Source organism: Lucilia sericata, unplaced genomic scaffold (genome assembly GCF_015586225.1).
Source record: "Lucilia sericata isolate MDLA Ls3-8-SP2 unplaced genomic scaffold, ASM1558622v1 Contig000441F_arrow, whole genome shotgun sequence".
NCBI lineage: Eukaryota > Metazoa > Arthropoda > Insecta > Diptera > Calliphoridae > Lucilia > Lucilia sericata.
In genome coordinates, this window is record NW_023994456.1 from 211171 (window position 1) to 340279 (window position 129109).

Here is a 129109-nt window from a genome sequence, read left to right on the forward strand (position 1 = left end):
AAGTTCTGTACTGTTGAACCAGAGAACCATAACCTAGGGAACCGGGAACCGATAGCCCACAGGGCTGAGTTCCGGACTTCATCTTGTCTCGGTTATCGGAGAAGTCCCTTCGGGGTGCATATGATCGCTGTGATTTAAACCCAAATTCGAGGGAAGAGAATTTTGGTGCACAGTAAAGCCTTTTATTCGGGATAAGTTCTGTACTGTTGCCAAGACAGCAGATACCCCACAGAGTAGTGAGTGTGGGACTAAGCGTTAGAAACGAGTTGGTGTTCAGTGTATACGATACAGAATAAATGGTATATGGAACTTACCCACCCGTATACCTAAGTAAGTGTGTCGGATGTTGTTCTCTATGAGTATGTCGAATGAATAAACAGTGTGTAGGGTTGAATGGTGATGGAATAAAGGTATCTTATACAAGTGATACCATAAGATTTTCCTTCATTGTTCAGGTATATTCAGGGTTTACTCTGTTCATAAGTCTTCGACTTATTTGATGGATTCGTGTTTCGGTCTGCCGAATATGTCTGTAGGTACTGTTTACAATACCACCTACGTGGTTGTAAACGGAAGTAATGTTTTATTCATCTCGGAAGTTAAGCAACAGGGCAACAATGGATCAGATGTTAGATAGCTCTAGCACTTAAGCAAACTGCTTATACGTAGACTGGCAGAACCATGTCAGATATTAGATAGCTCTGGCACTTGAGCAAATTACTGGTACGTAGACTGGCAGAACCATGTATAATACATAGAGAAACCCTCGATGGCAAATTGTATATATTTGCAGCCTGTATTGACTTTCAAGTTGCTTTCAATAGCACACAAACTGACACTCTTATCCATTCCTTAGACTAGTTACAGACTGAACTGGCGCTTCCGGACTGGATCATCATTATGCTAAGAAGGTGTAAGTAACAATTACTAAGACTCTAGATAAGCTGTCTAGCCGTACTTACGATGATGTGTTCTAAGGGGAAAGGATCCAAATTCCGTCTATTCGCAAAAAAAATTAAATTCCTGACCATACAGAGCACCGTTTTGTTTAAATATAGGACGATAGACGGGTTTAAAAAGTTTCCTTGATCGAAAACTAAAATGAAAATACCACATAGAGAATAGAAACAACCAAGCATATCGATGTTGGTCGCTTTCTAGGAAAACCACAACACAAACACCAAACATGCCCGATTGCATACCGAAAACATAAATTGACAGGAACTGTAAGTCATTGAACTTGATGGGTGATCATGGTCAAGCGGAATGTTAGAGTAAATCCCCAAACTGGGAATATGAAATGTACATTAAATATCTAGAAGCCGAGATATACAATGAAAGAGTGAAAGTCGGAATACAAAAAGGGTAACGATGAGGGTTGCATTATAAACTTTGGGTAAGTCACATGGAATGATACAATTCAAAATCTGTAGGACGATCCCAATAATAGGAGGTTAGTATGATAGTATGTATTCTGAATGGACATTAAGATTTAAAGCACAACTGTGAAAATTTGAGCGAACGGAAACAAACAATACTATATACTTTTGTTTGATTTTACCAACAAACATTTTCTATAAGAGTTCCGGTATTCTTCGGATTTTTTATAGTTTATATCCTCTTATCAACATAACCTAACATTTTAGGCATTTGTCTGTTAATAAGGTCTGGAAGGCTTGACATAACATTTTCCATGAAAATGAGAGCACAACGAAATGGCCAATGTGTATTTCTTCGGATTTGATATAGTATACAGAACTCCATCAACCTAACATAACATTCTACAATGTAACGGTCATCTAAAACATACATATTTCTAATTCTCTATTCTAATAAATATAAATTTTTCAATATTACAATAATATTGACAAACCGTTGCAAATGTTTTACAATGGCATTGTCTTCAATTTTATACACTGTGTATGAACAATAAGTTATTATACCTTCGGCTATTAGAGGATGTATGAATATGGAAAGAAAAACTTAACACAACTCCCACATGTAGAGCTAAGTATTATACCTCCAGGCAGGCATATGAAGTTTATCGATAGTAGTATTTAAGGAAAAGTTAAATCTCTACTGCCAACAATATTTTGACATTATTTTAAACATTATTTTGCAATTAACCTTTAACTGTAACATGTTTAACAAGATCTTTAACTTTTTAATGCAAAAAAAAAAAAAAAAAAAAAAAAAAAATTTAAAAAAAAGAGAAAACAACTACAACAACTGCTACTGAAATCTTTCAGAATCTCCGCGGAAAAATTTTCTTCTTTTACTATTAAAAATTTACGAAAACAAAACGAATAAACAGACAAACAACAATAACAAGATGTTAAACATGAATATCTTGAATGCAAACATCATGTTGTACTGTAAGTGCAACAGCACAGTTGAGGGTATACGTTTATGGGCAAAAGAAAGGTAAATAAGCTTTTAGTAAATATTCTTTACACATTATGCTCACATAGACATCTTTACTATTTTGTTTTGTAATTTGAGGTTATATCATACATGTACCGAGTGTCTGTGATCTGTAAGATTTGCTAAAACTGAATATTGAGTAGAACCCCTTAACAAACGTTCTACACTGTTGTCTGTTTAAATACTTACTAAAATTGTAAGCATGTCGAATAAGTAACAACCATTTAATTTAAACATGCATCTTTCATGTGCATACAACCTACGATCGTCGTTTTGTATCCAACATTCATACCACAACATCAGTACAACACAAACCAGACACACTCACACTCAACTTGGCTAAAATAACAACAAAAAAAAACTTTGAATGAAAATAAAACAAAAAAAAACTACCTACAACTAAAGATCGTGTTAACTATGTTAAGATCTTGTGTTTTTGATAAAAATCTGTGTATTTTATTCATTCTATAAGCGCCAGTCTGTGATTTAGATTCTTATCATTTTATTGTGTAATACTCGTATAGTTTAGGTCATTATCATTCTGTTACAGCTAAGGGGATCCAAGCTTATTCCTTTGTGGTAGGTTTAATCTTTGATTAATTTTTTGGGTTTTTTTGTGAATTTGCTGGCAAAAAAATGTAGATCAGTAAGTTAAGGAAACTTTTCATTCATATTTATAATAATCCAAATCGAAAATTAGAAATCAAAAAAAAAAAGGATTGATATTGATCAAATTAGACATTTTCTTATAAAGCTTTCTTAATTATCAGTGTGTGTGTTTTTCGGCACAGGGATGGAGGCTATTAAAAATGGTTGAAATCGGTTATTATTTCACCTAGCCCCCATACAACCGGAACTCCCGATTTGAAAAGTTTTAAAATCTAATCATGTTGTAGTAACCTCTGTTATTGGGATCAACCTACAGATTTTGAATTGTATTATTCCATGTGACTTACCCAAAGTTTATAATTCACCCCTCGTCGTTATCCTTTTTGCATTCCGACTTTCACTCTTTCATTGTATATCTCGGTTTCCAGATACTCAATGTTCATTTCATATTCCCAGTTTGGGGTTTTTTCTAACATTTCCCTTGACCTTTCTTGTTCAATGACTTACAGTTCCAATCAATTTATGTTTTCGGTATGCAATCGGGCATATTCGGTGTTTGTGGTGTGGTTTTCCTAGAAAGCGACCAACATCGATATGCTTTCTTGGTTCTATTCTCTATGTGATATTTTCATTTTAGTTTCCGATCAAGGAAACTATTTAAACCCATCTATCCTATATTTAAACAAAACGGTGCTCTGTATGGTCAGGAATTTTAATTTTTTTTTTTTTTTTTACGAATTGACAGAATTTGGATCATGTAATGTCATGGTATTGACTCACTATTTTCTATATTTTCTGAAGCATCTTCTTCAACTTCGTTCTTTGTGATCCAGCAAGCCGTCTTTTAGTAACCTCTTTCACCATTTGCTTTATTTAATCCTTTTTGGAATTTGCCATGAAGGTGTTGTTACAATCATCTGAGAATTCAAAGTATGAACCCTCACCTACGTACACCTTCACACCTACAGACCGGTACTGGGATATTTAAGACCGAAACTTGTATATTATTATATGTCAGTTTTTTGGTGCGCAGGAATACAAGATTCCCATGTGGTAGGCAGTCTGCCCTGCTTTAGCTTAAGTGAAGCTATAGCTGGGAGAAGGCAGATTGTCGATCACTATCGAGGACATGCTTGGTAGAGAAAACTTCAAAACTCCCTCTAGATTAAAGTAGTATATCTGAGAAAATATAGTTAGGTTCAACTTTCTTAATCCCAATGAAGCTATGTGTGGACATTGTTTCAGCAAAATTAAAGAACATCGAATTAGTATTTTGTCTTATTGAATTCATTTACTTTTAATTCATTAATATTTTATCAGATCATTAAATTAAAATAAAATTTTCAAAGCAATTATGATTCTCAATAAAAATCACCACATTTGACTTGATAGATGGAAAATGAGTCTATAATAAAATCATAAATATCTGCTGCATGCTGAAAACCAAAGAAAAAATAAAAGAAAAGATCATCATTTTAATCATAAAACTCATTAAATGCAACACTGGTAGCAACTTTAAGTGAAACGATTAATAAAGTAATTTTAATTTTTATAGGGATTTCTTGCATTATTACAATAAAAATTTTTAATTACCAGTAACAAAAAGCACTAAGAAAAAAAGCTCAAGTAATTTCTTAATGAAAACTTTATTTTTTTTCTTGTTGTTTTTTCTGTTCCCGGCTTCTCTAGCTCTCTGCATTCATTCATAAAATACCAACGCCTTAATGGCGCCTCGCGTTTTTTAATTTTTCTTTGTCTTCTAAAAACTACTTAGTCAGTCGTCAGTCAGTCAAGCCAATCTAACCAACCTTCCTTCGTGTATTGGTTCTTCTTCATTGGCAATAAGTGTCGTCTATCTAGTAGTGAGTGCAATCAATATATAAAATAATAAAAGAAACAATTGTACTCGTATTTATGTATTTGTATCATCCTCATCCTCGCCATCATCAGTACAATTGTCATCATCATCATCACCATTGTCATTTAGCAAATGTATACCAAATAATGTGTATTCGTTTGTGTATTTTGTGTCTTTACGTTGCTCGGTATGGATTGGAATGAAATGGTGACATTACATAAATTTCTTATTGCCGCTTTTAGTTTTAGATTGATTTTTGATATACCCTACAGTCCATCATGTGGTTTCTGCAGCTGGACTTACAGTAGCTTGTTTGGAAGGTTCAATTTTCCAAGACTTTTTCCATGTTTTCCCATTATATTTCACAATGCGGAATATACTTATAAGCTTTCTGGATCTTTAGGTATTGTGGAGCAGCTAAGCTAAGGATTACTTCCGAAATATCAACGATCCAGGTGATATACGACTCACCCTCGTAAACCCTGAAATCAGCAGAATTGAAAATATGATTTGATCACTCAATAAACTGCAATTTCAATTCTGATGTAGGTAACTTATGGTCAGTTCGATCTCCCTTCAAACTGATGAAGAAGAATAACAAAGTTGCCATTTCCAGATCGATATCCCTTCTGTCACCTGTCATGAAGACTCGAAAGTCTTCTACTATGGTCATAGGCACTTGATCTTTCGAAATCCTACGACTAATATCTGGGACAGACTTGGAAAAAGGACAGTTATACTGATCCGTACCCCTGCTGTTACCTGTCGTGAAGATTCTCAAAAACCTTCTACTACCGTCATACGAGCTTGATATGTTGAATTCCTCCAACATGGTTAGCCACACTTTTCCAGACTACTCAATTCACAATGCCTTCAAAATTCAGGTCCTAAATAACCCAGTACCGGCAGCAAATGTTAACCTGCTCGTGAGTCATGTGTCGTCGTCATCATCATCATACCTTGGTCTCCGTGACGGACAATGCGTTAAGTGTACAGCATGCCATTGGCAAAAATGTAAGGGTAAAAAATAAGGATATATTCGGAGAGAGCTCTATCAGCCATTAAATATAGGCGAGGATTCCGACTCAGATGATAAAAACAACCCCATTATAGTAAATCCCAAAAAGGATGAAGTAGAGCAAATGGTGAAGAAGTTAGTGATAGTATAGCTTAACTATCTTTTACTAAAACGGCTTTCTGGAGCAACGAGGAGAAAATCGAAGAAGATATTCCACGACACATCAAAGGATAAATCGAATTCTCTCTTAATATCTGAGGCAAAGAGAAACAGATCTGAGAATACTCCTAAGAAGACACAGAGTTTCCTTCCCGTCTTCTAATATATAGTCGAAGGCAATCTCACTCATAGGAATCTGAAGTTAGAATCCCAGTAAGACATTCCGAACACGAACACGTCGGCGAAATCAACCTCGAATGTAAAGGTTTAGCAAATGCTGCGAGTTCAGCATGGGGGTGATCTTGAAGAACTTGGTGGAAAGTATCTCCCCTCCCTGAGGCTGGTAAAGACGAGAGATCTTCCGGTGCTCCTAAGCTTGTATTGGAAATAGAATCCCAGCAAGATATTCCGAACACGAGCACGTCTGCGAAATCAACCTCTCAAATGCTGCTAGCTCAACATGGGAGTGATGTTGATGAGGTTGGTATCTCACCAATTTTCTGGCATCTTGAAGAACTTGGTGGAAAGTATCTCCCCTCCCTAAGGCTGGTAAAGACGAGGGATCTTCCGGTGTTCCTAAGCTTATATTGGAAATTCTTGGAAGCCAAAATGCTGTGCTGGTCATAGAAATATGGAATGTCTTTTACAGGGAAGTAGAATATGAGGTAACGCTACTTGTAATACTCTAAAAAAAAAGGTAGGACTTATTTCGCCCCTAAGGCTGTCATCTTCAAATTGACAAGGACCCAATACGATGTTCACAGCTTCATTATCCACTACTGGTAACATCTAAAAGCGAGATGGTTACCAATAACACGCCAGAAGAAAATGCAGCTAGCTGCCCAGAATTGAGAAGATATCGATTGGAAGCGCTGCTACAACATGTCCCGACAAGGACACCGAAAAACCTAAGACGGTGTCCACACATAACGTTGAGTAGAGAATTCCTAAAAGCGAGGAGGAAATCTTTCTCTCGTCAGAAGACAGAGCACCAGTCCTTTCCGAAATTGGGAAGATGCCACTTAAAAAGGTTGTCGTTACAAGGCCAGATAGCCACTTCAAGCTACCCGGAAGAGTAAAATTCAAAGAGCGAGAAGGTGAACACCAACTAGAAGCTAGAAGACAGTTTAATATATGATCATCCTCTATCTGAGTGACTAAAGCATAGTTAAGATACATATAACTTTAAACCAGGAACCTTGAACGACTGGAGGGCAGTTGCCCTCTGCGAGAGCGCAAACGTGCCCAGGAGAAACCCTGGATAACAGGGAGTTCCGCAAAATCCGCACTATAATGGGATGAGTGTCGTAGGTAACTTGCTGAAGAAAATCTTTCGAAAAGCCAAACGAAACTCCGGGAAACTTTTCTGTGAACAGGTATATAGCGTAACTGAGGTATCGAAGGTATATCGGGTACCATATATGAACCGATATTAGGAAAGTTAGATCTCTTTTGTTTCATGTGCCAGTACCTGACACTCTCATTCTCGATCTTTTACAAATTTTATGAATTCTATTAAATAAAACTTCATAGGGCAGAATCGGATCAAGCTGCGAGTTTGACTTGTTTGTCGCTCATCTACTGCAATCATGTAATACCCACCTATAGTAAAGAAATACATATTTTTGCATTCAAAGTTTTTATTCCCTCTGATTTTTCTATTTTCAAAGTTAATGAACAGCAGATACTATCACATAAGAAAACTAGTATGCGAAACATTTTGTAAATGTTGCAAAGTATTTTTGTTGTTTTATTCATTTGCTTGATTGAGTGTATGAGTGTGTGTGTATCTAGTATGTTGGCCTGTAGTGCATGGATAAATGTATCTCTAAGTTTTGTATCCATACGTACGTGTTGTGATATTATGGTTTTTCATTTTGTTTATAGTTTATTAATCCATTTGTTGTACTCCATTTTTTTTTTTTGTTCTTATTGTTTTATTCTTCTTCAATATATGTACAAAAATGTAATTTTCTTTATTTAGTTTTAAAACATTTTCTTTTTTCCACAACAATTGAAAAATCTACGTATTTATACAACATTTGCAACTACAACAAATAGAGAAACACGAGCACTTACAATTTAATTACTTTATTTGGTTTTGTCGTTTTTTGTTTAAATTTATTTTCATTATTATTTTTGTGTATTTTTTTAATATTTTTTTCCCCCATATGGGGCGTCTACGGTAACAAATTGCAATTTGTTAAAATTATCAGAGTTTGAGTAACTAAAGAAAAACCATAAAAAACTTAGTTAATGAACGTTTTTTCCTGAGTGTTGTTATTAGTTTTGGGTTCTTTACAGTATCAAGGGGTTAAAGTTTTAATTGATTTTTTTAAATGTTGTTGTTTTTTTAGGATTTTATCAATTTGTTGTAGGAGACAATATAATTTTAAATTCGTGACTTTTAATTTGACAAATTTTAATTGTTATTACACTTTGATTATTACATAAGGGAGTCGAATAAATAGTTATATTGACTTTATTGAAGATATAATGCGGTCGAATATGTGTTCTCAAGCTGGGGGATTCAAATGTATATTGAGAAATATTTATATTATACTGACAAAACTTTATTTATCAGAAAGCTTATTTATTGCCTTTTAACGTATTCATTTCCCTATAAACTCTAAAGGTCATAGGCCAGTTATAACCATAGGTGTAAAGCGAGGTCCTTAATCTATGCCAGATCTTTCTAGTATTACAAAAACGTGGATTAATTTTTCCATCTGCAGTTAACGAGTTGAAAACTGTTTCCCTTTGCTACGGAATGCCGATGTCTCGGTTAAAACAATTCATTTACGTGAACAATCGCGCTGTTGTCCCTATTTCACAGTTGTTCTTTTACAACTACAGGGTGAGCTTATTAGACCGCACATTTGTGCTTCTAATACGACGGTGGAACCATTTGTACATAGTTCTGCCAGTTCATGTGCAAGCACTTTGCTCAACTACCGGACAATCTAATCTCTGACCATTACTGACCTGTTGCTTAACTTTCGAGATACAAAACATCACTTTCGTTTACAGCCAAGCAGATGGGATAACCTCTGTTGATTCGACAACAGCACATAGAGATGTAATAGGTAGACCGAAATACGAATCCATCAAATAAGCCGAGGACTTGTTCTTACTCACAGAGAACACAATGTAGTAAATCTGGTATGAACCCTGAACATAGTCGGACAAAGAAGGAAAATTCAATGGTATCACTTGTATGAGACGCCTTACATTCAACCCAACACACATCTCACTCATGCGACACTCTCTTTGAGAAAAAACATCCGACACTCTCATTCTAGGTATACGGATGGATGAGGCCGTCATACACCTAAATCCATCCCGTATCGTATTCATTTCACACTAACTCATTTCTAACGCTTAGTCTCACACTCACTCCTCTGCGTGGTATCTGTTTACTTGGCACCGTGCACAAGATAAAGTCTGCCTAAGGCTCCCAGTTTCTTATCATATCATTTCTAGAAAAGGCCCAAACCCAGAGTCTATGATCTGTAATCTCTACAAGTACCTCAAATGCCTCACGCCACAAAAGCCAAGAACTATTCTATTAACCCTTATACTATCTAAGAGTAATTTATTCCATAAAGAAATTGTTGAAAAGTACACAGAGGGAAAAAGAAATATACACGCTTGGTACCAAATTGGCACCAAAGAGTTTGTAATTTTTCAATAACAACCGTTGTCAAAGTATATACATACGTACGACAACACTATGTCGCAACGTTGTCAACATTGCAACAATTCGTTGTCGAAATCTAAATTTTTTACACATACGTTGTCTAAATGTTAACAAACGTGGTAAGTTCACTATTGCAAACAATCCGTTGCCAATAGTGAGCTTACCACGTTTGTTAACATTTAGACAACGTATGTGTCTTAAAACCATGGAAAAAGTGAAATAAAAATTGCCTCATGGGATAAGCAACTGCCAATCCAGTTGGTTCTTCTAATACAACTAACATTCCAAATATGAAATAAAGTCCATTTAACATAATTATTAAAACTTTACTTTCATTTGGAGCAAGTCTATTGATTTATGACCATCATCTCTTGAGAGGAACTTATCGTAACAAATCAGCATGAATATTAATTTCTAAATGCTCCATCAGCTTAGAGAACATTGAGAAATAACCTAATTATGGGCATCTCGGTCATATATAATATGGGTTAGTATTGGGAATATATCATTGACATCTGATAAAATCCTATAAAAGTTGACAGTTAATAACAGACAAACATGTACGATTAATGACGTCTAAGTTGGCACAGTGAGTTGTGAATGCAAGAGACTTAATATAATGGAGGCAATTATAATAGTTTAACCGTTAGTGTATTCTGAATTGTCGTCGTCCCGAAGAATAGTATAGACTGGGCCCAAGTCTTCCCTTGTTGGTATTCTGTTCCTCTAAGTTTGCTTTTAAGGCTGGTCTGAGAAGTTAAGCTCATGGCATTACTGTTTCACTGACCGTTCATTAAGGTATTAGAGATGTGCCTTGCAGAAGTCAGTAGTTGATACAAAGACATTTCTGATATGATGTATTAAAAAAAAATGACACACTTATTGGTCCATATTCCAAATTTTCCCCGAACTGTTCCCATGATTATTTATTGCCCTTCTATTTCCCACAAAGTGACGATAGTTATTATAGCTGTCCCAATTATCCAGTTTGTCTAAGAAGTCATTAAAAACTATTTGTTGGTCTTTTTGAACCTTGCAATTCGGGAAGGTCCGAATATGGTTTTACCGTGTAGTCAGTCTGGGGATCCCGATAATTGTGCCGACCGTCTGGTAAGTCAAAACTACAGTGACAATCCATCTGTATACTGACGTTATCCTTGAAGATTTTATCACACTGGACCAAGGACATGAGCTATACTTTTCATATAAGTCAAATGCATCATGAGTTTTTAAATAATCCACTTTCTGGTAGCTTTACTGTTCGCATCAAAATATATTTTTTAATAAAATTAATTTAATTTTATACAACAAACTTTAGTGAACTAATAATAAATTGAAATAAAACGATGAATACGTTAAAAATAAAATTGACAGACTTCTAAAAAAAATCAAACCCTAAAATATTTGCTCTCAATTACGAATAACGGCAAAAAGTCACCCCATTTGAGAGGGAATCGAATAACTGTAAAATAACAATAAAACCTATACCAACTTAAGAAATAATAGAAAAAAAGCACATGAGGGGTTTTTTCTTTTTAAAGATACTCCGAATAAGGCTTCCAGTACTTCTACTACATATGTATGTATATATATATGTATGTATTTATGTATATAGTAGTTAGAAGTATTAATATAAAAAAGCGTCAAATGCACTCCGCCTACTTTTGCAGACAACTTTTTATTGTTATTGGTTGGATGAATGGATTGTTGGACGGACGGATAAATAGACGAATGGATGGATGAATGCATGTATGAAATAAACTATACACAATCAACTGGTATTAAATCAAATATAGTAGATACCTACATAAATACATTCTTGTTCAGTATACAAACATACATACATTTTCATAGCTACGATATCGAAAAAACTTCTACTTGTAATTGTTTGAGCTTTTGAGTAAATCTCATGCATGCTCCAAACAAAAAAAAGAGGAGAAACAAAAACATTTATGGCTCCAACCAGGAATGGAAACATTCGATAACAGTCTTATTTTGTGCCGAATTTACAAAGGAAGAAGAAATTCAACTGTCTATTTGCAGTCCTTCTCATTATATTTTATCAATATATTTGAGCTTTTGTACAGTAGTCCAGCTTTCAGCTGCGATCAACCAAATGTTCATAGCACATAGCATGGAAAGTGTAAAACGGGCCAAAAAGCCAAATCTATATTTGAACATTGTTAGTCGCTAAGGTTAAGTATATAACTGTACTACACTAGAGCCATAATCAACTTTCCTTCCAGAGGTAAGCTGTACACTTGCAATTAAGGGCAGCGATCTTGAGGAAGTATAAGCTGACAAATGCAAAACCGTTTGAGTCAACGAAAGCGGGTTTAAAAGCATTGGAAAGAAAAACCCACTCGGCCAGATGGAATAATTTCATTTCACTTTAAGATTCATTCAACAAAAAGATGTCCATGTAAAGGAGAGTTTAACATGATCTTCGAGATATGATATATACATATGACTGCGACAGCATTAGGGGCGTTAATCGTTTCCAGATAATTCGATCGTAAACGTGACTCTAGAATGTCATGGTCAAGCGGAACATTGAATCCAATACCCGGATGGCTCTAATTTGGAGACAAAGCGGACCTGAGGTTTTACATTGAAAACTCAGAAATCTTAATATATTATCGTTTACCCAATTACAACACTGCCTTCCAGGTCAAGAAGTCCGAGCAATAACGAAATGCGTAAATTGGATTAGAATAAATATGGTTCAACATATTTACCGATATCAAGGGATAAAGTTAAATCTTTCTCAGAAGTTAGGTTTACATCGTATGGCTATCAGGATACTCATGAGTAGTCGGTTACGAAGAACGCAAAATCATTTAACGCAACAAGGGCTGACTTAAGAATTTTGGAATAATGAAACGGTAGGCAGAACCACTAAGATCCTATAGGATGACCCTAACGAAAACAGGGCGAGAAACCTCCTCAAGTTTGAGGTTAGTATGATGATACGTATTCTGAATGGACACATAGGACTACGAGCAACGCAACGAGGGCTGACTTAAGAATCTTGGAATAATGAAACAGTAGGCAGAACCACAAAGATCCTATAGGATGACACCAACGAGAACAGAACGAGAAACCTCCTCAAGTCTGAGATTAGTATGATGATGCATATTCTGACTGGACACATAGGATAACGGGCAGAGCTATACAAAATTTGGACAATGAAGACAAAAGAGGACAGTGAAGCTCTGGAACACTTTTTATTGACATTTTTAGACTTTTATGGAATTAGATCCAAATATCTTGGAAGTGATATTATTCCGGATATAACATCCCTAATGAACACTTATTGTAAAATTCCTAAGAATTACGTCCAGGAAACTGTTTTTCTGGACATCGGACAATAATACTTTCAGTGAATACTATATAAGGTTTTTACCAGCAAATATTTTCCATGAAAAGCAGCGTACAACAGAACCGAATGTGACCTAGGCGTATTTCTTCGGATTTGATGTATACATCCTCCTATCAATCTAATCTAGCCTAAACGTTACTCTATAAAAAAAATCCAAAGCGTCAAATTGCAGTTCCTAGATCTAATAATGAATATAATCCATCGATTTCAAGAACCATTTTTAGATAATCTAATAACCATTAATTTTAAACAGCGGCTTTTTGCTAAAAAGCTTTGTAATATTTCTTAATTTTCCACCTCTGATAGGAGAATAGAGTAAAATATTTTACTCATTCCATTTCTAATAAAAAACTCAAAGAAAATTTCATTTTAAGCCAAAATATCTCTTTAAAAATAATACTCTTAAAACTCGGAAATGCACTCACTCTGTTACTCTGTTTTATGAAAATATTTTTAAATTTTATGAATTATTTTTTTTATACATAAAACTCATTCATATTGACATGCACTTTTTGTAGTAGTTGTAATTTTTACTTTTGTTGTAGTTTTTTATTATTTTTTTCAAAGTGTCATTTTGTCTTTACTGCTGCTAAACTTCTACTACTCCATACTACCAATGCTTAATTGAACTGGGTTTTAATTGAAATGTTATCCATGCAACGATCCCATCCATTCATTTGTTCATATTTTTGCTGCGCTCATTCTTTAAATGTATTTTTTGTTTGTTAATATTTTTCTGATTGTCTATATGTCTGTCCGTCTATATGTCTGTCCATCTATATGTCTGCATTTCATTACATGGCATAATTTTCAATTTTTCACTTTTTGCTGATAAGTTGTTCAAATGTCTGTTAGTTCGTCCGTCCGTACGTTCGCCGTCTATCTGTTTAATAAATGTTTTGTAAAGTTTTTATTGAGGGTAAAAACTTTGAATAAAAAAAAAAATTAAGAAAAAAACCCAAACAATGAATGATTGTTGTTGTAGTAGCAAGTTTTATACAAACATACACATACATACTAAATACTTACATTTATTCATAGATACTCGTGCATTACATTCATTATTGTTTATGAATTTTTTTCTAAAAGCTTTTGTATTTTTTTTTTTTACTTTGATTTAAGTGTCATTGATGATGATTTTTAACAATATAATTATTGGTTTTTTGTTTAATTTAAGTGTTTTTTTTTTCTTCTCTTCAATAATAATTTCAAATTAACTTTAAACTTTAAAGTTTATGTTAATTTAAGTGTTTTATAACTTTTTGTTTTAATATTTATAACAGAAAATGTCAAATGATTAATTTGCGTCGGCGAATATTGGCAAACACAAAATATGGGTGTGAAATAAATTTCAGATGTGATGGACTGATTGTATTCTTTAAAAATCTGCTGTAAATGTTGAGATATCACGCATTAAAGTTAATGAACATACAGACATCTTTAATTCGTTATAATAGTGTAGGGTATAAATACCATGAATATACCGAAAACCATGAGTTTTCAAGCTGTAAGTTAAGATAGAAGATATGTCAGTTGTTAAGCCTTTATTTGAAAGTTGAATGAAAGAATGGACTTTCAGATAGCATAAAACATTTTACAAATAAAGTTGTCTTGGCGCTGTTCTAACGTCTCGAAAGGTCCAAAAATGTTTTTTTTTTCAGTTCAGGATATGATATCTCAAATTTAAGATGTGGCAAAAACTGATGTCAGGTTGGACATGATATCTCATAATATGACGAAATCTGAGGTCAGATTCGGATTCAGCGCATTAGATCCTTAGAATGTAGTGGCGAGAAAGTGGCGCCTCTAATTACCACAAATTTCCGAATGTCTTTATGCTTAACCGGCACCCCGGTACCAGAATCGGACTCGACTGACTAATCTCCAATACATCTTAAACTTAACCGATTAAACAACCAGAATGATCCCCAACTGTTGACGAGTCTTAGCTATAAAGCAAGGACACAAATATAAATAAGATTGCTTCTAGTGCCATCGAGATTGACTTAAACATGGCAGCAGTTCCGGAAATATGAACTCGAACACCGATGGTACTACTCTCATCTACTCTGGCAAACCCAAGATCGACGGACTACTTTGTCAGCAGTTCTGTGATACTTAACTGTATCGGAGAGAATCATCTGAAATGTTACCGAATGCGAACGTGGACAGTGTTATAGCGGTTTTAAGGAAGAGTGTCGGAGGGACTGTTCAATGATCCAACCAAGTATCCGAGTTGGAAAGGATCCTTCGAATGACGTGGCGTGTAAGTGGTGCCTCTGACAACTAACGGAGTTCCTAGATCTAGCGACGTTAGTATCCATGGAATTGACTGACCTCGGGGAAAAAGACTAAAAAGACTCTAACAAAATATGTAACGAGTAATGGAATCACAGGGCGAATAGATGTAAAAGTTGAGAAAGGAGAGTACACAAGGTAACCTGGATTTCCCCTGATCACCAAATGGAGAGCCAAATTGATCACATTTCTATAAATAGGAGATGAAGGCGCTCTTTGCTGAATGTTCGGAACAAACGAGGTGCTGACAGTTCCTCCGACCACCACCTTCTTGTAGGGCGACATTAATGCAGAACTGGGTCCCTCTAACAAAAATATGTAATGAATAATAGGATCAGAGGGCGAAATACGAGAGTGCAGAAAGTATATATTTTGCCTGATGACCAAACGTAGAGCCAAATTGATCACATTGCCATAAATAGAAAATGAAGACACTCTTTGCTGGATGTTCGAACAAAACAAGGGTCCCTCTAATAAAAACGTGTAAAGAGTTATGGGATCACAGGGAGAATGAACGTAAATTGGGAGATAGGAGAGGGCACAAGGATTTTCTCTGATCACCGAACAGAGAGCCAAATTGATGACGTTGCCATAATTAGGAAATCAAGACGCTCTTTGCTGGATATTCGGATCAAACGAGGTGCTGACGGTTCCTCAGACCACACCCTTCTTGTAGGAGTTGTAAGACTCAAAATATCACCAATTCGGAAAAAAAATACAACATCTTTATCGAGACAGTATGATGTTGCTAAACTTCAACATGCAAATGCAGGGAAAGAACTTATGGAATCTATAAGGAATCGATATGAAGAGGAATTCGAGTGGAGTGTGATAACGGAAATGCCAAACCAAAAATCGGATACAAACAACCTAGGGGCAAAATTAGGATTACACATGAGCCATGGCAACTAATCAATGCTAGAGGAAGATTGACGAATGAAATGAATGCTGCAAGGATAAGAGAATCGAGAACAGCTTGGGCTCTCCTTCAAAAAATATTGTCGCACTTGCAATAACAGGGAATAAGAGTAAAGTAGAGGTTTTAAGCTCATCTGCAAATGGCGTGCCTTAGCTGTCAAGTGAAATAGATTCCTTGATAAATACATCATATCCAACTATCTGGCTCCATACTAAATGACAATATTATGGAATATACGTATTAAATTTCGCATTTTCAGTGTCAAAGTTTTGTAATCATTAAATAATATGTGGGAAATCCTGGGCCCTTAGAATTTTACAAATTTCTTTAAACACTAAATCTTAACAAAAATATTAATGATATCTCAGCTTTAATTTGTACTTTACGAAAACATTAATTAGCAAATGAAAAAAATGTGTAAATTACACATGCATTCATTGACAAACTCACATACATACATACACATGTATTCAACATTTAAGGATCATTAACGATTTGTTTATCTCAGGACAAATGATACCAAATGATTGTCTAATTCCGCTCACATCATTTACCCTACAAGTGGCCAAAAATAAAATTCAATCTTCTCTTGATGCCAAAAGAATTCAGTCGAGCAAACAAATGACCTTAAATGAAAGGAAGAATATAAATAAAAAACAATTAAGGTTTTAGGTTAGTTTTAGTTAATTTAAGACACAAAAAATACATATACACACACATACTTAGATACATAAAATTCATTAACACAGCTAAATACACAGAGAAAACGGTTCGTTTATAGAAAATAAATTCAGAACCAGGCAAAGAGATAAAGAAAATATGATAAATTAGAGTTTTTATGGTTAATAAAGTAATATGCAAAATATATTAATTGCTATTCAAATATTTTCTTCAGTGTATGCTGATAAAATTACGGCCATATAACATAATTAGTAATGACAACAAAAACATCATCTCTATTAAGTATCTGGAAAGAAATAAGAGTCGTCCCCCTCAACTGAAAATCAAACTCATTGTAACTAATGATAGTCCAAGATCCTAACAAAAGCCAATTGTTTATGGCCAGACAGTACAACACTCACTGTTGCAACACAATTGTGGTGAAGGAAGTGCTGGATGTAAACTAATGATAGAAATATTTTCTTATGATCTAAGATACAGATATTTTTAAAAAGGAAAACACTTTAAGATTTGGTACAAGAAAATTTGCTTGAATTTTTAAAAGAGTTCATGGATCATAAGCATAATTCTTTTAGGTTTGTTGGTTGAAAATTTTAATGAACAAATAAAAAATATAAAGGTAAAATATAAACATTTTGTTGAAAATAGAAATGTTTTCAATAAGGAAACCCTAATTTTACTATGGTGAACTTTATATCGGGGTAGAGTCATTTATGGACCCATCCTGACCAAATTTTAAAGAATGATTTTACTTCTTTTAAAACTTTTAACTTTAAATGCTAAACTAGCATTTGAAAGCAAGTTATCAACGATGAACTTTTTATGAGGAATGGGGCCAATTATGGACCAATTTTTATAAAATTGTCCAGAAACTAGTTTGGCTCCTATAAAACTTGCTAATGTCAAATTTAATCGGTATTGATGCTTTTTTTAAGCGTTAAAGTTATTTTATAAAGGGGACCATATATCGGGGCTTGGTGAAATTGTGAACCGATTTTCAATACTAAATAAACTGCTTCAATCAAAAATATTTAGGCAAAATTTCAGCTCTCTTCCATTTAGACAGACAGAGGTACGGATGGATGGACGGATATGACTAATAAGGACTCAGAATAATTACACATATATACTATTATGAGCCTTAGATCAATATTTTGAAGTGTTTTAAATGGAATGACAAAATCTTTTTAGATTTGAACAAATAAACTCGAAATAGACAGAACTACATTGAAATTATCTAATACATTAGACTCGATACAGAACTAACATTTTTCAGTTTTGAGCAGTTTTATATAAAGAAAGTGATCCAGGGTTTCACAGTCCTCTCCATATGCTCTACCTTCGTCTGAATCTGCAAGTCCAATTTTGTATAATTATGCCCGTAAACCTGTGTATCCACTCAAAATACGTACGAGGAGGCTTATCGTCCTGTTCTCATTAGGATCACCCCATAGGGTTTCTTGGTTCTACCCACCGTTTCATTATTCCAAGGGGCCTTATGGAATCATGTCGGTATTACCACAAAATATTGTTGATATAACTATAATACCCATTACCAGCAATCATATTAAAGTTCTAGATAATTGAGGAAAGTTGCCATATGAGGTCCACTTCCGAAAATCACTTACATATGTATGTATATAAATGTTAACAACTAATAGACAAATAAAGACATCAGAATACAATTTTATACAAATACAGTACAATTAAGAATTGCATATATTCCAACCTAATTTACCGAGCAGGGTTATGATGCCCCTACACCCGTTGTAGTGGTGGAATCGAACCCGAAAATCACAATCTTCTAAGTCCTCCTAATAGTATAATGCACCTTCTTCTTATTGAAAATGTACATAAGATAAAGTAAGATTAACTCTCATAGTAACTACATCTGTTACTTACGGAAGTAAGAAGAGGCTGTTCTGGCCCACTCTGACCACGGATAGGTCTATGACTCTCTTGTCTTTTAGTAAAAACTCGATTAAGTTACTCACGGGTATAATTACTGGGGTCTGTATGATTGGACATATACATATATGCCGGAACGTATGGGTTGACCACGTTATAGTTACTGTAGAAGCTTTTTGGATAAAGAAGAAGAGGAATCGGCATAACACCTTATATGTGACTGCCCAGCCTTACCAGAGGACAGACTATTCCATCTTGGTAGAGGTCTTTTCCATGATCTGGACTGTCTCAGTGATGCGTCACTAGTAAACATGATCGGTTTTATTAGGAATGGTTTTCAAGGGGACCGCATGAACAAAGTAGTCAACCATTATCCTTTATGTACAAACTCTCAGCATTAGGGAATGGCAATTCTAAGGGTATCACAATGGAGCAAAAGGCCTCCAAGTGAACTCGCTAACTAGCGAAAAACCCACGCAACCTAACAGCATCTCGCACAAAATTCGAACATGCATCAATGCTGTTCGCCTATGAGTCTATGATTTGTGAGAAATGTTTTGATATAGGTGTTAAGGAAAGTTACATATAAAATCGTCCCATCCTGGAGTGTTAAGTCCATAGATTTAGACTTTATATTCTATCAAAAATAAACAGTAAGAAAATAAAATAAATAAAAAATATCCCTAAAAATATCCCTCATTTTCATGGGAATAAAAATGTCCATGATTTCCATTGGAGGAATTCAAGAATTAAGATGAGATTTTCAAGTTTCACAAAAGTGAAACAAGTCGTTAACTTAGAATTTCTTCAGAAATGTATAGACAAATTTAAAATTGTATCTATATTTCAAATTATATTGAAAGATTTCCTTCATCAGGTAACTTGTGACCATATTAATATATCCCAAAGGCTTAAATGAAGTTTTTGGGGTTTCCTTTCTTCCAATAAACATTACAAGTAACCCCAAAAGTCAAATAAACTTATTCTCATACATACTAACTATGTATGATTTCTTGTCAAATACATTATTAAATAAACTTCTTAGTTTTTGTTGTTTGTCTAATAGTGATTTATGGTTTTTCTATAAAATATTCACCAACCAAAACCCGTAAAAAAACCTCAATGGTTTTATACTTTTTTGTTTGAGTTGTTCTTTTTTTGGCTTAAAGATCTGTTAAAAAAGTTTTCTCATAATAATTTTAAATCTTTTTAATATTCTTCATGTCTGTGAGGGCAAAAATGATGACCAAGTTAGTATTTTCAAATAAACAAGTATGCACGATATAACTTATACCCAAAAGTCTGTCTGTTCTCCATCCCTTATAATAAGTCGGTATGATGAGAAGATAAAGTAGTTTGTCCGTTACGGTAACAGTTGCTTAACTTGACCACAACATTGAGAGTTTTTTTTTACATTTTGAGATTTTTTCCTCTTGTAATAATTTTCATCACACATTTCCAGTTGTACGAGGTTGAAGTGTGAAATTTTTCTATACAATTTTTTTTTCGCTATTACATTTATGGATGAGTCTGGATGGACACAGATGTTACAGTTTCAGTTGAATCTCGTTTTTTTTTTTTTTTTGTTGTTTCATACATTGTAGTCTGCTGTACTCGTGAACGTGAAAAGTTTTTGCAGATGCTGTTTGATGTAATGAAAATCGTTTTTGTAAAAGTATGAAATTTTTTTATCTAGTAAATATTTTGACTTATTTGAGGTTTAATTTTGATCACGTTTTATTGGAACTATGTACAGATGTAGTAATTTTTTTCGTTACATGATTTTTTATTATATGGTTTATTATTAATGAAATTATGTGAGATTTTAGGAAGTGGGTCATTTTATTCAATATAGTACATATGTTTTTTTTTATTTATTTGATATCACTTTTTATGTAAGAAGTTTTGAAACGAGATTTTTATTTATACCACTAATTGAGAACGTCTTTTATAACGATAAAACGAGTTTCGGTATATATCCTATATACTTTACTATTTGAGGTCAACTTTGGATTATGTTAAGTTTTATGAATTGATCAGATCAAATTTTTAAGATCTGTTGATTGTATGACATTATGGAAAAAACTTTTAACGAACGGTCTGTCGTTTAACCCAATAATATCTGCTTCGAGTGGATAGTACAGTTTTGGAACTTTTAAGAACTACAAATTTCGTAATACTGAGAGTTGAAAGAGTAAGACGCTTTAACTGTCGTAATATATTGGAACTTCGTCCCAACATAGTTGATTGGATACACAAAGCTATAAATAGTACTTTCAATTCTTACATATGGATCTCTGGTTGGTACACAAACAATATAAAGCATTGGAATAAGAGGTTCTCTAAGATGTGATCTTTCAGAAGCACAGAACTCTACGATCTTTATATAATGATATATGAAACGCTGCCTTCAGCGCACCGAGTTATCCGGATGTAGAACCATAGGCTTGCGCTAACCATCCAAACATATTACCCAAACGAACGGACTTTGATAGAGTGTTAACAGTCAGAGTTCCTTCTAGTCAGACAGTCACGGTTGGGTTAACTTATTGGACGAATATAATACCAGGATTGATTTTTATTGACTGCCTGGGGAGATTTCTTTAATTAAACCACTTTTCTTCTGTTCAGATAATACAAGAAAGATCCTTTAAAGCTTGCAAAGTATGTCTGATTTTACGGTAGTTTGGGTCACTGCACATAGAAACTACAATGGAAATAACCAGTCAAATGAGCTATCCAGTACTATCCAATGCTAATCTAGGCGAATGTGTAGAGACCAAGTTAATGTGGACCTCTTTCAATGAGAAATGCAGTAAGTACATAACTTATAACGCGAAATATGAGGAATACATCAATGATACCCGTAAAAGCGGTCCAAACCAGTTTATCGCATGAATAAAGGAGTCTATCTTTTAGATGTCACCCTCAGTTAAATTTGTTAGATCGTGCAGGAAATTGGCTTATAGCACATTAAATCTATGCTCAGCAAGGGCAGGTCACTGACTGACAGCTCCTGCAGAAGTCATTACTGGGTAAGATTAATCTTCTAACTCGGAGCTCGAAAGACCCTCGCAAAACTGAAGTAGGGCTTGTGATCTAGTACACTACAAGCCAATTACCCTGGATTCTGTCCAAACCAGTTTATCACACGAGTAAAGTAGTCTATCTTTCAAATGCCAGCTTCAGTTGGATCCGTTAGGTCGTGCAGGAAATTGGCTCCCATCACATTAAATCTATGCTCAGCAAGGGCAGGTCACTGACAGACAGCACCTGCAAAAGTCATTACTGGGTAAGCTCAGTCTTCTAACATGGAACCCAAAAGATCCTCTCAAAATTGAAGTAGGACTTATAATCTTCGTGAGTCGAATGACGGCCACATGATCTTTCCCAGTCTGCAGGTAGCCTCCGTCGACCATCTGTATTGCCCAAGCTCGTGAAGTTAAGTACGAATAGAGCGTTTACAGCTTGAAAGCGGTGGTTCAACAAGAAAGTAGGTGTGCTCTTTTGCTAGTGAGCAATTCATTCTCTCAAGAGTTCGCAATGGTATTGCCAGGTATGTATTGATGACCTGGAATTCAGTTCAGTCCTACTTTGGAATATTTAGCTATCTCATATAAGAATGTCTGGCATTCTTGGTCCAAGTGCGACGTTGTATAAACACCACTGACTATTGGTGTGTTTTCGAATATCGAGCCAGTTTTCCCGTTTGTCTGAACCCTGAATGATAATTGATCTTGTAGTACGCTACATTGTTCAAAAAGTTTGAGACTCCCGTATCAACTTGTATCAAGATCCATTATTGAAGATTGATTCCATTACATTTAAATTGTGTTGAATCGACACTAAAAAGCTTCTTTCGTTTGGGGAATGCATTAATCAATGTTGTCTGGTTTACTTCCAAACAGTTGAATATAGTAGAGTAGCCTGACTGTGTATAAAGTCACATACCAATTGTCCTGAGTCTAATCGCTGAGTTGAGGGCGACCTCTTGAATCATTAGATCAACAGATAATCAATTCATCATGACAAAAAAGCCTTTGATGGAGTGGTAAGAAGGGCCCCTGTTATCATTAGCACTGGTGCTCGAGGGATCTCCTCCGGTGGATGTTCTTTCGTAACGGTTTTCACCTGAAAACTGCACCATACAACAGTATAGGCTTTTCTACCATAAAAACAATGTAAAACAACCATATTTATCGTCTTCATTGTTGCTTTACAAGTCAGTTAACGCTTAAAGACAACGCCTGTTTTTTATATTCTTTATCCTTTTGTGCTTTTTTAATGCATTTCTCAGATATAAAATTAAATAAAAGCAAACAAGGGTGAATGTTTGGCCTTGTTTACATCGAGGAGTATGTTAAACTAATTTCCCACCAAGTTCATTACGGTTCAAGTACATTAGTATGGTGCCCGCCTTATAATCATTATTCCTTTGCTGCTCACACTCTCCGGGGATTATTTGATCTTAGAAGCGATGACGTGATCCCGTATTTTATTGTTGTCGTGGTCTTCCATTTTACGGTCTTATGATATTTGCCTGTCGAATAACCAGCTTAATATTAAGCACTATATGCTTAGATCGTTTCGGAACCTTTTTCAACTTTGGTATTATATTCCCGCTCTTTCCTGTGTATGGGTTCCTATTCCACGTTGATAGGTTTTTCTTTATAGACACATTCCCTTTCGGAATTAATTTGCCCGTCATGCTAGCCTTATCATAGCAGGCTTTCCCTAGCCTCCAGCACTTTTCTACAGACTCTCTGAAGAGTATTTTTTGGGGGGTTTATTCTCACTTCTCAACTCCTTAGAGGTTCGAAGCCTTAGAAGAGGTTAAAGAATATTCCGATATACACTTTAAAGTATCCTAACCATGACACAATGTGATCTTCAATAGTATATTATTCATTTTCATCCTCTGTCCTATATGTAGTCGCTCTTGGTGGTCCACAGCTTGTCTATGCAGTGGCACTTCCGCCATCATCCGCTCTACTTTGTTCCTATTGGAACTTGGTTTGACGGTATTGTTGTTATCTTAGGGGATGAGGCAGCTCGAAGCCCTCTTCGAGTACAACATTTTACTTGGACTTTTATTTTCTCGATCGTTTAGAGACTGTCTCTGATTTTGGGAGCTCTTTGTGCCATCCAATGATTTCAAAACATCAATATGCCCTTAATTATCAAAAAAATACTTTTGTAACCAATTCCCTTTTCTAATTTTCATTTTAAACAAAAATTTATTTTATTTTATATGGCAACATCTGCATTATTGCATAAATATCTCAAGTCATTTACGTAATTTCCATCTAAGGAATTACGCCCATTTCGCATCTGTTGTATGGTTTCGTATTAGTGTTTTTTTATAACACATCTCAATTTCTTTTTAATTTTATATGCGTATATGTGTAAGTTTCTAAAATTTCTGAAAAGGGCAATTTTTGTCTCCTCAAAACTTGTAATTAAAATGACATTTCATCATCAGCGTCAGTCAGCAAACACTTTAACGAGAGTAAAGAAAAAAGAGAAAGAAAACAAAAATTAATTTAATATTTGAAATTTTGGAACTTGATGACAATTTAATTGATTTTACTTATAACCTTGTTGCCACAAACAATTTGCTGATGTCATGCAGTTAGTTAGTTAGTTGAATGGATGAAATTTTAGTGAAATTGTGGCATCAGCTGCAAAAAGTGTTGAAGAAGAGGTTTTTTTATGATAAAACCTTTGGTAAAAGTTTTAGTTTAAAAGCAAGTGTTTAATTTGATATTTGTAGTATGCACTTAACTAATTATGTATTTACTCTTTATTTTATTTAATTTATTAATATCATACTTTAATTCAAATAAATGGTTTAACCATAAGAAGCCTAGCGCTATAAACATGAGGTAAATTGCAATAAAAACACAAATGTCAAAAAATCAATCAAGTCATAGAGTTTCACTTTTAGGCACTAGAAAATTAGAGTTATTGATTCCGTTCCGTTTGTAACATTTCTGGGTCCTTATTAGATACAAAGATAATCTAGCCTTGTTAGGATATATAAGTACTACCGCCTACTTAATTACAACAATAGCTACCAGAAGTAAATCCTCGCTATAACGAAATGTGTAACAGATGTTAATATCGGGAATAATCAAAAATTAATGGAACATGAGCAGGTTAAACTTACGAAAGGAGTTAATGATGGAACGATAGGACTACTAAAATCCTATGGGATGATTTCAATGAAAATATTACTAGAAGCGTTCTTGGAATGAATAAGTCCAAGGATAGTATGCTGCCTTACATCGAGACTGACCTTTCACGCAGTTAAAGCGATACTTAATCAACCTCTCGGTTGGTTAAGGATATCAAAAAATGGAAGATTCAGTTGATAAGTACGATCTCCTTTCCTCAGACAAAGTGGTCACCAAAATCATAATGTTGCGAAAAGCACAAAACGCAAATAAATCTGCTGCCCTACATGTCCGAACAGAAGAACAATTCTTGACATTACACTAGTTAGGTTTATGCATCATGATAAGATAAGAGGAAAGCGAATCGGAAACGACTGCTCAATCTCTGACCTGATTTCGAAATCGTGGCAAACTCAGAGTCTTAAGAGACTTAAGAAATTGTAGAAGAACTGACACTTCAAACTGATCGGATATAGTGAATGCGGTCGAAACTATAAATCACGCGACTTCACTGTCTTTTAAACAAAAAGGTAGAATTTACTAAATAAGAATCAGAACTTCATGGTGGTCTGCAGATATTACGAAATCCTGAAGAGAATCGCGTAAACTATTTAACAAAGAAAAGAAATTGTGGTCTAGGTGTAAATTCATCGAACACGGAACTTATTCTTTTCACTAAAAAAATACAAGATACCCATTGTAGGTCTTCTTGTATATATGGGGTACAGTTTAAATTAACCGATAGTGAAAAGCACTGGATTAAAAACTATCATGTCACTCTTTATCCAAAATGGCCAAAGCTACTGCGGCTCTAAACTCATATAGAACAATAATACGATAGTTTGATGGCTCTAAAACATAAAAAAGGTAGTGCCTTCCATATGGTATAAATTGGAACGGAAGTTTACTACAAATATTTAGACCAATATAGCGTTCTTTAGACTGAATTATCAACCATAAAACGGACTGATAACTGACTCATGTTTTATCGATTATAAGCTGCGGATATTTGTATATATAAAACAATTATGGCCACATAAATGCTCAAATGAGACAGTGTAAGATCCCACAATAGTATTGCATTAGATTTCAGGTCATCTACAGATCTTGTCGGCATAACGCTTTCAAGCTGCTATCGCTCGACTCGTGATTAACTCTACGAGCTTGCGCAACACAGACATTTGACTGGGGCTACCTGTGGATCATGTGGCCTCCGTAAAACCCTCAAAGAACCCAAGCCCTACTTCAAGTTTCGATAGTTCCTAGTAATGCCTTCTGCAGGAGCTGTCAGGACAGGGGTGATAAGTATCACTCACTACCTCTGTCAGTGGCCCGCTCTAGCTGCGTAACATCCGAATGAAAGCTTTCAAGCTTCTATCGCTCGATTCGTGATGAACTCTACGAGCTTGCGCAACACAGATATTTGACTGAGGCTAGCTGCAGACTGACAAGGATCATGTGGCCCTACTTCATGTTTTGATAGTAACCCAGTAATGCCTTCTGCATAAGCTGTCTGGATGAGGACGATGAAGATAGTATCGCTCACTACCTCTGTCAATGAACGACACCCTCATTCGTGCGACTAACTGGTTTGAATAGGAATCCATAGTAACTAGATCGAAGTTTAGTAATACTCTGACTGTTTTCTTTTTATAGTTGTCACAAAGGGATCAATGTAATGGACTCAAGTGTCTCTCGTGTGATGACAGCGCATTGATAGCCTGCTAACCTAATCTAACCATGAATGGTTTCAGATGATTGTTGAACAGAACATAGGACAGGTGTATATATTTCTTCCGATAGTATACTCATTATTCTTTCAATGTAAAGTAATGTAAAAGGTTTTATAATTTTCTTAAATTATTTTTTTTAATTCTTCAATTCTTCCATTTGGCTTAATTACGTATATTTAAGCAAAAGTAAAGACATTTGAACATTATTTTTATTTATATTTAATGAACCTATTATATTTTAATGCTCACAAATCTCAACACATTAAAGTGAAATGCCATTTAAGTATATTTATTTACTTAATCTTGAAGAAAGGTTTTGTGTTTATAACTCTTCTACGAAATGTATCTTTAACAAAGCCTACAAATACAAAACATTTACTTCGCTTCTATCAACCAATTTACATAATAAAGAACTGTAGAAATAAGAGGAAGAAACAAAAAAAGAAAAACAAACATAAATTTAAAAATTCCTGAATATAATTTACTGACACTTGGAGGGAAAATGAACTTATTTTTAAGCGTTAAAGCATTTCATACCAAAGTAAATATTTTGAAGAAAAACAAAAGAATTTTCTTTACTTTTTTTTTTTTTTTTTTGAAAAACACATTAATAAATACTACCACACTCTTTTACACATACGACAATAGACTACATATGATTTTACAGCAGCTATGGGCAATTTTCAAATACTTAATGAAAGTTAAAGTTAGAAATATGATGCATGATCGACTTAGAATCATGTTAACCGCCTTATAATTTTAGTTTATATTATGTGTATTGCCCATCACTGCTTTACACTTAAGATTCCTTGCTCCAAGTGGCAATGGTATCCAACAATGATGATGATGATGATGACGATTATAATGTTGGCGTTGTTGGTATAATAAAACATTTTCCTTGGGCTTGGAAAAATGCAATGAAAAAGTTTTTTTTTATTATAAAGTGAAAATGGCAAATATTTTTGGAGGTAAACCACATAAATTTTATACGTGAGACGTTTATGGCAACGTTATGGTTTCTTTTCTTTCTTCAGTCATATCTGGCGGCATAAATGGAAGTAAAAGGCCAAAGAAAAAGTTTCGAGTTGAGTAAATATGAGAATATTTTCTATTGAAAGGGAATCATAAATTTAAAATGTGTAAAATTACTTAGATAAGCACATGTGTAGTAGATTTTTGTAAACATATTCTTATAACTACGAAGATAGTGTGAGAAGTTTAAGTTGACATTGGTGAACTGATTATTAAACTAAAGAGTAAATTTACACAAATTTTCAAAAAGTAACATGGGTAAATGAATCTTAAATTATATTTCCAAATAAGATCTAATATGTCTGAGATCAACAGGATTTGTTAGTAATTATTTTGTTAAAACAAAATAGCCATTTCGGCCATGACAGTTAACGAATTTGCAACTTACCTCTCTGGTGTTGAATGAACAAAATTGTTTAAAAGTCGAGGCAAATCCCAAAATTGCCAATAAAATAAAAATCTAAAATATGGAACTTTTTTAACATTTTGCCCACATCATCCAAATTCTTTCTTGTGAATAAGTAAGAAACACATTAATGTAGAATCGATGTTCAACAGAATTTGGTAGTAATTATTATTAAAATATTATTATTACTATGACCGTATAATCCTAGAATCCTATGTAATCCCGAAATTTCCAATAAAACGAAAATCCAAAACATTGGATTTTTCAAAATATTGCCCATAGCGTTCATATATTATTTGGGAAATAATTTAGGAATAAATAAGAAACACATGAGGGGTTCCAGAATTGCTTCCCGTTTTACGTTCCCAGCTTTGAAATTTTTTCTTACAAAACATCTTTATGTCAAATTTTGTATTATTAAACCAGTTATGAGCGTTAAAGTGATTCTGAGGGGGGTCTTATATAAGAGGTCGGGTCAGTTATGGACCGATCTAAAAATTGCCAGGATAATTTGTTCCTATAAATCTTATGTATGTAAAATTTCTTCACCATACTGACTGTTATTATAAAGACAGTTATGAGCGTTAAATTGATTTTTTGACGGGGCCTTATATGGGATGTAAGGTCAATTATGGTCCGATTTCTAGGAGCACTTGTATGGGAGTAGGCGAAATCATGAATCATCGTGATTTCAACGGACAGACGGACGGACATGGCTAAATCATCTTAGAATTTAATAAGAACCTAGAATATATATAATGAGGAGAAATTGTCTTTGAACTAGTCTATTAATTACTTAGGCTTTGAAGAAGTTTCTAAGCAGTTTGACAAAAAGTTAATGCATCCGAAAAAGACAGTGATCTCCCTAACATCTAACCACCCGGTCGGCTCTAATTTGTCTTTCGTCACAGATATACTTTTTTTAAACGAGAGTAAAGATAATCGTCACTTTGTTGTCCCCTTTGTAAGTGAGAGAGTGGATACTTTAAAAACAAACATAAGCTCGAAACAAAAACAAACATAACCTATGGGGTGACGATTGATTTCCTCGTAGGACAAGCACATGTTAAAATAACTAGTCACCTGAGCAATCGGTGGCTAGGTGTACCCTAAGTGGTAGGTTAAATGTGTAGTTCGGGACCGTCCAACCGAACTGCTGGGATACGAACTGTTCTATAAACTTGTCTATAGTATGAACTGCATATTGACTAGTGTATTAACAATTTTATGGACTAGTCTATTAACTATTTAATGGACTAGTCTTTTAATTATGGGTTTATGTTTATAAAATAGACTGTAATTAGAGTCGTGGTACCTCTTATATAAATTAAATACAAAATCTTGGAAACTGGATAATAAATTGGCGGACCAATGTGGGGAGCGGCACCCTCCATATGAATTGAATACAAAAATTCGTTTATCTGAGAAACTAATAGAACTACATTCTTCAAATTTTGCACGAAGAACTTTAATATTTATCTGAACGTTTTGGGGAGTGCACCCATATGATTTAATTAGAAAAATTCGTATATCTGAGAAGCCATTAGAGCTAGAATCTTCAAATTTTACATGAAGACCTTGCACATTCATGTGAATATTTAATGAAAAATGGGGGGATTTTCAATGGAAGGATTGGCACCTTCCATATGAATTAAATACAAAATTTCTTATATTAATTGAAAATAAAGTGAAAAACTATTATAGTTAGAATCTTCAAAATCGTTAAGTGGGTTATTTATTTATATTGATTTTAGAGTAGCAAAGCACTCTGGGTATAACTACCCAGTAAAAACTTTCATTACCATGTAAGTGGTTAAAATGCTAAAATTTACTTACACAATAGCATTTTAAGTCATTATTTTAACACGGTGATGTCATTGGAGGCAAGTACTTACCACAAACGATTACAAGTAATTAGAAAAAGTAGTCATTGTAAATCGCATGAAAAAACGTATACAGCTTCTATATCTTTACTGCCAAGATGTCTAATGAATAAGAAAGTATTTATATAATACATTATTAGTAAGAACTTATTAGACTACTTCTATGTAATACAGGCGATATCTAGTAGTTATTGAAAAGTATGTTGTTAGGTAAGTAATTACAATTGAAAGCCATTACCCAGTTTTTGCTGGGTAGTTAAGTAATAAATATTAAAACATTCATTCTTTAAATTTTAAAGAATTGACCACAAATACAACTATTGAATTAAAGTTTCACATTCAATTTCATTGACTATATTTTCATTACGTTCACGTTCTACTAATTTCAATAAAATTAAACTGTATAAAATTTTTCAAATATTTTTGTGTTGACATTAAAAAAAAAAAACTTAGTCATTTTGCGGTATAATTAAAATCTCTGTCCATACGGGGTACTCATAATAATCCGTGTAATTATTGGCAATTTAACACCTTGTTTAGTAATGTTTTGCTCTAGTGGTACTGTAAGTACATGAAAAATAGTAATTATTTTGATTTCAATATTAAATGAATTATTAATGTGTCGACACAGATCAGACTGACAGCTGTTACAAAATTATATGGTTAAACGTTTAATAAGAATGTAGTTCCCACTTCCGTTTCGAATAAAATTGTTATAGGGTTTTGGGCAGTTATTATCATATTTTGAAATTATCAAGAGTGAGAGAAAATTTTTTCCAAAATCTATACAATGAAATTAAATTTCAAAATACTTTAACAATTTTCGTTAAAGTTTTACAATATTTTTTTTATATCCTCCTGAGTTTTGTCAAGTTTAAACCACTTAAATTAAATATTATTGTACCACAAAATTATGAACATAAACTTTAACATAAAATTACACCCTCTTATAAAAATATTAATAAGAAAAAAATTCTAACAAATAAAACACTTTAAATTACGTTAAAAAGAAACCAAAAATAACACGCACCAATACATATCTAAGCCAAAAAACACAAGAACAACAACCTCCAGGATACGAATAATAAACCCACTAAACAAACTTTTGCAGAAAGGAATCATCACATTACACCACAATCGACAGACAAACTGAACAAAAAAAGACAAAGTTCCAGCTCTCATACACCAACAAAAGTCAAATTGAGCATCATTAGCCCTGTGTTTTTCTAGACAAGTTAAGAATTTACCAAAAATTTGTTCACACAAACCCACCTCCTACCACCCTGTAAAAAAGGCTCGAAAATAGTTGGCATTTTAAACCGTTATTTGGTTTAAGTTAAGGGATGTTATTCAAGCATAAAGTGATTTAAATGTCTGTCTTTATAGACATTAAATATTGGAATATTAAATTGAAATTGCAGCCATAAAATCGGTTCTCATCTAATAAAGACAAAAAAATTCAATAAAATATTTTTTATTATTTTATTGAATGTTTTATAAATGTAATTTATGTGTAATTATTAAAATAGATGCAAATTATTACTGCATATTATTACATTACACACTTATGTAAATAAAAGCGCTTTCCTTTTATGGAAGTCTATTGTCTAGTCTATAGTCTAGTCTATAGTCTAGTCTATAGTCTAGTCTATAGTCTAGTCTATAGTCTAGTCTATAGTCAAGTCTATAGTCTAGTCTATAGTCTAGTCTATAGTCTAGTCTTAGTCTAGTCTTTAGTCTAGTCTATCTAGTCTATAGTCTAGTCTATAGTCTAGTCTATAGTCTAGTCTATAGTTAGTCTATAGTCTAGTCTATAGTCTAGTCTATAGTCTAGTCTATAGTCTAGTCTATAGTCTAGTCTATAGTCTAGTCTATAGTCTAGTCTATAGTCTAGTCTATAGTCTAGTCTATAGTCTAGTCTATAGTCTAGTCTATAGTCTAGTCTATAGTCTAGTCTATAGTCTAGTCTATAGTCTAGTCTATAGTCTAGTCTATAGTCTAGTCTATAGTCTAGTCTATAGTCTAGTCTATAGTCTAGTCTATAGTCTAGTCTATAGTCTAGTCTATAGTCTAGTCTATAGTCTAGTCTATAGTCTAGTCTATAGTCTAGTCTATAGTCTAGTCTATAGTCTAGTCTATAGTCTAGTCTATAGTCTAGTCTATAGTCTAGTCTATAGTCTAGTCTATAGTCTAGTCTATAGTCTAGTCTATAGTCTAGTCTATAGTCTAGTCTATAGTCTAGTCTATAGTCTAGTCTATAGTCTAGTCTATAGTCTAGTCTATAGTCTAGTCTATAGTCTAGTCTATAGTCTAGTCTATAGTCTAGTCTATAGTCTAGTCTATGGTCTAGTCTATAGTCTAGTCTATAGTCTAGTCTATAGTCTAGTCTATAGTCTAGTCTATAGTCTAGTCTATAGTCTAGTCTATAGCCTAGTCTATAGTCTAGTCTATAGTCTAGTCTATAGTCTAGTCTATAGTCTAGTCTATAGTCTAGTCTATAGTCTAGTCTATAGTCTAGTCTATAGTAGTCTATAGTCTAGTCTATAGTCTAGTCTATAGTCTAGTCTATAGTCTAGTCTATAGTCTAGTCAATAGTCAAGTCTAGTCTATAGTCTAGTCAATAGTCAAGTCTGGTCTATAGTCTAGTCAATAGTCAAGTCTAGTCTATAGTCTAGTCTATAGTCTAGTCTATAGTCTAGTCTATAGTCTAGTCTATAGTCTAGTCTATAGTCTAGTCTATAGTCTAGTCTATAGTCTAGTCTATAGTCTAGTCTATAGTCTAGTCTATAGTCTAGTCTATAGTCTAGTCTATAGTCTAGTCTATAGTCTAGTCTATAGTCTAGTCTATAGTCTAGTCTATAGTCTATAGTCTAGTCTATAGTCTAGTCTATAGTCTAGTCTATAGTCTAGTCTATAGTCTAGTCTATAGTCTAGTCTATAGTATAGTCTAGTCTAGTCTAGTATAGTCTATAGTCTAGTCTAGTCTAGTCTATAGTCTAGTCTATAGTCTAGTCTATAGTCTAGTCTATAGTCTAGTCTATAGTCTAGTCTATAGTCTAGTCTATAGTCTAGTCTATAGTCTAGTCTATAGTCTAGTCTATAGTCTAGTCTATAGTCTAGTCTATAGTCTAGTCTATAGTCTAGTCTATAGTCTAGTCTATAGTCTAGTCTATAGTCTAGTCTATAGTCTAGTCTATAGTCTAGTCTATAGTCTAGTCTATAGTCTAGTCTATAGTCTAGTCTATAGTCTAGTCTATAGTCTAGTCTATAGTCTAGTCTATAGTCTAGTCTATAGTCTAGTCTATAGTCTAGTCTATAGTCTAGTCTATAGTCTAGTCTATAGTCTAGTCTATAGTCTAGTCTATAGTCTAGTCTATAGTCTAGTCTATAGTCTAGTCTATAGTCTAGTCTATAGTCTAGTCTATAGTCTAGTCTATAGTCTAGTCTATAGTCTAGTCTATAGTCTAGTCTATAGTCTAGTCTATAGTCTAGTCTATAGTCTAGTCTATAGTCTAGTCTATAGTCTAGTCTATAGTCTAGTCTATAGTCTAGTCTATAGTCTAGTCTATAGTCTAGTCTATAGTCTAGTCTATAGTCTAGTCTATAGTCTAGTCTATAGTCTAGTCTATAGTCTAGTCTATAGTCTAGTCTATAGTCTAGTCTATAGTCTAGTCTATAGTCTAGTCTATAGTCTAGTCTATAGTCTAGTATATAGTCTAGTCTATAGTCTAGTCTATAGTCTAGTCTATAGTCTAGTATATAGTCTAGTCTATAGTCTAGTCTATAGTCTAGTCTATAGTCTAGTCTATAGTCTAGTCTATAGTCTAGTCTATAGTCTAGTCTATAGTCTAGTCTATAGTCTAGTCATAGTCTAGTCTATAGTCTAGTCTATAGTCTAGTCTATAGTCTAGCCTATAGTCTAGTCTATAGTCTAGTCTATAGTCTAGTCTATAGTCTAGTCTATAGTCTAGTCTATATTCCAGATTCAGTATTTTTGGATATAACACTTTATATGGGGTCTTACAAATCTTTAATACTATTATAGTTTTTCTTAAAAATGGATTTGTAATCCAGTAAAATCTGAATATATATTAGTTCTTAAACCGATAACTGGCAAACCTTTTAACGAAAATCAGTTACTATTAATATTATTTATCATTAAGTAGTATCACTTTCTATGTACTTTAAATAGTAATAAACAATATGTCGATAAAAAAACGCCTACTTCTTTCCTCCTGTCATCCAAAAGATAGAAAATATTTATATTTCGTTTTTAAAACATGCAAAAACAAACAGGAAACGGATATAAAAACATGTAAGCATTACTAATCACAGCATGTGGTTTGAATATCTAATTTTTAAATCGAAAACAAATAATTCAATTCTTATATCAAACCCAAAAATAACAACAACTAATACATTTAAAAGTCAAAAGTCAGCAATTACTTAAAATGCAACTAAATATTTGAAACTATCAAATGAATGAATCTTCTGCAAACCTACAAATATTTGTATGTAATGACGGACAAACAGACAGGACAAACTAAAATGCTGAGACGACACTCACACGTTTAAATGGGAACAAGTATGAACTTTAAATGTTTCAACTGACAACTAAAGCAACAACAGAATTTCTTTAATTTAAGGGGTGTAGAAGGAGGGGAGTTGAAATACAATAAAAGCAAGGACTAAGGACAGAGTAAGAGTATTTATGTTTTAGATGACACTATTTTGTAAACTAAAATGTCTACAAGCACAATCTTGCTTGTATTAAATATGCTGCCAAAAAAGGCAAAAAGCCATAAATCACATGAACTAGAAAAGGAACCAAAAAAAGAAAACTTAACAGGACTAAATAATAATAATAATAATAAGAAAATAAATAAAAAGGATGTTAAATTGTATACAAATGATTTGACATGGTTGGTAATGCGACATTGTACAAGTGGTAACCAGAATCCCAATGTATTCACTGGAATTGAATTTTACTTTTCCTTTTAGTTAGAATACAGTCTATAGTTATTTAGTCAAGCAAATTTATTCGTATAAAATGAAATTAAGAAAAAGGTCCTTTTGTTCAATTTTGAATGAGTGGGAGTGAGCGAAATTCGTTGTTATGCTTTTGTTAGGAATTTTCTTTTAAGATAACTTACTTAAAAATGTTTCTGATAATGTATTAGAATTATTTAAATTATTTTAAAGTTATGAGATCATTTCAGTTTCATATTTGTTTAAGATACAAGCACAAAAGTGGAGATTTCTTTATAAACATATGTTACTACGTCATTATAGAAGAAAATGTTTGTTGGTTTGTTGGGTCCGATCTTCAGAAATTTATTTCCCTAGACGTTATTCCTAAGAATTTTCCAACCAGTGTTCGAGAGGGATATTACATATATCCGGACTAATTTCACCCAAGATATCTGAATCGAATTTCTGCAAAAGTGCTCCAAAGTTCTACCGTCCTCTCTACATACTCTACATTCGTCTGAATCCGCACGTCCAATTTTGAAAAGCTGCGCCCGTAATCCTGTGTGTTCAATCAGAATACGTACCATCGCACTAATCTCAGACTTGCTCATTTTGGGGAGACTTTGACGTGCTACTGTCCCACCGTTTCTTATTGCAAGATGCCTTATGGGATTTCCTCACCCATATTTTAAACTCAGCCCTTGTTGCGTCGAATAATTTTGAACTGATTCCTACGGGTATTTTCTCTTATATTCCGCCTGATCATAACATTTTAACTGGGATCAGTGTTTCAAAATTCCTGAAATATTCTGGGCATGTCCAGTGATTGTGTATAGACTTCCAATGTTTCCAGTATACATTGAAGACATATTCCATAATTGATTTTGATCAGTTCGCCTTAAGTTATAGTCCGTTCGTTCTCGTCTATATATCTGTATGGGTGAAATATATAGCTATGTGTTGAATATTTAGCAGCGTTTCAAGAGCTTTAGCTGACATAGTGCTCATGGCTCCACTTATACCCAAGCAGCATGTACGCTGAACTCCCTGTAGTAGTTTTATATTACACCTTTTGTCCAAAGAACTGCACTAGATTATTGAAGCAAAAGTTAGAATTGGTCTATTTACAAGATTTCAGACTTTCGTCTGCTCGGTTAGGTTCCTTTGGGAGACCCAAAGATAGGTCTAAGTCTTTGCTCTGTTTGGGTCCTTTGGGGGATATTAATCGTGGTTACCCAAAGTAGAGAGGAAAAATCCATCCTGTGATGTACCGTGAAATACCCGTTTCTTGATAGTTATATAGTACATATCGGAGCTTATCCATCAGTTCCTTAGCTTGTAGTTGATGCTTAAAAATGGTCTATAGATTGGATAAGAGTATCAGTGTGCACGTTATTAAAGGCACCTTCGATGTCAATGAATACCGCCAGTGTATGCAGTTTGCTATCGAAGGTTTCACCTATGTATATAGTGGACAACTTCATTTAACGCGGTGTCCACAAATTGTTCTTTTACATAAGCTTGCTGCTTTTATTTGAGGTCTTTGTCAGGAATACAGCTTTTAACCATACTATCGACTCTCCGTTCCAAGGTTTCACGTTGTAGAAAGAGTGTAATGCTTTTCGGTCGATAGGACTTAGGTATTGCATAACTAGGTTTTCCGGGTTTTAGTATAAATATAACCCTTGCATCATGCCATTTAATTGGGATATATGCGAATCTTAAGTATGCAGTGAAAATCTTTGACAGATTTACGGACTCCAATCCCGCCCGAATTTGCAAAAGTGCCGGGAAAATACCATCCGGTCCTGCAGCTTTTAAGGTACAAATCTATTGATTACCTCCTTAACAACGCCGGTTGTAAGAACTATCTCTGTGTTCGCTCCCCCTTCCCCAAATACCGGTTCTTTTATCTTTGGAAGGATGTGTGGTATGTGTAAGTTCACTAGAAGGTTGCACGAGAATCCTGTTATTTTGTTAGTATTTTCGAAATCCAATAATACTTTAAATATTCCAATTGCAAGAATGCCATGAAAATACCATCCGGACCTGCAGACTTCTATGGCCCAAAAATATTGATTGCCTCTTTGACCATGTTGAACATTACAACAATTTCTCCTTCTTGCCGCTTCAGTTATTGCATGGTACCTGTTATATATGGTAGAAAATCAGAATCCATTAGGTGTAGCATGGTTTTTTCATATATCCAATCTCCTGCCCGAGTCCTTAACAATTGATACTATTTGGGCATGAGTTTTGGATAAGAATTTCTCGATGGAAATTGTCCTTTTGGTCATGTTAAATCTCCCTATTAGGTGGAAAATAATAATCCATCAGGAGTTTTATGGTCTCTTCCATATTTGTCAATCTCCTGTCCATGACCTTAACCATTGATTCAGGTTGAACATGGACTTTGGATAGAATTATTTTTCTTCGATATTTAATTCACGCTATCAACCTATTTACAGAAAAGTTTCCAGGAATTCCGTTTGGTTTTTCGATTTTTTTTTAATACTCTTCAAGATTACCACAATACTTGTTCCAGATTTGACAATATCTGAAAACAAGTGATATGAAAATTCTGTAGGTTGAGACAGCAAAAGTTTGTATATTGCTGCTACGTCTGATCATCACCACGATCAGAAATAAAAAGGAACGAAAATGTTGTTTCCATTTCTTATAAGGTATCAATAGAAAGGGCTGTCAAGGCTAAACTTGTCAATTTGAAATTTTTGCACAGTTGCATTTGCGGAAATTCAATAAGAACGTCGCGTTGCCAACTAGTGTTTGCCGGTTTTTATTTAAACCCGAAATATGTAACTCCAATCTTACATGGTAAAATAATCGAGGTATCTAAAAATATTGTAACTTCAATTCAGCAAATTATTAAAATTTGTCACTTTTCATTACTTAGTACAAGCAATACCCAGTGTGCTTCGCTACCATAAAAATAATATAAATAATAAACGCTTTACGATTTTTTCCTATTTCTTTTTTCTAGTCGTCAATATATTACATTTTCTCAGATATGGGTGAACTATAGCATGTCCACCCATTTTGTCAACAAACGTTCATAGTTGTTGATGATGGAAATTGTGTTTTCACATTCAATCGCGGAGTGATTTCGAACAATGATTTCCGACTAATGTCGGCAGAAAAGAAAGATATAAATTTGGAAAACCATTGGCTTCTAAAGAAGGGCTTACTATACAACATAGTCCATCAAAAATCAATAGGCAAAATTTTACGATTTTACCATTTTTTTGTTAATGGAATAATTAAAAGATCTTCGAATTAAATAATAAAATCTATTTTTATTCTGAATCAATAGACATGCGAAAATCTGTACGAGGATTTGTCCTGAAACAATATTTGTAAATTAAACTAGAAATTACAGACGATGACAGTGGCGCAACCCAATAGATCCATTGATAATCAAAATTCAGTAGCCATAGAGCAGGACCAAAAGATCGCACTGGATTCATGCTTCCACCACTAAGATTAACCTACAATAAAAATAAACAGATACTGATCAGTAATCAATAGATGCTAATTTAGCTCAAGTTATCGAACTTTTTACACTTTTTGGTTAGACAAAGGCATTTTTAAAAATTCCATGTTATCCACGGACAGATAGACAGACAGTCAGACAGACATACATGTATGATGATTATATATGTACATATTTTAAAATTTATTAACTTTAAACTCACCGCCGAAAATATCAGACATCCCACTGTTAAACCCAAACGTACTGGCAATGAATCTTGATGTTTAACATTCCGAGAATCCCAAACGGCACAGCAGACAACAACCAACATGCTTGTCACTATAAATTCCACTACAAAAACTTGCAACTGTGTAATGTTTCCATTGGGCAATGTCATGCAAAATTTGTCATGCATGGGAGAAGAAACTGCCACTAAAAGACCAAAACCCGCAATGGCACCAAAAAACTGACCAATAAAATAGACCAGCAACATGTGGAACTTTATCACATCATTTGTAAAGGCGGCCACTGTGACAACAGGATTGACATGGGCACCCGATATATGACCAAAACACTGGACCACTATCATAACAACCAAAGCCATATTGAGACTTATTTGAAAATTTGTATTTGTAAATTGTACCGCCTCCCAGTGACCCATGCAACCGGCAAACATCATAAAAGCGGTGCCAATAAATTCCGAAAATAAACACTGTATCAAATGTTTATACACTGGAGGCATTGTGAGATAACTTTTTTATTAACTGTTTAAAGAATTTAAATATTTTTTTTTTTTTAATTTGCACTCAAAATTCACGACCATTCACACTAAATTGCAATTAAAGACTTGTCGTTTGTTTTCTGTCTGCCTTATAAAAGTTCTACATATTAACTTTTTTTTTAAACGTTGTCGTACTACCACAATTAACTAAATAATTTAATTTTAATGTGCAAACAATAAATAAACATTTTAATATGGGAATGCTACCTCAGCGGCAAATACCCATTGGCATTGTTGTTTATCTTGCATTTAGCGATAAGTAATTTATTAATAAATTATTTATTTTTACGGCTTTTTGCTGTTATCGCTCAAGCATGATCTAGATATCAGTATTTCGTGTTCTAAATAAAATGCTGCTAATTTTAAATATTTAGGGAAGTAATTTCGCATTGTTTTTATTGTTATAATTAATATTTTTAATCAGTTTAACCATTTAATACAATAAATCGTAATCAAAGTGCAGTTGTCCGAATTGGATTTTCAATAAGATCTGGAAACTTTACTCGGGAGATTGTATACGTTTAACAGACAACGGAAAAACTATTCATTCATTTTTACGTCAATTAAACGTGACTTTATGCCAATTTTGCATTATTTAGAATGACTTAATATCAACACAATATATTGCTTAACCAATCTATACCTGCGCCAAATACTGGAAGTATTTAAACAGTATGACTGATATTTTGTTACAGCGATACTGAACAGGGTCCATAGCCGGCATTACATAGGACCTTTTGCGGATCATCTACCCCCATAATTTTAGCAAGGGAGTAGTTTTAGGATTACTTCGATTTAATGCATAGATGAATTACAAGGTCCTCATCTAAGACATCACAATGTTAAATGTAATACGTTTTTTCCATATACCTGGACCTGTCCCAGTCCTGAGAAATTAGTATGCTATTTGAGATCAGAACAGATATGGATTCATTTAAGACAAATGAAGATTGAAAAGATATTACCAGAATAAATAGGATCCAAAGATATTTACCAACTACTGCTGGAGTACTAAAATGAACCAATATACTTAGTTGTGCCGATTTTTAGAGAGACACTAATATATTTAACGTATATAGTTATGAGATGCAGAACACTTGTATTTCCGTTTTAAAATATTAAGAATACTTATGTCTGTTGGAATTATTTCCCCTAGTAAACCACTTGAGTTTTATATTGACAATCAATTGTATTAACTTACGAGTGGTATTATCTAGTCTATTATCGTGTTCTTTCAAAATCTCTTAGTCAATACACTTCAATTTGTTGCAATTTTTTTACATTCACTCTCGTTAATAAAGAAATAAATTAAATATTAAGAAATAATCAACAATATATATTTCTGCAACAAATGTTAAAAAACCAGAGCAAATATAAATATTTCCATAAATAATATACTTAAATAGAAATTATTTATTTTATTGGGGAAATAACTTGACATTTTTTATCAGTCATTTTAGAATATCGTACACATTCGACCTACATATCAGATGATCTTTTGTTGCTGATAAGACGATTTTATAAAAAACCATTTATAATTATTGTAAGAAAATAAACTATTTATTACTTCTGAAAAAGTTTGTTTAAAAATTGATTTAAGCTTGAACTCTTTACGTTAATAGAAAATAAATTAGTAACTAGAATAAAAATTAGATATGATAGGATGATGCAATTAAAAACACTGGAGACTAGACAGCAAAGTGTAATTGAGGATGAAATATGGAAGAGACCATGATTAATAGGCACGTTGGGCCGAAGGAGGGCGGAAGGTGGGCCCGAGCTAGCGACAGGCTACCTAGAGCAATAAAGAGAGAGGAGCGAGGAATATTGTTAAGAGACAATTAGGAGCGAGAGCGAGCGAGCGAGGGCGAGGAGCCGAAAGAGCGATGAGGAAGAGCTATCTACAGATCTATCTATCTACTATCTATCTGATATCTATCTATCTATCTATCTATCATCTAGTATCTATCTATCTATCTATAACTTCTATCTATCTATCTATCTATCTATATCTATCTATCTATCTATCTATCTATCTATCTATCTATATCTATCTATCTATATCTATCTATCTATCTATCTATCTATCTATCTATCTATCTATCTATATCTATCTATCTATCTATCTATCTATCTATCTATCTATCTATCTATCTATCTATCTATCTATCTATCTATCTATCTATCTATATCTATCTATCTATCTATATCTATCTATCTATCTATCTATCTATCTATCTATCTATCTATCTATCTATCTATCTATATCTATCTATCTATCTATCTATCTATCTATCTATCTATCTATCTATCTATCTATCTATCTATCTATCTATCTATCTATCTATCATCTATCTATATCTATCTATCTATCTTAAACTTAAGTAGACGAGTTGCCATTCCAATATATAAACCAATTATGAACATAGTAAAAGTAGAAAATTCGATTCGATTTTGTTTTAATTATAGAACTTTATCTACAGATTTATTACTTATTTTACAACATATAAACTTATTTATTAAAAGTTATAATAAAATATTCGTAAAAAGTAACATTAAACATTTATTCGATTATTCGACAAAAATTTTCGAATCATTCTGTATGCAAATTTAAACAATCATTATCAAAATTTTATTCCAACGACAACCCTAATGTATACAAATAATTTGGTTTCTTAATCTTAACACTTATTTTATTGCGAATCAATAGACATGCGAAAATCTGTACGCGGATTAGATTTAAAACAATATTTATAAATTAAACTAGAAATTACAGATGATGACAGAGGTGCTGCCAAGTAGATCCATTGATAATCAAAATTCAGCAACAATAAAGCGGGTCCAAAAGATCGCACTGGATTCATGCTTCCACCACTTATGTTAATCTGAAAATATCCGTTTAAAAGGATAAACAGAAACTGATTATAAAATTTTGATTAATTTGGAATAAGTACCATACTAATGTGTGTCAATTTTAAAATTATTAAAACCAAAAGCACTTACCGCTGAAAATGTCAGACATCCCACAGTTAAACCCAAACGTACTGGCAATGAATCTTGATTTTTAACATTCCGAGAATCCCAAACGGCACAGCAGACATCAACCAACATACTTGTCACTATAAATTCCACCGCAAAAACTTGGAACTGAGTGAAGTTTCCATTGGGCAAAGTCAGGCAAAACTTGTCTGGCATAGGAGAAGAAACGGCTACAACAAGACCAAAACCTGCAATGGCACCAAAAAACTGACCAATAAAATAGACCATCAGCATGTGGAATTTTATCACATCATTTATAAAGGCAGCCACTGTGACAGCAGGATTGACATGGGCACCCGATATATGACCAAAACACTGGACCACTATCATAACAACCAAAGCCATATTGAGACTAATTTGAAAATGTGTATTTGTAAACTGTACCGCCTCCCAGTGACCCATGCAACCGGCAAACATCATAAAAGCGGTGCCAATAAATTCCGAAAATAAACATTGAATTAAATGTTTATAAACTGGAGGCATTTTGGGATATTTTTTTCTGTTAACAATTTAAATATTTTTGATTTGCTCTCAAAATTCTCGACCATTCACAATAAATTGCAATTAAAGACTTGTCGTTTTCTGAATGTATTTTAAAAATTCCATTAACTTTATTAACGTTATCGTACTGCCAAATTTAACTAAATAATTTAATTTTAATGTACAAAATAAATATTTTTACGTGGGAATTATTTATCTAGCATTCAGCCTTAAGTAATTTGTTGTAACTGTTGATATCGTAGAAGAATGATCTACATATCAGTATTTCGTGTTTAAAATAAATTGCTGCTAATTTTAAATAGGGAAGGAAGTATGTAAGTTCGCGTTGTTTTTTTTTTTTTGAAATGGTTATTATGTATATTTAATCAGGTTAATCATTTAATTAGTTAGATTAAACAGGCCACCCAAAGTGTATTTTTCAAAATTGCTCCTCTGAATTTAAGACGTTATAACAGCGCTGAGACACTTAATTTGTTTCTTAAGGTCCAGAGGATTTTCCTACTCATCCAATGCATTGTGATGGGACTAGGAAATAGGTTATAGAAGGGAAGATATAGGGAGTAGTGTTTGTGAACATGCGATTGAAATTTGCCTACATAGCAAGTGGCAGGAAAGACCTCTGCTGGAACATTTTAGAAAACCAAGACACTTCTTCAAAACTAGTTATCGGATATTGGACGTTTCTTAACAAGATGTCAACCGATTCGGAACTGGAGATGTTCGGGGTATCGAGTCAATAGTGGCAATAATATATCGTATTAACTGGTTACATCTGTTTCTTGATTTGAGAATGAGGAACACCTGGTAGTCGGTGTTTTGTTTTTATCCTGCAGTGGTTACTATTCGCTTTTGCTCAGACCAGTCATCTTTGATTGCATATTCTCTATCAAGTCTGACTTAAGTACTCTTTGATTACCGTCGGTCACTGAGCATATTGAGACTTTCATCGATTACTGATAGCTAGGCAATGACGAGACGACGAACTATACGGAACTGAAGTTTATTAGGGTATCCGGTCAGTCATACATACCTAGTATATAATATAGCGTATAAACTGATTATATTTGATTCTCAACTTCAGAATGAGGAAACTTAGATGTTGGTGTTAGTACTATTCGTTTTTGCTCACATCATTCATCCTTCGACATTGGTAATTCGAAGGTTTAACCCTTTAATAGCGGAAATATTATTGGTGCTATGAACCAAGTGTATAGTGTCCTATTTAATCAGAAATCTCACACATGAGTAACTGAAAACTAACTACTAATTTGTCGAACGATTTCACAGCATCTCAGTGGAACCTGGACCTGTGATCTACAGCTTGGTAGTCATTGATTAAACAGTTGTTCTATTTCGTTACCAGAAATCGTATTTAAGTGAAAATATTTATATAGTTTAGCGTCATGTCGTAGCTTCCAAAGTAGTGATACATATGTGTACGAGGTCCACACATACAAATATTGTATTAGTCACCATTAAACTAATGGACAGATGCTAGAAGGTAAGGAATAGCTAATTGCTAGAGCACACCTTTAGGTCAGCAGGTTGGATACAAAATACATATTTCCCGCTTAAGTCATAAAGGCTATATCTGATGCAAACCTTTCCCCTTTCGAAAACACTTCAGTTTAATATTGAAAATCAATTGTATTAACTTATAAGTAGTATTATCTAGTCTATTAACGATTTTTTCAAAATCTCTGAGTCAATACACTTCAATTTGTTGCAATTTATTTACATTCACTATCGTTAATAAAGAAATAAATAAAATATTAGGAAATATGCACCAATATATACATTTACATTTTTTATCAGTCATTTTATAATATCGTACACATTCGACCCACATATCAGATGATCTTTTGCTGCTGGTAAGACGATTTTATAAAAACCATTAATATTGTAAGAAATAAATAAACGATTTATTACTTCTGCAACAGTTTGTTTAGAAATTTCTTTAAGTTTTAACTCTTACGTTTAATATTATATTAAATATGTTAGTAAATAGAATAAACATTAGATATGATACGATGAGTAATTAAACACTTGAGACCTAGACAGCAAATGTAATTGTGAATGAAATAATGTTAGGATGACCATGATTAATAAGTGGACACGTTTGGTCGCAAAACTCCACGGATCACATACAAATACTAGAGTCCAATAAGTTCTAACATAGATACGTCTTTATAATAATATCACAGTGGGACAAGTACTTTAAATACAATAATAGGAAGACTTGAAGCAAAGTTACCTATCTTCACTTTTTGTCCTTTCTGAAGTAAAACGTGTATCAGATTAATATTTGTATCTTTTATGGCACATATTAGAGTTCAAAAATCATAAGACGTTATCCATATATTCATAAATGTTTTATGGTTTATTTTACGAAGTTTATATTGAAAATGTGAGTAATAAACCAAAAATAAACTATTAATATATTGATCAAACAATGTCATTGTTGCCAATACTTTATTTTACACTTTATTCTTTAAATTTTCAAATTAGACAATAAATTCTATTTAGTTAATCAAAATATCTATTGTCAGTTGATATCATTTTAATCATCATTTTAGCTTTAATTTTAATAATATTTACTATTTTTGTTAAATTAACTGTTATCATAGTCTTTTACGATTTAATATTTTTTAATTTACTTATTTATTTCACAATAATTTTTAAAATTTTATTCCGTTTATTTTTCTTGATGACACATAACTAATATTTTGTCATCGATAACACTAATGGAAGGCAAATACAATTGTTGGCTTATTTTGGTTTGTTTACCGAGTTGCCACCTTATTGCCATTTAAATATCGATTTAAATATCAAATTAACTAACAAATCAAATCAAATTAAATTAAATTAAATTAACTAACTAACTACTAACTAACTAACTAACTAACTAACTAACTACTAACTAACTAACTAACTAACTAACTACTAACTAACTAACTAACTACTAACTAACTAACTAACTAACTAACTAACTAACTAACTAACTAACTAACTAACTAACTAACTACTAACTAACTAACTACTAACTAACTAACTAACTAACTAACTACTAACTAACTAACTAACTAACTAACTAACTAACTAACTAACTAACTAACTAACTAACTAACTAACTAACTAACTAACTAACTAACTAACTAACTAACTAACTAACTAACTAACTAACTAACTAACTAACTAACTAACTAACTAACTAACTAACTAACTAACTAACTAACTAACTAACTAACTAACTACTAACTAACTAACTAACTAACTAACTAACTAACTAACTAACTAACTAACTAACTAACTAACTAACTAACTAACTAACTAACTAACTAACTAACTAACTAACTAACTAACTAACTAACTAACTAACTAACTAACTAACTAACTAACTAACTAACTAACTAACTAACTAACTAACTAACTAACTAACTAACTAACTAACTAACTAACTACTAACTAACTAACTAACTAACTAACTAACTAACTAACTAACTAACTAACTAACTAACTAACTAACTAACTAACTAACTAACTAACTAACTAACTAACTAACTAACTAACTAACTACTAACTAACTAACTAACTAACTAACTAACTAACTAACTAACTAACTAACTAACTAACTAACTAACTAACTAACTAACTAACTAACTAACTAACTAACTAACTAACTAACTAACTAACTAACTAACTAACTAACTAACTAACTACTAACTAACTAACTAACTAACTAACTAACTAACTAACTAACTAACTACTAACTAACTAACTAACTAACTAACTAACTAACTAACTAACTAACTAACTAACTAACTAACTAACTAACTAACTAACTAACTAACTAACTAACTAACTAACTAACTACTACTAACTAACTAACTAACTAACTAACTAACTAACTAACTAACTAACTAACTAACTACTAACTAACTAACTAACTAACTAACTAACTAACTAACTAACTAACTAACTAACTAACTAACTAACTAACTAACTAACTAACTAACTAACTAACTAACTAACTAACTAACTAACTAACTAACTAACTAACTAACTAACTAACTAACTAACTAACTAACTAACTAACTAACTAACTAACTAACTAACTAACTACTAACTAACTACTAACTAACTAACTAACTAACTAACTAACTAACTAACTAACTAACTAACTAACTAACTAACTAACTAACTAACTAACTAACTAACTAACTAACTAACTAACTAACTAACTAACTAACTAACTAACTAACTAACTAACTAACTAACTACTAACTAACTAACTAACTACTAACTAACTAACTAACTAACTAACTAACTAACTAACTACTAACTAACTAACTAACTAACTAACTAACTAACTAACTACTAACTAACTAACTAACTAACTAACTAACTAACTAACTAACTAACTAACTAACTAACTAACTAACTAACTAACTAACTAACTACTAACTAACTAACTAACTACTAACTAACTAACTAACTAACTAACTAACTAACTAACTAACTAACTAACTAACTAACTAACTAACTAACTAACTAACTAACTAACTAACTAACTAACTAACTAACTAACTAACTAACTAACTAACTACACTAACTAACTAACTAACTAACTAACTAACTAACTAACTAACTAACTAACTAACTAACTAACCAAAATTTAAACTACCGCCTTCAGAATATTACTTTAACGCTCGTAACTGGCTTAGTAACAGCAGTATAGTGACGAAATTCGATACAAACAAGTTTTATAAGAACACCATTTTATAAAGATCGACTCATAATTGACCCTACCCCCTATAAGGTCCCGTTCAGAAAATTTATTTAACAGTATAAAGTTTGCTTCAGAAGGTGACTTTAAAGCTCATAACTGGTTTATTAATAGCAGTATTGTGGTGAAATTCAAGTATAAAAGAACAAAAATAAGGTCAAAAAATGGTGTTATGACTCACAACTGCCTAATAAGTTATACAAGTATTGTGACGAAATTGAACTCAAAAGGTTTGTATAGGCTCCAAAATATTACTACCAAATTTTGTGAGGATTAGTCCATAATTAACCCTATTCACTTTATTTTACGGCACATAATTCGATGATGGGTACATATGTATAATATAATACACTTATTTCTTTTAATATTATTTCATTGAAATATTTACTACCACATTTGTTTTAATAAATAAAAAAACAACAATTAATATACATATGTATTCAAATTTATAAAATTTGTCGTCGCTTATTATTTAATTTTAATTATAAGTAAAATATTTAACAAAAAATAAAACTTAACTTAATTAACCAAATTACAAATAATCTTTTATGCTTATTTTTTCAATTTAGTAAGAAATAATTTCAGATAACTAAAATATAATTTTTTTTCGTATTTTCTTTTTCAATTTTTTTTTTTTTTCGATTTAAACTTGAACCTTATTTTGGTCTTCTTCAACAGTGTTGTTGGATTTAATCTCTTTTGGTTCGGGAGTTTTAAAGAAGTATTTATAAATAATACTGGTGATGAGGGCGGATGATAAGGGAGATACCCAATACAGCCATTGGTAGTCGAAATTGGACATCAAGAGAGCAGGGGCAAAGGAGCGAGCAGGATTCAAACTACCGCCACTTAAGCGACTCTGAAAGTTATGAAAGAAAATGCATAATTTAGTTTAATGAAATTGTGAAATTTATTGTAAATAAATAAACAAGGTCCTCTAGAAACAAGTCAAATATCTTATCTGGTTTATGTCTGGATTGAAACTAATGTTTACATCTAATCTTTTTTGGTTAATCTATTCTGAAAAGGGATAATCGAGCGATTAACAAGAGCCACTTAAGTTTTATGAAACTACTTGTTAAGATTTTCATTGTATCAACAATTAGTGCTTAGAATCGTGAACATGTGCAAATACTTAACGTGAATGTTTGGAGCTTGAAGATGTCTGATTTACGACCCCATTGTATAATTTCGTGATGTGTTTTCAAAATTTACCCCGATAATTCGGAAGATATAGCCTGAGAATACCACCCTATACTTATTTTATATACATCCTATACTTATTGGTAGATTAGATACTATGGTCCCTGAGAGTCTTATCCGGTTCATCAAAAAAAATCATTAGATTTGTAAATAACACATCTAGTAGGCAGTCTAGGTCATGAAAGAGGTTTGTACCAAGTAATCTCAGTAGCCAGGGGAATATAAATATCATTTTACGAACGATTCACTAAATGACATATCCTGGAACTCAGAGAGTGAGAATACATTTGACAGAAGTGCAATACAGTGTACATAAATGTCAACGCTTTGAGATTTAGTTCTAGTAACTATATCGATTACCTAAATTACAGTCTGAAAAATAGTGCTTTCAATAGGTATTCTGATGGAGGCCAAGCAAGAACTCCTAACACTTTTACCGTTAGTATAGAGATCGCTTCTTTCCGAAGAATAGAGTTGGGAAAAGAGTCCTCTCTTAAATCGAAAGATCCTACAGCGACTATATAATCCATCAACTAACTTAAATTTGGTCTATGCTGTTAAACATTTATAGCTCAACAACGCGATTAATGATCCCAGAAAACCTGTTTATAATGAATTAAAAAACTTACCGCTGAGAATACCAATGAACCCAAAGTAAAACCAACACGTATGGGTAATGCATCATGTCGGCCAGCATTACTGGAATCCCAAATTGAGCACACAACCACAGTCAACATACTCGATATAACAAATTCCACCACAAACACCTGTAACGTCGTGAGTTCCGGATTGGGTAAAGTTAAACAGAAATTATCGGGCATAGGTGGTGAAACAGCCTTTAAAATGCCAAAACCTGCTGTAGCACCCAAAACTTGACCCAAAACATAGACCACTAGCATGGGGAAATTTATGACACCATTAATAAAGGCCGCCACGGTAACAGTAGGATTGACATGACCACCCGATACATGACCGAAACATTGAACAACTATCATCACAATGAGAGCTATATTAATGCTGATTTGGAAATTTGTATTGGGAAATATCGTCGATTCCCAGGCTCCCATACAGCCGGCGAACATTAAAAATCCCGTAGCAATAAATTCCGAAAAGAATAGTTTAATTAAAAGTCTTAACGACATTTTTGGGGGCTTGTTATTTTGTTTTTTTTTCACACTATTAATTAAAATTGTTTTCAGATTTTATTTCCGATTTAAGAGCTCTCCAACTCACGACGTCTATTCACACCAGTTAACACTTCTCTACTCTACTTTTTGCGCTTCAATTAATATAATTTTATTAAATATTTTTTGGGAATTCAAACACAAATAATAACTAATTTTGGTTAATATATTATATAGTGCTTCATAATTATTTTAATAATGGGAAGGTAACCTAAACAACAAAGTTTTGATATTTTTATTATACCGAAGTTAGGGCGAAGTGTTTGAGCTGTGAACGCACCAACTGCATTTGACATGAGTAGAACCTCAGTGCTCAGTGCCCTCTCTTTAAAAAAAGAAGACCCTACATTTTGCACCAACTATCGCCTACAAAGTACTATCCAGTATATTTTGTGAACGTCTTTATGGTAAGGCGACGACTGTTGTTCGAATATACTGAAGAAATTGACATCATTGACCGCAACATACGAGCGGAATCTTTTCAAAACTTGAAAAGTGGATTCTTTGCAAAACTTGAAAAATAGTCAAAGAACTTGGACCTAAAGGTAAACGAAGACAATACGAAGTATCTAAATGTGAAAGCTTATACATCACAAGATTTGTGCTTGTAAAAGACGTCTATAGAGGTGACAATAACTTCTAGTCACTAACCTTAGAATACTTTCCCCCACAACTGATCAAATCAGTTCAGTATTTGAAAGCGCCTGTATTAAATATGGAGTACCTAGTGATTATTCTAGTAGTGGCATTATCTAAATCATTATCACTTCTTTAAAAATCACTGTACAAACTAATGCTCAAATGCGATCGCTTACTACTCGCACATACCAGTTTAAAACATAAAGCAAGAAACCCAATTCTAGCCAAGTTATTTAAAATATTCTATACAAAAGATAGTATCTAAAATTGTCGCAACTAAAACTCAATGAATTCTCTAGCACGAACTATATATGACGCAAAAACATATTTATTTATTTTGAAAGAAAAACGCCCTCAAAAAAAAAAAATAACGATAAAATATTATAAGCTTTAAAATAAGTAAGTACTTCAATATGTCATATTAACAATCAAGATTAACTTTAAATACGTTAAATAGTTAATCAATAATAATAGAGTTAAGACAAGTATATGGGTATTAACGCCTTAAAGTGACGATTGCAAAAACAATTGCTTATGATCAAAAGCAGAATATAGTTCAGAGAAATTAGTTCAAAAATGTCGGCGTGTGACTGATTAGGACGTAATAACTAAATAAAATAATTATTATGATATTATTAGATTCGGAAATACATATATAACAAGTGAGAGTCTTATATTCGGCTGAGCCGAATCATATACCCATCATCAAACCGTATGCCGTAAACGGAATGCTTCCTATAAACATCATATGGACCGACCTTTAATAAATTTGGTAGAGAGATTTTAACTCGTATAAAACATATGTATGTGTGTAGATTTTCATGGCTTTTTTCGTATTTCTAAGCCAGTAATGAGCTTTAAAGTTATTTTCTGAAGGGGAGCTTATATGAGGGTCAATCATATGCAGAATCTCACAAAAGTTAGTAGAGAGGTTCTGGCCCGTAAGAAACTTTCTTATGTCGAATTTCATCTCTATATTCGTACTTTTAAGGCAGTAATGAGCGTTAAATTAATTATCTGAAGGGGATCTTATAGGGGGGGGGGGGGTGTAAGGTCAATTATGGACCGATCCACATAAACTTTGATTAAGTGATTTTGGTTCACAAGGAACTTACTTAGAGAACTTACCGATTCACATACAACTTAGTAAAGAAGTTTTGGATCATAATGGACTAACTTATGCCAAATTTCATTGCTATACTAATATTTTTAAGCCAGTAGTGAGTGTTAAAGTAATTTTTTGAAGGGGACCTTATATAGAGGGTATGGTCAACTATGGACCGATCCACATTAAACTTTGATAGAGAGATTTTGGCTCTATTGAAAACTATGTGTGTCGAATTTCTTTTATTCTTAAACCAGCAATGAGCGTTAAAGTAATTTTCGGAAGGGGGCCGATCTACATAAAATTTGATAGAGAGATTTCTACTCCATTTAAACTTATGTGTGTCAAATTTCATAGCTATACTCGTACTTTTAAATCAGATATGCCCGTTAAAGCTATTTTTCGGGGGTCCACTTGTATGGGGGCTATCCGAACTTGCAAGGAGGCTATCCAAACAAACCTTACCTATAGAGAATATTTGTGGAACATTTCAATCCTCTAGCTCATTCCGTTCGGACCCTATAGTGCTTCAACAGACAGACAGACGGACGGACGGACATGGCTAGATCGTCTTTGAATTTAATAAGGACCCAGAATTTAATAAGGACTCTCAGGAAATGGATTTATTGCTAATAACTCTCTCTAGAATATCACAAAATTTCGACTTTATATCTTACTAATATCAATAAAAATCATATTACCTGGATCCATCCTTTATTGACCATGACTCCCATATAAGATCCCACATAAAAAAACATAATTTATGAACCGATAACGACATCGGGACAATATTCAATAAATGTTAAAAATATTCAGCGAAATTGTTTTCTGGATCGGGCCATAATTGGTCATAGCTTGCATATAAGGCCCACCTCCGAAAATCACTTATTCTGAATGGGCCTATTATTAAGTTTCACCTCCTAAAATCACTTAAAGGCACATAATTCATCAAAAAATATCGTTGTCGGAAAACATGTTAACACAAATACATATGTTTTTTAAATATATAAATTAGTCATTGAAAATTGTTTTCCAAACGGCCCATAATTGGTTGTTGCTCCAATATAAAGTGATCTTTTGAAAACCCCTTAATCGCAAATAACTCATGAACTAATAATGATATCGTAGTCTTGTATGTCCGGTCAGAATACGTAGATAACACCGTATTTGCTCTCAGAGAAGAGATTTGCAATTTCCCATGGGGTCGCTTGGGTTTCTCTTGTGAAAGCTTTAAATTGCTTGTAACAGCTTTGCAGTTATCTTGTTAACTTCCTTAAGTTCCCTTACCTTAATGGCATGGGAATTAGCTCATTCTTTAACGATTGGCCTGGTACTTATATGATAAAGAGTAAATCGAGTGATATGTAACTTTATTTCCTTCTATAAAAACTTTAATTTTTAATAATTACTTTTATTAATTAATTATTTTTTGCTTAAATTTTTATAATCATTCTTGTACATCACGCCAAAATACCAGCTTATACAAATATGAACTGACAACAGCAGCACCTAAAGGACCAATCCAATAAACTCCCTGATATTTGTAATTGTTATTCCATAAAGCAGGGGCCAAAGAACGAGCCGGATTCATGCTAGCACCCGTAAAGTTGCCCTGTAAAAAAAAATATAATAAATCAATAAATTACTTGTTTTTAATTATTTTAACTTTTATAATTTATTTCTAGATAGAACATAGCAGTTCCACATATAGTCAATGCATCCGAATATGACAACGATTTTCAATTACGACTTGGCTCTAATTCGTCTTTTCTCTCTAATATACTTGTTGTAAACGAGAGTGAAGACAGTTGTCACTTTAGTGTCCCTTCTGTACGCGAGAGAGGAGTAATCTAGAGAGTAGACTCTTAAAAATCTTTAAGCGAAAAGGTTCTTTGCCATGTATTGACATCTTTAGACTAGCTTTCTGACTGTCTTTTTGTAATCTATGAAGTGACGGCTGACTTCCTCCTAGTACAAGCACGTGTTAGTCACCGGGGTAGTCGGGTGCCTAGGAGTAATAATAAGTGGTGGATGTCTGGAAGGAATTATAGGCTACTTTTTATTTCGAAATTGCAAATAGGCGAGATGCCACGCCTAAATATATATATTAAAATTAGAATATCTCAGAAACTCCAACAACTAGAGTCCTTAAATTTTATATGGGCAATTTTGACATCCCTGTCATCATTTGGGGAGAAAATAAAGGGACTGTCTAAGACACCTTCTATATAAAGAAAATATCAAAGCAGTATCTCATAGAAAATATAACAGTTAGAATGCTAACGGAGCCAGACACCTTAGTATCATTATGAATATATAAGTCAAAAATGGCGAACTAAAAATCGGGGGCGTGGCACCTTCCTCAGGAATTAAATACAAAAACTCGTATATCTGGGAAACCAATAGAGATAGAATTCTCAAATTTGGCACGGGCAACATTAAACTCCATATGAACAATTTGGGTGGAAATGGCCGGACTATCAATTGAGGGCGTGACACCTCCCATATGAATTATAGACAAATGTTTATATATCGGGGGAACTGTTTAAGCTAGAATCCTCAAATTTTGCACGGACAATTTTGACATGCATGTAAACATTCGGGTAACAAATTGGCGGTTTAGCAATAGGGGGCGTGTCCCCTCCCATCTGGGAAACGCTTAAAGCTAGAATACTCAATACATATGAACTAGAATACTCAATACATATGGACAAAATGAGCGGACTGGTAATAGGGTGCGTATCACCCTAATATTCCGGGCAGATATTTTTATATAAACTAGGACCTTTATGGTCTCGATTGTTGTTGTGGCAACAGTTCGACTGCTTTTCTAGTGGAAAAACCTTTCAGTTGTTACAGCTGTTGCAGAATATACATACATATATGTATGTATACATTTTAATTTCGATGTGTCACAAACACACTTTAATAAACGTTTTAGAAACTTCCCGATTTTGTTTCGCTATCATTGTTATTTCCAAATCAATATACAGTTGTTTATATTGATAATTGGGATGACTAAGAAAGTATTTCATAAGTATTTGCTTTTACGTACTTAATTTATCACTGATTTTCACTTTTAGTATGAAAGTAAAATTATATATCACATTCAAATAAATAGCAATTTTACTTACAGCAGTACAAGCCAAACAAATAATGGCAAAGCCGAATTTTATTGGTATAGTTTTACCATATTCGGCATTCCTGGGATCCCAAAAACTGCAGGCAAAGAATACCAAAGTAGCGGTGATAATAAATTCAATAGCAACAGCCTGCATATAACCCAATTCAGGATGTGGCAATGTTAGGCAGAAACCATCGTCGTTTGGTCCAGTGGGCAAAAAAGAGCTTGGAATCAAAAACATTAGAAGGGCATAACCCGTAAAGCAACCCAACAATTGAGCACAAAAATAGCCCACAGACAAAAGAGGACTGATTAGATTCATAATATAAGCGGCCAATGTAATGGCTGGACTTAAATGAGCACCCGATACACAACCCAAACTCTGGACAATAAGCATAACGGTAAAACCCATATTAAAGGCAATTTTAAATAAACTGTATTCATTGCCGGCACAACCCAAACAGCCTAAGAATACTAGAATGGTAGTACCCACAAATTCTGCCAATAGACGTGATACTATATCGTTAGTTAACGATTTCATAATTATTAGATCTTGTAATTTTTGTTTTTAATTTAGCAGAATATACTTTTAACTCTATGTTTAAATTCACACTAAAATTATTTTTTAGAATTTTATAAGATTTAGCTAAATGTGAAAATTTAGTTTAAATATACCTGTGATTTATGTGGTCCATGAAAGTGATACGAAAAGTAAATAAGTAAGCAACAAACAGTTAGTTCGAAATTTATACACCCTTCAACTGTTATTAGTCGAACTACATATTGTGTAAAGAAAATCCTGACTTGAGCAAACTAAATCATAACATAATAACCAAGGACGTATGATCATGTATGAACATTTATAAATATTACTTAAACGAATCCAGTGATATGGCTGGAGTCGGTTAAGAAAAATCAAAATCTGAACGTTTTAACGTTACCAGCGCTATAATTTATTCGAAATAATTAAAGTTCATGATGTACAGTATCTAATAACAATGAATGAGATAATTCATATCTTCGAGATTTTCTTTCCCTTGTAGATTATTGCTTCTTATCTTTATCTTTACAATAGTAGGTTTTATGGATTATGATTACGTCTACTATTTAAAATACATTTAACCTCTTAATGGATGTGAGAGTAACTATACATATGAATATCATATATCTATAGAATGTTACCAAAACTTCTTTTAAAGTTCAGTTCGAGCTCACAAATTGGCCAAAATACCAAAAAATTCAATGCGTTAAACTGCAAACTTTGATAAACAAAATTGAATTGAAATTCAACAAATGTCACACCTACTGTTGTTGTAATCACGGTGAAGGAGAAATGCTAATGGAATGTGAAATTTTCCATTTAAGAAATGAGCAATATCGGTCAACATAGTAACCCATCGAATTATCTCTCTATCCCTGTAAGAAATTAATCACTTTTTTAAACAGAAAATGCTCGTTCCACAATTGAACTAGGTCCCACACAGATTTATATAATATCAATAATATGATGGACTTCCTTGATACATACTGTTTAGGTATAAGTTGGCCCATTAGCACTACGTCAACCTATGCTCTGTAATCGTTTCACTCCCTGGGGTAATCTTTTAATCATCATCAACTGGGTATGAGAATGGGACTAGAAGCTTCCTCAGAAGAAAGAAGTCTGAGAGTAGTTGATGGTTCATATTCTAAGTCTACACATAGGACCCTGTGTTAGTGAACGTCGGATTATAATACCTTCATAGATCACATTTTCTCTCATAAAGGATTGTCACGTTATTAGATTCAAAGTCACAAAATACACTTATGTTTTTTTATTTATATAGTTTCAATTATTTTAATATTATGGGACGCCATGCCCACTACTGTTGGTCTTCCCATTTCGGTCTTAAATAGTTCAATGGATAGTAATGTTACTTATATCTAGATTGTACTTCTTATAGTTTTCCATTTATACAAAATTCAAATTCTATTCTTTATGTGGGAGGTGTCACTTCCTTTTTTTCTTGGCTATAAGACAGTAATGTTATTCGCACAAAAATTGCCGCTATATTTACTTGACAAGGGACTTGCCACGCCCACTATTGTTGATCCGCCCACTTTTTGCAAAAATATATGTACAAATTTCAGAGTTTTCCTTACAAAACCCTAACTGTTATAATTTCTTAGAAAACAACCATCCGCCCACTTTAAATTTCACAATGCATTCCAGATATACAGAAAAGTTTCATATACAAACATGTAAGAATGTATAGTCGGGCATGATCGACAAATGATACCCTACACCAGTGATTAGTTTGTAAAAAATTATATGGGGCAAGGGTAAATATGGGCCTATCCTTATAAATGTTGGTAGAAGGATTTACGTTTACATTAAAGTTATTTATGAAGAATTTTATCGAATTTTATTTCTGAAGGGGACTTTGTATGGGGTTAGGGTCAAATGATTTCCAATCATTTCGAAAATTAGCTGCAGCATATAGAGTTATACAAAACTAAGTTGTGCCGATTTTTGTAGAGATACTAAGCATTTAACATATTTATGAGATCAAAAGCTCTATTCGTGGGGTACGGTTGTATGGGAGCTAGGTGAAATAACGGACCGATTTCAATTGTTTTCAATAGGGCCAGTAGAAAAATATGTGCTAAATTACATCAAATTTTCCTGAAAATTGCGATATGTAGCGTGCACAAAAAGTTTATCTGGACACACAGACGGATGGACATATCTTAATCGACTCAGAAAGTTATTTGGTATACTTAAGCTGATTGGTATGCTTAAGGGACCAATATTTTTGGGTGGTACAAACTCAGCTATATATACTATAGTGGTGTAGGGTATGTAAATTACATAAAATTGTTTTGGCCACAAACCGGCAGCTAGTTTAGGTAACGTTTAAAAGCTATATATTTGAACTCCATTTGCACTATTAAATGTCAATTGACTACTTAGCAAAAAATATTACCATATATATTTGATAAATTTCCGAATTTAACCTAAATTTTGGAATTTGTAGGTAAATTTTCAAAATTTCAAGTTTCAACTGTAAATACATTAAATATTAATAAATATATAGAATAACTTACCGCTGTTAATCCCAAACAAACGACGGCCAAACAAAATTTTAATGACAAAGTCTCACGATATTTTTCATTACGAGGATCCCAAATACTGCAGGCAAACAAAATCAACGTTGAAGTTATAATAAATTCTATAGCCACCGATTGAACAAAACTAAATTCCGAATGTGGTATTGTAACACAGAAACCGTTATTCTCACTATCCAGAGGTAGAAAAGATTTCGGTACTAAATACATTAAGAGAGCATAACCCGCATAACTGCCTAACAATTGGGCACACACGTAGGCCAAAGACAAACGCCAATTCATTATATCCATAATATAAGCACCCAATGTTATGACCGGATTTAGATGAGCACCCGATACACAACCAAAACATTGAATTATCAGCATAACGGCAAAACCGAAATTCAAAGCCATTTGAAAGAGACTATTATTATGGCCAGTACAGCCCATGCAACCCAAAAAGAGTAACATAGCGGTGGCGATAAATTCTCCCAATAAACAGGATATGGTATTAAAAGTTGAGGATTTCATTTTATATATTTTTTAAAAATTAAATTATGAACTTGAATTGAGAACTTAATCTAGCATTGTGTATGCTGCACGATCACTTACAGACTAAACTAAATAATTTCTGTTTTGTGGTTTAGAACTGGGTGTGATTTACATTGCACTAGAGATGGCATGGGTAGAATTTAGGATTACACTGCATTTGCAATTTTCATATAGATATTTAAAAATTAAGAAAATCTAAATTTCTTCTAAAGTAAAAATTTTCGAAAATTTCTCAATATCACATTTATGTATATTTTTATTCTAGTTTTAAAATAATTTCAAAATATCGGGAAGATCAGAGCATAAGAGCATTATCAAGTCGTATTCTCATTTATAATTTTCAAAAATTTCTACTAATCAAGTATATAACATGATAAACCTATAACACCCCTTTTTTATAGGCTCTATATAAAAACAATTCATATCACGTTTATTAGCTTCCAATACACATCTTACATTATTTCTATAATCTAATCTATGTACGTATTACATCTGTTCTAACAAACCTTAAAATGTAAATTTGCAAATGATTGTTTTATAAATAAAGCGAATGTCATCTAAACCAAAATATTAAAATTATAAATTGATAAGAAAATGCATTTTAAAGTATACAACATACTTATTAACATGATAGAAAATATTTATAGAATTTAAAAGAAAAAGTGTTTAAAAAAATTGTTTCCCACTGTGCACACGATCAATTTCTAGCACCTCAACATATATGAACTATTACTTCCAAGCAGCTAAATTAAAAACAGCCTAAAAGTATGCCTTATTCTCTCAATTTATTGAATAATGTTTGGTTTTCTTTAAGCACTTACACAGTGGAGTGAGTTGTTTCGATTAACTCTCATTATTTAAAATAAACTTTTCATACCCTACACCTACGCGAGAAGGGTATAAATATCGAAGGGCGTTACATGAACACCTATACCTCTTTTCCCCGGGATTGCAATCACACCAAGATGTGGTCTTTCATCAAGGTAACATGCCTCCGGGGACGTGAAAAGGTATAAATACGTTTATCATTCCGTTAGTAATTTGTATACATTAAATTTCCGATCCCATAAAGTATATACATTCCGAGTCCTTATAGATAGCTATGTCCGTAGATTATGCTATGTCCATCTGTCTGTATATGTGTGCGTCTGTATGTTTGTTGAAAACAATTTTCTGAAGACCTTCGGGACCCAAATCTTCACCAATTCTGTCAGACATGCTTTCGAGAAGTTTTTTGTTTTGTTTAAAATCAGCAAAATCGATCCATAAATAACGGAGATATGAGCAAAAATCCGATACAACCTATGAAAATTTCACCACAAATTGAGATTTGAATTTTTGTAAACTATTTTACCTAAAACGTGTAATTAAACATTAGAACCCGAATTAAGTGAGAACCTATAAAAAGGACTTTTTGTTACTTTTTCGTTCTTCAAAAGGTCCTTTTTGAATTTTTGTATAATATTGAACCTAGAAACATGAAATTAAAAATGTAAAGCCCGGATTAAGTGAGAACATATTAATGGGGACTTTTAGGTACTTTTTCGTTCTACCAAAGGTACCTTTTGAATTTTCTATAATATTGAACCAGAAATATGAAATTAAACATGAAGAGCCTGTAGTAAGTGAGAACCTAAAAAGGGACTTTTTGGTACTTTTTCGTTCTTCAAAAGAACCAGAAATATGAAATTAAACATGAAGAGCCTGTAGTAAGTGAGAACCTAAAAAGGGACTTTTTGGTACTTTTTCGTTCTTCAAAAGGTATTTTTTGAAATATTGTATAATATTGAACTATAAACATGAAGTAGCATATAATACCCGGAGTAAATGAGAATCTATAAAAGGGAACTATTTTGTACTTTTTCCGCCTTCAGAGAGTACCTTTTGAATTTTTTATAATATTAAACCAAGAAAATTAAACACTAAGAGCTCTAAGTTAATGTACTTTTTCGTTTTCCAGGATACACCTTGTCCCCTGGGTGTCCAAAATTTTGAAAATTTTTGTTCATTTAAACAAGTTAAACACAATTTGTAAACCAAAGGTTTAACATCTGTTTTAAATAACAATATTTTATTTATTTAATTTTATTAGTACTTAATTAATTTAAACAAAATGTTTAACTTTTTTTTCAAAAAGAAAATGCAATTACTTACGAACTTAAATTGTACATATTTTTTTGTCATAAACATTAACGAAATATTTATACAAAATAATTTAATTAAAATTTAACATTTGAGAAAAATAAAAGAGAGTAACAGAACTAAAAAAGAGAACATAATTGCACAGATGACAGCTTAAACTAAATGTTTGTGTGGGGGGAGGGGGCTTTTGCTAATGTTTTTGTTTAATAACTAAACAAACTTTAAGGTTTGAATATCTTTTTTAAGAAAAAAGAACTGATGAAAAATATTCAATTCAGCCTAAATAAATTGAATAATATGGCAACACTGGCGGCTAAATAATAAACCCACCAGGTAGTTTGATTGAAAATATAAAGAAATTCTTAAATAATGATTTAAGACAAAGGAACATCTTCCATGGCGCGCAATTTATGATGGACAGCTTCTTCATTAACTTCACGTCTGAAGACAACTTTGTAGCCATAAGCAGCAACGGCACCGCCCAACATGGGACCCAACCAGTAAACCCAGTGGTGTTCGAAATCATAGTTCCACAAAGCGGGGGCGAAAGAACGAGCAGGATTCATACTGGCACCAGTGAAGGGACCCTAGGAAAGAGAAACGAAAGAAATTAGTTAGATGTTTAAAAAAAATTGTTAATATTTAACTTACAGCAGTGATGGCCAAACAGGCAATAGCCAAACCAAAACGAATTGGTACGGAATCATGGAATTTAGCATTACGAGGATCCCAGACACCACAGCATACCAAAATCAAAATGGCGGTGATAATGAATTCAATGGCAAAACCTTGCATGGGAGTAATATCGGGATGGGGCACAGTCACACACAAATTGTGAGCAGCTTCTGGCATCTTAATAGTCGATTCGGGCAATACCACCTTCAAAAGGCCATAACCAATGAAACCGCCCAACATTTGACCGCACATATAGACAATAGCCATGGGTGCTGAGACCATTTCATAGATGAAGGCAGCAATTGTAACGGCAGGATTTAAATGAGAACCCGAAACACAACCGAAACACTGGATAACGACCAAAATGACGAGACCAAAGTTCAAACACATTTGCAAGTGATTGTTGGCGAAAACATCGGTTTTAACGCAACCCATGCAACCCAAGAACACCAATAGGCCAGTGCCGATAAGTTCTGCTAAAAAGCAGCAAATTTTATCCAAAGTGGCAGTCTTCATTTTGTATTTTTTCCAAAAGTTGGAACAGCTACTGTAAGAAAAGAAATTAGAGAAGAACGATTAAATAAAGCCGATTCCAGAGATTAAGTATATAGTGTATGAAAATTTTGATTTCAAAATAAGTTTTATTAAATATTTTTCTAGTCCCTCTTTAAACTTTTGAAGCTGATCGTGTCGTTTAGTTAACAGGATCGATCAAAACCTGTTTTTTTATACAAATTAGTCAGAATGTGATGATATTTGTTTAAAAATACGGAACAGGATCAGTCTTAAAAGATTAGTATAACTTTGCCAAAATGGGACTATCTGGTAATTGAGAAATAAAGAGATTCCAGACCTATCTTCTTTAAAAATCTCCCGTTTATCTCTCTCTTTAGCCTCCACCCTACATCCATTAGATTTCACAAATTAGTCAGAAACGAGGTTGAGAATCAGTCTTAAAAGAGCAGTTAAAAGCCACCAAATTCGGACGGTCCAAATTTCATCAGAAATCTCCCATTTACCTCTCTTTTGTCTCCACCATTACAAAATTTCACTTAAGAGACGAATTTGTCAAATTAATTTTCCACTTCTGAACAATTTAACAGTCCGTTATCTACTGTCAATGGGAAAATTTTCATGTTGTCTACCTGTTTGACTTGTCTGTTTACTGTTCAGTTTTAGTTTGCTTAATCTTAAGACCACTTTATGTTCTCCACATAAAACAATAACAAATGAAATAAACAACAAAATAAAAATGTAACTTCATAATGAGAGGTTATAGAAACAGCTGCGACAGACCAAAAGACCATAACTCATGTGGCAAGAATGCAATGACGGCTCTTAACCTATACTGGGTGGTGATGAATGGTGGGGGGAAAGCTTCGGCAAAGAATGAGAAATTATGTTGTTTTTAAAAACAACAAAAATTTAAGCAGTTTGGAGCTGTTCAAAACAGCTGCAGAGTAAAAATGCGGATATCTTGACAGCAGCCTTATAGGAAAGCTTTCGGTCCAAGCTTTTGAAAATATGCTCCAAAAAGAACTTAATTATCTGCTTAAAACGAAAGCTTAATATGTATGTATGAAAATTTATGTACCCATTACTGATGAATCTAATAATGAATGAAAATGAATCGTAACTAGTCCTATAGGCTTATGGACCGGTTGTAGCTTTAATAATCGATCAGATTCAGATATTAGTTAAATGATTTTTTAGATATAGAACGATTTGCTCTAATTTTCATTTGAAATTTACCTTACCAATTCAATTAATTTATACAAGAAATGAACTCACAATGAAACTGTTCTTCGAATTATAATAACTTCAGACATACCTCCCCAAAATGGGTTAAAATTTCCAATAGCTGAATGCATAATGCATGTAAACTTTACATATGTACTTATAATTAAATATACATTGTTCGCTTTAAATTGTTTACCAAATCAATAAAAATCAATACATAAATATTTACTTAATCATTGATAGCAAAACTAAAGTACCCAAAGTCCCCGTTATGGGTACTTAACGTTAGTGCTCATGGATTGTATTTATTTAACAATACATTTGAACATTAGAAATGTGTAATATTCGAGTACTAACTACAAGATCTTAAAACTTTTAAGTACGTTTTATTATTTATCATATGGGGCGTTAAGAGCCTAATGATAAATATTGTACGATAAGCACACAACCTTGCTAGGTGAAAGCGCCACTATACTGGGGGGAACTGATTATAAAACTTAAACTAATTTTACACGATTTTAGTTATTAGGCAGAGTTTTTAATTAGTATTTTTTATAAAAACTATAACTCATAAAAGTATTGGTTTGAACAACCCTACGATGCAGAACCTCTTGCTGATTCGACTTAGCAATATGCGTGCATGTATTGTTTGTAGTATTTGGTCCTTAATGGACTCAAGTTTACATAGAGGGCCTTCTTTAGAAAATCATTCTATAAATATTATGATCAAATTAGATATAAATAATCTTCGTAATAGCATTAAGGGTCGATCAATTGTGGACTTTATGCCAAATATTAAGCCGAAATTTAATTTTACACTCATTAATCGATTCGGCCCTAATATAATAAATAAATAAATCGTTATACTAAAGTCTATTATGATCGGTTCATAATCACTGAAATCTTATTTTGGATAATCGCTTCTAATGTATAAAAATGTATTCAGCACAAACTTTCCCACTGGAAGACTATGCTTCTACACTTGCCGACTATACGTTGTAAGCACACAGTGTTAGAAAATAAGTATTTATATAATTCATTATCGCTTGGTATAGCGTCACATCTAAAACTTATTATTTACATGACAATAAACTTATATTAGATATGTCAATTGTGAATTGCTATAGCAATTCACATTATTTTGCAAATTAATTGCAAAAATGCAAAACTATTTAATATAATTATCAATCATTTACTAATTGCAAGTGACAAAAATTTTGCACAATAAAGCAATTTGATTAAATAATTAATGGTGTTTGAAGTTTTAAAAAAGTTAGTCTAGAATTGTGTATTAATCTCGAAAAATACAAAAGTCTGTATATATGTAGGTCTATAAGTTATTTCAAAAATCTTCAATGAATTCAGATATGATGGTCACACCTGATAAATGTGGTTGCATGTAGCATTTCAAAACGTTGGTTTATAGTATGTGTCTTTTCAGATGATGCACTTCTCAACAGATTAAACTAAAAAGCTAATTTCTTAACTTTAGAGCCGACTAATACACCAGTTTTGAAAATGTTAAAATTCTTAGAGATTACAGATATATCTGATCAGATTGTATATCTCACTAGGTGTAGGTCTATCAAGTCTAATCAAGTCTAATCAGTCAGCTAATCAGTAATATCTTTGAATTGGTAAAATACATCAAATTGAAGAAGAATTTGGCTATTAAATTATTCCAAAAATCTGTAAATGAATTAAGATATGATGGTCCTTCGCACCCGATAAATTTGATTGCATGTAGCACTTCAAAACGTAAGTTTGTAGTATGTGTCTTTCTCAATAGAAGCTAGTTCTAGTTTGGAAAACGGTAAAATTCTTAGAGATTACAGATATATCTGACCAGATATATGTATATCTCTCCAGAACTAGCTCAATCAATTTTTAAGGCAGGATCTTTTACGAAATTGTCTCTGTTAATCAGAAATATCTTTGAAATGGTAAAATAAACCAAATAGAATAATAACTGGGATATTCATCTGTCTATATAACATCGAATAGAATATAAGACTATAAGCGATGAGATTTTGGTAGCTAATTGTCGGATCAAGAAGTCCCATCTGAACAGGATATATATATGTAGCTTTCAATACAGTATTTAAAAGTAAAAGTAAGTACAATTTTATAAAAACTGTACCAATAAAGGCCTTTTTATAGGGAGAGGGCATTATCTAGGGACTTGGTTCAATTATGGAGCGCATTCATCAGAATTCGAGAGAGTGATTAATTTATAAATAACATTTTGTCGGATTTCTCTTAATAAATATCTGGAATTTTATTATATGGAGGGCAGGTTCAATAATGGACTAATCCTGGACTAATGGACTAATAGTTATATACGTTAAAGTAATTTTCTGAAGAGTCAAATATGAATCGATATAGTCCATACGTAACAAACTGTATAAAAAGAGAATATTTGTGAAAAATTTCAGCTCTCTAGCTCCTCATGTTTAGACCTTAACGTATTTTCAACCGACAGACATGGCTAGATTTAATAAGGGCCTAAGGGTCTACGACCAGTATCTAATTGAAAACTTGTCCCTTTAATAGTTCCTTAGAGATAAAAAGCGATTCTAGTTATAAAACGGTGTATGATGGAAGACTTTCATTTAAGCATTGAGATTTCCGAAATAGTCTGGAGAAACTTTATCTTTTTCGAACACGTTTTTGAAGGTTTCTTTCTGTTGCAGAGGGTGAACAATTTGAGAATTTCCCCCATTATTTCGATCTCTACGATATTTATGACAAAAAGTTCAAATTTCAAATATGTTATCTAATCATTGATACTATTTTAATGATTAAATTTGCGTACATATTTTTAACATATTTGCTTTAATTAAAAGATGTTTATTTTCTATCATTATATGTATATGAAAATATAAAAGTATTTATTAATGAACAAATAATGTCTATTTGTTACTCTAGTTAAGGTTAATTATAGCATTTCATAGCCAATGAATGTCTAGTTATAAAAGTACATATTATTTAAACAAATATTTATTATTTATAATATTTGCAATAATAATTCTAGCGTTTTTAAAATACACAATTATTATATGATTAAGACTTAAAAAGGTGTTAAAGAAAAGTAAACTAAAATAAATATTTAAAAAGAAAAGAAAGTTAAAAAAATATTTCAAATTGTTGTAATAAATGATTGCAATTCTCTATTATGAAAATAATTTATAAATGTCATTGACCCTTTAACTAAATCATATTAAATTCCTTTAAATGTCATTTTATTTATCTATTTTATGAAATTGTTTTAAATGTATTAATAAATAACTGCAATTGACAGCTGCAGCAAAAAATATATAAATAAATACAAATAGATCAATGTACAATAACAATTTGATTGATGAGTATGATTTTTTTTTGCAGAAAACCAAAGTTTAAATGCAATTGAAAAGTCCATACACACACACACACACAAGTACATAAGTATAATTGACGCACTTGTTGTAACGTAAAAGTAAACGCATACTACCCAGCAGTACGGGGTGACAGTCCTTAACTACATATTTAAGGTTCCTAAAAAGAGATCCTCTATTCGGGACTGATAGTTTATTCGAGTAAAAAATAACTATTTCTTAAACCAGAAATATAAAAAAGCTTTAAATGTCCACACTATTAATTACTTGGGAGCACTTTAGTGACATTTGACTACATAATAGAAAATATAAAAAATAAAATATAGATATGAAGGTATACCTAACTTTAACTAAATTAAATTTGAAAACATTCACTTTCTTTTAAAACTACTGGACTTTTATAATAAATAAAACCAAAAGAATCTAGATTCTTGAATAATAAAACTGATTTATTATTATTTTTATTGTTGTTGTTGCTATTGTTTTTGCTGCTGATATTGTTATTGTTGTTATCTACGCACTTTAATAATGTCAAATCAAAATGTAATGTAAACAAGTTGATAATAAAATTCTATGAATATTTACAATAACAAACAAAATATTTAATTCAGAATACATGACATACTAAATTTATAACTGACAACAATCCAATTTAACTAAAAAGGAGTGCCAAGACAAGTTCATCACAATTACACTGAGAGAAAAAAGTTTTCTTAAAAGAAAAGCATTCTTAGTTTAGAGATAAAAGCTTAGTGATTGGTACTTTGGGGGATAAGAATCGTTTGTAGTTTGAAAGAGGATTCGCCAATTTAACAAAAGAGGGCTGTCATGACAAGTTCATAACAATTACACTAAGAGAAAAGCTTCTTATTTTATTACTAGAGATAAAAGAGAACTGACACAGAATTTGCCCTGTAATTGAAACTTTGGGTTTTAAGATCGGTTGAAATTTGAAAACTTAAAGAGTACTCGCCACTTTAACAAATCAGGGGTGTCAAGACAATTTCATCATATTTACACTGAAAGATAAATTGGAGTGAAAAACTTTACTAAAATTATCTTATATTATTCCCAGAGTGGAAAAACTGTTACATTGGGGCATAGGAATTAATTCAAGTATTAAGAAGACCGATACGGGCCGAAATCCTATGGAAGGTCAATTTATAAACTTTAGCCATTCTGGGACGTACATATATCTGAACATACCTCACCGATCTATTTTAATAATAGGAGAGAAATGCTTTTCTTTGTTAATACAATAATGATCTTAAACTATTCCTAGAGATAAAAGAGAACTGCCACAGATTGGAACTTTGTGGGTTAAGAATTCGGTTGCAGTTCGAAAATATTAAGAGGACTCTTCAAATTAATAAAGGAGGGGTGACATGACAAGTTCATAGCAATTACGCTGAGAGAAAAGCTTTTCTTTAAAGAAAAGCGATCTTATTTTATTACTGGAGATAAAAGTGAACTGACACAGAACTTGCCCTGTGATTGAAACTTTGGGGGTTAAGGATCGGTTTAAGTTTGAAAACTTAAAGAGTACTCGTCACTTTAAGAAATGTGTCAAGACAATTTCATCATATTTACACTGAGAGATAAATTCGAGTGAAAAACTTCACTTAAATGATCTTGTAGTATACCAGAGGTAATCTATAATGTAGACTGATACTTTGGAGGATAGAAATTAGTTCAAGTATTAAGAAGACCGATACGAGCCGATATCCTATGCGAGGTCAATCTATATACTTTAGCCATTCTGTGACGTATATCCGTATATATATCACCAATCTATTTTAATGATAGAAGAGATATGCGTGTTTTAATATAATAACGATCTTATACTATTCCTAGAGATAACAGAGAACTGCCACAGATTAGTACTTTGGGTGATAAAAATTCGGTTGCAGTTTGAAAATATAAAGAGTCCATTTAACTTAAAAATGGTGCCAAAACAAGTTCATCATTATGACACTGCGAGATCAATTGGAAAAATTTTACTTAAATGATCTTATACTATTCCCAGAGTAGAACGGCTGATACTTTGAAGGATAAAGGATTGGTTCAAGTATTAAGAGGAATTTTCACTCTTACTTGACGATGTGCTATGGAAGGTCAATTTATATATTTTAGCCATTCTGTGACGTATATCCGAACATACCTCACCGATCTATTTCAATGATCTTGTATTATCTATAGGGATAAAATAGAACTAAAACAGAACTAACTCAGTGACTTGTATTTGAGGTAAGAGCGATCCTTCAAGACTTTTTTAATGAGAAGCTGTAACTTCAACATGTCGATATCCTAAATGGAGGTCATTTCACACCTTTTTCACATTCTGAATACATACGTCTCAGAGAATATCTCACCGATCCACTTCTTATAATTTGCTTAGAGATCTGTCACAAATTTTCTTAAAGAAAATACACAGAGAACTGGCACCAAGGTAGCCTAGTAATTGATACATTGCACTATAGGAATCCGTTGAAGTTTTAAAACATAAAACGGACCTGACACTATAATATTCCGTTGTCTTAAGACTAGGTTAATCAGTCTGGGGCAAATACAACATTTAGGCATTCTGTGACGTATTTTGTACATATTTCACCGATCTAGTTCTAATACCGAGCTAATCCTGTGGTGGGTTCTTTTAAGGTTGCTATACATTTCAAGTAAGAGTTCTAGTTCTAACAATTCATTTTAAGAAGTAATGTCATTTCAAAATATAAAGTGATACTGGAGGATCAATGACCTTTAAGATCTTAAAATTAATCTTATTGACCATTGGGAGGCGTGTCATTATGTCCATTAACCGTAGGCATTGCGGCCCATTTAAAAATGTTATAGGGTTCATGTACAATGTCACACTTCATACACCGACTTTTCGAAATTAAGCTATATCTTGACATATAGACTATTTGTAACCCATGTCGTAATGTCCATGAACACTATCATACTTCTAACGTCCATGGAAACTATTCTAAACTTCTTGCCTAACAACCACTCAAAAATGTGTTTTGGTACAAAAAAATTATTCTAGTTCTATTTTAAACTACACCACTTTGAAGCCTACCGACTTTTTAACAGCCCCGTGTTTAAAAATTTCTGTCAACTTGTTCATTTTTATCAAATTTTAATACAAATATGTATTTACTACCCAAGAACATAAGCCGTTTAAACGTCAGCCACACTTATCAGAACCATAAGAACATACAACAACATTTTTTTTTTTTTTTTGCAAGTTATCGGGGCCTTAAGAAAACCAACAATAAATTTCCAGTTATCCATTACAATGATATAGTTTTAAGTTTTATCTCAACTATTTTTTATCATGTGTTAAGTTTACTACAAGTGTTAAATAAGAAACACGATATAATTTTTATTTCAGAAATAAAAAATTACCATCACGTTTCTGATAAAAATATATAAAGATTAAAAACAAAAGTTAAGTGAGGAGGTTCGAGCAGTGAGTTGTTGCCTGTTATAAACGTTTTTTAATCTTAACAAGTAGTACAATCAGTAGACTTATTTTTATTGTGTTCTATAATTAAATATTTGTTAAAGAAAAACAAACAAAATAAATAAGATTAGGTTTTTGGATATTCAACCAACCTTGGCGCCCAGTTAAGAAGTTTTAATATTTTAAAAGGTTATTTTTTTGTCACATGGATCAAATATTTGACTATTTAAAGGGAAATAATAAAACGGAAGCACTTAACGGTGATCTTTTCTTAGTAAATACACCTCACGGACAGGGAACTGACACAAATCTTGCCCGGTAATCGATTCTGTATGATTGAAGGACTGGTTCTAGATTTAAAAGTTTCATTTCAAAATGATGATCACTTAGAAGGGAGTCAATTGCCATATTTGTATGATAAGTCTTTGCAGTTACCCCATGAACCTATATCAGACGGGACTAGCTCGGTAACTAGTTCTTTGATGATAAACTTAATTTTTTATATAAAGAGCACAAGTATCTCGAACATGTCGATGTGTAAGTAGAGGGTCAATTAATTCTTTTTGCAAGGTCTTAAATATTAAAAAATTATATAAAGGAACTGACACCTTAGGAAAAGACACCTAGTCTTTGCTATTTAGTCAAATATTTAAATAATCATGCGAATATACTTTTAAAAGTAAAAAGATTAAATATAAAATCGTTTATTGCTGGGACTTGCACTGATTCCATTTACAATTGTGTTTTTTTAAAAAAACATTTCAGTGTCTTACTTTTATGCAAATAATTTATTAATCGTATTTAAGTATTATAGCTTATCAGGGCTTTATTTAATAGAAGACCGGGTGCAAAGGTGATTTAATAGGAAATAAAATTTCCATTCAAAATAAAATGTGCAAATTTGGCAAAGTAGTGGCAATTGCGACAGTAAAATTCTATTTAAATTGTCAAGAAAATTAAACAAATCGAATGAGGAACGGATAATCGAAAGTTATGTCTAAAAGTCTATACGAAAATCTAAAAGTCTAAGTCTATACGAAAATAAAAACAAAAGTCATTTCCCTAATCTAGAAATGAAATAGAGATATTATGTGGAATCGAAGGTGCTGATAATAAATGTGCAGATCAGATCACATTTCCAACACTACTCTTTTGTTAATCCCTCCTAGGAATATCGGAGTCCATTTCGATTTATACGCCTGTGTTAGTTCAAATCAAGGCATCGGAAATTAATTGATATTTTTATCAAATAGAAGTTCAAGAATTTCACTATGAAAAGTCAACCAAAGTGATCCATTAATAGTTGAAATATCATTAAAAACACAAGTAATCCGATTTTAAAACCTATTTTTGGGATATATTTTAGATACATTGGCAATATGTATAGGAATTGGCAGATCTTTTTGAAACCAATCACTAATTCATAACGATTGGTATAACAATAGGTTAATGGATCCGCAATCGTTCTAATAAATATATAATGTCACTTGAGACAATATAGTTCTTTCATAAAAAATGATTCCCAAAAGCCTGGGGTTCAACAATAGTTGCAGATTTTATTAATATTACAAGGGAAGAGTTCTATTAGATCATGTCCTTTATGGCCACAAAAACTGCAACTTGGACTACAAAAAAACTTTCGAAGATCTTGTTTAAGTAGATAATGATCATGCATAAGTGCTAACGTTAAAGTTAACATATTCCGACCTTACACAATATATAATGTATTAGGTCACATGGACTACACTCCAGGTATAGGGGGTAGTGATTACACAAAGTAATTCATTACATGGTATGTTACAATAACTTGTAAAGTGTAATTGAGCAATAACGAATTACAATTACTTGTAATTGTAGTGTTGCCAATTACAATTACTTGTTATTGTAATTGAAGTTTCCAATTAAGAGTTAAAGTTAACATATTCCGACCTTACACAATATATAATATAATTAGGTCACATGGACTACACTCCAGTCATGGGGGGTAATGATTACAAAAAGTAATTCATTACATGGTCAATTAAAATTATTTGTAATGTGTAATTGGGCAATAACGAATTACAATTACTTGTAATTGTAGTGTTGCCAATTACAATTAACTGTTATTGTAATTGAAATTTCCAATTAAAACTACTGGTAATTTTAATTAAGGTATTACTAATTACAAATTACTTTACAAGTATTTGTAATTGAAAATTCTTAAATTACAATTTCAAATAATTGTAATCGGCAAAACAATTACTTGTAATTGTAATTGGTTTCAATTACAATTACTTCAAATGTAATTGTAATTGAAAATGCTAAATTTGCACCGATATTGTCAGGAACAAGAAGTTAAGTGGAAGTATTGACACATTTCTCTCCGATAGCAGTTTGTAAAGAGAGCAATCAAATCAACAGATATCAATGACTTGTTACGATCCTTTAATAAGGCTAATAGAATAATACTGCAGCCTCCGACATAAAATATATTCCCCCGGGTTCAACGTACCGGAATGACTTGAAGTTATCAGCCAAATACTGTCAATCCCAGCAACAACTACACAAAAACTACAAACACTAATCAGATCGTCTCTAATTTTCAAAAGGTTTTCTTCAGAAGTCCACAATCCCGAAGTGACCTTATATATCAAAATGATATAATATGTTCGATGCTAATGTTTCAACAAAATCAACTGTCAACTTAAAAGCAACATAAATATTTTCTTAAATAACAAAATAAACTTTAAGATCGATCAACTAATGGATTATCTATTTGTCTTTTTCACTTCATCACTGATGATTAGTTCAAACATTTTTTTTTTTTTTTTAACATTAAAGTCCAAAAATTGCTCACGTAATTTGTTTGTTTTTCTTCTTAAAAGATGCAAATTGTGTATCATTGGCAAAGTCAAAAATATGTTAAATGACACACATAAATGACATTTTCCTTCACCAAGGTTAAATTTAATGTTTCAGGTGCTGACAAGAAAACACTCGAAAAAGAGATTTTTTAAAAAAACTTAGCACAAAATTTAAAATTTTAATAAAAGTTAATCATTTTTTCCATAAAATAATAACGATCATCATATTAAAAATAAACAAACACAAACACACTCTTTATTTCACTATTTTAATTAAATTGATAAGAAAATTAAAATAAATTTTAATAATATTCCATTTTTATAAAGAAAAATTGTTTTAAACAAAAAACAATTGGTAAATATTTAAATTTACCACAAACGTATTTCAAACAAACAATAAAAAAAGAACTTTTAATTTTAACATGTTTTATCACACAACAAACTTATGTAAATTTACAACACGAAATTAACTTTACTCACTTCGAAAAATATTTATAAAATATAAGTAAAAAGAAACTACAGCGAGACTAATAAGCGTCAGACAACCGCTACGACTGTGCTGAGCGTAAGAACTAAACTAATATATTAGATTTCCGAGTGTTGCCCACATAGACCTGATGAGAATTTGGAAAAAGTATAACGGCCCAACAAAAAGTCAGCGAAGCTCTAGCCCACGACAAGTAGCGAAAGCAAAAATTATTATAGCAAATACAAATTGAAGTGTTAGAGCAACAACAACAACAACACCGCCGAACAACGCACAGCGAACAGCAACAACGTTAATACCAAAATGTACTGATAAGAAATACAAATACGCTCCTCCACTGAAAAAAAATCCATACAAAATCCATAAAAACAACAACAAATCTTAGCATAATTTTGTTGGTAATGAAAAATAAAAACAAACGATCACTCCCAACATAAATATAAGATCGAGAAAAATAAAGAGCATAGACATGGCAGTCAAACGCTTTTGAGTGACATACTTCTTGACTTCTACTCTCTCACACGTGTATTCCCTGTATTTGTTGTGTAAAATGTTGGTCCATAGATAAGAAGATTTATGACCATAAACAAAATTAACCTTGAAAACAAAAGAAACTAAAAAATACTTGTTATCACAAGTTTAAGGTCAAAAGAGAAAAGAGCATTTACCAAAATTGTTCTCTTAAAAATGCATTTGAAATCGATTAGGAAAACTAGTTTTAGAATTGTAATAATAATTCTAGATGATTAAATAATAATTACAAAGAAATTACGCAAAAGTCCTGTAGGCACGAAAGTAAGAACGAAAAAAGTCATTAAGTGATCGAGAAAGTATTAATGCTATATACTCTTGCATGTTTGCGCTATTCTGAAGATCAAAATAGCCCACACCTTGATACATTTAAACAGGTGTATGAGAGCGTCCAGCTGATCATTTATTGTATGGTTTTACGTATTTGAGGTGTGGATATGACTGAATCGATCTCCTGGGCCAATAACGATCGCCAACTATATGACTGTTTATGTATACCCATTCTCATACTGATATGGATACAAAATCTTTAAGTAACTAAAGTATTTAGTTTACTCAACAAAATCAGATGGGAATTTCTAAAGGTAACAACATAGATCACAGTCAACTTATGTATAACATTTCTGTGGAACAAAATGGCAACGACATGCCATATTCTCCTCCCATTCTGCTTGAAGATCAGGACTAAGTAGAGAGACAGTAGATATGACAAAGGTCTTTGGGTAAGAGTTGTTTTTAAATTGCTCTTGAGATGAAGTATTTTTCTGAACTAATATTAAGTTTTAATAAAGAACTTTAAATGTAGAACTGGGCAATTGAAGGAAGGTGGAAGATAAATATCTGTGTATCGGAATAGAGTAGGAACACCTTCAACTCTTGCATCAAAACATGATCCTGATTGATTTCAATCAAACAAAACAGAGAAATTGTTTTGCATAAAACTTTTTGGATAGTGAGTATATTAGGTTCCGAAAAAATACATATAGATCACTATCGGCCCTGTTGTGCGCTCCTTTTCATGAAAAGAAAGGTGATCACTGAATGTATTATTTTTCAATGTTCAGAAACTCAGTTTCCAGGACGAAATTCCTAAGAATTTTCCAATCAGTGTTAGTGAGGAATGTCATTTCTGGAATAACAACACTTCCAAGATACTTGCATCTAACTTCGTCAAATGCCTGACAGTGGCAAAGAAAATGCTACAGAGTTTCACTGTCCTCTCCACATGCTCTCCATTCGTCTGAATCCACACGTCCAATTTTGTATAGATGTGAGCGTAATGCCGTATGTCCATTCAGAATACATACCATCATACTAACCTCAGACTTGCTCATTTTGAGGAGATTTCTCGTCTTGCTCTCATCAGCGTCACCCCATATAATCTTTGTGGTTCTACCCAGCGTTTCATTATTCTAAGAGGCCTTATGGGATTCTCTCACCCATATTTTTCATTCAGCTATAGTTACGTCGAATGGTTTTCCGTTCGTCTGGTTAACTACCTCGAACTTCTCTTTATAGCTATTACATTCGCCCTTCCGTTGCCGACTACTCCCGAGTATTAAGATAAAGCTTTCTTACAATCCAATACGGTCTTAGATTTAATTCTATCATTCTAATCCAATTTACACATCCCGTTATTGCTCGGACTTCTGCCTGAAAGCTTGTTGTATGATTAAGTAAACGGTGGTATATTTCTGTTTCTCGGTCTTCAATACAGAACTCCAGGCCCACTTTGTCCCCCAATTTAAAGCCATCCATGTAACAACGGATTCCTACTGGTATTTGCTCAGACATTCTATCTGTTATCAGCGTTTCAAAGTTTCCGACATATTCTGTGTCTGGTATGCGATCAGGCACGTCTGATGATTGTGTATAACCTTTTAATGTGTCCAGTATACATTGATAACCGCTTTTGGCCAATTCACCTAAAGTAAAGAGCCATTCGGCTTTAAGCGCCGCCTCATATCTTAAATATGTTTCAATGGATGGAATATCTAGCAACGTTTCCAGAGCCTTGGTTGAAGTAGTACACATGGCACCACTTATACGCAAACAGCATGTACGCTGAACTCCCTGTAGTAGTTTGATATTACAGTTTTTGTCCAAAACAGTCCACCAGATTATTGAAGCATAAGCAAGAATTGGTCTAATTACACTTTTATAAAGCTAATTTCTCAGGGTTTTCCTACATATCACCCAGCTCCGATGTGCCTTGTTGATCCTATCCTCTATGTGGTGTCTCCATTTTAATTTCCGGTCAAGGATTACACCTAAGTACTTAACATTGTCAACGATAATTTCTTGCCCAGAAAGCATGGTTTAGTATACGTAGAAATGTTTGTATTTCTTGTGAAAAGACAGATTTCCGTCTTCCTCCGGTTAACATTGAGGCCTCTCGGTTGAGCCCAGCTCAAAGCCGTATTCAGAGCCTCGTCAACTCTTCTACACAAGTAATTTGGGTCATTCCCCTTTAAAAGTATATTGGTCAGAAAAACTTGGCCTGGGTAGTTACTTACTTTAGACTTTTGGAAGGCGTTATAATGAAGTAAATATAGAATCCCCCGCTTTAACAGTGTAAATATATCCTCTTTAGGTTAATCGAAGTACAATGAAGTGACGAAGAGCAAATAAATGCTTTGAACGGGAATAGTTGTCACTTCTTGTGGTATGCCTCTAATATGAAATAACCTATCTCATGTATCTTGAAATATTGACTATATCCCTTCCTGTTTGAACCCAGTAAAGCGGATGTCAACATAGGTTCATATGCTGATTATGTCTCACGTGCTTTTATTAAAGGACTGCTGAACTTATCCGCCAAAATAACGCGATTTCAGCATAAACAATTGCTGAAGAACTTGATCTGTATAGGATTATTTTTTACACGCATCATTTATCAGCGATTACCCGCAAGAGATACCGGTGACAGACAAAGTTAAGTACTTAGGTGCAATCCTCGACCGAAAATTAAAATGGAGACACCACATAGAGGATAGGATCAACCAGGCACATCGGTGCTGGGCGATATGTAGGAGAACTATAGGCATGAAATGTGGTCTTAGTCCTACTATTACAATGTGGTTTTATAATAATCTGGTGAACTGCTTTGGACAAAAAGTGTAATATCAAACTACTACAGGGAGTTCAGCGTACATGCTGCTTGGGTATAAGTGGTGCCATGTGTAATACTTCAACCAAAGCTCTGGAAACATTGCTAGATATTCCACCTATTGAAACATATTTAAGATATGAGGAGGCGCTTACAGCCGAACGGCTCCTTACTTTAGCCGAACTGGCCAAAAACGGTTATAGGACACGTCATCAATGTATACTGGACATATTGGAAGATTATACACAATAATCGGACGTGACTGATCGCATACCAGGCACATAATATGTCGGAAGCTTTGAAACGCTGATCCCAGATAGAATATCTTGGTCAAGCGGAAAATTAGAGCAAATACCAGTAGGAATCCGCTGTTAGACGGGAGATAAAGTGGACCTTGGGTTCTATATTGTAGACCCAGAGACAGAAATATACCACCGTTTACCTTATCATAACACAAGCTTCCAGGCAGAAGTCCGAGCAATAAGGGAATGCGTAAATTGGATTAGAATAAATATGGTGCCCACAGCGCTTTATATATTTACCGACAGCCAGAAGGCAATTAGGGCGATATCAGGTGATAGAACTAAATCTAAGACCGTATTGTATGAAAGCTTTAACTGAATACTATCCCAGAGGTTAGGTTTACATCATATGGGTACCAGGCCACTCGGTAGTAGTCGGCAACGAAAGGGCGAATGAAATGGCTTTAAAGGGAAGGGAGCTCGAGGTAGTTAACCCAATGAACGCAAAACCATTCATAAAAAAATAATATACTCAGTGAGCAATAATTTTTTTTTGTTCCCGATAGGGGCCTAGGTATATTTCTTCAGATTTGATGTATCAACCTAACCTAACCATTTCAAGAATTCTAGCATATACTTGAGATTCAGATCAAATAACCCTGAAATATTATTCTCCAGTCATTGTTTTTAAAGATATCTGTCGTTAACACTCGCAACAGTTGACAACAACATAAATGTATGACTTCAGTTTAATCACATTATTTCCCCAAAAACGCCCAACCTTACCTCCAAAACTATAAAGAATATCAGCTATTTATATCTCATTAATTGTATATATCAAAAGGAAAAATCGAAATTTTAATTAAAAATTCTAGTTTTTTACTGATTAATATTATCGATACTATTTAAGCGAATTTAAAAACTATTAAGATTTCATAATCATTTATAAAAATCAATTCTGAAGAGGCAAATTTTGAAGCAATGTCATTACAGCTAAAACGTATTAATAAATATCTAATAGGGTCTTTCAAGATCTTAAAACGAACTATACGAATACTACTACACACTAATTACTTTTCAGGTGGAATTGATTAACAGTTTCAACTATGGAAAGTTTAAAAAATTGGAACTAACAAAAATATTTACTTTTTAATTAATTTTAAAAAGTTTGGGAGGGTATATGGCCATTAAAATGTGCTTTAATCACAAGTGTACATACATACATACATAACTATTTATGTACGTAAGTTTGAACACTTGTCTTTAGAATATTATTAAGACGGTGGTAACAAGTTATAAGTAGTTTTGTTTTTATATAAAAATGCGTCAATTGATGGTGTCACCCTACCTTAATAAATGTTACCTCAGGCGTTTGTATTCCATAATAATATTATATCTATTTACTTTAATTATTTTGCAAATTGTATTAAATTATAAGCCTCAATAAAATTGTTTAAGTTGCTAATCATTCTGATTTTAAAACCTATTTCGAGTATACCATCCAAGAGAGTGATTTAGCATAATTGTATCATTTTTATTTTTAAATATAGACCTCATCTCCGAAATTTATTTTTTATTTGTCAATCAATTTTATAGATTTGTCTGTATATTGATTAGCATCTGTCTGAAACTTTCACGTGTAAGTATTCATAAATAGTTAGTTTAAATTTAGTACTTATGCGCCACTGACCGACCACTCACTCTGTAAATGATTTGTTAGGTGAGGAAGGTCTGAAATTTTTTGATTATTTGACAATTCAATATTTCACATTATTGATATCTAATTATATATAATTGATATCTATATGTTTATTTAGTTATTAGCGTGACTGTCTATTAAGACCTAAAGCCTACACCTTTAACTATTTTGCTTATAAAGCCATAAATTGGGTGTGAATATTTTCGATTTTAGAGCGTGAAATGGTAATGAATGTGGTAAAGCAGTTCAGACTGGAACGCATGCTATTTATTTGTTTATAAAATATTCAAATTGTTTTCGGAAAATTTTTATGGCGTGACTATTTTCCACTAATATATATACTCTTGTATAGTTAGGATAACAAAGAGGGGAAAAGTCGGGCACTAAAAATGTTACAATTTGAAGGGGTTTCAAAATCTTATTGCCTTTTCTGTCTGATAAACATTAGGCAATTTGATAGATATCAACCTTATCTGAGAAAATTCCCGATCAGTACTCGTAACCACTATAGATAGACATTGCTTTATTCCGAATAACAGTCTTCTTTTTCTATTCAAAGTTGGTAAGAGCTAAAGTCGTCTTCACTACTTTTAGTAGGATAGTGCAATTATCGGTGTTATAATGTTTTAATGCTCCCAATACTCTGAGTCACTACTATATGCAAGAAACCGACAACCTTAGGTAAAGCAGAAAAAATCAATTCTTCGGAAATAAAAACATCTAATCATATCTGAAACAATCACCGAAACCCTCAGCTATGTGATTGCATGTACCACCATAGTTCGAGGAATGGAATGTCTCCAGAAATATGTGTATTTTTGAGGACTGTGGAATTGCTACAAGGCTTTCCAAAAACAAAACATAGAGAATGGATCTCTGACGACATATGAAAGCTAATAATGTAGAAGAAAAGTTCAACTGAATATCACTAAAACATATATATCAAAAGAACAGTTACAACAGACTCACAACAATTTGAATAATAGTGGCAACGCCACGCCAGAGAGAGGACAAATGTATCCAGACACTCTGGAACTCGGAATACCTGCCCGCTGACATTAAAGTAGGTGTTATAGTCAGTGTGGCAAAAAAGACAATCTCACGAAATGTCAGAACTGGAGGGATGGCCTTATTGATCATGAAGCATGAGGTTCTCGAGCTGAAATATCCTTAGGATGAGAAAGGCCGACAAATTTTTAACCCAAAGTCCAAAGTATACATTTCTGAAGAATTGAGATGCGCTGAATCCGAATCTCACTCATTGTAATCCTTTATGCCTTCGCATATTGCTGAAAAAAAGGCACTGAACTAGGCTAAGTATTATCGCCTCTACTATTAAGCATTGCCCTTGACTCTATCATGCGCGTTCTCCAAATTCTCCTGTAAACCACATCTTATAACTCTGTTGACGTTTGTGGCATAAAGTGGTATAAAATGTGATTTACAGGGGCGTTGCAGACAAACATTCTGATATTCATGACAAGTTTAGTATGGTCGATGAAATGTCAGAAAGTGTTGGACTGAAGATCGGATGATGAAAACTGAAATTATGCGAATCAGTGCATCCAAAACAGAACCATTTCATCTCCAACACCAACCGACAGAAGATTTAACCTTCTTTGCGTAAATGGGTAGCACCATTACGACAACCGGTGGTTCAACCTGGGACATAAAGTGTAGACTAGACAAAACAAACGTTTGATATTGGAAATCTCATGTGGCGATCATTCAAACTGCAATCTTTATCTCCAACATGAAATCAATATTATTTTGTGATAGCGAATCGTGAAATGCAGCACCAAAGGACACTAACCTGCGTATATTTTGGCCCGAAAGAATGAGGAACACTGATCTCTGTTTTTCGTTTGGAACCCCAGGGCCAAATACGTTTTGGTTAGCCTGCCCATGGAGAAGGTAGCTCGACTATGGAGTAAGAACTTCAGGACACAGTTGGTGGTTTGTTGTTGCCCTATGTTCCTAATAGGAGTTACAGAAAACAATATATGAATAGACAGAATTTGGTAAAAGAATCCCTCTTCCTCGACTGCTCAAGAATATCTTCCCGTGCTTTTGAAGTTCACTATTTACATACAATTGTAGGGCATTCCAAACATTTGGCAGCCAAACATATAAGTGAGAAGTCTTTTACAGAGGATTGTGATAGGTTCGTTCAGAACTCCAAGGTTGGCCATGCCAAGAGCAAACGTATGACTTATTCCGTCATCTTAAAAATTGGTAGGTTTCCATTGAAAAAGTTGTTACCATTAGGACCGAAAAAGTGTCCAATTTAAACAACACGCTGGACTAGGGTCAACTGATTAGACGAGCAGACACCTCACTATTGTGCTTCTTACACGCCGGTGGCAATTTTCTTACATGGTTCTGCCGGTCCATGTACAAGCACTTTGCTCATGTACTCGAGCCATCTCTGATCATTGCTGCCCCATTGCTTAACTTCCGTGATGCAGAAACATCACTTCCGTTTACAATCACTCAGATGGAATGGCCTCTGCGGAGTCGGCAACAGCATCTAGAGACGTATTCTTAGATCAAAACACGAATCCATCAAATAAGCCGAGGACTTGTTCTTACTTACAGGGAACACACTGTGATAAATCTGGTAAGAACAGAGTTTTCACCGAACATACCTGGACAAGGAAGGGAAACTCAGTGGTAACACTTGTATAAGATACCTTTCATCTATCACCATTCAACCCAGCACACTTCATCCGACACACTCATAGAAAACAACGTCCGAGACACTCAATCTTGGAATACAGTTGGGTAAGGTCCTCATACCTCTACATTCATCCTTCAACGATCAGTCCTACAGTAAGTCCTCTGTGAGGCAACAGCAGCGAACTTATCCAGAATTAAAGACTTTTAACCAACATTCTCTTCCCACGAATCTGGGTTTAAACCGCAGCCAACACGTGCACCCCGAAGGGACCCTGCGGGCTGCCGGTTTCTGTAGCACCATATTATGCAGTTTCTGGTTCGACTTGATGTCAAAACATTCCAAGGAAAGGCCGAGGTTACATTTGATGATCACCAGTTTATAGTCCCGGTACTGGTAAAATCTCTTTTCCGCGGTATTGCAATAACACGAGGAATAGGGTCTTTCATCAAGTTAACATGCCCTCGGGGGGAACAGGGAAGGGAAAACAAGAAGTCAAACTCACGAATGTAAAAACATTCGTTGTAACGAGGGCGGAACTGAAGGCATCGGCCAGATGATCTCATACCGCCACTTGGAATGATGAAATTTTGCTAAATTTTCTTTACTAAAAGGGTATTTTACTAAAAGGGTATTTAATATGCCACCCAATCCAATAATTTTATAACAACATTCGAACATATCAAAATTGCTTATGACGTATCCATGAAATACTCATGTTCAAGTGACAACTAATATTTAGTGTGTATCTAATACTACAATCTGTCTATAATTAATACTTATTCAATATTCGCCAATATTTATTAAATTCGTTCTACTTTGGTGATTATATCAAATTAAAACTAAAATCCATTTCACGTATACACTATATGGCCAGTCAGTTTGGTCTTATCTATTACGAAAATTTTAAAACAATTTTAATTTTATTTTTAAAATACTCACTTCCCCACTTTAAGGTACTACGACACTTATTTCATTTAAGTTTTAGTGATTAAGAAAATTTGTTTATTTTTTGTTTGTATATTTTACATTATAGCTTATCTCTTTAGTGGAGGTCATCATCATATGACATTGTTCTGGACGTATATATGGACAAATAAAATGAAAATCATTTTATTTTTTAAACAACAACAAATACTTAATTTGTTGATGATAATTATTGCCGGCATCCACTGATAATTTATCAGCGAATGTCAGCCAATACAGTTGTTATAGCATTTTTTTGCCATTCAATTCGATTTTGAAAAGATCTTTATAAATTTATAATCTATATAGACACACAAAAATTCTTATTTGCTTTTTAAACAAATTCATTAAGTAGCAAATAAATTGTACAACAATTTACACTTGTCACTGATACGGGAATATGTTCGTTTTCGTAGTTCAATTACACTAAATGTTGCAAATTTATATTGAAATAACCACAGATAACCTGATTAGATTTTAAACAAATAATCTTCTAACGAACATAACTCGTCACAAATCCACCCAAATAAATTCTTAAATCTGGCCAAATTTCAATTATCTTTGTCAACAGTTGACTTCAGAAAGTTATAGAAAGAGAAAGTTGTTTGTAACTTTTGACCTTCAAAATCTCAATAGTTCTTAAATATGAAATAAGTACTACTGCTTATTGAAAACTATGTTATTTAAAAAAAGTCAGTCATGGAATTATTTTTTGATTGATTTGAAATTTAATCCCATTCACGCGTATATTTATTTATTGTTAGACTTGGTAAAAAGTTGTTTTCTTACTATATAATCAAATAAACAAATTGATTATAAGAAACCTAATTTCTAAAGCTAAACGAAATTAGGGAATTTAAAATAAAATACAATTTGTTTATAAAACATTTATAATACTACTAAATATCGGTTTATTGCTTTAACCCAATCAAGTTCGCATTCGCCAATAGAATGTCAATTATATTTAACAAATTAGTTCATTCCTATCAATCATTTTTCTTAACACTTCTATTAATAAACACAATATGTTATCAAAAATCCAATATTACTAGTCTGAAACCCTAAATATTTTCTAGAAATAATGTTAAAAACTTAGTTTCAAAATATTTTGTTTCCAAAAGAGGTAAATGAACCCAGCAAAAAACCTGGTACTACATTACCTGTATTACTTTGAAGGACTCTAGAAATGACTTACAAATAACTTTATATATAAGTAATTACTTTTAAGTCTCGAAATTTTGTTGTCGACGTCAAAAATTTCAGTTATTCATCTCCTTATTAGCAAACTAACGCGGTAAGTACTTACTTAACGCCCTATTTGTCATCACTGTTTTCAAATAATACTACTGTATAAAATTTTAGCATTTCAAACGCTTACTTGGTAATGGAAGCTTTTGAATGTTTAAACTTCTAAAAGTTTATGTTTTATTGTTTAGAACACAGAACAATCGTAAGATTTATACTTTCACAACTTTCTTGGAATTTAAATTCAAATCCTTGTCTACAAACCTAGGGAGTTATTACGGCCATCAACCTCGATATATCCCGCCTATTTCGGGTACTAACACTAGCAGAGCACAAAACGGAAATTGTCGTTATATACAGCCGCCGAGTAAGAGAATATATAAACATAAGACTGTGAAATCTCTTCAATGGACTCTTTGAAGTACTTAGGCATGATGATAGATTGCATAGAGCGCAGAAAATATGCTTCATCCCTTTGTAGGATAATGCCAAATACGAGCAATATACTATATGTTTGGGCCAACTGAATAAAGTTTAAGACGGACCGACGGCGTTCAGAGTATGTATATCATACATAACGGTATCAGATGGATCGACGTTTGATTCCAGTTGACCTCGTGACGGAAGAGATTGGTTCCAAACATAAGGACAACATCACGAAGATATAAGCTCAAAAAAGCCGATGGACCTACACACTTATCCCTTATCTTAATAACTGGTTGGAGAGGAAAATCGGGGATCTGGGCCAAATTCCTGAGCGCACACGGTGTATATAGGCATGATTTTGACTGATCAATACACCTTTATGTCCAATTTGACACGACATGATAGAAGATGGGGAACACGTTCTCAGATTTCAGATTCAACTCAGAGTTAGGAACTGATATAAGAGTCGGTAATATTATCCAGTTGATGATGAATTCTTCTACATGCTTGGGATACATAGCAATCTTATGAAACTTGTTCTTCTAGAACTCAGTAGAAGTTAAAATAGTGGAGGTCAAACCCATCGAGACAAAGAAATACTTCGCGGTTATCCCGCCGGCATTAGTAAGACATTTGGGGTGTTGATTTCACCTGGTTAAAAGGTGTCTTATGCGTTTCTCATTGAAATTTATCGCTTTCACATGAGCCTAGGTTATTCCATCTATTTTCAGCCTTTTAAAGAAAGAATCTGAGGATACTGCTTTTGATAAAATCTAACGGAGTTGCTACTTAAACGGGGTCGGAGATATAAGACAGGTGAACAGGCGTTGACATATCCTTCTTGCATTGTCTAACTAATAGGCAAGTGATAGTATATGAGTTTAGAGAAAGAAGTGGCGCTTGACTGTCAACAAAAATTACGATGTTGGCACGAATATTGAGATCGTATAGTACCTTACATGCTGACATTATCGCAAATAATTCAGCCTGAAAAATACTACAGTTGTTGAAAAGACGGTGAGAAATATAACTATCTCCCATAGAAGACACCAGAACCAACAAAGCAGCTAATTTTAGAAGCATATATAAAGATTCTAGTGGTACCCCTACATCAATCGCTTCTAGTAGGAACTCTGACTTTGAAAAGTCTATCAAAGTCTGTGTGTGGGGTAAAATAGTCGGACGGTTAGTTCAAGATTATAAGTAGTAGGCTTAAAGCATTTGTATGTCCATATGTTCTTAATCTTCAATATTCGGATGAGTATAGCCTCTCTGCGCTGCAAGCTGATATTACCATTATATACAGATCTATAGGTAGAATGTGTAATATAGGATTCAGAGCTTCCAAGACATGCTGATCTATGTACTTTGTATAGCTGATCTGAAACAAATTTCTTCTTAGTTGAAGTCCTCCATACAAGCGATCCGTATATGAGATTAAGACGTACTAAAGCTATATACATCCATTTAACTAAGTTGGGACTGAGTCTCCATTTCATCCCAAATATCTTAAGACAGGTATAGTATGCTACCGTTGCCATTTTGAATCTATATTGGATGTTATAATTCCATGATAATTCGGAATCTACCATTATTACTAGATATTTTGCATTGTTTGATAATGGTATTTCCTAGATCTTTAACAGCGGCGGTTGATGCTTGATATATTGGTCTTTGTTGTGAATAGTGCCAGTTCTGTCCATCTTGGTGTTATTGAGCAACACCAGTGCGTTTGACATAATAAAACAAATGATGTCTGGGAACTTGGTACCAGTATCACAACATCGTGATTGCAACCCCAGGGAATAGAGCAGCTACCAATACCTCTAGACTGTCGGGACTATAAACTCCTCGACCTTTCCTTGGAATAATTTGACATGGGATCGAACCTGAGAACCACATAATCGGGTGGCCTGTTGCCTGCAGGACTTTATCCTGGATGGTCAGTTGGTTGAGGTTCCTTCTGGATCCAAATTTTTTCTTAGTTAAAGTCCTCCACACAAGCGATCCGTATATGAGATTAGGACGTACTAAATCTATATACATACATTTAACTAAGTTCGGACTGAGTCCCCATTTCGTCCCAAACATCTTAGGACAGGTATAATAGGCTACCGTTGCCTTCTTGAATCTGTATTGGATGTTAAGTTTCCATGATAATTTGGAATCTACAATAATTCCTAGATATTTTGCATTGTTTGATAATGGTATTTCGTAGATCTTTAACAGCGGCGGTTGATGCGTGAAATATTGGTCTTTGTTGTGAATAGTGCCAGTTCTGTCCATCTTGAGTTCACACCTATACCATTTTCTGTGGCCCAGTTATTGAGCAACACCAGAGCGTTTGACATAATAAAACAAATGATGTCTGGGAACATACTTGGTACCAGTATCACAACATCGTGATTGCAATCCCAAGGAAAAGAGCAGCTACCAATACCTCTAGACTGTGGTTTAACGCCAAATTTGGGGGAAGTGAATATCCCAAATAAACGGAAGTAATGTTTTTATATCTCGGAAGTTAAGCAACAGGGCAGCAATGGTCAAAGATTTGATAGCTCGAGTACTTGAGCAAAGTGCATGTACATGGACCGGCAAAACCATGTACGAAAATTGCCACCCGCTTGTAAGATACGCAAAGGGACGTTGGTGAGTCATCACAAAAGCTCACCCTGTGGGTGAAAAAGGCTACCGTAAAATTAGGCCCACACGGCAGGTTTTCACGTAGAGCACTTCGACATTCATTTGTCTCTGTAGATCGACCTTTAAGGTAAGAATGTTGACTAGTTGAACCTAATATGTGAGTCGATGAGTCTTTCCAGCTTTTTGAGCTGAAAAGATAAAAGACTGATTGGATGAAAGTCTTTCGTATTCTCACAACTTCTTTTGCCAGCTTTGGGAATAAAAGCGACCTAGCTCCAATTGACCGGAACATGGTAGAGAGAGAGGCTTAATGTGAATATTCTATGTAGCCAGGGAATGATATATTCTTTTGGACTTTGTAACAACTTTGGCAAAATACCATCCGGTCCTAGTGATTTGAATGGAAAAAAGCGATCAATCTCCCCCGATGGAGTCCTACTTTGCGTAGCAATTTCCGTGACAGTATCTTTTCAGAACGGAAAATGAGTACATATTCAGTAGGATATCAAGGGATTCTGCTGATGATTCCGACCTTCCTTTTAATACAGGTTGGATTAGATTGGCCTTTAGCAAGAAGTAAAGTAAGCTAAAACAAGTAAGAAATTATAGTCGGGCGAGGCCGACCATATAATACCCTACACCTGTTACAAAAATAAAATGTGATTTAGTTTTCATAATAAAGCATTTAAGTTGAATTCTACCTTGTCTCAGATATACTTAACCCTTTTATTGTTGAATAAAATTGTGGACATTAAAGTTAAATTTGGAAGGGGGCTTTGTATAGGGCCCATAGGGGCTATGAGAGTCATAATAGCTAGAACTTGGTTTTGCAGCTTTTTGTCGAGATACGATTATATTAAACATAATTATGAACTTGAAAGCCCTATTTGTCGGGTTCAATTATTTGGGGGCTAGGTGAAATCATGAACCGATGTTAACCATTTTCAATAGGCTTCGACTCCCGTACCATAGAAGATCATGTGCCAAATTTCATTGAATTATCATCAAAATTGCGACCTGTAGTTTGATTACAAGGTTTACAAGCCCTATTCCGGGGTTCAGTTGTATGGGGACTAGGGGAAATAATGGACCGATCTTAACCATTTTCACTAGGCTTCGTCCCTGGGATAATAGAAGATCATGTACCAAATTTCATTGAATTATCTTCAAAATTGCGACCTGTAGTTTGATTACAAGGTTTACATTGACGGACGGACGGACATAGCTAAATCGACTCAGAAAATGATTCTAAGCCAATTGGTATACTTTAAGGTGGGTATAGGACCAATATTATTGTCCGTTACAAACATCAGCACAAACCCAATATACCCTCCCCACTAAAGTGGTGTAGGTTATAGTTAAGTAAAGTTAAGGCTTAATATGATCCCGATTGTAGACAGTAATCGGAAAACATAAACGCAACATTAAATGTGTAATTTACTCAATAAAACAATTTCAATCCATTACCTCCAATATGTGAATAAAGTTTGATCAAATGTACATATTTAGAGTTTGTAGAAAATAAAACAAAACTACTTATCACTGTCAAAACTAAATCAATATTAAATTGCACTAAGTGGAATTACAATTTCCTATTAATGCGATTACAAGCTTTTATTAAGTTGACAATAAAAAAACACTACAACAAAAAATACGACCATATTGATAACAAATCACGGCCCAAAATAAAAATCTCGTTAAACTACTTACTCACAAGTACTACTGGCAGTTACGTCCTCAAAATGCGTATCAGTTAAACGTGTGTTTTGTTTTTAACAGATAAAAAAACAAACGAATAGACAAACGGTTGGATAAGGTGTGGGCCTTGCAAACAGCCCTGATCAAAATATTAGAAAATACTTTAATGCCAGCAAAAAAAGAAAAATCGTTTAAATCCTTTGCTAATCTTTAAACTGTTTCTGTTGTAATTGATTGTTTTTCACTTTTGCATAAATAATAAATATTTTTCACACATTATTTGTCTGAATTTAAACGGCCACATGGGGATTATTTTGGATTATAATTTAATTACGGGCACACATTAAATTCAATTATTCTAATATTTTCTAATTGTTGTCATTTATCATACAAACAGCTGGTGGATTTTGTTAGAAGAAAAAAAGTCAATTCTATTGAATTCCATTTGAAATTTCAGTTAAAATTATTTGAAAATTGTCGTTTACAACCAGTTTTTAGGGTGGCGTTTAAATTGAACTTTTAAGTTTTTTTTTTTTTCTAATATTTTATTGACAATTTAAATTTTGTTATTTAAAAACTAACAACTATGCATTTTCTGAATAAATTTTATTACCTGATTTTAATTACACTTGCATACTAAATATATAGTTGTAATAATAATGTGTTGATGGCTGTTTAACAACATTTTGATTATAAATAAATGATTTCATAAACATTATTATGCCTTTCAAATTATACAGTGTTGGACATAAAATCTAATAAGTAAGAATAATGCTATAATCGGCTATGCCTTATCTTATGTATCTACCATCAAAGTTTGTCCTGTATTGGAATCGAACTTTTATTGAGTGCCATTATGGTCCAAGTTCTTTATTTTTATAAACTTTTATCATAACAGTCAACATTTGGGACAATTTATTAATAATAAACTGTGTGGGGTAAGAATGGTTATGTGAGGGACATGGTCAATTAAGGACCGATCCTGAAAACATATGATTTGTTTCAAAGTTTCCTCGATATACGATTTTTTATTTTCTCAATATGGGAGGAGCCGCGCCCTCTTTGGAAATACCGTCCATTTTTCCCCAAATGTTCACATAAATGTGAGGGACCTCTCAAATAACTAGGATAAGACAAAGTAAGAAACTCTGCCCTGCAGTCTACCGGTTCTCGTGGTAACAGATTATGTGGTTGTCTACAACGACCCCATTCCAAGGAATAACCGAGGATACACTTGATCAGCAACAGTTTTTAGTCCCGACAGACTAGAGGTACTGATAGCACCACTTTTGCCCGGGATTGCAATTACACCAAGATGGGGTCTTTCGTAACATGCCATTTTCCCAACAATAGTAGTTTTTTCAGGCAGCAGGGCACTATAAGATCCCAATCTTCGTAGTATTAAGGGAATATATTTCGACAGAAAAACGGAATTTATTTCATTAAAATCGTACACTGTCATTACTTCTATGAAACATTGGGGCCTTAGTCCTACTATGACACTTTTTCTTTTTAAAAGTGTAAATAGATCAATTATAACTTAGGCATTAATAATTTGGTGGACTTCTTTGGACAAAGAAGAACGTACATACACATCTATACATATATGATATGAGTCGGTACTTACAGCTGAGCGGCCTATAACTCTAGGCGAACTACCCAAAGGCGCTTTTAGGACACATCATCAATGTATACTGGACACATTCGAAGGCAATACAGAACCATATCTAACACATAATATATCGGTAACTTTGAAACACTGATACCAGATAGAATGTCATGGTCGAGCAGAACGTAAGAGCAAATAGGGCGATATCAGATGATAATGTTAAATCTAAGACAGTATTGGATTGTAAAAAAGCTCTAACCGAATACTCTTCCAGAGTTAAGGTTTACATCATATGGGTATCTGGCCATTCGGGTGTAGTTGGCAACGAAAAAGCGAATGTAGTATGTAGCTGTAAATGACAGAGAGCTCGCGGTAGTTAATCTGACGAACGCGAAACCATTCGACGCAGCGATTGAAGAATTAAAAATATAGGTGAGAGAATCAAATAGGCCTCCTGGACTAATGAAACAGTGCGTGGAACCCCAAAGATCCTATCGGATGACCCTAACGAGAGCAGGATGTGAAACTTCCTCAAAATGATGAAGTCTGAAGATAGTAAAGAATTAGACGTGCGGATTCAGACGAATGTAGGGACTGTAGAGAGGCCACTGATCATTGCCATTGTCAGGAAGTTCTCGAAATTAGATCCAAACATCTTGGGAATGATATTAATACGGATATAATATCCTTCACGAACACTGATTGGAAAATTCTTAGGAATTACATCCGGGGAACGGAGTTTCCTATACAAGGTTTTTGATTTTACAAACTACTTTTTTTCATGAAAAGGAGCACACAACAGGCCCAATAGTGTATATATGTATGTATTTGGCCCTAGATACTATACAAAGTCCCCTTCCAAAAATTACTTATCTTAATACCAAATATGTATTTAAACGATTTGTCTCCATTAACTTAATAAAATTGTATATAAAAGGTTAATTTTTTTGAAAGCGTACTCTATATTTTATTTTAAGATAACATATTTGCGTAATTTTGCACCTCACTGTACTTTTAACTTAAAAATTCACAAGTTGCCAATAAAACTTAATAAAAATCATATCACGTCTTTAAACGACACCCTGCCATTAAAAAATAGAATTCTAATCACAGCCACAGAAAGTTTCTATTTTATTTATTTTATTTATATAGAAAAAAAATACAATAAAAACAAATAGTAGTTAAATTAAGTAACGATTAAATATAAAGCAAAACACTCGTCATAAACAAAATAAAACTAAAAGTAATACAAATAAAACAATTATAATGATAAACAAATTGTAAACAATAAATAAAAAAACGTAATTATGGATGGAATCCGAAAACAATTCATACTCGTACACCAACATATAAAGACAACAATTTCAGATACAACAAAAAAAAACAATAGCTGCCAATAAACAACTTAACAATTTTATAACAAGTAGTTTTTTAAAAGAATTTTAATATGTCGTTAATTTTTTAACATTTCTACACTCACACTTGAAGTCAGAGTGTCAGTTACCATAGAGAGAGTAATTTGATGTTGTCAAACTTAACCACAAATATTTAAATGTTTTCAAATATATGAATTTTTCAGTTGGTTTGTGGGTGGCATTCAAATTCAGGTGATAAATCATGTGTATTTTTATCAAGATTATCTTGACGTCTTGTTCAATTTTTTAATAAATATTTCATAAAGTAAATAGAGGGTGTCTATTTCGTCATATAAGCTATTTATAATATTTATCTTGTCAGATAAAAGTTAAAAAAGTGTTGGGAATCGTAATTTGAAATTGTCAAATAAAGAAAGAAATGAATATGAAAATGTACTCATTCTAGAGAGCTTTAGTTTGTGCGTTATTTCGGTCTATGATTGCAAGCCTAGTTATTTCCCATTTTTATACCCACCATCAAAAAAGATGGGGGTATATTGATTTTGTCATTCCGTTTGTAACATATCGAAATATTGATCATAGACCCACAAAAGTATATACATATATTCTGGGTCCTCATTAAATTCTAAGACGATCTAGCCATGTCTGTCCGTCTGTCTGTCTGTCTGTTGAAAGCACGATAGAGTCCGAATGGAAAGAGCTATAGGGTTGAAATTTCACATAAATATTTCTTATTGGTAAGGTTTGTTTGGTATTGGAAATGGGCAATATTGGTCCACGTTTTCGGATAGCCCCCATACAAGTGGCCCCTCGAAAACCAGCTTTAACAGCCATAACTTGTTTAAAAATACGAATATAGCGATGAAATTCGACATAAGTAAGTTTCTTATGATCCAAAATCACCTTCAGAAAATGACTTTAACGCTCATTACTGGCTTAAAAATACTAGTATATAGATGAAATTTGACATAAGTAAGTTTCATACGAGTCAAAATCTATCTAAAAAATGTTATGAGGATCGGTCCATGATTGACCCTACCCCCCATATAAGGTCTCTTTCAGAAAATGACTGCAACGCTCATTAATGGTTTAAAAATACGAGTGTAGCGATGAAATTCGACACAAGTAAATTTAATACGAACCAAATTCTGTCTACCAAATCTTATGAGGATCGACCCATAATTGACCCTACCCCCCTATATAAGATCCCCTTCAGAAAATTACTTTAACGCTTATAACTGGCCTAAATATACGAGTATATAGATGAAATTCTACATAAGTAAGTTTCGTTCGAGTCAAACGAGGTTTGATGGTGGGTATATAAGATTCGGCATAGCCGAATATAACACTCTTACTTGTTTTCTTTCACAAAGATCTATCAAATACCGCTGTTCTAATTCACCTTAAAGGCCATTTTCTAGACACTTGTTTCCAATAAACAACTTATTAATTATTTATGAATTTATGACATTTTTTTGTAAAGTGTCATTTGGTTAAATAATTTAAAAAGTGTTGAAAGTAAATAAATAATAAATTAAGTTGTTATCGTCATAACAAAATATTATTAAAAAATTATTAACAACATTTTAGTGAAATCAAATGATGAAATTGAATTTTGAAATTGTTTTCAGAATAATTAAAACAACATGTTTTGAAACTATTTTTTTCCTAATTCTTCTAAGCTACTTTTTGTAATAAATATTTACACTTTTAAAAAATTTTATTTACTTCAAAATCTCAAAAAGTTCATTGCACTTAAAAACAAGGTTTTTTCCATTTCAAGATCTTGAAATAACATTCAAATCGTATTTGTTTGTAACATAAATCAATAGACTAAATAAGTATAGGCAAATTGAATAGGCAATGTGACGTTTTTTATTCAAACAATACTGTAATGATAATTAACCGCCCTATCATGTGGTTTTTGGGGACATTGGTAATTTTCAACTTCCCAATACCTATAAAATAGAGGTGTATTGATGTTGCCATATTGTAACAAATCATAGAACCGGAAATTACTAGTATATATACATACTTCATAGGGCCTATGGGAAAAGTTCTAAGGAATTGTTTATCAATACCAACCAAGTGTCAACAAAAGTGTTATAAGTATTCGGCTTTACCGACTCTTATAGACAAGCATCAAAGAATGTGCCTTAAATTTAAAGATTATTATGGATCGAACCTTTTGAAATTTAATACCATGATTTCCTTATTTAAATGAATTGTTAATCGTTGCTATATGACAACACATCTTTCGAACTCGATGGAGTTTTTCCAATCTACTACCGAAACCGTCCCTAGTTGGCCGATAGGGGGAGGTAGTAGACAATTATGACCATATCCCAATGGGAGATCAGAAAGTTTGTAAATGGAGTGTTCCCCTAAGACAAACAGTAGTCAATGAAAAAAAAAAATAAAACAAGTAATGAAATAGGTTATATATAGCAATTTTAGGGAAATATGGACCGATTCACATTAAATTTGGTAGAAAGTTAGTAAAAGGAATGTTCCCTTAAGACAAGTAAGGAATTTCTGAAAGAGGCTATATATGGTAGCTTTGTGAAAATATGGACCAATCCTCAATAAATTTGGTGCTAGATTTACGGTTACATAGGCTTCGTAGAAGATCATGTACCAAATCTCATTCAATTATCAACAAAATTGCGATCAGTAGTTTGATTAAAAACTTTACATGGGCAAACGGACATAGCTAAATCGAATCAGAAGCCTATTGATTATATATGTTAGCTCTAGGGAAATATGGAGTGATCCTCATTAAATTTGGTGGAAGGATTTACGGTTACATAAGCTTCGTAGAAGATCATGTAACAAATCGCATTGAATTATCAACAAAATTACGACCAGTAGTTTGATTACACGCTTTACATGGACGGACGGATTTACCTAAATTGAACCAGAAGCCTATTGGTATATTTAAAGAGTATAGAACCAATATTATTGTTCGTTTCAAACATCATGCACAAACCCTATATATCCTCCCTACAAAAGTTCTGTTGGGAAAAATTTTCAAATTATGGTGCAGGTACTTAATAACCCATTAACGGCGACAAATGTTGATCTGCTAAGACTCTTGTTTTATCGTTATCCTGCAATCGTGAGCAAAAGACAACCCCGAGATATGCGCCATTTGCAAAGCATGCCATTGGCAAAAATTTAGGGAAGAAAAATAAAGATGTATACCGAGAAAGCTTAAAATAACCTCAGCCCTTTAATATGGGTAAGGTTCCGACTCGGAATCCTCCGCGCAAATAAATTATCGACCATCAAATAACAGTAACAGTGCACAGAATAGAAAGTTGAAAAAGATACTTCAGAATATTATAATAGGTTAATACCAACCAGTTCTTCTAAGCAGCTGATTACTTAGAGCAGTAGCAAGAGGAAAAAGAGCTAATCGTCTTCAAACATACTGACAAAGCCTCTCTCAATGGGACCTTCAGTCAGAATTCTACGAATGATGGCGGCAAAGCAATGGTGATGCCTATACCACCGAGAAAGAGCTAGACGCTGAAAAGGGGGAGAACCGCCATCTTACTTCAAAGTAGCCAAGAGAAGATACCGGAAGGATCTCTGCTATATAGTATATGATGCTGTTAGGTAGATTACTGGCCAACAATTGTATTGGGAGCAATTTCAGCAGGAGTGTCAGCACACGAACGATAAGTTCTAATATAAAAAGAAAGTGCATTAAATTGGCGAATGAGAAATTCTTGGTAGCCAAAATGCTAAACTGGAAGTGGGCGATCTTTTGCGAAATAAAGGTTTCTGAGGAAGCTCTTATTATGGTAGGTAAGAATCTACCGAAACTCCAACGCTAGCCTTGCCTCTGTCATCAAAATTGGAAAGTGCCTATTGGAAGCTCTGTTTTGGGCAAATTGGGGTGTCGTACCTCCCATATAAATAAAAAAATCGTATATCTAGGAAACTATTAGAGTTAGATTCCTCAAATTTTGCAAGAAGAACTATGACATTCTTATGAACTTTTGGGGGAGTATGGGCGTACTTTTAATAGGCGGCTGGGCATATCTCGTATGAATAAAATACAAAAAATCATATATCTGGAAAACTATTAGAGTCAGAATCTTCAAAAATGGTAAAATGAGCTTTTTATTTATATCGTTCTGGGGTAGCAAAGCACACTTGGTATAGCTAGTTATAAATGTAAATGTTGAATATAAGCGGTTCTATATTTATAATGAATTTTCTCAATTTACCCATAAATTTATCACAGCTTTATATTGATGCAACAAAATAGTTTACACGCGACTGATCATTATTGTTGCGGTTGTGCAAAAGATAAAATTACATTTTCTACTCAACAGTTATCGGAAAACCCATAGAAATTCTCATGAATGTCAGACTTATTTAATAGAAAAATTATTTAACAAATTTCAAGTAAAAAAATTTCAAGTTCACATACCAAATACTTAATTGTGAAAGTTTAATTATAGATTTTAAGGTTAAATGAGCAAAATGTGATATGCAAAAAAACTGCTAAGTGATTTCAAAATTGAAATATGAGCATCATGATCATACAGCTTAACAAACGTCATCATTATTATCTTATCAATATTTTACTTTTTTTCTTTTGGAGGGTTGCGGGCTTAAAGGAAATTTATGGTTTAAATTTGTCTTATTTTGTTTATTTAATTTTTTTGGTTCTCCACAAATAAGATAAGTTTAAGATGAATAAACTTTAAATTTTTTGTTTAAAAAACATTTTTATTAAGAGATAACAAATTTCTGTAAAAAAAAGCAACCAGTTAATTTTATATTTTCCATTCATTTGTTTAACATTTAAAAATAAACAGCTGTTTATGAGTTTTAAATTAACTTTTGCCTCTTGTTAAAATATTGTCAGTGTAAACACAGCAAGCGTGGGGTTGGTTAAATTAAACAAATTTATACTACTACGTTCCCAACTATAGTTATGAACAAAACCCAGATCCACTCCCCAACTGAATATACTTAAGCGACAAAAAACACTCTATTTAAAAAGAAATATTTACTCGTTTTAAGCTAAAATTAGTTATTAATTTATTCATCTAAATAATTATAGTTATTTTGTCTAGAGAATTTGTAATTAAATAAATGTAAAACTATTTAATTTGAGAGAATGAAGAAAAAAAAAACACAAATTAACAATTAAGTAAAACAAACAAATAACGCTCATCTTATTGATGCATTAATGAATATTAATAAATAAATTATATATTTAATAAATTTTACCTGCAGTTGCGGTATGAAAGGGGGACTACAAAATGCAGTTTAAAGTTGCAATATTTACATAAATATAGGGAAATCGAATTAACAATTTCAAATGCACGATTCATGCAAGCATTATATTTTTTGTAAAGAACGTTTAAAATGCTCCCTTACTCTCAGTACTGCTCAGAATTTATAATACACTTAACACCAAATCATTTCCAACGCTGAGTCCCACAGTTACTCCTCTAGGTGTCTGTTGACTTCGGCAATAATAACCGAGAAAAGACAAAGTCCGAAACTCTGCCCTGAGGGCATTGATCATCACTAGTTTATAGTCCCGGCAGACTGAGTTACTGATAGCACCTCTTTTCCCCGAGATTGCAAACATACCAGGATTGGGTCTTTCATCAAGGTAAGGTAGTTCTATATCATTAGGGCTTGGACCATTTGCACGGACACGTTATCAATGTATACTGGACACATTTGAAGCCTATACCAGACCCAGAATATCTTTGAACCTGATCTCAGATAGAATGTCTTGGTCAAGCGGAACATTATAGCAAATACCCATAAGAATCCGTTGCTATACGGACGGCTCTAAATTTGGGGATACAGTGGGCATGGAGTTCTATATTGTAGACCGTGAATATACCACCGTTTAACTAATCGTAACACAAGCTTCCAGGCAGAAGTCCGAGTAATAACTGAATGCCTATATAGGATTATAATAAATATGGCGCACACAGGACTTAACATATTTACCGACAGACAGAAAGCAATTAAAGCGATATCAGATGATAAAGTTAAGTCTAAGATTGTATTGGATTGTAAAAAAAGTTATAACAGAATACTCTTGCAGACATAAGTTTTACATCATGGGTAAACATGGGTAACAGGACATTCGGAAGTAGTCGACAACGAAAGAGCGAATGTAATAGCTTTAAAGAGAAAAGAACTCGAGGTAGTTAACCATTTGACGCAACGAGAGCAGAATTAAAAGTATGATTGAGATAAACCGTTAAGGCTTCTTAGAATAGTGGAACAGAGGGTAGCACCACAAAGATCCATGGCGTGACCCTAACGAGAGCAGGACGAGAAGCCTCCCAAAAGTGAGCAAGTCTGATGTTAGTATGATGTTACGTATTCTGAGTGGACATACAGGGTTACGGGCATAGCTATACAAAAATGGACTTAAGGATTCAGACGAATGTAGAGCATGTTGAGAGGACAGTGAAACTCTGAAGCACTTTCTTTGCCATTGTCAGGCATTCGACTAAATTATACCCAATTAGATCTTGGGAGTGATATTATGACGGATCTAATATCCCTCACGAACACTGATTGCAAAATACTTAGGAATTACGTCCAAGAATCTATGTTACTAAACATCAGACGATAATGTATTCAGTGAATACTATATAAAGATCGCACAACAGGCCCAATAGTGGCCTAGGTATATTTCTTCGGATTTGATGTTAATACATCCTAGTTTGTCAATCCACATCAATATAAATATTCGTAGTCCTTTCAAGTCTCTAAGATGATGGGTCTATGACCGTTCGTCTGTCAATTGTTGACTTTTTAGGGCCTAAAAGTGATTTGCTAAGCTAACTATTATGAACAGCTTTCCGAAGTAAAAAATCGGAATCTCTGTCAATAGCAAAGAGGATCTGATTTCCTGAGGAGCTGAAAACTAAGAAGAAAAAGAGCTCCACGTCTTTTACTATACAGTCGAATTAGATCTCCCAAGGAGCTGACAACTTAAATAAACCTAAGAAGAAAAATAACTTCTCTATTCTACAGCTTAAAGGAATCTGAAGTTGGAATTCTGCTAATAAGGCTGACGAATCAAAACAAAATATTCCAAAGGCAAGCACGTTGACGAAATCAACATCGAAAGTAAGGGTGTATCAAAATAAGCTCCAAAAAACGAGAAAGAAGAAGCTAGACAATGAAAAACGAAAAGATGCGCCATCTTAAGCCGAAGTTGCCAGAAGAAGACACTGCCACGATCACTGCTATGTTATAAGATAAACAAATTTTGAAATTAAATCATTGATTTGCTGGAGATTCAAAACCAAATAAGGAAAGTAAAATATATGCCAGTAATCCGACAAAATCCTGGTAAACAATAAGATAGTGGACCACGCAAACGCTTCAAAGTTCAAACAACCAGTAGATAGCATGAGCTGTGAGTTCAGGCTAGTATCTCATCAATGTGTTGACACCATAAAGATCTTGGTGGAAAGTATACCCTCTCCCTAAGACGCTGCTAAGCAGGGAATGTCAAAGAAAAAAGGGTTCTTCCGTTGCTCCCGAAGTCCAGCGTCTACATAAAAGGATGGCGCAGAAAAATTCCTAATGAGCGTATACTGGAAATTATTGAAAGCCAATGTGGTGAACCAGTCCTGGAAAAATGAGAAGATTTTGACAGGAAAGATGTACCTGAGGGCACTCTACTTGTAATAGGTATCTACCAGAACTCCAGGGCTAGTTTATCCAGGAACAAAAGGAAGGTGCCGATTGGAAAGGTTGTTACAAAAAGCCACGACAAGAAGACAGAAATATCTAAGGCAATTCCTAAGATATCTGGGGTCTTCAGAATAATTATTTCAATAAACAGACAGACGGACAAATGAATTTCGAAGTGTTTTACATGAACACCTGCCGTGTTGGCCTTATTTCACGGTGATCATTTTCATTGACGATTACCGTCCCTTTGAATATCTTACACGCAGGTGACAATTTTTGTACATGGACTGATACATACACTTTGCTCAAGTACTCGTTCTATCCAATACTCGTTAATACCCGCTTAAGTGACATAATATTATAGAAGTTATCAACGATAATGATCATAGTTAATTCAGTTTTTCAAGGTCATTGTCTCCAGTATTTGAATAAACATTACGCTAATTTAACATTTATTTAACTTCATTTCGTGAATAATTGAAATTATCTGTTAATACATTATTTATGTTAAATACCAATTTTGCAAAAAATAATTTTGCATTTTAATTTGTATTTTAATTGCAACCAGCAGCAAGACTTACATACATATGTATATTCAAACATGTTATCTTGCACAGTGGGTTTTAAAGGAAAAAATCTTAATTTATATGTATGTATATCAAACTTGTTTATATTCAGCACCATTGAGCATAATTTCTTAAAAAAAAAACATTTTTTAACAAATATATTTGTTTCAAATGTTTTATAAGAAACGTGATTTGCAATCTAAGCACGTTACTTAATTAGTTAAGAATAGGACATATGTATTCAAAAGTGCTAAAAATAATTATTATATAAATTATATTTATATTTTTAAATAATAAAAAAAATCTCACAATAATTACTGAAATTTAAATGACCTTCATTTATTTGCAGATTTTATGGCAAATTGAGTACAATTATCCGAAATCGAGCAAAAACAAACCACCAAGTAATATTTGTTTATATTTGAACAATGTTTGACAAATTTATATTCGGTATCCGCACAATGACTTTCAAAATTTTAGAACATATTTCGTTTTTTCTAGTGGGAGTGTTTGAAAATTTTTAAAAAAACACATACACATGTAGATTTGATTTTTATTAGGTTTATTTTATATTTAGGTTTTTTTTTTCGAATATACATATTTTTGGTAAAAATTGTCATTTGGCTTTTGTGTTTTCAAGACATAAACCAACAGACTGTCTGTACCCCACAAAGATATGACACTTAAGTTTAATGATCTCTGATCAGGGATTTACTTTATAAATTTAAAACAAAATATTGATACTTTTATTTACTTTTTTTGTAATAAGATATACCATTCAAATCAATTAAATTAAATTCTACTTTTTAAGAATTTTATAAAAGAAATGCATTAAAAGTAGCCGCAAAATACTTCGAAGTTGCTGGTTCAATTAGATTGCTCTCTGTCTCTGAATGTGGGTCATTGTTTCTACATACACATATTTTTCGAATATTTCTTATTCAGCATCTAGGCATATAAAAATAAAATCTCAATTTTATAGAATTAAAATATAACTATATTATATGTATGTTTTTTTTTAATTTTTATCAAATATAATCGTTGATTATAATAAAAAAGTTGAAATTTATGTTTTAAATATTTCGTCTACATATAAAGATGATCATTAAAATCTAACAGATACAAGAATCTCGAGAATACAGTAGGTGTCATAAAAAAATAATGACGCAAATTCAAAACTAAGAACTGATACAAAACTTTATAAAGATTTTAGTGTCCTAAAACATAACTTTAAATAATACGTTAGATTGCGAAACATATGTTAGATGTTAGGGTACCCCGTTGTTAAGAAATTTGTTGTTTTGTTAATTTGACCACTTAATCCATAATTCTTTCATATCTGGTGAAATACTTTGGGGATACATTTGGAATACATTAAGGTTTCCAAAAGTAACAAACAAACAAACAAACAAACAAACAAACAAACAAACAAACAAACAAACAAACAAACAAACAAACAAACAAACAAACAAACAAACAAACAAACAAACAAACAAACAAACAAACAAACAAACAAACAAACAAACAAACAAACAAACAAACAAACAAACAAACAAACAAACAAACAAACAAACAAACAAACAAACAAACAAACAAACAAACAAACAAACAAACAAACAAACAACTAACTAACTACTAACTAACTAACTAACTAACTAACTAACTAACTAACTAACTACTAACTAACTAACTAACTAACTAACTAACTACTAACTAACTAACTAACTAACTAACTAACTAACTAACTACTAACTAACTAACTAACTAACTAACTAACTAACTAACTAACTAACTAACTAACTAACTAACTAACTAACTAACTAACTAACTAACTAACTAACTACTAACTAACTAACTAACTAACTAACTAACTAACTAACTAACTAACTAACTACTAACTAACTAACTAACTAACTAACTAACTAACTAACTAACTAACTAACTAACTAACTAACTAACTAACTAACTAACTAACTAACTAACTAACTAACTACTAACTAACTAACTAACTAACTAACTAACTAACTAACTAACTAACTAACTAACTAACTAACTAACTAACTAACTAACTAACTAACTAACTAACTAACTAACTAACTAACTACTAACTAACTAACTAACTAACTAACTAACTAACTAACTAACTAACTAACTAACTAACTAACTAACTAACTAACTAACTAACTAACTAACTAACTAACTAACTAACTAACTAACTAACTAACTAACTAACTAACTAACTAACTAACTAACTAACTAACTAACTAACTAACTACTAACTAACTAACTAACTAACTACTAACTAACTAACTAACTAACTAACTACTAACTAACTAACTAACTAACTACTAACTAACTAACTAACTACTAACTAACTAACTAACTAACTAACTAACTAACTAACTAACTAACTAACTAACTAACTAACTAACTACTAACTACTAACTAACTACTAACTAACTAACTAACTAACTACTAACTAACTAACTAACTAACTAACTAACTAACTAACTAACTAACTAACTAACTAACTACTAACTAACTACTAACTAACTAACTAACTAACTAACTAACTAACTAACTAACTAACTAACTAACTAACTAACTAACTAACTAACTAACTAACTAACTAACTAACTACTAACTAACTAACTAACTAACTAACTAACTAACTAACTAACTAACTAACTAACTAACTAACTAACTACTAACTAACTAACTAACTAACTACTAACTAACTAACTAACTAACTAACTAACTAACTAACTAACTAACTAACTAACTAACTAACTAACTAACTAACTAACTAACTAACTAACTAACTAACTAACTAACTAACTAACTAACTAACTAACTAACTAACTAACTAACTAACTAACTAACTAACTAACTAACTAACTAACTAACTAACTAACTAACTAACTACTAACTAACTAACTAACTAACTAACTAACTAACTAACTAACTAACTAACTAACTAACTAACTAACTAACTAACTAACTAACTAACTAACTAACTAACTAACTAACTAACTAACTAACTAACTACTAACTAACTAACTAACTAACTAACTAACTAACTAACTAACTAACTAACTAACTAACTAACTACTAACTAACTACTAACTAACTAACTAACTAACTAACTAACTACTAACTAACTAACTAACTAACTAACTAACTAACTAACTAACTAACTAACTAACTAACTACTAACTAACTAACTAACTAACTAACTAACTAACTACTAACTAACTAACTAACTAACTAACTAACTACTAACTAACTACTAACTAACTAACTAACTAACTAACTAACTAACTAACTAACTAACTAACTAACTAACTAACTAACTACTAACTAACTAACTAACTAACTAACTAACTAACTAACTACTAACTAACTAACTAACTAACTAACTAACTAACTACTAACTAACTAACTAACTAACTAACTAACTAACTAACTAACTAACTAACTAACTAACTAACTAACTAACTAACTAACTAACTAACTAACTAACTAACTAACTAACTAACTAACTAACTAACTAACTAACTAACTAACTAACTAACTAACTAACTAACTAACTAACTAACTAACTAACTAACTAACTAACTAACTAACTAACTAACTAACTAACTACTACTAACTAACTAACTAACTAACTAACTAACTAACTAACTAACTAACTAACTAACTAACTAACTAACTAACTAACTAACTAACTAACTAACTAACTAACTAACTAACTAACTACTAACTAACTAACTAACTAACTAACTAACTAACTACTAACTAACTAACTAACTAACTAACTAACTAACTAACTAACTAACTAACTAACTAACTAAACTAACTAACTAACTAACTAACTAACTAACTACTAACTAACTAACTAACTAACTAACTAACTAACTAACTAACTAACTAACTAACTAACTAACTAACTAACTAACTAACTAACTAACTAACTAACTAACTAACTAACTAACTAACTAACTAACTAACTACTAACTAACTAACTAACTAACTAACTAACTAACTAACTAACTAACTAACTAACTAACTAACTAACTAACTAACTAACTAACTAACTAACTAACTAACTAACTAACTAACTAACTAACTAACTAACTAACTAACTAACTAACTACTAACTAACTAACTAACTAACTAACTAACTAACTAACTAACTAACTAACTAACTAACTAACTAACTAACTAACTAACTAACTAACTAACTAACTAACTAACTAACTAACTAACTAACTACTAACTAACTAACTAACTAACTAACTAACTAACTAACTAACTAACTAACTAACTAACTAACTAACTAACTAACTAACTAACTAACTACTAACTAACTAACTAACTAACTAACTAACTAACTAACTAACTACTAACTAACTAACTAACTAACTAACTACTAACTAACTAACTAACTAACTAACTAACTAACTAACTAACTAACTAACTAACTAACTACTAACTAACTAACTAACTAACTAACTAACTAACTAACTAACTAACTAACTAACTAACTAACTACTAACTAACTAACTAACTAACTAACTAACTAACTAACTAACTAACTAACTAACTAACTAACTAACTAACTAACTAACTAACTAACTAACTAACTAACTAACTAACTAACTAACTACTAACTAACTAACTAACTAACTAACTAACTAACTAACTAACTAACTAACTAACTACTAACTAACTAACTAACTAACTAACTAACTAACTAACTAACTAACTAACTAACTAACTAACTAACTAACTAACTAACTAACTAACTACTAACTAACTAACTAACTAACTAACTAACTAACTAACTAACTAACTAACTAACTAACTAACTAACTAACTAACTAACTAACTAACTAACTAACTAACTAACTAACTAAACTAACTACTAACTAACTACACTAACTAACTACTAACTAACTAACTACTACTAACTAACTAACTAACTAACTAACTAACTAAACTAACTAACTAACTAACTAACTAACTAACTAACTAACTAACTAACTAACTAACTAACTAACTAACTAACTAACTACTAACTACTAACTAACTAACTAACTAACTAACTAACTAACTAACTAACCAACTAACTAACTAAGGACAGAATGAATATGATACCCTACACCAGTGCTAATACATGAATTATTGATCTTCAAATCATATTTTGAAGGGGATTTTGGGGGCCGTAGGATCAAATATGGCCCAATCATGCCGAAAATCGGCAGTATAGTTTTGATTTATATAAAATTAAGTTGTACTGATTTGGTTAGGGCATTTAACATTATTATGAGCCCGAATGCAGTATTCGGTGGGTAAGGTTGGGTGCTTGGTGAAATAATGGGCCGATTTCAACCATGAAAATGGTGTCATAAGAAGAGTATGTGTTAAATTTCATAAAATTATCTTAAAAATCTGTGCTTTGATAACAAGGTTTACATGGGCATACACTGTATGCCATACAGACGGACGGACATGGTTTAATCAACACAGAAAATGATTCCAAGCCTACTAATCGGCTTGGACTTTAAGGTGGGTATATGTCCAATATTTTTGTGCATTACAAACATCATCACAAACCCAATATACTCTCAACTCAACACTAAAGTGGTGTATGCTATAAAACACAATTTATATGGCTGAAACTTCTTTAAACGTTTACTTCCTTTTTATATATATTTCTTATAAAACACTTTTGTGAACAACATTTTAGAAAGTATGTATATCCCCAAATTAATTTTAAATGACTTATTCGAATGAATATTTTTGTTTTGTTGATAAAAAAACACACATTTCTTAAAACTGAAAACAAGCCCAATTATTCCTCAAATAATAATAATTTATTAACGATTATATAAAACAAACATTATTATATTTGTTTAAATTAAATTATATTCCAAACAGTTTTATAAATAACTTCAAATTTACCTTTTAAAACAACGGCAGCAGCGGCAACAACAAGAAACGCACTAAATGAACTGTGGACGCAGAAAAAAAAGAAAGAACAAGAAATTAAAATTAAAACAAATTATACGAATTTATATTTTTGTGCAAAGTATTTAGTAGATATTTTATTTACTCATACATATTTTCTTTATGTATTTAAAAGAAATAATATTAAAAAATGTGTATATATAAAAAAACTGCTGTTTTTTATTTTTATTTTTGTTTATTTATTTTTATGCGTCAACGCGACAAGCGACCCAAGTTTTTTCGGAACGCGTTCTCCGCACAAGACTGAAATAATAAACAACAACAATAAAAACATATTGAAAACAACCCACTGTTTGAAATACATACATAAATAAATAGTATTTGTTTTTTTATTTTAATTTATTATTTTTTTGAATAAAGAAACACAACAACAACTGCAAAAAAAAATATTATACGAAATGAAATCGATTTTTAATAAAAATGTTTATAGAAATTTTATTAAGAAAAATAGCAAAGAAAATTCTATTCATTAACATTAGATAAACAAAAACACTCACACTTATACTAAACTATACACTAATACTAAATGAGGAAGTTTTCTTATACTCTACCATTAACCACCCACCCACTTCCTTTAACACTTAAACAACCCCCATATGATTTAGTTCTAGTGAATGAACTCTAAAAAATTATATTACAAAACAATTGTTTTAAACAAAAACAAGAATATAAAACAATATCGCATACAGCAACAATAACCAAAAACCCAAACAAATAATAAATATATAATTAAAATTTTATCTAATACAAGTAAGATGAGTATTTATCTCATAACAAATCATCAACAAATTATTTTTCTATAATTATAATTATTGTAAATTACCTTTTAAGAAGAATTGTTTATAGACTTGTTTAGTTACACCTGTACACTGAGCGGAATACTTTTCTAATTAACGTTTCCAAAACAAAACTGCATCCACTTTTACGAAAATAAAATATTGTTTAACTTAAACCTTTCTCAATTTATTTATTAAACACTCTTTCGAATTATGAAGAGTTCAGTTCATAATTGACCCAAGTCCCCTATTAAAGAACCTCTTATGAAAATTAAACTGATTCTCATATTAATATCGCTGACTAGTCTATATAAAAGTCTATGAACTAGTCAATGAACTATACCATTGACTAGTTTATGGACTGGTTTATTTACTACTCTATGGGATGTCAATTGACTACATTACGGACTAGTCTATTGACTACTCTTCGGAATTGTCTATTAACCAGTCGAGTTAATGGACCATGGACTAGTCTATATACAAATCTATGAACTAGTCAATGAACTAGACTATTGATCAGTTTATAGACTAGTCTATTTACTACTTTATGGGATGTCAATTGACTATATTACGGACTAGTCTATTGACTACTCTTTGGACTTGTCTATTAACCAGTCGAGTTAATGGACCATGGACTAATCTATTGCCTACAAATCGGCCTAGTCTATTAACCAGTCTATGGACTAGACTCTTGACTAGAGTATTGTCTTATCTATGGACTAGTCTATAGACGAGAACATTAAATTATATATGGACTAGTCTATTGACTATATGGACTGTCATTTGACTACTTTCTAGACCAGTCTATTGTCTACACTATGGACTAATCCACTCTATAAACAAGTCTATAGAGCAGTCTATAGACAAGTTTATAGACCAGTCTATGGACCATTCTATGGACTAGTATCTAACCTTATCTATGTACTTGACTGTAGAGCAGTCTTTGTACTATCTATAGATCAGTCTATGAACTAGTCTATAATCCAGTTTATGTACTATGCGATAGTCTATAGACCAGTCTTTGTACTAGTCAATAGACCAGTCTATGCACAAGTTTATAGATAAGTCTATGTACTAGATTAGTCCATTGACTGTTCTATAGACTAGTCCATAGACTGGTCTATAGACTAGTCCATAAACTGGTCTATAGACTAATCCATAAACTGGTCTATATACTAGTGCACAAAAGGTCTATAGACTAGTCCACAGACTGGTCTATAGACTAGTGCATAGACTGGTCTATAGACTAGAGCATAATCTGGTCTATAGACTAGTCCATAGCCTGATCTATCAGGCTATAGCCTGATCTACTAGTCTATAGACCAGATTATGCTCTAGTCTATAGACCAGTCTATGCACTAGTCTATAGACCAGTCTGTGGACTAGTCTATAGACCTTTTGTGCACTAGTATATAGACCAGTTTATGGATTAGTCTATAGACCAGTTTATGGACTAGTCTATAGACCAGTCTATGGACTATAGACTAGTCTAGTCTATAGACCAGTCCATAGACTAGTCTTTAGACCAGTCTATGGACTAGGGTATAGACCAGTCTATGGACTAGTCTTTAGACCAGTCTATGGACTAGTGTATAGACCATTTTATGGACTAGTCTATGGACCAGTCTATGCACTAGTCTATAGACCAGTTTATGGTCTATAGACCAGTCTATAAACTAGTCTATAGACCAGTCTATAAACTAGTCTATAGACTAGTCTATGAACTTGTCTATAAACTAGTCTATGAACTAGTCTATAGACTAGTCTATGAACTAGTCTATAGACTAGCCTATGAACCAGTCTATAGACTAGTCTATGAACTAGTCTATAGACTAGTCTATGAACTAGTCTATGAACTAGTCTATAGAGCAGTCTATAGACAGTCTATGGACTAGTCTATGGACTAGTCTATAGACCAGTCTATGGATTAGTCTAAAGAGCAGTCTATGGACAAGCCTATAGACAAGTCTGTTGACTAGTCTATAGACCAGTCTATGGACTAGTCTACAGACCAGTCTATAAATCAGTCAATAGACCAGTCTATGAACTAGTCTATGAACCAGTTTATAGACCAGTATATGGACTTGTCTACTTATAGATAAGTCTATAGGCTTACATATCTATTAAGTAATAAGTCTATGGACAAGAGTACTGACTAGTCTTTGGATTACAATGACTAGTCTATGTATTATTGACTAGTCTATCAAACATTTAGTTTAGGTACTAGTAAATTATTTATGCTACGGACTACTCAATGTACAAAACTATGAAAAAGTCTATAGTCTAGACTAAAGACTATTCTATGGACTAGATTAATGACTAGTCGATTGAGAAATGTATTGCGTATGCGTGCTAAATGTTTTAAAATAGTCTAGGGCTGTTGTATGGACTACATTATTAACAAGTACTTTTATGGATTCCCCGACACACAGTTTAAAAAGGCTTCAGTTTGTGACTTTAAAAGAGCAGTGTCATAAAAGTCACCCTTGACAATAAGAGTATTTAATAGTGTTTTTAATACAAGTTTTATAGCCTACATCACTATTGTGAGAGGGACATTATAGATTCCTGCTGATGTTTGTAACGTTAGAAATATAAGTTGTTCTACAAGTTCTACCTATCGCCTCAGAAATATTTTCGGAATCTATTTAGCTATGTCCGTCCGTTAATGTAAACCTTGTAATCGAACTACTGTTGGCAATTTTTAAGATAATTTGATGAAATTTATCGCATAGATGGGTTCATATTTGACCCATTCTACTACACAGAAATTAGTTTTAAATCATAGAAAAGGTGGAAATTAAGACAAAATTCAATTTAAGATAAACTCATAATTGTAGGCTGTAGTGGGTACGTTCATGACTGACTTTACTTTATTTCTTGTATTAATTGTCGTACAATTGAATTCTTCTGTGTTAATGACAATTTTTCTCCATTGTATTGATTTTTTCTACCTCAAGTTTAGAGAAATTTAGGGGGACAATATAAAATAAATATAAATTGAATTGTTTAGTCTCAGTAAACATATTTTATAGTTAAAGTTAACTAACATTGTATTAAAAAGGCTACACCTATTGATGGGGTTAAATCTAAAAACGTTTCCATTAATGGGGCAAATAAACACAATATTGATAATTTTTTAGTACCCAGACCTTTTAAAATCTAAACCATCGATAATGAATGAAAGTATTGACCAACGACAACTAAGATAATGTTTATAACTTAATATGGAAAGTGGAAAAAGTTGATTCGAAATAAATATAATTATAAATTTAAAAACATTTTATTACTATAAAGTTGTGCAAAAATTTTGTTTTTCAGTGTAATGATTATTTCAACATTAATGTAATATATTTTCATCATTAATGATGAAAATTTTTGATGCACGCTAATGCTCCCGTGGAATTCTGTGAACTCGTGTTGTTTTTGTTGCAATTAAACTGATGCGGTGTTTTTAGTTTTTTTAGTATTTAACTTGAAACCACTATAATTTCTAAGTGCATTACTGAAAATTTTTAACGTGCAAAGATTTCGCATAGATGAGTAGAACTCTTTGAAAAAGCATCATGAAGTTGTACAGTGGGAGAAATGGAACGAGTACTAGAGTTAAAATAGAGAAAATGTCAGACTATTGACTAGACTATACTATAGATTAGACTATAGACTAGACTATAGACTAGACTATAGACTAGACTATAGACTAGACTATAGACTAGACTATAGACTAGACTATAGACTAGACTATAGACTAGACTATAGACTAGACTATAGACTAGACTATAGACTAGACTATAGACTAGACTATAGACTAGACTATAGACTAGACTATAGACTAGACTATAGACTAGACTATAGACTAGACTAGACTAGACTAGACTAGACTAGACTGTAGACTATAGACTAGACTATAGACTAGACTATAGACTAGACTATAGACTAGACTATAGACTAGACTATAGACTAGACTATAGACTAGACTACAGACTAGACTATAGACTAGACTATAGACTAGACTATAGACTAGACTATAGACTAGACTATAGACTAGACTATGAAATAGACTATAGACTAGACTGTAGGCTAGACTATAGACTAGACTATGGAATAGACTATAGACTAGACTGTAGGCTAGACTATAGACTAGACTATAGACTAGACTATAGACTAGACTATAGACTAGACTATAGACTAGACTATAGACTAGACTATAGGCTAGACTATAGACTAGACTATGAAATAGACTATAGACTAGACTGTAGGCTAGACTATAGACTAGACTATGGAATAGACTATAGACTAGACCATAGGCTAGACTATAGACTAGATTATAGACTAAACTATAGACTAGACTATAGACGAGACTATAGACTAGACTATAGACTAGACTATAGACTAGACTATAGACTAGACTATAGACTAGACTATAGACTAGACTATAGACTAGACTATAGACTAGACTATAGACTAGACTATAGACTAGACTATAGACTAGACTATAGACTAGACTATAGACTAGACTATAGACTAGACTATAGACTAGACTATAGACTAGACTATAGACTAGACTATAGACTAGACTATAGACTAGACTATAGACTAGACTATAGACTAGACTATAGACTAGACTATAGACTAGACTATAGACTAGACTATAGACTAGACCATAGGCTAGACTATAGACTAGACTATAGACTAGACTATAGACTAGACTATAGACTAGACTATAGACTAGACTATAGACTAGACTATAGACTAAACTATAGACTAGACTATAGACTAGACTATAGACTAGACTATAGACTAGACTATAGACTAGACTATAGACTAGACTATAGACTAGACTATAGACTAGACTATAGACTAGACTATAGACTAGACTATAGACTAGACTATAGACTAGACTATAGAGACTATAGACTAGACTATAGACTAGACTATAGACTAGACTATAGACTAGACTATAGACTATACTATAGACTAGACTATAGACTAGACTATAGACTAGACTATAGACTAGACTATAGACTAGACTATATTATAGACTATACTATAGACTAGACTATAGACTAGACTATAGACTAGACTATAGACTAGACTATAGACTAGACTATAGACTAGACTATAGATTAGACTATAGACTAGACTATAGACTAGACTATAGACTAGACTATAGACTAGACTATAGACTAGACTATAGACTAGACTATAGACTAGACTATAGACTAGACTATAGACTAGACTATAGACTAGACTATAGACTAGACTATAGACTAGACTATAGACTAGACTATAGACTAGACTATAGACTAGACTATAGACTAGACTGTAGACTAGACTATAGACTAGACTATAGACTAGACTATAGACTAGACTATAGACTAGACTATAGACTAGACTATAGACTAGACTATAGACTAGACTATAGACTAGACTATAGACTAGACTATAGACTAGACTATAGACTAGACTATAGACTAGACTATAGACTAGACTATAGACTAGACTATAGACTAGACTATAGACTAGACTATAGACTAAACTATAGACTAGACTATAGACTAGACTATAGACTAGACTATAGACTAGACTATAGACTAGACTATAGACTAGACTATAGACAAGACTATAGACTAGACTATAGACTAGACTACAGACTATAGACTATAGAGACTAGACTATAGACTAAGACTATAGACTAGACTATAGACTAGACTATAGACTAGACTATAGACTAGACTATAGACTAGACTATAGACTAGACTATAGACTAGACTATAGACTAGACTATAGACTAGACTATAGACTAGACTATAGACTAGACTATAGACTAGACTATGGACTAGACTGATAGACTATAGACTAGACTATAGACTAGACTATAGACTAGACTATAGACTAGACGATAGACTAGACTGTAGACTAGACTATAGACTAGACTATAGACTAGACTATAGACTAGACTATAGACTAGACTATAGACCTAGATTATAACCTAATTATAAACTAGATTATAAACTAGATTATAAACTAGACTATAAACAAGATAAAGACTGCACTATACTTAAGATTCGACTAGACTAATTTGTAATTACAATTTGACATGTAAAATATTCAATGTTTCTTACAAATACTTAACCTTGAAAAAAACACCAGAATGTTTTATTAGACATGGGGTTCGCGACCCTTAGAATATTCCTATAGACCCCAATAATTTACCATACAGACTTAAAGTTCAATACAGCGTAGTATGGATGATGTATAGTAGTGTATAACTAATGCAGGATATCAAAAAATTGTATTATTTTTATAAAAAAAAAAATATTTACATATTGAGATAAAAGACAAGTATATACAATTTAAATAATTTATTTTAATCATTTCAACCAGTTTCAGTTATTACTTGTTTATTTCAAAACGCTTGACATTTTTCAAATAAAAAAATAAAACAAAAATTAAAGCATTAAAAAAATATTCCACAAATACAAAAGTATATTGCAATCATTACGCCAAATAGAATATTCTAAACTTAAATTGATAAATAAAATACAAAATAGACTTACCGTTTATAAAAATATTAAAAATATCCAGCAAATATTGAACTAGAAATCTTGAAACACTTGTTTGAAACAACAACACTTTATCAGTATTAGTATTTTTGTGGAGCAATAGTCTTGGTAGGATGTATTATTATTTTGTTCCTGTTTTTTAACGATTAATATTAAATTTTGTTTATTTATTATTTGTTTCTTTTTTTGCAAAAATTTAATTTTGAGTTTTGTTTTCACTTAAAATATATATTTCTTGAATTCAGCTAAGTCACACTAAGCAGACGACTGTTAATTTAATGATTATTTAAATTTAATAGTTTAAAATGCATGAAATGCAAATTAATGTTTAAAACATTATTATTTTATAATTTTGCTTTAATTAAAAGATTTAAACGTTTCTTGGAATTTTTATTTTACATAAAATACGTTAAATTTAAAGTCCGTCAAAAAAATCCCGCTTAAACTTTAATTAGCGTCTAGTTAGTCCAGCAGCAAGTGCACGATTGTTTTAATTGATATGAATCAACTCCCGTTAGAGATAAGATTGTTGTAAAATATTCTTAAGTAAAAGTCAATATTGTTTGTATTTTTGTTGTATTTACTCGCTCGGTTGCATCCAGCAGATAAAACTAAATCCAGTGATAATTATAATACACGAACAAAAAACCTTCTGATATTCGTGTAAAAATATTCTAACATTTGTAAAGATTTACATAAATTTGTTTTAATGTTATTTACAGTGCTTGAAAAGAAATGTTATGTACATACATAGTTTGTTTATAAAGTTTTGTTCCAAATAATTGATTAAAGCTTTCATGCATACTTACCTGATGTTCAATATGTTGTTGATATTTTCTAAAGCATAACATTAGGCGCACAAATAAAAACTAATGAAGATCAATGGTAGATCACTGTGGTGCTGATTGCCAAAAAAGTGTTGATAGCCCAATGAAATTAAAATTTCTCAAGATTTTATTAAAAACCCATACCCAAATTAAGACCACTCACTTTCTAACTGTAAAATCCTGAGGATATAGGACATTGGAGTGAGTCCATATCTTAACCTGCTAAAGACTTTTCAAGTGAATATCCTCCTTATGTAGGTTGAAAGTAGAATGTGTTCCTAGAAATATATACATAAATGTCCCGATCTTCAACGGGAATATTGTGCGCTCCTTTACATAGAAAATGTTGGTAGAAATATCTAATATAGTGATCTACGAAAGGAGTCATTATTTGTATATCGTTACGTTAGGTTGTTGTTGATGTTGTAATAGTTCGATTGTGACCGATAGTTCTTTCCTGGAGAAAAAACTTTCGGTTGGTACAGCTGTCGCTGGGTTGACAATCTTTGGCCGAGTATAACTCGATTAGTTCCAGAGCGGAGATCGAATTGTCAATTATGTTAAGTGAGACAGGTTGCTTATCGCAGCAGGCACCATTTTAGATGCAATCATGGATAATCGTCCTCAAACCAGTTGTAACATCTGATAAAGATATTATGTCGATCCAAGTCTATGATAGATAATTGCGACAAGACGTGCAGGACAGTGATATAGAAGGTGATTTATGACTCTTCTTTTTCTTCATCATGACAACTTCTAAAATTTAAGTCATAATTTTCTAGTTATCGTGTAAGATTTTTCCATCTTGTCTGAAGTTCATTCTGAAGCCTGAACTTTCCGAGCCGTCTGTATATACAGAAAGTATCAGAGGAGAGAGACTTTCTTCCGGAATAGTGTCATACGAAAGATCGTAATCATACTCTCTGTGGAAAGAGGTTTCAAGTGTTCAAAGGCCTATATATGACCGCTTCAAAAGCTTTCAAAACCCTCATTTCAAACCTATAGCCCTTTTGCAGCAATATATTAATCGGCCTAAACATGATATTCAATCTCCATGGCAGTCTATTGTCAAGGAGTGTGAAGCTATATATTACGTATTTTCGTGATAATAATACTAGCTCAGTTTCTCTTGGATTTATACCTAGTCCACTGTCGGATACTCCATCGACATAGTATCTCAAGAGCTTCCTCGACTAGTGTCATACGAAAGATCGTAATCATACTCTCTGTGGAAAGAGGTTTTAAGTGTTCAAAGGCCTGTAGGACCATGTTGTCCTTAACGATACTGTTATAAGGAGGGCCATCCGTTCCTCATTTGTTCAGTCATGTTCACCAAACGGTTACTACATAGAAAAGGATTGGTCATATGACCGCTTCAAAAGCTTTCAAAATCCCCATCTCAAACCTATTGCCCTTTTGTAGCAATACATTAATCGGCCTAAATATGATATTCGATCTCCATGGCAGTCTATTGTCATGGAAGTGTGAAGCTATATATTATGTATTTTCGTGATAATAATACTAGCTTAGTTTTGATTGGGTTTATACCTAGTCCACTGTCGGATACTCTATCGACTTAGTATCTCAATAGCGTCCTCGAGTCTATATGAAATCGTGCTCAGATGAAACCAGATGGTTTTATTTTTCAGAAAGTCAAGTTTTTAAAGTAGACAGTTTTTAACAAGATGCCATAGAAGTGGAGAGAATACACCCCTTGTGGTGTGCCTCTATTGACCGCTTTTGAAATCGTTGCTGTACCCATATTCGAACATATGATTCTATACTCGAGTAAGTTTTTGATAACTTCTATTGTAGATCGGTTTAATTCAAGTTCCCGTAAGTCACATTGTTGAAAGCTTCTTATATGTCCAGAAAGGCCACCAACATGTGTTCTCCGAATTTTAATGATTTCTCTATGTAGTCAACTAGAGAATGTAAAGCCCTTTAAACAGATATTCCCTTTATATATCCATGTTGAGAAGTTCATGGAAGTTTTTGGTCCTTTGACATAGTGACGTGGCTGATTTGTCTAAAGTCTTTAGTTTTTAGTTTTTGTATGTGAATAAATGACTAATATTTTGATCTCTTGCAAATAGAATGGCAATATATCTCCATATTTTTTGATGATTTGGGTATAAAAACCTATGATAAAAAAATAATCTTATAAATATTACAACATATTTTAAATAAAATTACCACAAACCACATCAAGACAGTAAAATAAGAAACAAAATAAAATCATAGAAAATAACAACTTGGAGTTCATCTTAAGTACATATTTTTCCATTCTTAAAGTATTAATACTTTATTGTGTACTTCTTTATTTTTTTTTTTTTTTTTCAAAACAAATCTGTTACATTAAACATGTTTAAAGATTTGTCTGGCTGACTTGCCAACTGTCAAAGGAATTAAAAAGAAATATATAATAATTCATTTTATAAAAAAAATCATTGCAGATTTCTTAAATTTTTGGTCAATTACCAGGAAAGTTCAAGAAAAAATGTAAAACAAATTGAAACCACAAAACAAGATGTTTATTTTATACTTTTACTTAAAAGCTTTAAAAATGTTGGTTTTAAAAGTTTTTTAAGCAGTATTTAATAAGCAAAGATTAGTATGCTATAGAATTTTTCCTTTAAGAAAAATTATTAAATAGCTTGAGCTTATGTATTTGATTTAAAACATATGATTTTTCACATACATTCTTGACTATTTATCATATATAAGTCTAAAAAAATTTCTTCTCTATGTGTATTTTCTTTGACTTCCTTATTGTTGTTTTGGTTTTTTTCTTGCAAATTCTTTATGTTTAAGCAATTTATTTGTCATGGTTAAGGTCACGGTTTCTTGTGTCATAAATCAAAGAATGGTTGTCTGTCACAGTGTCTGTTTTTGATTGGCATCGACGCCTGGTTTTTCTTAAAAGAAAATCGTTTTTCTTTATTTAAGCGGGGGTTTTGTAGTTGTTGAATTATCAAAATATTTTGATAATATTTTGTCATTTATCTTTTGAAAATTACAAACATACATACATAAATATGTATGTAAACGAAAATCCTAAATTCTATAGACTAGAAAACAGTCTTGACTATAGCCTCGTATATAGTCTTAACCATAGTCCCGTCTGTAGTCGTATCTATAGTCTCGTCAATAGCCTCGTCTATAATCTTGACTATAGTCTTGTCTATAGTCTCGTCAATAGCCTCGTCTATAATCTTGACTATAGTCTTGTCTATAGTCTTGACTATAGTCTCGCCTATAGTCTTGACTATAGTCTCGCCTATAGTCTATTATAGTCTTGACTATAGTCTCGCCTATAGTCTTGACTATAGTCTCGCCTATAGTCTTGACTATAGTCTCGCCTATAGTCTTGACTATAGTCTCGCCTATAGTCTTGATTATAGTCTCGCCTATAGTCTTGACTATAGTCTCGTCTATAGTCTTGACTATAGTCTCGTCTATAGTCTTGACTATAGTCTCGTCTATAGTTTTGACTATGGTGTTGACTATCATCTTGGTCTTGTATATAGCCTTGGCAATAGTCTGTCTAGAGTCTTGAATATAGTCTTGGCTATAGTGTTGGCTATACTCTCATCTATAGTCTCGTATGTAGTCTTGGCTAAAGTCTCTCCTATAGTCTAGGTATAAGTTTTGTCTATAGTCTGGGCTACAGTTTTCACTATAGTCTCATATATAGTTTTGACTATAGTCTCGACTGTAGTATTGACTACAATCTCGTCTATAGTCTCGTCTATAGTCATGACTATAGTCTCGTCTATAGTCATGACTATAGTCTCGTCTATAGTCATGACTATAGTCTCGTCTTTAGCCTTGACTATAGTCTCGTCTATATATAATCTAAACTATAGTCTCATCTATAATCTAGACTATAGTCTTGACTATAGACTAGTCTATATTCTTGACTATAGTCTCTTTCATAGCTTTAACTATACTCTCGTCTATAGTCTTGACGATAGTCTCATTTGTAGTCTATAGTCTAGACTATAATCTCGTCCATAGTCTCGCCTATAATCTTGACTATAGTCTCGCCTGTAGTCTATAGTCTCGTCCATAGTGTTGACTATAATCTTGACTATAGTCTTGACTATAATCTAGATTATAGTCTGGACTATAGTCATGTCTATAGTCTAGACCATCGTCTAGTCTATAGTCTAGAATATATTCTTGACTATAGTAGTATTGACTATAGTTTCCTCTATAACCTTGACTATAGTCTCGTCTAAAGTATTGGCTATAGTCTTGGCTATAGTCTCGTATATAGCATTGGCAATAGTCTCGTCTATAATCTAGGTAATAGTTTTGTCTATAGTCTTGACTATATTCTTGACTATAGTCTCACCTATAGACACGTCTATAGTCTAGACCATAATCTTTAATATAGTCTCATCTATAATCTAGACTACAGTCTTGACTATAGACTCGTCTATAGTCTTGACTATAGTCTCTTTCATAGTCTTAACGATACTCTCGTCTATAATCTTGACGATTTGACATTTGCATAGTCGTGACTATAATCTGGTCTATATAGTCTCGTCTATAGTCTATAGTCTAGACTAAAGTCTCGTCTATAGTCTATAGTCTTGACTATAATCTCGTCTATAGTCTAGACTATAGTCTCGTCTTTAGTCTATAGTCTAAACTATAGTTTCGTCTATAGTCTATGGCCTAGACTATAGTCTCGTCTATAGTCCATAGCATAGACTATAGTCTCGTCTATAGTCTATGGCCTAGACTATAGTCTCGTCTATAGTCTAGACTATAGTCTCGTCTATAGTCTATAGTCTAGACTATAGTCTCGTCTATAGTCTATAGTCTAGACTATAGTCTCGTCTATAGTCTATAGTCTATAGTCTTGACTATAGTCTCGTCTATAGTCTATAGTCTTGACTATATCCTTGGCTATAGTCTAGAATATAATCTTAACTATTGTCTCGTCTATAGTCTAGACTATTGTATTGAATATAGTTTTGTCTATATATAGTCTTGACTATAGTCGCGTCTATAGTCGTAGCTATAGTCTCGTCTATAGTCTAACCTATAATCTGAACTATAGTCTCGTCAATAGTATTGACTAATGTCTCGTCTATAGTCTTGACTATAATCTAGTCTATAATATTAACAACCGTCTTGTTTATAGTCTCGTCAGTCTCGTCCATAGTCTCATCTATATTCATGACTATAATCACGTCGATAGTCTTGACTATATTCACGTCTATAGTCTTGACGGTAGTCACGTCTATAGTCTTGACTATAGTCACGTTTATAGTGTTGACTATAGTCTCGTTTATAATCTACAGTCTTGACGATAGTCTCGTCTATAGTCTAGAGTCTAGACTATAGTCCAATGTATAGTATTGACTATGGTCTACTCTAAACTATAATACTTTCTATGGTCTGGACTTAAGTATTGCCGTTCAAGGTTATTATTAAAAACTAAAAACAAATTTATTTAAAATTACAAACAAATCTGCCTAATCACTCTAATATATAATTTATCTCCCCAGCCTTTAACTCTTTAAATATTTTTCCCAAATTTACCACCAAACAATTAATTACAATTAATTAAAAAATTGTAAAGAGAATTTCAAAAGCAAACGACAAACTTTTTCTTACACTTTTTAAAACTTTTAAATGATTTCCGTATTATAATAAATATAAAGTGTAGGTTTATAACTGTTTTTAAATAAATGACTTCCTTCCGTCTGGGGAATAAGAACAAAGTTTATATACATAAATGAAACAGTATAATGTTAACTGTGTTTCTGTAACAGAAAACCAGCATTATCATGCAAATGTTTGTCTAAAATAAAGGCAAATACCATGATGTGGCAAAAATTTGTATTTTAAAGCAAAAGTTTCAAAACAAAATTGCAAGAGTTTTTAACTTTAATCTATTAAAAATTTTAAAGTAATTGATAAACAATTAAATTTAAATAAATCCTAAAAAAAATAAGTCGACATTAAATTAAAAAGCCAACATATCCAACTCATATGTTACCGTTTCCAAAAGAAAAAATCTGACAAATCTTAAGGAATGTACACATTCCAAATTTTTTCCTCTATACTTTTCCTGCGACATATGAAACATTTATTTTTATTTAGGGTGAAAATAAGTTGAGACTTTTTGAAAAAAAAAAAAAAAATATAAACATTTATGTTGTGTGTGCAAAAGACAACAATAATGATTTATGTTGATTCTAGCCAAAGAATCCTTAAAAGATGAAATCTGGGAGAAAATATCTTCAAAATGACTACATACTTAAATATTGAGTATTACAAGAAAATGTTGAAATATTTACAGACAAATATAATTTATAACTTAAATGGTCATGCTGTAGGAGATGATGTACTATATAGAGATTATTAAAATGAATATTTGGAATAGGGTTGCCAGCGGTTAAATTATAAGATCTGGTTTCATCCAAATGTTGGTCACATTGATTGAGTATAATTTGCTTTTTTGTCCTTAAATAGTCCTGAAGCTAATGAAAAGACATCATGGGTATAGTCCAGGGTGGAAACCGCTTCTCCTGGAGATTAAGTCTATGAGTCTTACAGTTATCACGTATGCGGATGATGTTTCCTTAGTGTTATCCGGAAAATACCTTGATACCATAATGCATAGAATGTAGATTGCACATAAATCACTGAATATTTGGAATACCGGAAGTGGACTAGGTGTAAATCCGGCAAAAATAGAACTTTTACACTTTATGTGGATTTGAATGAAGTTCAAGTTATCTGATAGTGCAACATATCAATCAAGAATGTTTAAAGCAGCTGCGGCTATTTGCTCATGCAGAAGAGCAATAGGAAAATCTTGGGATACCGAAATGGCTCCTCGATATGGTAATCAAGCCCAAGGTACTTTATGTTGCAGTTACTGGCTGATATATCATGCGACAAAAATAAAATTCGAATCTTTTATACATCACTGCATCTCCAAACCAATTTTTTGAAAAACCTTTTTCGTGTTGATCCAATATGATCCAAATGCATGGACCCTAAGATCTAAGTATGTAGTTCGCAGTGGAACGAAAGTTCTAGTGCCGAACATCCCTTAAAAAGATTTTAAAAACGGGCTGTACATTGAGTACTCTCTTCCGAAAAGTGTTTCTTCACTATCAAGAGAGGACACCGACATACCGCTATCTTCCACGAACTTGTACAATCAAGGTGGTCAATTGAAGCTACCTTAAGAACGACGTAAATCATGCGGCTGACTCTTAATTCAGAGAACACAATTGCAATAGTAAATGGCCACCTGCAGAAGCTGTCAAGACGGAGAGGAAGAAGAGAACGTCACTCACTTTCTCTATCAATGACAATTCCTGGCGGGACCCAGATTAAATCCATTAGGCAGCCATTTTCTGTATAATTTAACGGATTTATCTGAGTGAAATATCGAAAAGATAACTCCTTTATTCTTGGATCAGACTTGTTTGGGTAGGATTCAAATACCGTTATAATTATTCATCGTTTTGGTTCCTTTGGTTTAGGCTACAATTTATAGACAATATACGTATCTCGAAATTCGTATTCTGAGCAGCTTGAATAGCAAAAATGCTCTGGTCTGCGGGTTAAAAGTAGTTAGTTAGTTCGTTAGTTCGTTAGTTCGTTAGTTCGTTAGTTAGTTAGTTAGTTAGTTAGTTAGTTAGTTAGTTAGTTAGTTAGTTAGTTAGTTAGTTAGTTAGTTAGTTAGTTAGTTAGTTAGTTAGTTAGTTAGTTAGTTAGTTAGTTAGTTAGTTAGTTAGTTAGTTAGTTAGTTAGTTAGTTAGTTAGTTAGTTAGTTAGTTAGTTAGTTTAGTTAGTTGTTAGTTAGTTAGTTAGTTAGTAGTTAGTTAGTTAGTTAGTTAGTTAGTTAGTTAGTTGTTAGTTAGTTAGTTAGTTAGTTAGTTAGTTAGTTAGTTAGTTAGTTAGTAGTTAGTTAGTTAGTTAGTTAGTTAGTTAGTTAGTTAGTTAGTTAGTTACCTACCTACCTAGTTAGTTAGTTAGTTAGTTAGTTAGTTAGTTAGTTAGTTAGTTAGTTAGTTAGTAGTTAGTTGTTAGTTAGTTAGTTAGTTAGTTAGTTAGTTAGTTAGTTAGTTAGTTAGTTAGTTAGTAGTTAGTTAGTTATTCGTTAGTTAGTTAGTTAGTTAGTTATAGTTTGTTAGTTAGTTAGTTAGTTCGTTAGTTCGTTAGTTCGTTCGTTAGTTGAGTTGTTCGTAGTTGTTAGTTCGTTGTTAGTAGTTAGTAGTTTAGTTCGTTGTTAGTTCGTTAGTTAGTTAGTTACGTTGTTATTAGTTCGTTCGTTTCGTTGTTAGTTCGTTTTGTTCGTTCGTTCGTTCGTTGTTGTTCGTTGTTCGTTAGTTCGTTGTTATGTTGTTCGTTCGTTGTGTTCGTTCGTTCGTTCGTTAGTTGTTAGTTGTTTAGTTAGTTAGTTAGTTGTTCGTTAGTTCGTTTTCGTTAGTTAGTTAGTTAGTTAGTTTAGTTGTTCGTTCGTTCGTTCGTTCGTTCGTTCGTTACCACAAAATTCATAAACATTTCAATCAATGATGGCAACTCTTATTTTAAACGTTAAACAGGACATTTAAGTTCACTTAAGTGCTGCAAAATACTGTGTAGCTTGTCAACAAACATGGGGTAGATTTTGCATGGAACACACGCAAGGACTCAAGCCCCCTCAACCAAATCAGATGTGCAAATTGTTTTATTCGTAGATTTTTTTGGGCAAAAACATGTTAGCTTCTTCTGATGTCCTTTTCATTATTTAAGTATTTATTTATTAAAATACAAATATTTATGTTTTATTACTAACATGTCCTCGAACACGATATAATTTATGGGATTTTAGTGGATTTCAAAGACAAGACATATTGCCGCTTAAAGAAATCGAAGAAAGTAGTCGTTGAGGGTAATTCCTTGAAGGAAATTAAAACTATGAAAAGCACTATTTATGTTAAAACTGAGATTGTAAGGCAAAAACTTATATTTAAATAGAAAATAAGTACTATTTTTAAGTTAAACTTCATTAACCTTTTTTGGTCAAGTTTTTTTGTTAGAATAAAAAAAAAAAACTTTTTTTATTCACTCCCCCTTTTAAAGTATAATTGACTATGTGGAGAAAAAACAAGTCAATAAAACTTAAGGAATGATTTTATTTGTTATTGCCCAAAGTTTGAGAATATTTGGAACATACTTACATTTATTTAGTTTTACATAGTTTTTGTAATGTCAACATCCAAAAAATTTATTTTAAAAATATTTCGTTACATTTCTAACCAAATATGTACGTACTTATATATTCCATCATTTGACATTTGACCCAAATGTTGGCACAATGTTGAAAATATATTCTTCAAAATGTTTTTCCCGAAACCCAATTAACTGCAATTAAATATAGCTCACTTAAAATTCGACCAAACTGCTGCAAATATGCACTTTTCTGTTCAATTGTTATACGAAGAAAAAACTTTTGATTGTGTTTCTTATTTTTTTCGAAGTTGTAAAATTTTTCAAACGTCCTTGTGGGTGTTAAATGGCCAATGATGCCATAAAATGTTTTACTAACTGTCGATTATTGTCAATGGTCTTATTTGGCCAATCTACTACTTACGGTTGAACATTCATACTCTAACCAGAGTTGGGGTGGGTTTTTCATTCGCAAAAGTTTTTTTTCGCACACAAAATTATCGTTATAAAAATGTTCACACTCTATGTATAAAAGCATATTTTATTATATGCCCTGAGGGGATTTAAATACAAGAAAATGTTCTTGTAAAGTTAAATTGTGTTTACAAAAGATTGCAGAACTTTTTAACAAGTTGAGAGAGATTTTAACATGAATTTTTCTTTGGTTATTTGGCGTTAAATTGACTGGAGCATAATGTTTGTGGTATGAGTTGAAATTGGAATTCAGTTATTGTTTTAAAGGCTAAATAACTTAATTATGGTTAAATGTTTTTTTTCATAATTGTTTAAATGATTTAATTGAAATATTATCATTAATATACTTATTTATTACCTCTACCTTTGCACATACGATAAATGATCACATGACGCAGATGGGATGATCTCTGTTAATTCAGCAAGAGCATCATCAGACCTAATCGTTGGACCTAAACGCAAATCCCTCAAATAAGCCAAAGACAAGATTTTACTCACAGAGAATACACTGTGGCATGAACAGAACTTATCCCGATATATAGATTTCACTGTGTATCAGTCTTTTTACCAACATTCTCAACCCACGATTTTGGGTTTAAACCACTACTGCCTGCACCTCGAAGAAACCTCTCCAATAATCGGTACAAGACAAAGTCCGAAACTCTGTCCTGTGGGCTACCGGTTCCCGTGGTAACAGATTATGAGGTTCTATGATGCCACCACGGATCAAATCATTCCAATTAAAGGCGAAGGATACATTTGACACCACCAGTTTATAATCTCGTCAAACTATATATACTGGTAGCACTTTTCTTCTCCCGGTTTCCTATCACACCAAGATGGGGAAGTTCATCGAGGTGACATGCGTGTGTATAATAAATCCGAGGGCTTTGCATGATCACCTGGCGTTAAGCCCGATCTCACGGTGGTACTTTTTCAACCACAGGACATTACAATGCGTCGATCAGCGCCCTCTTACTCAACCTGTCACAAAGCCGTGGCACGAAGAGCAAGAGTATAAATTCGAAGACAAGCGTCTGGACATGTCTTCACCCTTTGTCAGGATGGGTTGCACCCCGGGCATGTTTCCTTGATGACAGATCCCATCTTGGTGTATTGCAATCCGGGGGTAGATAGGTACTACCAATACCTCTAGTCGGCCGGGACTATAAATAGGTGTTTACAATTTACTGCCTGGCTTAGTCCTTGCATAAATTGGAAATAGGTCTAACCAGAGAACCACATAATCTGGTACTACGGGTGGTCAGTTGGTTGAGGTTCCTTCGGGATTCACGTAGTGGCTGTGGTTTAAACCAAAATTCGCGGGAAAAGTGAGTTGCGGTTAAAAGACTGATGTAAGGTAAAGTCAATATTTCGGGATAAGTTCGGTGCTGTTGCCGAAACAACAGATACCCCACATTAAAGATTGAGGGGGCGGTGGTGAGTCGTCACAAAGCTCACTCAGTGGTTGAAAAAGACCACTGTGAGATAGGGCTACACGCCAGGCACTCACGTAAAGCACTTCGACATCCTTTGTCAGGATGGGATATTATCTAAACTCCTAAATGCCTTTCTATGGGTCAGGCACCCGATTGTAATGCAACAACACAGCAAGCTTTAGTTCTACCCGCTGTTCGGGTTTAAACCATTGCCACCACATTACTCGCTGAAGCGCCTCATCAATAACTAGGCTAACCGATGTTACAGGGGCTCCTGGATCCCGTGGTACAAGATTATAGACTACGGTCGTTCTTCGTACACAGAACTGGGTCCCAGAAGACCCAGTACTGGTAAACTTATACGACATATTCAACAACAAATATACACTTCGTCAGTAAACATCCGATCTACCCACCCACGTCACCTTGCCTAACTATTCCCACGACTACTCCACCTTTGGTTGAAGATCTTTACTGCAAAATCCGAAATCCTACCACAACTAACCTCGTCAGACAAAACATCACTAAAGTCGAAACCTACGTCCGAACCTCCAGATGAGGAGCTCCCGCAAGCACCTGCTTTACCTTCGAAGAGACCGTACGACTCACCGGAATACGCCCTAATAATGCAGCCATATGACACGACAGTATCTTATAAAGACCACATTTCGCGGTACAATAAGTGGCAGAAGCAACGAAAAGTCGCTCGTATATACGGCGTACTGAGGCTCCTTAAAATTCGCCGGACACTTCCTACCACGCACACAATACAGATGCTAGAAATAGTCGAAATAACTCATTAATTACACAGGCCGAAAAATCTTTAAAATTGAGACCAAAGTATACTTTTCTAAAGGATTGAGCCCCACTGAATCTATCACATCTAGGATTTGACATTTCGTGTCCTGAAATTTGAAAAAACCCAACTTTTGGCCCTTTCTGAGACGTTATAACTGTTCGAACACAAGTTTTCAATCTTTAAGTAAAGATATCTCGAAGAAGAAGGAAGATATGTCAGATGGTAAGCCTTTATTTTAAAGTTGATAGAATGGACTTTCAGATGGTATATAACATTTTATAACCTCTCAAAAAGGAGCGATTTCTCAAATTTCAGAACACGATATTTCAAATACCAGATGTAATGGAATTTAGCGCAGGTCAATTCTTTAAAACGTCTAACTTGGTCTCTGGGTTTCAACTTTTTTCAAATTTTGTCGGCCTGTGTTATTAACGAATATATTTTGTACGTATGCAAATCATTCTCCAAAATTCTGTTTTTCGCATCGGTCCATAACTTGTTCTAATGTGGTTTTGATTACATAAATAGATTAATATTTATATTTAAAAAAAGTTCTAATTAAAAGTGAAGGGTTTTGCTTTTAATTACATTAGCACTATTTTTATTACGATAATAATTTTATTTTCTCTACCAACAAAATAAAACTATCAGTTAGTGTGAGTCACAAAGTTTATTAATTGTTTAAATTGTTATCACAATTACTACCCAGCAGTTCTATATAGAGTCTCAATGCATGCGAAAAAGACAGTTATTTCCATATTTTTTCATAATTATTTTAAGTTAAACTTCGACAGACCGACAACACTGCTGTAATAGCTGGCCTTGGGGGACAACTGACACTCTCCGTCCAACTTGTAACTAGTTAAAGAGCTAGAGTAATGTGTCTGACTTCCTATAATACCCATTAGTTGACAATTTTGATCTAGCTTTCTGACTGTTTATTTTTAGTCTGTGGAGAGGCGATTGACTAGAACAAGCTCATATTCAAATAGCTTGTCAGTTGGGTAGTCGGTTGGCTAGGGGAAAAACTAAGTAATAGGTTAGATAGATTGTACGGGACTGTCCCCTCAAACTGCTGGGTACTTCAACTTATTGCACACATAGTCAAGTTATGACGATTTCATGATAAGTACTGTGCAATTTCCTATATTATTTGGTATTCAAAAATATTAAAAAACTACTTTATATAGTATCCAACACAGAAAGATTTTACTGTATAATAAAGATTAGAAATTAGCTAAAATGTTTTTTACAAATTTCTTAAAAATAAATAGAAATACAAAAGAACAAATTTGATTTATAAATCTTTAACAAATGTTCATGAACAACCCCCTTTATCTATATATCCGATTTAAAAACTAGAATAACTTTCAAACCCTATACACTGAGGATCATTCAATTGAATATGCTCAACACCACAGACCCGCACCATAACACCATCAATACCTCTGATTTTAAGACCCACTATATCCTGCAAAACGTTGGGAGTTCTAAAATGGAATCTGCATATGAATTGGCCATCTTTGGCTATATAGCATTCGGTCTCGGTAAAAGCAATAGCCAGTTTAAAGGGACTTTCGAAATCACAGAAAGGAAATCCGCCATCAGTTTCCTCGTTGTCATAGCTAACAATTTAAAAAAAATACAAAATAAATATTTTATTTAAATAAAAATTCAAATCCTAACTTACCCCAAATAGGCAATACCGGTACGTTTATCCACACATTTGGAGGTCTTGGAATTTCGCAAAAACTTGTGTGTATCAAAACGTACACTAACATGCAACTCTTCGCGTTGCTGTTCGTAAGCATTTTTTAATTGTAAAACAAATCTGCCCTTGCGATTTCCCTGCAAGTGAGCGTTAATTACCATAACATGACCAGGTTGAAAAGACATGGGTTGATCATTACTAAAGTCTACCGCTTCTTCGGTAATTTGTATAGGAGGCCAGCTAAAGGGGAAATATTTACGATGATCTATTTGTTTAATATAATCCAAATGACCGGTTATTTTTACAGCATTTAAAATATTTAAGGGCAAACTATAGGGTACAATCGTGCAGGGTCTATTATTGATGGCAATATGAAAATTATGCTCTGACAAGACAATGGTGATTTTAAATTCCACTAAAAATATAGCAGTATTAATATCATGATGTAATTCTTCCTTAAACTCATTATGTGCCGTTATAAAGGTTAGCATATTGCTGTTGAGAGACGCCAATATCTGAAGACCCATATCAATGTTAGTATCATCCTCTGGCATTTGAGAGGCCACGGTAATTTTAAACCTTTAATATTTATAAAAAATTTAATTTTTGTTAATTACTTAATTGCATATGAGTAAAAATGAAATTAATTAATTACCAGTTGCCATCGTGTTGAGCTTTTCCACCGATTTCTAAAATATGTCCATATTCTAAATTACGTGCTAAGGTTCCTTGATATATGGCTGACATACTTTCTTATTTAATTGAAATAAATTAATTATTGTTATAAATAGACCAACCGTTATTATCACTGACTAATTCAATACTAAAGAAATTTCGATTAGACAACCTTTGCTATCTAGCCAAATAAAAAATTTAACTTTATTAGACCATTGTTGCCATGGTAGAGGATTTTTTAGCACAATGGGTAAGTACAAATAGCTGAAAATTTCTAAAAACCTTAATATGTAATAACGAGTTAGTTAGTTAGTTAGTTAGTTAGGTAGTTAGTTATTTAGTTAGTTTAGTTAGTTAGTTAGTTAGTTAGTTAGTTAGTTAGTTAGTTAGTAGTTAGTAGTTAGTTAGTAGTAGTTAGTTAGTTAGTTAGTTAGTTGTAGTTAGTTAGTTAGTTAGTTAGTTAGTTAGTTAGTTAGTTAGTAGTAGTTAGTAGTTAGTAGTTAGTTAGTTAGTTAGTTAGTTAGTTAGTTAGTAGTTAGTTAGTTAGTTAGTTAGTTAGTTAGTTAGTTAGTAGTTAGTTAGTAGTTAGTTAGTTAGTTAGTTAGTAGTTAGTTAGTTAGTTAGTTAGTTAGTTAGTTAGTTAGTAGTAGTTAGTTAGTTAGTTAGTAGTTAGTTAGTTAGTAGTTAGTTAGTTAGTGTTTAGTTAGTAGTTAGTTGTTAGTTAGTTAGTTAGTTAGTAGTTAGTTAGTTAGTT

General features: G+C 32.7%; 6 protein-coding genes across 9 annotated transcripts; all 6 read right to left on the reverse strand.

Annotated features, from left to right (window-relative positions):
- Nucleotides 1-38451: 38451 nt before the first annotated feature.
- On the reverse strand, nucleotides 38452-39554 carry LOC119604898 (aquaporin AQPcic-like). The gene is made up of 2 exons (XM_037957799.1): nucleotides 38871-39554; nucleotides 38452-38663 (listed from the first exon to the last, which is right to left on the reverse strand). The coding sequence occupies exons 1-2, from the start codon at nucleotides 39387-39389 to the stop codon at nucleotides 38472-38474; spliced, it is 711 nt and encodes a 236-aa protein (XP_037813727.1). The 5' UTR covers nucleotides 39390-39554; the 3' UTR covers nucleotides 38452-38471.
- Nucleotides 39555-42121: 2567 nt separating this feature from the next.
- On the reverse strand, nucleotides 42122-42950 carry LOC119604899 (aquaporin AQPAe.a-like). Its single transcript, XM_037957800.1, has 2 exons — nucleotides 42432-42950; nucleotides 42122-42313 (listed from the first exon to the last, which is right to left on the reverse strand). The coding sequence occupies exons 1-2, from the start codon at nucleotides 42948-42950 to the stop codon at nucleotides 42122-42124; spliced, it is 711 nt and encodes a 236-aa protein (XP_037813728.1).
- Nucleotides 42951-48328: 5378 nt separating this feature from the next.
- On the reverse strand, nucleotides 48329-50304 carry LOC119604900 (aquaporin AQPAe.a-like). Its single transcript, XM_037957801.1, has 2 exons — nucleotides 49587-50304; nucleotides 48329-48613 (listed from the first exon to the last, which is right to left on the reverse strand). The coding sequence occupies exons 1-2, from the start codon at nucleotides 50097-50099 to the stop codon at nucleotides 48398-48400; spliced, it is 729 nt and encodes a 242-aa protein (XP_037813729.1). The 5' UTR covers nucleotides 50100-50304; the 3' UTR covers nucleotides 48329-48397.
- Nucleotides 50305-53310: 3006 nt separating this feature from the next.
- LOC119604901 (aquaporin AQPcic-like) lies at nucleotides 53311-58707 on the reverse strand. 2 transcript variants are annotated; one of them, XM_037957802.1, is made up of 2 exons: nucleotides 58097-58707; nucleotides 53311-53497 (listed from the first exon to the last, which is right to left on the reverse strand). In XM_037957802.1, the coding sequence occupies exons 1-2, from the start codon at nucleotides 58625-58627 to the stop codon at nucleotides 53333-53335; spliced, it is 696 nt and encodes a 231-aa protein (XP_037813730.1). In that variant the 5' UTR covers nucleotides 58628-58707; the 3' UTR covers nucleotides 53311-53332. The 2 variants fall into 2 exon arrangements, with proteins under 2 accessions (XP_037813730.1, XP_037813731.1); XM_037957803.1 differs by lacking the exon at nucleotides 58097-58707 and adding an exon at nucleotides 55020-55642.
- Nucleotides 58708-60820: 2113 nt separating this feature from the next.
- On the reverse strand, nucleotides 60821-113749 carry LOC119604897 (aquaporin AQPcic-like). 3 transcript variants are annotated; one of them, XM_037957797.1, is made up of 4 exons: nucleotides 113233-113749; nucleotides 105831-105880; nucleotides 61442-62012; nucleotides 60821-61377 (listed from the first exon to the last, which is right to left on the reverse strand). In XM_037957797.1, the coding sequence occupies exons 3-4, from the start codon at nucleotides 61979-61981 to the stop codon at nucleotides 61165-61167; spliced, it is 753 nt and encodes a 250-aa protein (XP_037813725.1). In that variant the 5' UTR covers nucleotides 61982-62012; nucleotides 105831-105880; nucleotides 113233-113749; the 3' UTR covers nucleotides 60821-61164. The 3 variants fall into 3 exon arrangements, with proteins under 3 accessions (XP_037813725.1, XP_037813723.1, XP_037813726.1); XM_037957795.1 differs by lacking the exons at nucleotides 105831-105880; nucleotides 113233-113749 and adding an exon at nucleotides 73366-73526; XM_037957798.1 differs by lacking the exons at nucleotides 105831-105880; nucleotides 113233-113749 and adding an exon at nucleotides 73366-73488 and having other exon boundaries at nucleotides 61442-62009.
- Nucleotides 113750-127154: 13405 nt separating this feature from the next.
- On the reverse strand, nucleotides 127155-128534 carry LOC119604902. The gene is made up of 3 exons (XM_037957804.1): nucleotides 128336-128534; nucleotides 127660-128259; nucleotides 127155-127594 (listed from the first exon to the last, which is right to left on the reverse strand). Exons 1-3 carry the CDS (start codon nucleotides 128425-128427, stop codon nucleotides 127321-127323), a joined length of 966 nt encoding a protein of 321 aa, XP_037813732.1. The 5' UTR covers nucleotides 128428-128534; the 3' UTR covers nucleotides 127155-127320.
- Between the last annotated feature and the right edge of the window lie 575 nt (nucleotides 128535-129109).

Coding starts and splice junctions, on each gene's coding strand:
- LOC119604897 (XM_037957797.1), bottom strand. CDS start 61,981: ATGAAGACTGCCACTTTGGATAAAATTTGCTGCTTTTTAGCAGAACTT. Junction 61,378..61,441: donor CCTGTTTGGCCATCACTGCT/GTAAGTTAAATA, acceptor TCTCTTTCCTAG/GGTCCCTTCACTGGTGCCAG.
- LOC119604899 (XM_037957800.1), bottom strand. CDS start 42,950: ATGCCTCCAGTTTATAAACATTTAATTCAATGTTTATTTTCGGAATTT. Junction 42,314..42,431: donor GATGTCTGACATTTTCAGCG/GTAAGTGCTTTT, acceptor GGATATTTTCAG/ATTAACATAAGTGGTGGAAG.
- LOC119604898 (XM_037957799.1), bottom strand. CDS start 39,389: ATGCCTCCAGTGTATAAACATTTGATACAGTGTTTATTTTCGGAATTT. Junction 38,664..38,870: donor GATGTCTGATATTTTCGGCG/GTGAGTTTAAAG, acceptor TTTTTATTGTAG/GTTAATCTTAGTGGTGGAAG.
- LOC119604900 (XM_037957801.1), bottom strand. CDS start 50,099: ATGTCGTTAAGACTTTTAATTAAACTATTCTTTTCGGAATTTATTGCT. Junction 48,614..49,586: donor GTTCATTGGTATTCTCAGCG/GTAAGTTTTTTA, acceptor CATAACTTTCAG/AGTCGCTTAAGTGGCGGTAG.
- LOC119604901 (XM_037957802.1), bottom strand. CDS start 58,627: ATGAAATCCTCAACTTTTAATACCATATCCTGTTTATTGGGAGAATTT. Junction 53,498..58,096: donor TTTGTTTGGGATTAACAGCG/GTAAGTTATTCT, acceptor TTTTTTTTACAG/GGCAACTTTACGGGTGCTAG.
- LOC119604902 (XM_037957804.1), bottom strand. CDS start 128,427: ATGTCAGCCATATATCAAGGAACCTTAGCACGTAATTTAGAATATGGA. Junction 128,260..128,335: donor GCTCAACACGATGGCAACTG/GTAATTAATTAA, acceptor TAAATATTAAAG/GTTTAAAATTACCGTGGCCT. Junction 127,595..127,659: donor ACCGGTATTGCCTATTTGGG/GTAAGTTAGGAT, acceptor TTAAATTGTTAG/CTATGACAACGAGGAAACTG.